The sequence below is a fragment of the Alnus glutinosa genome, chromosome 11, assembly GCF_958979055.1.
Source record: "Alnus glutinosa chromosome 11, dhAlnGlut1.1, whole genome shotgun sequence".
In the NCBI taxonomy this organism is placed as follows: Eukaryota; Viridiplantae; Streptophyta; class Magnoliopsida; order Fagales; family Betulaceae; genus Alnus; species Alnus glutinosa.
This window is the reverse complement of record NC_084896.1, coordinates 3,605,494-3,748,508: the sequence shown is the minus strand read 5'-3', so window position 1 is coordinate 3,748,508 and position 143,015 is coordinate 3,605,494. Positions and strand designations below refer to the sequence as shown.

General features: G+C 36.3%; 13 protein-coding genes, 2 long non-coding RNA genes and 1 pseudogene across 19 annotated transcripts in view; 5 read left to right on the top strand and 11 right to left on the bottom strand.

Moving 5' to 3' along the window:
• LOC133882621 (uncharacterized) overlaps nt 1–326 on the top strand; it is a 2,167-nt gene extending 1,841 nt beyond the window's left edge. For both annotated transcript variants that reach the window (XR_009902696.1, XR_009902695.1), the window contains exon 3: nt 1–326. This exon is cut by the window's left edge and continues 188 nt beyond it. This is a non-coding gene — a long non-coding RNA (uncharacterized LOC133882621).
• Nucleotides 1–3,903, bottom strand: part of LOC133882620 (probable amidase At4g34880) — a 5,108-nt gene extending 1,205 nt beyond the window's left edge. Inside the window, exons 1-4 of the mRNA XM_062321832.1 lie at nt 3,119–3,903; nt 1,439–1,653; nt 397–639; nt 75–273 (exon numbers count right to left, since the gene is read on the bottom strand). Coding sequence (XP_062177816.1) covers nt 75–273; nt 397–639; nt 1,439–1,653; nt 3,119–3,784 — 1,323 coding nt within the window. The 5' untranslated portion in view covers nt 3,785–3,903. The remainder of the gene's footprint in view (nt 1–74; nt 274–396; nt 640–1,438; nt 1,654–3,118) is intronic.
• A 1,825-nt stretch (nt 3,904–5,728) lies between these two features.
• Nucleotides 5,729–8,955, bottom strand: LOC133882867 (probable amidase At4g34880; annotated as a pseudogene).
• Nucleotides 8,956–20,202: 11,247 nt separating this feature from the next.
• Nucleotides 20,203–21,220, bottom strand: LOC133882502 (dirigent protein 4-like). The gene has a single exon (XM_062321688.1). The coding sequence runs from the start codon at nt 21,203–21,205 to the stop codon at nt 20,555–20,557; it is 651 nt and encodes a 216-aa protein (XP_062177672.1). The 5' UTR covers nt 21,206–21,220; the 3' UTR covers nt 20,203–20,554.
• A 4,816-nt stretch (nt 21,221–26,036) lies between these two features.
• Nucleotides 26,037–28,868, bottom strand: LOC133882903 (formin-like protein 18). The gene is made up of 3 exons (XM_062322138.1): nt 28,647–28,868; nt 27,409–27,907; nt 26,037–26,515 (listed from the first exon to the last, which is right to left on the bottom strand). Exons 1-3 carry the CDS (start codon nt 28,795–28,797, stop codon nt 26,155–26,157), a joined length of 1,011 nt encoding a protein of 336 aa, XP_062178122.1. The 5' UTR covers nt 28,798–28,868; the 3' UTR covers nt 26,037–26,154.
• An 8,379-nt stretch (nt 28,869–37,247) lies between these two features.
• On the bottom strand, nt 37,248–40,189 carry LOC133881754 (eukaryotic translation initiation factor 4B3). Its single transcript, XM_062320780.1, has 2 exons — nt 39,029–40,189; nt 37,248–37,586 (listed from the first exon to the last, which is right to left on the bottom strand). The coding sequence occupies exons 1-2, from the start codon at nt 40,102–40,104 to the stop codon at nt 37,547–37,549; spliced, it is 1,116 nt and encodes a 371-aa protein (XP_062176764.1). The 5' UTR covers nt 40,105–40,189; the 3' UTR covers nt 37,248–37,546.
• Nucleotides 40,190–41,559: 1,370 nt separating this feature from the next.
• Nucleotides 41,560–47,206, bottom strand: LOC133882428 (probable magnesium transporter NIPA6). Of its 2 annotated transcripts, none has more exons than XM_062321604.1 (9): nt 46,723–47,206; nt 46,022–46,078; nt 45,830–45,920; nt 45,565–45,725; nt 45,314–45,441; nt 45,129–45,179; nt 43,985–44,077; nt 43,750–43,867; nt 41,560–42,064 (listed from the first exon to the last, which is right to left on the bottom strand). In XM_062321604.1, the coding sequence occupies exons 1-9, from the start codon at nt 46,844–46,846 to the stop codon at nt 41,967–41,969; spliced, it is 921 nt and encodes a 306-aa protein (XP_062177588.1). In that variant the 5' UTR covers nt 46,847–47,206; the 3' UTR covers nt 41,560–41,966. The 2 variants fall into 2 exon arrangements, with proteins under 2 accessions (XP_062177588.1, XP_062177587.1); XM_062321603.1 differs by having other exon boundaries at nt 45,042–45,179; nt 46,723–47,204.
• A 7,377-nt stretch (nt 47,207–54,583) lies between these two features.
• Nucleotides 54,584–55,432, bottom strand: LOC133881921 (peptidyl-prolyl cis-trans isomerase). Its single transcript, XM_062320994.1, has one exon. The coding sequence runs from the start codon at nt 55,359–55,361 to the stop codon at nt 54,840–54,842; it is 522 nt and encodes a 173-aa protein (XP_062176978.1). The 5' UTR covers nt 55,362–55,432; the 3' UTR covers nt 54,584–54,839.
• Nucleotides 55,433–63,003: 7,571 nt separating this feature from the next.
• On the bottom strand, nt 63,004–89,306 carry LOC133881919 (uncharacterized). 3 transcript variants are annotated; one of them, XM_062320993.1, is made up of 34 exons: nt 89,067–89,306; nt 88,803–88,976; nt 88,371–88,466; nt 87,964–88,033; nt 87,614–87,747; nt 85,251–85,391; nt 85,013–85,170; nt 81,631–81,799; nt 81,436–81,534; nt 81,030–81,107; nt 80,887–80,946; nt 80,619–80,776; nt 80,191–80,392; nt 78,058–78,177; nt 76,282–76,367; nt 76,035–76,139; nt 75,764–75,862; nt 74,825–74,913; nt 74,205–74,353; nt 72,975–73,118; nt 72,777–72,884; nt 72,360–72,470; nt 71,324–71,431; nt 71,102–71,212; nt 70,298–70,476; nt 69,673–70,129; nt 69,137–69,244; nt 68,877–68,935; nt 67,512–67,896; nt 65,043–66,578; nt 64,518–64,725; nt 64,304–64,429; nt 64,071–64,184; nt 63,004–63,486 (listed from the first exon to the last, which is right to left on the bottom strand). In XM_062320993.1, the coding sequence occupies exons 1-32, from the start codon at nt 89,172–89,174 to the stop codon at nt 64,329–64,331; spliced, it is 5,910 nt and encodes a 1,969-aa protein (XP_062176977.1). In that variant the 5' UTR covers nt 89,175–89,306; the 3' UTR covers nt 63,004–63,486; nt 64,071–64,184; nt 64,304–64,328. The 3 variants fall into 3 exon arrangements, with proteins under 3 accessions (XP_062176977.1, XP_062176976.1, XP_062176975.1); XM_062320992.1 differs by having other exon boundaries at nt 63,005–63,439; XM_062320991.1 differs by lacking the exon at nt 63,004–63,486 and adding an exon at nt 63,630–63,974.
• An 8,498-nt stretch (nt 89,307–97,804) lies between these two features.
• Nucleotides 97,805–98,618, top strand: LOC133882941 (uncharacterized). The gene is made up of 3 exons (XR_009902759.1): nt 97,805–97,979; nt 98,109–98,179; nt 98,291–98,618. It is a non-coding gene; the product is annotated as an uncharacterized LOC133882941 (long non-coding RNA).
• Nucleotides 98,619–101,027: 2,409 nt separating this feature from the next.
• Nucleotides 101,028–103,633, bottom strand: LOC133882881 (extensin-1-like). The gene is made up of 2 exons (XM_062322109.1): nt 103,406–103,633; nt 101,028–102,986 (listed from the first exon to the last, which is right to left on the bottom strand). The coding sequence occupies exons 1-2, from the start codon at nt 103,572–103,574 to the stop codon at nt 101,383–101,385; spliced, it is 1,773 nt and encodes a 590-aa protein (XP_062178093.1). The 5' UTR covers nt 103,575–103,633; the 3' UTR covers nt 101,028–101,382.
• Nucleotides 103,634–107,887: 4,254 nt separating this feature from the next.
• Nucleotides 107,888–112,543, bottom strand: LOC133882455 (translocon-associated protein subunit alpha). Its single transcript, XM_062321638.1, has 8 exons — nt 112,336–112,543; nt 111,273–111,437; nt 111,135–111,185; nt 110,746–110,834; nt 109,988–110,065; nt 109,630–109,833; nt 109,135–109,206; nt 107,888–108,279 (listed from the first exon to the last, which is right to left on the bottom strand). The coding sequence occupies exons 1-8, from the start codon at nt 112,403–112,405 to the stop codon at nt 108,229–108,231; spliced, it is 780 nt and encodes a 259-aa protein (XP_062177622.1). The 5' UTR covers nt 112,406–112,543; the 3' UTR covers nt 107,888–108,228.
• A 1,433-nt stretch (nt 112,544–113,976) lies between these two features.
• On the bottom strand, nt 113,977–119,732 carry LOC133882731 (protein XAP5 CIRCADIAN TIMEKEEPER). The gene is made up of 12 exons (XM_062321947.1): nt 119,504–119,732; nt 119,329–119,394; nt 119,170–119,234; nt 118,956–119,068; nt 117,628–117,703; nt 117,452–117,528; nt 117,304–117,365; nt 117,030–117,161; nt 116,871–116,924; nt 116,251–116,316; nt 114,585–114,659; nt 113,977–114,281 (listed from the first exon to the last, which is right to left on the bottom strand). Exons 1-12 carry the CDS (start codon nt 119,672–119,674, stop codon nt 114,231–114,233), a joined length of 1,008 nt encoding a protein of 335 aa, XP_062177931.1. The 5' UTR covers nt 119,675–119,732; the 3' UTR covers nt 113,977–114,230.
• A 1,777-nt stretch (nt 119,733–121,509) lies between these two features.
• On the top strand, nt 121,510–126,721 carry LOC133880897 (transcription factor bHLH121). The gene is made up of 6 exons (XM_062319854.1): nt 121,510–121,788; nt 122,336–122,451; nt 123,980–124,107; nt 124,196–124,675; nt 124,770–124,960; nt 126,320–126,721. Exons 1-5 carry the CDS (start codon nt 121,703–121,705, stop codon nt 124,920–124,922), a joined length of 963 nt encoding a protein of 320 aa, XP_062175838.1. The 5' UTR covers nt 121,510–121,702; the 3' UTR covers nt 124,923–124,960; nt 126,320–126,721.
• A 5,216-nt stretch (nt 126,722–131,937) lies between these two features.
• Nucleotides 131,938–136,821, top strand: LOC133882253 (triosephosphate isomerase, chloroplastic). The gene is made up of 9 exons (XM_062321379.1): nt 131,938–132,229; nt 133,346–133,372; nt 133,652–133,721; nt 133,967–134,090; nt 135,112–135,196; nt 135,308–135,440; nt 135,560–135,733; nt 136,279–136,361; nt 136,482–136,821. The coding sequence occupies exons 1-9, from the start codon at nt 132,044–132,046 to the stop codon at nt 136,536–136,538; spliced, it is 939 nt and encodes a 312-aa protein (XP_062177363.1). The 5' UTR covers nt 131,938–132,043; the 3' UTR covers nt 136,539–136,821.
• Nucleotides 136,822–142,464: 5,643 nt separating this feature from the next.
• LOC133882082 (uncharacterized) lies at nt 142,465–142,815 on the top strand. Its single transcript, XM_062321183.1, has one exon. The coding sequence runs from the start codon at nt 142,465–142,467 to the stop codon at nt 142,813–142,815; it is 351 nt and encodes a 116-aa protein (XP_062177167.1).
• Nucleotides 142,816–143,015: the final 200 nt, after the last annotated feature.

Genomic DNA, 143,015 nt, shown 5'->3' with positions numbered 1-143,015 from the left:
AAGGATGTTCTCAACCATTGGAGGAGTTTCTTTGGAATAGTGACTTTTACTTCCTCTAAGAATTATGAACTTACCAGGTCAGGGTTATTCAGGTTGAAGGCAATGATGTCTGACAGTGATCTCACCGTAGAGTTGATGAGTTCTTCCAGGTAATTATTGATGGAGAGCTTGAACTCTGCCAGCGTTGCAATTAACTCGCCACTTTGAGAGGGATTCATAATTGTATCAATATCTGCTATTTCCAGATTATCCAAAATGGTTGCACCTCTTTGCCTTGATATGCCCAGAAAAGAAAACAACAGGAAGTATGAGGACTTATTAAGTAACTTTTGGTTTTTCATAAGAATCATAACTATATATATATATATATATATGCTTCTGATCTAAAGTATATACCTTAAAACATGGAGATGATGCTCGAAGGCCAGAATGGCAGTGGATCCATTATAAGAGTCCAAAAACGGATTCCTCACAACACCCAATCTCTTTCCTTTGAGACCATCTACATTAAGAAATTGGCTATAACCACCTGCAGGTATGAACTTAGCTGCTGCCTTTGTTGCTTCATAATCCCTCGGATCAAAGCCCACAATTGCATCGAGCAAATAAACTGCATCTGTTACCGTCCTGCAGATGGGCCTGTCATTTCATCACAATCAAAATTCATAAGTTTAACATCTGCCCAAAATAAGCGCGCATCCACACTTTTGCATGCTTTTGTTTACTGCTACCAAAAATATAACCATAAAAGGTTACTTTTGCATATGGTGTTATAAAAATATGATAATAACCATGCCATCTACCATCGAGGGTGCATGAGTGGTCCAGGGGCCAGGGCAAAGGGTAGGTGTGGAGTATGTCTCGGGAATGAACCATGGGGCAACTTTGGTTATTGCTTGATGCAATTAGGACTCTGGTGGGGCTGCGGTCAAGTTATGACTGAACCCACCTATGAAATTACTTTTGCATATGGTGCTGAAATATATGATAATAACCATGCCTTATATCCACCACCAAGGGTGAGTGGTCCAGGGCAAAGGGTAGGTGTAAAATAGGTCTTGAGATCAAGCCACAGGCAACATTGGTTACTACCTTATCCAATTAGGACTTTAGTGGAGGGTCAAGCTATGATTGAACCCACATGAGGAAACACCTGCGGCTCCTTTACCCGTCTAGGCCCCTCAGGATATTGGTTCCCCAGGGAATAGGAACTACTATGATCACATCCAGATAGGGTCTCCACGACTAATACCCTACCCTTTTGCATAGAAGAAAAATGCCATCACATCCACTCCTTACAGAATGGGCATATTCAAAGTTATCCTCAAGCTAAAAAAAATTGTGGTATCAAAGATTAATACGAGGGTAGTACTAGTATCTAATATGCGGGTTAGGAAAAAAAAAAGTTTCTGAAAATGTTAAAAGCAAACTGGTCTACCCAATTGAGTCCTGACGGGGCGTGATTGGAATGACGCCTGCTCGGCTTGTGAGACCAACAGTGGGTTTGAGTCCTACAACCGAGTTGTGATCAGCTGGGCAGACGATAGAACCATCAGTTTCAGTCCCTAGTGACACTGATACCATGTTTGCTGCCACTGATATTGCGGGTCCACTGCTTGACCCGCATGGGTCCCCCGATTCCACATAAGGATTCTGCAAGTTCCCAAAACTTGTCTGATTAAACACATCTTGTAAGTTTGAAACATCCTTTTGAAAAATCCATCTTTGAAAATTTTGCAAAAATCCCATTTTGAACTTAACAACTAAATGCCAAATACTTGCATTTTCATTTAGAATAATGCTACTAACCACACTTATTTATCACACTCATATCATACTACCAACATGATGTGCTTTAAGTGGCTTACAATGTCAATTACTTAAAAATAAATAAAAGTGTAAGCTATTTAAAACTCACTATGTCAACTGATGTGATAAATGTATGTATTACTCATTATTTACTATTTCATTTAAAAACATGTCTTTATCCTCCCAAAACAGAACCCAAGATAAACATATATATATATATATATATATATATATATATATATATATATATATATATATATATATATATATATATATATATATATTACTTAGCCATTAACAAGAAGCTTTGATTTATGAACTTAGATTCATGTTATTATGTTGTCTCAAAAATTCAAACTGTCTAAGAAAATGAAGTAATGCTACTCTTTATACCTAATTATTACAACAGTTAATGTGACATATTTAGAGAGTTTTTTTTTTTAAATGGCTGCATGAGAATTCACTTAAAACATATTACGATAGTCAATGTTAAATAGGTGTGAAGACTGAAGAGGAGAAGAGACACTTATCTAGGAATGGTGGGTCCAACATCCTTTGCTACTTGGAGTAAGTGAGTCATGCAACACCTCACTTATGCGGACCAGGATCTTTTACAATTATTTGCCCGAATCTCAAATTCAAGTAAGTGATTGTGAAAGCAAACTCACCTAACCGGATAAGTGGTTAGGCAGCCCAATTTTTATTTGGTCAAGTGAATTTTATAAGTGATCTCTCACAATCATCTACTTAAATTCTCTCAAATTTAGACAAATAATTGTAGAGGATTATAATCTCACTTTGACTGTCCAAATTTCAAATATCTATTAAATTTAGACAGTCAGTCCCACACCCCTCTCCTAGGTTGACCGAATTTTCCTCTCCCTAAACAACCCGATGCTTTCACGAGAATTTGAACTTCATTGACAAAACCGTGCATTTACTAAACTCAAATTATAAGACAATGTTATTGTCTAAGCTCATATTGATGCTACAAGAGCTCACTTTTGTGAATATCAATATGCATGTAATCCCTATGTCCTTTTTTTTCTCTCCAATAATAAATTGGCTTTTAAAATTATAATTTGATTAAAATTTAATAATAATTAATTATAAGTTCAATAATAATTTTATTATAAAAAAAAAAAATAAATAATAATTTTAAAAACTACATTAAAAGGACATAAAATTGTACTTATTAATAAAAGAGAACGACACGAAAGAGACTCGTAACATTAGTCTACGAGCTATCAGCATTTATAAGGAATGGTAAAAGGAGAAAGAACTAAAGAAAGAAAAATGCGATACCGACCACGCCTTGTCCGCCTCGAGCACACCAGCCATCAGGTATCGTGGTGGACCGACAACCGTACCACTCAGTGAGACTAGCTTTTCCCAAGATTACAGCCCCAGCCCTTCTCAAACGCTCGACCACGCCTGAGTCCCTTGGTACCTTCGATCCCAGCAGCGCGTACGATCCACACGTGGTGTTTAGCGCGTCCTCAGTGGCTATACTGTCCTTGAGCAGCACCGGGATGCCATGAAGCTGCCCTAAGGACCGCGGGCACTGAATGGCCGCCTCCTCCCTCTCGCGATCGGCCTGGTCCGCTTGATCCCGCGCGTCTGGATTCACTTCCAGCACGCTGCGAAGCAGGGGATTCAACCTCGCTATCTGGCCCAGGTACAAGTCAACCAGTTGTCTTGACGTGAGTTCCTTTGCGGTGAAGGCGCGTTGGATGTCGTCGATGGTGGCTTCGGTGATGGTGAATTGCAAGCTGTTGATTGCGTTGACGAAGCCGGAGAGAACTAACAGATAGATCAACGGTGAGGAGAAGAGAGACATTTTCACTTCCGAATGGTTGATCCGAATTTTCACTTCCGCTGCATTCGTGAAAATGGAAATGTTCTCTATCTGATTCTTGTTCTTGAAGAGAGCGAATACGATGGATCTAAAGGGAGCCTCATGGAATTTTAGCATTGACCAATCCAAGGGGGAAAAAATTCAAAAAACAAGTGCGTTGACCAATCCACTGACGATCACAGAATTGAAGTAAACAAGGGGTGCATGTGCATATCTCCTTTGTTAAGAGAAAATCATGTGCAGCAAACATTACTCATTCACTAATCCCAATATGCCTTAATTTTTTTTCAGAATTTAAATTTAATTTCAATCTTTTTTTCAAGGGTCCAGATTTTTTTACAAGATCTAATCAAAATCCCAAATTAAAGAAAGACTATCATCCACTTTTTTAAAGGCAAAGAAGACTTTTTCTGTGTTTATGTGTTTCTTAAGTTGCCATGAAAGCACCTTTACTCAAGCTTATCAATTGGTGTGATAGTAAGCAGAAGGCCAATGAGCTTCTTCCAATAACTTACGAACAAAGACAACAGCTCAAACAATTGTTTTTCATCGAAATGTAAAACTATGATTGTTTGGCACTATCGATTAAGATATTCTGAAATTATCTGTTTGAATTTGAAAGAATTTGGGCAAATGATTATAAAATATCACTTATGGGACCTATTTGACCGAATAAGTGATTGAACAACCCAAATTTAATTATGTCAGATAAGTCCTATAAGTGGTCTCTCACAATCACCTACCCGAATTCTCTCAAATTTAGACAAATAATTATAAAAGATCTCGGCACTATTATGTCGACAGCACCTGCAATTGCAACCTCTGAAGATGCATACACTAGTAGCATAAAAAAAATTAAAGTCATTTTTTATCTCATAAACTTGGGGTGAGAATGAAGATACGGATGCGATTATTAACAATAGTCGCATCTGCATAATGCGGTTATCACTTTTAAGTATTCACATCTGCATCATGCGATTATTATACGCATCCGCGCAATTATTATCCACTATCCGCTTATGAAGTAATTGACGTTTTGGTCTTTGAATTGTAGTTCCTGCTTCTTTTTGATAGTTGAACACTATTATCCATATCGCACTTGCTAATCATTTTGCTATGAAATTTTCATTTCATGCATTAGTTAGCTTCCTGCACCATTTATTTATATTTAGTACGGGAAACAAATATCGAAAAACCTCTATTTGCATATGAGATAACACAAAAACAAAGTCATATATATATATTATAAAGGACATGCACTACATCCGCATATGCGGACTATTATTCAAATCACACTTGCTAATCATTTTGCTATGAAATTTTTATCTCATGCATTTTTTAGCTTCTTGCATCATCTATTTATAATTAGTAAGAGAAACAAATATTGAAAAACCGCTTTCTGCATATAAGATAACACCAAAACAAAGTCATTTTAGTTAATTCAATTATATATATATATATATTGAAAAACCGATTCCTGCATATAAGATAACACCAAAACAAAGTCATTTTAGTTAATTCAATTATATATATATATATATATATATATTATAATTAGTAAGGGAAACAAATATTGAAAAACCGCTTCATGCATATAAGATAACACCAAAACAAAGTCATTTTAATTAATTCAATTATATATATATATATATATATATATATATATATACACACACACACACATATATACACACGGGTATGCATCCACATTTGCATATGCAGATTATGTGGATAACATATGCAAACGGTTATTATCCGCAAATATTTTCACTTGTATCATAAACTATATATGTTTTTGTCATTTTAATTTGGATCGCGGAAGGGAACCAATGTCAGAACGATACACATTGCAAAAAAAAAAAAAATGGTAATAGAGAGTGTAAATGTAGTTACCCTAATTAAGCAATAAGCAAACTACATTTACCCTAAAACTAACACACCTTTAAACTACACAACTTTCATGTTGTGGATCCGCGCGTTAACGTTTTTTTGTTAAGTTGAACGGAAAATTCTGCACTTGGGAAAGCTTTCACCCAATTAATTAAAAGATTCTTCCCTTAATGTGCATAATCTGCCCCAAAAGATCATGTGTTAGTACTTGCATGATTACTGCTTATAATTGATATAGTTCAATCACCAGATCACAAGATACAAGTTTAACCAAACTAAATGATTAAGAGGTACTAATACAAGTTCTTGGACTGTGAATAAAGGGTATTTAAGATCTAGCTTCATGGTTTAAATGAAGGAGGCTTCCTAATCTTAGTAGCTTGCTCAAAACCATATGCGATCCCAATCAGCTTTGGCTCTGAGCCCTTTAGTCCTCCAAAAGATATGCCAAAAGGCACCCCCTTATTATCATATCCTGCTGGGACACTATCCTGCTGGGACACTAATTGCAGGGAATCCTCCAATTGCAAGAACAAGAGCAGCAACTGCACCAGGAGTCACCAATGCATCTAACATGTCTCTCATCATCTTCTCAAATCCATCTCTGGACAACTTTGCCAAATTAAGCAATGCTGCCTTCTCTTTGTTGCCAATTCCATTTGTGGCCTGGGCTGCCAGAAATATATCTTGGCCAAATTCTTTAATCATTTCCTGCAATGGCCATTCAAGTCAAGTAGTCACATAAAAAAAAGAAAAAAAAAGAATAGAAAGAGAGAGAAGAGAAGAAGAAGAAGGAGGAGGAGGAAGAGGCCATGTTCATGGCTGGAATATATTAGGAGTGGCAATTTGTATTTGCGTGTCGGGTTCGATTTGTATTGAGACATGTGTACATGACTATATAAGTCAATCTTAGTTCGGCCCATTTTAATTAAATGAGCCAGATCTCTCAATTATAACTTTCTAATTTCATATTGAATTTAGGTCGTTTTGAAACATAATATGAGTATAAGACTATATATACAGGTCAATTCTAACCCAATTCATTAAAATAAACAGGTCAAATCCTATTCCACTAGTTGCATGTTGAGTTTGCGGGTCATGTTAAAATAAAAGAAACCTTTGTAGATACACTTACCAAATCTGAGAACTTCTGGTTGAAGGCTATCACATCCGCCAAGGTTCGCACTGGGGAAGCCACCAACTCTTTTAGATAGGCATTCAAGGAAAGTTTGAATTCAGCTAGCAATGCAGTTGCCTCCCCACTCAATGCGGCATTCAAGATAACATCAATGTTGGCTATTTCCAAGTTGTCTATCAAAACTGCACCTCCTTGCCTTTATATATAGCAGAAAGCAAAAAAAAAAAAAAAAAAAAAAAAAAGATTTATGGCACATTTGATTGAGCCATTGAACTCATCTCTAACTTCATGTGTTCATCTCTTACCTTAGAGTCTGGAAATGATACGCAAAAGCTTTAGCTTGGATAGATCCACTGCCAGAAGTGTAGAAAGGATTCCTTACTATTCCCAATCTCTTCCCTTTGAGCCTATAAGGATTCAAAAATTGCTTATAGCCACCGCGTGGAATATAGTTTAATGCATCCCTTGTTGCTTCATCATTGTAGTCGAAACCTACAATGGCATCAAGAACATAAACAGCATCTGATATTGTCCTGCTGATGGGCCTGTTACATTTTAATCCAGCGAAAAGCTTCATGAACATGATATGGTGAATCAATCAAATATGGGGTAATTACCTTTTCCCCCCATGAACTACCAACTTTTGCGCAAAACCCTCACAAACTACCAACTCGACCAAAATAGAGCATTCAACTACCAAAGACAACTCTTTTCCCCCCTTTTGTCAGTCAGAGGGGTTAAAACAAACGGTCAACGGGTCACGTGACCGTCACTTGCTGTTTTACATGGGGGCATGTTGGAAGATGGTGGTTGTTCATGAGAGGAAAAGAGAAAGAAAATGAGGGTAAAACGGCATGTAACGGTCAGGTGACCCGTTGGCCGTTTGTTTTAACCCATCTGATTGACGGAATGGGGGAAAAGGGTTGTCTTTGGTAGTTGAATACTCTATTTTGGTCGAGTTGGTAGTTTGTGGGGGCTTTACGCAAAAGTTGATAGTTAATGGGGGGAAAAGGTAATTACCCATCAAATAGAGAATGGTGAATCAGTGGTAAAGATCATTTCAATGTTTCATCAAGCACTGAGCATTTTATATCCTGACAAAAGGAAATATTGATTTACCATATATCACCCACCCAATAGTGTCTTGTCTAGGAGACAATGGGATGACCCTGCTCGGCTGGTCAGCCCAACGGTTGGCTTGATGCCTACTATCGAGTTAAAACTGGCAGGACATAGGATTGACCCATCAGTCTCGGTCCCAACCGCCACTGCCACCCAATTTGCCGCTACTGATATTGCTGACCCACTACTTGACCCACAAGGATATGCTGATAACACGTAAGGATTCTGCACAAATTTTTTTTAAAAAAAAAAAACTACTTAAAACTATATCAACTGTTATTAATTATGAGATTCAAATATTGCTACATATTTGTACATAAAATTTTGGGCCCAGTTATATTATAGATTACGGTTACATTGTTTGGTGTTCACTTGTCGCGTTCATGAATCATGTCAAAAATTGTCAACTCTAGTGTCACTTGTTGAGTTTGAGTAATGTCTAAACACGAATATATAATTATATAATTCAAATCTAACAAACCTATTTAATTAAATGAATTAGATTCTTCAACCATATCCTTCTAATTTCGCATCAATAAAGCAAATAGTTAATTAAAAAATAAATAATGTTAGTTACCTTGCCGGAGCCACCTCTAGCACTCCAACCATTGGGTGCATTGAGCGACCTAAAATTAGCTCATTCACTCAAGCTAGCCTTCCCCATTATGATGGCACCGGCTTTTCTCAACTTGGTCACCACACCTGCATCCCGAGGCACAACCGAGCCAAGCAGCGCGAACGAGCCAGCTGTGGTGTTCAGCTTATCCTTTGTTCCAATGTTATCCTTGAGCAAGATAGGAATGCCATGCAACCCAGAGAGTGAGCCAGGAGTGCACGCCTTGGCCTTGCGCTCGTGGTCAGCCTTATCGGCTTGGTATAGAGCGTCCGGGTTCACCTCTATGACCCCATTGAAGACCGAGTTGAGTCTCCGGATCTCTCTAATGTAGAACTCAACCAGTTGTCTCAAGGTGAGTTGGTTTTGCTCGAAAGCGAGTTGGAGGTCGCCAATAGTTGCCTCTCTGATTGAGAAGCCATAGCCCGTGATGATGTGTGAGCCAGATGATAATATGGCTAGGGGAATCAGAAGCAATGATGAGAAGAGAGACAAGCCCGAAGGAGAGCTGCCATTGGTGGCCATGCAGTATTGCAATTCTGGCTCACTGAGTCGACTCGTCAAAATTTCAGTTTTGAACTTCGGTTTGGATTCCATTAGAATTAATGGTCCTATTATATATAGTCGCAATCACAGGCAAAAGCCAATGAAAACCTGCAAGAAAATTAATTAATTGGGATAGTCCATGATAACATGCTGCCATGACGGACCACTCGGCCACCTCACCCCAACCCACGATACATGGCCTTGCATGAGGAGCTACCAGCAAATGCGAAGATCCCACTAGAACGTGGCTAGAAAGTGGAGATGCAAGGGAGTGCAGTTACATGCAATCCTAGTGGAGGATTGCATGATCGTTAGTAGTGGGCAATTAACTTAGTGGGTAGTTATATGGCAATAACTTAGTGGTAGCTCTAGTATAAGAGAATGGCTTAGCATGTAGTTTATGCATTGATTATTGTAGTGACTTTGCCATTTGAGGTTTGTATCCCACCCTAAGTGGATTCACTATCTATCAAATATCTTCATTTCTGTTCAAATCATCATGAGTTCCTATCAATTTGGTATCAGAGCCAAGTTATGGCTACCAACAAGGATCGCATTGAGAAGTTGGAACTTGAAATACAGGAGATGAAGGAAGGAATGTAGAATATGAACACTGACTCCCAAGCCAGCTTTGCCGAGATTAAGGAATTACTCTCCAAAAGCCTTGATCAAGGTGAGTCATCTGCAGTCAAAGACAAAGGACCGTTTCAGGGTCACAGACATCACAACTCCGGACACCCAAATGGTTCTAAAGGATCGGGTGGTTTCACTAAGTTGGAATTTCCCCGATACTCGAGGGATGACCCCAACGTGTGGCTCAACCGATTAGTCTAATACTTTGATTACAAACAAATTCCGGAGGAGCAAAAAGTATCGTTAGCAGCTTTTCATCTTGAAAATGAGGCTAACCAATGGTGGCAGTGGGTGCAGCGAATGTACAGGGAAGAACAAGTGGCCATTTCATGGGAAGTTTTTGAGTAGGAGTTGTTGGTTTGTTTTGGCCCTACTGAAGTTGAAGACTATGATGAAGCCCTCACTAAGATACAACAAACCGGCACCTTGCTAGACTATCAGCAGGAGTTCGAGCGCCTAACAAACCGTGTGGAAGGCTGGCGCCAAAAGGCATTAGTCGGAGCATTCCTTGGTGGACTGAAATCAGACATTGTTTCTGCCGTGCGTATGTTCAAGCCCAAGACCCTTCGTGACGCCATCGAATTGGCCCGCATGAGGGACGAAAACATTTCAAAGAACAAAAAGACTCAACGAAGTGATGGATACCGGCCACAGTACACCAGTTTTATGCAAAATCAACTGGGCAATCTGCCACAACGTCCAGTGTTCCTGCCACCAGAACATACTCTTCTAGGGCTGCCAAGAAGTTATCTTGGGAGGAGATGAAGCAATGTAGGGAGAAAGGGTTATGTTTTGGGTGCAATGAAAAGTTCACTCCCGGCCATCGGTGTCAAAAGCCACAAGCCTTCCTCATTGAAGCTTATATCGTTGAGGACGACGATGAACTGGTAGATTTCGTGGAGACTACCGAAGAAGGCAGAGGAATTGAGGAAGAAGAACCGCTAATCTCCCTTCATGCTATTGCTGGCTGCAATGGTCCAAAAACTATAAGGATCAAGGCTGCCATTGGTAGAAGGACCTTGGTGATCCTTATCAACAGTGGCTCTACCCACAACTTTGTGGACCACAAAATAGCCCATGCACTCCAACTCGCAATGACACCAACACAGGAATTCACAGTCAAGGTAGCAAATGGCGAAAAGCTCCGGTGCACTAAAAGGTATGCCAATGTACTAATCTCCATACAAGACTTCCAATTTTCCACAACCTTGTATTCCTTATCCTTGCATGGGATATACATAGTACTTGGAATTCAATGGTTAGAAAATTTGGGACCAGTAGTATGTGATTGGAAAAATATGACCATGAGTTTCCAGTGGGAGAATTGGACCATCAAAATAACAGCCCAGCCTATACAGCCTACCCAAGAGATAAAAATCCAAGCTATGGACCGAGAAGTGCAAGGAGGAGGGGAGCTGTTCGTTGTGATACCCGAGGCTAAATCAACAAATGCGGACCCTCTACCACATGATATCCAGAGCTTGCTTAAAGAATTCCAGCACCTGCTTGAAGAACCAGAAAACATTCCTCCCTCATGAATCTTTGATCATAAGATTCCCCTACAGGCAGAGAGTGTACCCATCAATGTTCGACCCTATCGGTATGCCCATTTCCAAAAAAATGAAATAGAATGCCAAGTGATGGATATGCTATCTACAGGACTCATCCGGCCTAGCACAAGCCCGTTCTCATCCCCGATACTTTTGGTGAAGAAGAAAGACAGCTCATGGCATTTTTATACCGACTACCGAACCCTTAATGTGGTCACCATCAAGGACCAATTTCCAATTCCTACGGTGGATGACATGTTGGACGAACTGCACGGGGCTATCCATTTCACCAAACTGGATTTGAGGGTCGGGTATCACCAAATCAGGGTCCACCTCGATGATATATACAAGACAGCATTCAGAACTCATAGCGGACACTACGAATATGTCGTGATGCCATTTGGTCTGTACAATGCTCCATCTACGTTCCAGGCAGCCATGAATGAGGTATTCCATCCATATCTACGAAAATTTCTTTTAGTATTCTTTGAAGATATCCTTATGTACAGTAAACAATGGAATGAGCATATAGAACACCTTCGAAGGGTTTTCAAAATACTAAGTGAGCAGAAGTTTTATGTAAAACCCTCCAAATGCATATTTGGAGCTCGTGAGGTAGACTACTTCGAGCATATCATTTATCAAGAGGGAGTAAGAGTTGATAATCGTAAGATCGAAGTCATGCAATCGTGGCCGCCACCCAAAACAATTACAGAACTACCGGGATTTCTCGGCCTAACTGGGTATTATCGCCAATTCGTGCGCGATTATGGGCCAATTGCCGCTCCTTTGACAGAACTCCTCAAGAAAGGTAACTTCGGTTGGACCCATGTAGCTGCAGTAGCTTTCGACAAGTTGAAAAATGCCATGGTCACGACACTAGTTTTGGCCTTGCCTGATTTTGCCGCCTTGTTCATTGTGGAGACGGATGCATCCGATTTTGGAATTGGGGCAATCTTAAGCGACCATGGGCGGCCCATTGCGTTTTTAAGCAAGGCACTTGGTCCTTCCAAACGAGCATGGGCAATCTATGCCAAGGAGATGCTTGCTGTCATGGAGGCCATGAAAACGTGGCGACCATATCTGCTTGGTCGAAAATTTTAGATACAAACGGACCAAAAGAGCCTCAAATTCCTGCTAGAGCAGCGCATCATCACTCTCGAGCAGCAAAAGTGGGTCTTAAACCTAGTTGGATATGACTACGACATTGTCTTATTGTCCGGGTCGCATGAATGCAGCTGCCGATGCCATGTCTCGAATGCCCCACAGCCCCTTGCTGCTGTCCATCACAGGCTCGACTTTGGCTGGAATTTCTGGGCCCCAATTCAGTTTATGGGAGGACCTCAAGATGATCAACGACACTAACCCGTACATGCTTAAACTACACCACAAATTGCAGCATAACCCAGCTGCCGTGCCTCATTACAAAGTTCAGGATGGGATTATGATCTTCAAGGGGCGCATTGTCATTCCCCCAACATCACCTCTTAAACAGGAAATTCGTAAGGAATTCCATTCCTCCAAGTTTGCAGGCCACTCTGGTATCCTGAGGACTCTCAAAAGGTTAGCACAAATTTTTTTTTGGGTTGCCATGAAAAGTGATGTTCATGCCTTTGTCACAGCATGCGACGTTTGTCAAAGGAATAAACATGAGGCCCGAACCCCTGCGAGGCTGCTACAGCCGCTACCGGTCCAACGCAAGTATGAGAGGATATTAGCTTGGATTTCATTGATGGCCTCCCAATGTCTGCAAGCAACAATTCCATTTTGGTAGTGGTGGATCGCCTAACAAAATATGGACACTTCTTTGCGCTGTGCCATCCATATTCAGCTAAATCCATTGCTGAAGTCTTCATCTCAGGCGTTATGAAGCTACATGGTGTCCCACGATCCTTGGTGAGCGATTGGGATCCCATTTTTCTCAGTTCCTTCTGGAAAGAATTTTTCAAGCTACAAGGCACCGAATTAAAGATTAGTTCGGCATAACATCCTCAAACGGACGGCCAAACCGAAGTGGTTAACCGTTGCCTCGAGCAATACTTACATCGCTTCACGAGCCAGCATCCCAGAAGTTGGGAGTCTTTTCTAGCTTGGGCTGAATATTGGTATAACACTAATTTCCACCAATCGACAAGGACAACACCTTTCCAAGGTCTCTATGGCCGAGCCCCACCACGATTAGTTAATTATTTGGTTGGAGCGTCACTTGTAAGTGAAGTTGACTGCACCTTGCAAGCTCGGGATACCTTACTCCGTGAGTTGAAATCCCATTTGATTCAATCCAACAATCGCATGAAACAGTACGTTGATGTCAAACGCCAAGAAGTGAAGTTCCAAGTGGGAGATTGGTGTACTTAAAACTTCAGCCATATCGTCAACACAGTGTCTTTCGCCGAGCTCATCAGAAACTTGCCAACAAGTACTTTGGCCCATTCCAGATCAAAGCAGAAATTGGTCCAGTTCCATATCAATTGGCATTGCCAGAAGAGTCAAAGGTTCATGATGTCTTCCATGTTTCACTGCTCAAGAAAAAGCTCGGAGAGGATCCCTCCATATCCTCCTCATTGCCTCCCTTTTCAGAAGACACCGGGCCACTTATTGAACCACTCCAAATCCTTGACTACCGTTGGGTCAAGAAGGGTTCTAAATTTATCACTGAAGCTTTGGTCCAATGGAAACACCTAACCCTCGAAGATGCCACTTGGGAAGACACTAAACACCTCCAGCAACAATTCTCAACAATTCACCTTGCGGACAAGGATATTCTTCAAGGGCGGGCGAATGATAGCATGCTGCCACGACGGACCACTTGGCCACCTCACCCCAACCCACAATACATGGCCTTGCATGAGGAGCTGCCAGCAAGTGCGAAGATCCCACTAGAACGTGGCTACAAAGTGGAGATGCAGGAGAGTGCAGTTACATGCAATCCTAGTGGAGGATTGCATGATCGTTAGTAGTGGGCATTTAACTTATTGGGTAGTTATATGGCAGTAACTTAGTGGTAGCTCTAGTATAAGAGAACAGCTTAGCATGTAGTTTATGCATTGATTATTGTAGTGACTTTGTCATTTGTGGTTTGTTTCCCACCCTAAGTGGATTCACTATCTATCAAATATCTTCATTTCTGTTCAAATCATCGTAAGTTCCTATTAGTCCATTTGTAGCCTAGTTAAGAACAAAAGAAAAAAGTTTAAGCTTAATTAAGAAAAAATCGTATTCCTTAAAGTTAGAAAGAGGAAATATCTTTTTTTTTTTTTGCATAAATATTCTGTCTTGATATAAATATAAAAACTGTTTTTATATTTTGACGAGTGTTTTTGTTTGAAAAATATACTAGCAGAGCGGAATAAAACAGTATCTCACTTAATACTCACAAAACTCTCAGCCTAAGAAAACTAGAAAACACAAAGTGAGAGCGATTATCACTTGCTATTAACACACGCAATCACTCAAATTGTTGTTCAATTCTCTAATGTCTCAACCCATAAAATGAGGGGCAATATATCGATCGCCTCACCTCCATTGATGAGGAGGAAGAAAATAAAGACCGGTCATCGGAGTAACGCTTAAAAACCATGTTAGCAAGGCAAGCCGAGGTGTTTCGGCAATGTGCTTTCAATTAAAAGCACGTACGTGGAGAGGGGCATCCCTCCATTTAATTAACAGTCTTATATTTTGAGTTAATTTGTTAATTAATGTATTTGTCTTTGAAAGTAGAAAACAAAAGACAACAAACAAACATCATAAAAACAAAAAGTTTTCATAACAAAATACAACAATAAAGCTGTACATGGGAAAAGCAAAAATATATTAAAATAGTGAGCTCATTTCTCTGAATTTTGGCTTGATGAACCTAGCTAGCATTAATATTCCAAGAATATTCGAAAATGAAGTTGGCCCAGTTATATATAAAAACAAGTAATTAATTAGCATTTCTTTCTCACCATATATATATATAAGAAATGGTATCCCACTAATTAATTCATAGCTTTGAAATTTGTTCATATTTGTTTGGACAACGTGACAAAATACCACTATCATTATTATCTTAAATTTTTTTAATAAAATAATAACTTATATACTACTAGATAATGCAGAGATTTTATACAAGTAAATATGAATATTATTCAATATTCGAACCGGGTTTTTGTTCAAAAACTCATACCCGGATCCAAATTGAATAAAACCCATGGGTCACTTGAATAAAGTTTGAATAGTTTGAATAAACCCATCATATATTTATTATTATTATTCTTTATCATACCAATCATTATACACAACTTTTCATACAATCCAATCATTTCCAATCATTTTATATTATTATAAAACACTTTTTTAAAACCCGTCATATATTTTTTATTATTATTTTTTACCATACCAATCATTATACACAACTTTTCATACAATCCAATCATTTCCAATCACTTTATACTATTATAAAACACTTTTTTCCAATCTTTCAAATTCAACACCCAAACACATATTCAAAAGAATCTAAAATTATATTCAACATCCAAACACATTTTCATTACCTTGAAATCCGTGATCAGATTCAGAATATTATTCATATTCGAAATATTCGATACCCAAACGCACCAACACATTATACATAGTTCAATAAAATTCCTTATCATGCACATTTGCTTTGCTGGTTGGGACTTGGCCGGGGGATAGATTAAAATTAAGTTTGTGAAAAATATTTAAACATATTTGGAATACTCACATGCAGAAAGGTCTAGAGGGCCCAGTTGAGGGCCCGTCAGCACAAAGGTAGCCTCAACCCAAGCTTAAGGCTTGCTCTCACCAAGTAGCATGCACGCGCACACATTAGGCATCCTCAATAGACTCTTTAAAATTTTAATAAATTTTAGTGAAAGAATTCACTTTAGGTTAGCCAGCTGGTATGAAAGTTGTTGTCGTTGACTTCTGACTATCTGTTCGGCTAAACAAGCGATTTTGTGTTTAATTATCACTTTTAAAAAGTTAATTTCCTACATCAAACTCTCTAAAAGTTTTCTCTATTTTAACTAAATATTATTTTATTTTTATTAGTTTTGTAGCAACTACTTTAACTATTTAAATATAAAAAATAAAAAATAAAAATAAAAAATAAAAAAAAATTGAAGGGGATCAATTCCCTTTGCAATAATTTGGCAAGAAACAGAAAGAAAATAATTAAAAAATGAATAGAGAAATGATTTGGCCGGGGGGTTACTATAGAGAGAGTTTTTGCCATTCACCATTTTAGAGAAACTGTAAAGAGTTTAATGCATGAGGTGTTTTGATAACTTTCACCAAAATTTGGTGAAATTTTTGTAGTAGAGAATCCATTGAGTATCCTCAATGGATTCTCTAAAACCTTCACCCTTGCATATGCCCCAAACAGTAACAAATCCTATAAAGGTAATGGTATCCATCTATTTATTGACTTGCTTATCTAAGACTTAACAAGAAGGAAATAAGTCCTTGGTGGTACTCTCTCTCGAAGGAAAAAATATCCTGCCATTTCGAACCTGCTAGGTAAGGGAGAAGAGCCATTAGAGTTGACATAAAAAATATAGTAAAATTGCAAGAATGCGCACACCACATTCCATATGGTTCCCCTTCACCATATGGCCACAAACTCTTTTACATTACTTGCTTTCATTTTATCCACACACTTTATCAAATCTACTCTCGCTAACTTAAGTAATTGAGATAGTTTTGTCGTCACACCCAACACGCCATTCTAACTCTTGGCCTTTTTGTAGGTCTCCGACATCAGACGTTCAACATGTGTTGTCATTGTATAACAGTTGGTGTCATACGTGGGAATGATAGTTCCAACCAAGCCATTGTTCTCTAAGATAAAATATTGTCCATGGTGAACACATGATTTACGTCTAAAGGTGAAAACAATCACAAAGAAAATTGTAAAGAAAGGTGAAGTGAAAAACAGTGCCCAAACTATAAAATACCAATACATCTAGCATTTCACACATGTTAGTATATTTAAACCCTTTTGGGCTAAAGTCTCGCTTGACTCCAAGCTAAAGTGTCACTTTACAACAGCGAGTAAGTCTTTATTTTTGGTATAAAATGAATGGAATGATCAATGATATGATGTGCACAACCGCAAGTTACAAAATTTTAATTGGGTCAGTGGTTTTGAGCCCAGGAGGCTCTGTTCAACTTCCCCCGATGAGCCTGATCATGATCAGTTCAACAGCTTTTGGGGGCAATTGTGGGTTCGGACTGTTTGATTATGGCTGTTGATTTCGGTCCAATGATACGCAGTCAAAACTTTTGGACATTCTCATTTCTGCTCATCACTTTGATTTTAAATTGGGCCGGATGATAAAGCGTTAGCTTTTGAGCACACATCTTGTGATCGGCAAAGCCTATTTTGCCCAAAAAACAGAAAATAATAATAATTAATAAAAACAAAAATAAATAAATAAATAAAATTAAGGCAAAGATTAGCTACTTCGCCTTCTATGTTGAAGAATTAAAATGCTACACATCAGTACCCTGTCCTTCCATCACTCTAAAGTTTATGAAGCATGATTCTCCATATTATTTGATACTTTTTGGTTGGAAAGATTATAACACATAAGCTTTAGGTGATGAGAGATAATAAAGTGATCTATATCATTTTTCATGTTTAAGATGTTATGCAAAACTTTAAAAAAATAAAATAAAATAGAAAATAGAAAAATTACATCATGACCTCCTTGCTTTCTTGTTTTTTAACATTGAGATTCCAATTTTCAATTTAATGAAATCAAGACCTATGATTTAAATATTTATAAATGAAGAACCCGTTAGTATTTTTTTTTTTTTTTTTTTATCAAAGAAATAACATAAATAACAGGAAAGTATAATTATTCCCCTACAAAAAAGGTGGTCGAGCTTGGGTAGAGAAATGATTATTGTACAACTCTTGTACAACTTCAACAACTTTTTTCAAACTAACTATTGGATCTGTTTTTCTACATGTGAATCTTACATATCTAATGTTTGATTTTTTTTTTTTTTTTTTTTAAAAAAAAAAAAAAAAAAAAAAAGTTGTTAGGAGTTGTAAACATATCATATTTCGCTTGGGTAACCGTGGCTAAGAACCAACCATGTGGCCATGCTAGGTGACAGCACTCAAACATGCCACAACCGCATGGTTCGGTGCCCAACCATAACCTTGTGGTTGGGTGACGACCTAGCCACGACCAATGCTGGATATTGTCATCCAATCCACGACCGCGTGTGGAGATTGTGTAGCTGAGTGACAACTGACAACCCAACCATAACTATATATATAGCATGTATTTTTTTTGAAAAGAAACTGAAGATTTCATTACTGAATATGAGTCCCAAAAGGGAATACAACTGACCCAAAGGCCAAAAGAAATACAATAGGAACTCATACATGCCCGAAGGCAAAAATCACTGCCCGTAGGCTCTACTGTGACTAGAGATATAGAAACTCCACCCACTAAGTCAGGAAAACCTGACTTAAAACAGCCTATCAAATAAGATAGACTGTGAGAAAGATCAAGAATATACATAAACAACAGCTACCCAAATAATAAATAAACATTACAAGAAGTAAACTTTAAGCCTCTTTAAACAATAAAGCACAACCGATTACAAATAAAAAAGGCAGATCTAGCAAAAAAGCCATCAAACAGTCCCATAATGTCTAAAAATTACTGAGGTAAACCGAAACAGAAGACCCAAACAGGAAACACCATCGCAAGTGCCGGCAGAAGAAAACAGAGGCGAACTCCGCCGGAGACGACGGCGCGTGGGAAACACGCGCCATCACCAGTACCACCCAGCCGAAGATCAGCTGCCGGAGGCCCCATCCCCACCGTGCAAGGCCCGAAAATCGCGGAACGTGGACGTCACGCGCACCAAAGAGCAGAGGACTCTCTGGCGCGTGCAGGCTACGCGCCGAACTCCGACAAACTGCGTGGCCTGTGCGACCGGCAGCAGGGGCAGACGGCGACGGAGAACTCGGCTGAGGGGCACGTGTGTAGTAGAAATCGGCGGACGTGCGTAGATCTGGCATCAAAAATCAGAAAAAAAAAAAAAACAAAACAAAAAAAAAAACAAAAAAAAAAAACAAGAGGAGACCGGCCAAAAACACTCCGGCTACGACACACAAACCGGCCACTCTCCCAACCGGAACAACAAGCGTTGGGACTTCAAGCCTGAGCCAAACAAATCACAAACCACCATAGCCCAAGGGCTAGGTGAACAACAACCCCAACCGGATCAAACCGGGGGAACAAAAACCCTACAGCTCAAAAAGCTGAGGAACTAACCACTAACAAAGGAAACACACCACCGGGAGAGGGAGACGAAGAGCCTCGAGCCTTCCTCTCCCGCAAAGGAAAAAACACGATGTTTGCCTTCAGAGGAAAAAATCGCCGGAGGAGATATTTCCCTAGATGGTGGATAAGGTTATATAGCATGTATTGGGTGCTATATATCACTACGTACACCGCCTTAATTTTTATTTTTTATTTTTATTTTTTGATATGATGAGTATATTCATATTTTTTATGTCCTTTTTGTCATCTATTTGATGGAAAATACTACAAAAATGTCGATTAATTTACAAAAATTCAAAATACATGTCTCAATTTCATTAAATTAAAAATTGGGGTCTGATCGATATTAAAAAACGTGAAAGCATAAAATCTGGGGGTCTCATTACATATAAGTTGCCCCCATTTTGTTACCATTTTTTTCTATCAAGATATTTATTATGTGATCAAAAGATCGAGTTTTTATTTTTTATTTTTCAAGTTATTTGATAAAAATTGTTGTTATCGTCATTCGGCAATATGCCTACGTTTACAGTAGGAATGCGGCTATATTTAATATTGAGTGAAGATTACAACATAACATATTTATAACAAAACCTTTATTTACGGACACATATGAAAAACTTCAAAATACGCTCCACTTGGCCAACTGGCTATTCCATTAGTACTCTCGTATTACTCTTTATGATATTGAGAATATGAGCCACTTGTTTCAACAAAAATAGAACAAATAAAACAAACTTGGCATTTTTTAATTATATGATCAGTGACATTTGTAAGATTTTCCCGTGCAGTACATATGACAACCGCCAAAGATTACAACTAGAAAACACACAATAAGTCATCCGTTTGTTCTTTGATGAATCTTATTAACCAAAGAAAACAAGAGATACAAACTGATGATCATATCCAGCTAAACGCCTAACCCAAAACAAAATCAACTAAACTGAGCATTAATTGCTGAAAAGATAAGCCTCTTCTTAATCAAGTCCTCTCGGTATAATGGGTTAAATTCTTTATCGTGATCAAGAATTTCTGAGTGAGAAGAGGAAAGAAGAGAAAACATTTGTTTTTTTCTTCTTCTCAGTAATGCCTCACCACCATTGTGTACTCTACAATGGAATCGCCGTTGCTTTCATTGAAGAAAATACACTTAAGGTTGGCAAACCCTCTAGCCATCCTAAACTTTCCGCGCCCGCCAACCACGGCAAACTCCCTCTCAATCTGCGTCACCGTATTCCTAGAAAGCACGCTGAGGGAGCTACCGTTGAACTCCCCGCTGGTGAACCCAAAATCAAGGTAAGCAACAAGCATCAACTCGTCCTGCCCCGCCGACACATACACACCACGCGAGTTGCCGAGGATCGTTGATTTGGGGTCGGGACCCTCTGTCAAAGGATCGTCCACGACCCAAACCGTGCCAAATGGCGTCAGCGATGTGTTATGCGCCGTGCCGTTGGCTTGGACCACCCGGACCGCGCTGGGGCTGCTGCCGCCGGGCGTGTCGTGCAAGAAGAAGTGGAGGACCGTCTCCTTCTCCAACATGTGATAAGGAAGTAGTGGCATTGTGCAGTACTGGCGGAGCAAGGCTATGGTGACCATGCAAAGAAGCAAAGCGCAAAAGGATACGAAGTTCACTCTCATGAGTTTCATTATGCTTAATTCCTTGCTGAATTCTCTGGCCCTTCTCTCACTGTGCATGAGAAACATGAGAGATGAGCTTTTTATAGCCATGGTCTAAACAATCAAACCTTAATAAGCAAAGATATTGCAATAATGCCAGTCAGAAGAAGGGTTATAGTTAAGGGGTTTAATTTGCTTAATTAGTTAAATGAATTGAGTTAAAATTAACATTTATAATCTTATACCTATATCTATATATATATATTGACATAACTTAAACTCAACACATGAAAATGAATTCTCACCCGAATTGAATATACACGTTTATGTGAAAAAAACAATGAAGTCTTACTTTTAAAATATTCTATCGTAAGTTAATTTAAACTTTTAAATTAAATAATGTCCTAACATATTATATTATCGTCCCATTGAAAGCCTTAAAGGAAAAGTCTTTTGGAAGTGTTTTGTCCAAGCAGGTTGATTCACGTATGATTGACTGATCGAACACTTATTCTGGTCCCATAAAAGGTTTCAATTTAGTCCATAACATTTAAAAAGTCGTAATCAAAACCCGAAATTATTTATATGTTGTTACATTTAAGTCCTTTGATAAGCCAATATTGGATAAGGAAACCATATGCAGCTAATTAGATGACTTTCACTGCATGACTATAATGATAACTTGAAAGTATTGAAACAAATAGTTCATATTGTTTCAGACATAAGGTAATGAGAAATACCGCTCCGACAACTGGCTCATTGCGCATAATTAAATTTATGTTGGACTGGGGATGAAAAGGTTGTGGGGGTGCGGAAACAACATCCCGCGGTATGGTATAGAGTATTTTGAAGTTTTTCAAAATACGTTCGTACAATTAGCTAGAGTTTTCTTATAAATATGTTATACTGCAATTCTAATTCATATACAGAAATATAGCCACTCTTTTATGAACGTAAGTACATTGTCGAGCTACATAAATCTATGTCTCAATTTTTTTTTTGCTCTATTTTTCGATTTCATATTATTCAACATTATTATGCACAGGAACAATAAAAAGTCAAAAATCTTTAGTTAGTGTGTCTCTGTTTACTGATAAATTCCAGAATCTTGCTTAATGACACAAGGTGTCTTAATTAGGGTTTAATTATGCACGTGTCTTGTCGCGATTGCAATCTATCGTTTCCTTGCTGATCGAGCCATGATTGCAATCTTTAAATGATATGGAAAAATAAAAATTGAATTTCTTGTAAATTTCAGAGATACCAAAACAAATGTTTTTCCTAATCTTTTAAAAAAGAAATAATAATAAATAAATAAATAACTACTTTATGATCGACTCTATTATGCACGCGAGCAATGCTAAAAAAAAATTTTGTCTCTCAAAAACTGATGTGGCTTTTAAAATTATCATTGAACTTCTAATTTATCACTATTAAATTTTGATCAAATTTTATCTTAAAAATCACTTCATTTTTTTTAAGAACACAAAAATAACATACGAAGAACTTCCAAATTTACTCTTATGCATGCATGTTGCCTATGTGCTGCGTTTGTTAGCCAGGCTAGGGTAGGATGCTATGTGGTACAATTCACATTGTGATGCGATTTATGTTTTAGATAGTTTTAAGAGTCAAGTTTAAAATATGTTTGAAAACAATCCTAGAGAATTGATCATCAGCAATCTAATGGGCCAAATTGGAGAAAGACAAGCATTGAATTTTCTAGTACTAGAGCATTTAATAATATATTAGATGGCTCCTACGATGCAGCAACCCGAGGAATTGGATCCTTTCCTTTTGATTTATTTTGTTTTGTTCAATTTGTTGCATCTATGTATAGTGTCACGTTAATTTTAATTAATAAAATGAGAAATCAAAATTGGTGGCTAGGTCAACAATATCATACAAAATATATGCTTAAATAAAAAATTAATTAATACTACATTGAGATTATAAACGTAGTTAAAAATCATTGTATTACTATTTTATTACTATCTTAATTTCAACAAAATCTTTCACAATTACATTTCGAGTGATCAGCAACTGCACATCTTGTCAGCATTGTTTTTGAACCGGAAGGTCAAGAGCTAACTATCAAGACTCTGGGTATCGGGAATATTTTAGATAAACCTTTCAAAGAATTAGAAAGGTTAGTATACTGCTATATGTGTATTTTTAAAGCTTTTAAAGAGTATTATAAAAGATAAATAAATAAAATTCAAAAGGTTGGCTGCCATTATCACGTTGGCATTGTATAAAAAAATATAAAAATGTGGTATATATAAAGCATTATTCAGTTTTAAATGATATAGCAATATATTCACCATGTGATCACAAACATATATACCAACAGATATCCATGACCCAAGAAGAAAATTAAGAAAAAAGTGTGATTGATTGAACTCCGGCAAGTTGTTCCGTTTCCGATTGGATCAAGAAGTCGATGACCCTTCAACCAAAGTACGTGTGCAAGCCCAAATCTGGCCTATTTATTCCACGAATTGTCTTCTGCTTTCATGCTAAAGCTGATGAATCCACGAGGGCAAAGTACGTGTGCAAGCACAAATCTGGCCTATTTATTCCACGAATTGTCTTCTGCTTTCATGCTAAAGCTGATGAATCCACGAGGGCGTCCTTGCTAGAATAACTATTTTTAGCTGCGACAGACGATCTTATAAGAGTCCAATGGCCATTATTTTTTAGCTCTCTTGCCTGATCAGATTCTCGTCCAGTGAAAAAAAGGCAAGGATGAATTTTGTCTACTACAGCCAACGTACATTATGTATGTAAGCTCCAATTTTCTGATCCCATCACCGTCCATCATATATAAATTCAAAATCTTCTCAATGTCCTATTAGCCACTATTATGTATGTTTCTTTCAATAATACATACAAGAACCACATAAAGCTACAATTTCCAAGAATATACCTCTAGTTAGGTAGGCTTGGCAATTCGGGTCGGTGGGTCTAGTTCGTGTCGACCCGACTGACCCGATTACACAATTCGGTCTAACAATCGGATTGAATTTTGGAACCCGAACACGACCCGAGTAACACATATACTTTCAATCAAACCCCGATTGTTCAGAGAACCCAATGTTTATCAAAACAAAACCAATACAAGAGCTAACAACAGGTCGATTAATGAAAAATTCACCTAAATCAACACGATTAAGCTCTGAAAACAGGTTGATTCATGAGACTATGAGGCTACGTGAAAGTTGATTCATCAAAGGAGGCGTGAAAGAAGAACCAAAGTCTGAAGGAGGCGTGCGTGAAAGTGAAAACAAAAAATTGAAAAGAAAAGAGATGCGAGTTGTGGGTCAAGCTTTTATGGTCGTGAATCAGACGTGGGTCTGTTTTCGGTTCTCCTCCCTTGCCGGTTTCGGTTTTGAATCAAACGGAAGCTCTTCCATCGATCGTGGGTCTGTCATCTTCTGAGGGCGAGTCAAGCTCCTCCGGCGGTCGTAGGTCTGTCTTCGGTTCTCCTCCCTTGCAGGTTCCAGTTTTGTTGCCTCCAGTGGCCCAGGATGGTCCCTCCGGCGCAGGTTAAGCCTTTAGTAATTTCTGGCTAGCTAGGGACAGGGACCTAAGGTTCGTTTCAGCAAATCATAATCTTAGATTTCAAGCTTTTAGCGTTTCACTTTCTTTCTTGAAGTTTTCCCCTTTTGTTTTTTAGGGGTTGACCCGCCAAACACAATTATAATCAGGTCATAAACGGGTCCAAACCCAGTTTTTTCGTGTCGTGTTCGTGTCGAGTTTGCGGGTCATATCAAAAATTGTCAAGCCTAGCATTAGGGGTGTACACGCATGTGGATATTAACCGCATGAATCTGATATCCGCACCTATCAGTTATCCACTATCCGCGCATGCGGATGCAAATGCATTTAACAAAAACTACTATCTGCATTAACTGCATGTATCCACTATCCGCACCTACCAGTTATCCACTATCCGCGAATGCGGATGCATTTAACAAAAGCTACTATCCGCATGTGCAAATAACGGTTTTAAAGGTATATAGATGTGGTTAATAACTACATCGCATACAAACACAACACAACACCATCAATATTCACTTGTGAATGTGTTATATTTAGACAATTTAGTTTTTTATGTTATTAATTTGTAACATTATTTTTTTTTAATGTTAAATTTGTAATTTATTTATTTATTTTTTTAATGTTTGCTGGCTTGATTGTTATGCTCATTGAATCATGTACAATATATATATATATATATATATATATATATATATATATATATATAATATTTTGAAGTCGTATCCATAATTTTTTTTTTTTTTTTCGGTTCTACATACTTTTGGTGTTGCATTATATTTTCAAAACAAGCCCAAAAGACTAAAAACCGGGCAAAACTATTTTTAAAATTGTTTAAAGTAGGCCCAATGCCTATTTGTGGATATCGGATAATAATCACACTTAATAACCACATGGATGAAGATAGTAAAAAAACAACGCGGATGCAGATATCTAAAAGTGATATCCGCATCCACATGTACACCCTTACCTCGTGTTAACATTAAGGTTGTTAAATTACCATTTATCTTAAAGTTTAAGTTGATAGAAAATGATAAATTTAACCATTTAATTTCTTACACTCCCTCTTAAAAAATGAAGCCCAACGCGTAAACGTTTTATTTAAAATGGAGAGTTGAACAACGAAGACAAAGTTCGAACTCACTTATTAAATTACCATTTATCTCAAAAGATAAAACTGATAGAAAAATGTAAATTAAATTATTTAATTAATATTTATCAACAGTTATTTAAAGGGGTTCTCTATAGGTAATTGCTAATTAATAGCGATTATCTTTATTATGGTTTTTTAAAATATTCTCTCACATGCATTTTTAACTGTACATGTAAGAATCACGTGCTCTAAAAATTGATGCAAATTTAATAAATTAAGTTGGGATTAAAACTTTGTCAAATACCATATTCCTTTATTTTAACTTAATAAAATACAGAACAAATAACAATAATAACTCGTAATGTCAAGAATCTAGTAGTTTCTATAATGTCGATCGAGCGATGAATCACTTGCAAGGGGTGAACTTGCAAGTGACGGTATTGCTAGAACCGGAACCAGAATTGGCCCTCTTGAACCGGAGAGCCGTGAGGAGGGCACTTCGAGGGGAGCCCATCAAGGCCCAGTTCATGTGTTGGACCACACCAATTGCATTGTAAGGAAAGTGAAGGCTATTGTAAGAGTTGAGAAAGGCAGTGGTCCCTTCCCTTAGAAGCGTCCTGTAGAGGTCTCCTCTTCCTTGCAGGCCTTGCCACAGTGTCATGTCTGTCCCATATCGCCTAGCTGCAAGCAAACCGAAGGTAACCCCTACCTTTGTGTCTGGGTTCACCGCCCTCCAGTAGCATTTGTACTCCGGCATTGTCCAATTGCTGTCGAACCACAAAAACCATTAGTGGGTCAATAATCATGCAATATTGAGGCCCGTCTAAGTCCGTTTTTGTATGGTTATAGGCAATAAGACCATACAAACTGACGTGACACTTACTACGTCAGCCATTAAATAATTAGATTTATCATGTGTTTGTGAAGGGATTGTAGTAAAATCCATAATACCCCAAACATTTTTCTGAGAAATAACCTCATGTAATTGTGCGCGCAGCTTACTAAAGAATATGATTTTCGTAACCGTCACATATCGGTTGCATAGATCTCAAGTCAAACATATAAACGCTAATAAGAAAAGAGTAATGCTGTTCTTTACGTACACTCATTTATCACACACATTTAATTTACACGAACTGACTTGACGTGTTTTAAGTGGCTTCCTATAAAAATCACTTACAATATGCTAAATCAACCTGTATAAATCATGAGAAATAAGAACTTATTAAAAAGCTCTAGGCAGTAGGCAGAATGCATGTCCTAGCCAACTAAGAGAAAACAACTAAAGGAAAATTTATGTGACAAGTTCCTCGTGAAGCTCTAGAATTAATGATGTTACGAATTCACGAGTCCCATTGATATATTGCTTTGTGGGTTCTGACTGTAAAGGCCTGTTTTCGATTTATTTATATGTCACAAGACTATCAACAAAAGGTGATGCTAGAGCACAGCCATGGAGGCTTACACATGTGCATCACTAACACGTGCTTGGAAGCCTGACGAACGTGTGAGTTCACTTGCCCACGGGCCACGAGGCTAGAGGCGATATATATTGAGGCAGGAATATTATTTGGGTTTCAATTCCTACAGGGAAGTGGTATAGTGTAGCATTGTAACCAAACAAATTAGCTAATAGCCTTGATGTAACGATCCAACTTACTCATGTGGGCATGCTGAAGCTTCCAAGAAGGGCAGCGGTGGCAGTGGAGGCAGTGGTGGCAATGGAGGCAGTGGAGGCAATCCAGGCAGTGGCGGAAGCCTGAAAGGCGGAGGAGACCTTGCCGGTCCCGCTACCGGTGCTGCCGGTGCTTCTGGTGCTGCCGGTGCTGCCGGTGCTTCTGGTGCTACCGGTGCGGGCACCGGGTTAGCTGACCTTGGGCAGAATGACATGGGCTGAGCTGGCTGAGACAGCAAAGGATCCACTGTGTACATCTCCATGCCAAACATCCTAAACATAAGTCTAAGATTTTGGGCAGGACCAGCAGCAGCAGCACAACCCTCTGAACCTTGTCCACTCCCTGAAACCTGGGCATAACAACCGTTCAAGTCCGGGGCACCATCAAATTTCAGAACATAGCTTCCCAACCAATTTGTAGTCTCTTGCCTTGACAGTGTCACTTGCCCCTCACTGTTGGCACAGGAGAGTGTAACTTTAATTCCTGCATTTTCACATTTTGTTCAAATTACATTTCTACATCATGTATTTGACTCTCAAAAGTTATTTGCACTTTTGATGTCTAAAACATAAACAAAACAATATTCCTCAAAACACAATAACTGTTTTTGTCTATACATATCACATCAGAACACTTTTTTAAACCAAAAACAAAGAATAACCCAAAATTCATCCCATGGTCGAGATTTAATTAACTTTGTTGTGTTTATAAATGATGTCACGTGATAAATTTGTCTCGACATTATTCAAAAATTCAAACAATATAACATCATTTACATCGTTAATTGTAATAACATTAAATTATAATCATAAAATATCCCATCTCCATTTCACTTAAAATTGAGAAGATCCTTGTCCCCGGAACATTAGTTCCCCATCTTCATTAATTAAGCCTTTGTACTTTGGAGTCAACCAGAAAAATATTCATAATGAATTAATGGGCATTGAAATTAATTCTCTCAATTTGCCTTAAACTTCAACATGCTCATTAATTGCTCAGTTCGAGGGGCTTCAAGGAAATCATAAACTGAACAATGGGCAATATATGGAGGAAAGACTGCCAGACACTGGAGATTTTATCCTATTAGATTTAATATTATTAGAGAATATCTCCAAAATTCCCAAAAAAAAAAAAAAAAAAAAAAAAAAAAAAAAAAAAAAAAAAAAAGAGGAAAAAGAAGAGACAAAAATGTAGAATGTAGTCAGTTTGTTGTGGATCTCACCATAAACAGGATAATCAAAGAGGGACCTTTCGCCATCTTTGCATTGGTCACAGAAGACGGTGCCACTGACCAGAGCATCTGCCTGAGCTCCATCAATGGCTGCAGCAAGAATGATGAAACCTGCAAAAAAGAGCTTCTCTAGCCAATCCATGAATTTGTGAAGGATCGGAGCCAACAAAAGCAAATGATCGTAAAAAGAGAGAAGGGCTGGCGTAATCAGAAAGTGACCAACACCACGACAGTCGGAAATAAATAAAGAGAAGTGTGTGAGGCTTATATTCAACTCTCAACTGCCTACATTTATGGCATGTGGAAAGAAAATTTATTCTGAAACTGCAGGAATTGCAAGCATGAGTACGGAACTTGAATCATTCAAGTCTCTTAAAATATGTAGTTTCAGATTCGAAAAAGATCCTCTACAATTATTTGTTTAAATTTAAAAAAATTCGAACATGAGAGACCACTTATGAGACTTAACTGACCGAAAAAGTAGTTGGGTAGCCCAATTTTTATTTGGTTAAGTAGGTCCCATAAATAGTCTCACACAATCACCTCATGAATTTTCTCAAATTCGGACAAATTAATAATTATAAAGGATCTCATCTGCCTAGAACATGTTTTAAGCTCCGGAAACATGTCCGCTTTAATATGATAGATTTGGATATTAACTCCCTCTTATAATTTAGGCTCCCTTTTATTTTTTAAGTCGTTTATTTTTGCAACTTTGAAAATAGTTTGAAAAATATTTTGAGCATTTGGCTCGTATGAAAAATTGTCAAATATATTTTTTTATATATAATCTAACGAATTGCGAGGAAGAAAGAGATCAAGTCTGAGAAAAAAGAGAGTGTGTGAAAACAAAAGGCCTTCGGGGGTAAGATTGAAATTCAATGCAATTGCATGCCCATATTGCTTGCAATTTGGATATAAAATTATAAGAAGGTCCTTGTAGAGCCTACCTGCCCAAACAGGTGTTTGGGCGATCCAAAACCTACTCGTGCAGGTAGGTCCCATAAGGAACTCTCTCACAATTACTTGTTCTAAAGTGTAGGAGAACGGTAGGAAATGATTTAAGTATAAAATTATTTTGCATCAACTGAAAATATTTTCAAGTTTATTAATATTTTACGTGCATTTTCAGATTTATCAATATTTTACGTGACGCCAAGCCAAGCAAACCGCCTTAATATTGTCATGATGATCACGTTGGTATGATTTTAAGTGAACATTCCGGTGGTATGATTTCACATGCCGTGAGATTTCTTATGAAAGAGGAATTAAATAGATTAAAAATTCTCATATGGACTAATTATGTATGTTTGGCAGAAGTGTTAGGATGATTGTGTTACGTGCACGAAGAGTTTAATTAAGTGCAATTTAGTTGTTGTTATGTATTGGGTCTGTTAGAAAATATTATATGTTAGATTATTCAATTTATTGCTTTACTAGTTGTTCAGTTCATTAATTATTTTATTAGTTAACTATTGTTGTATGGGTAAATGTCTCATGTTTATATTTTTATGTTGTTATTTGGGTAGGGTTATGTTTATCTCTTTCATCTTTATCTTTTAGGAGTCCTGTTTACAGTAGATTAGGTTATAATATTGAGTTATGAGTCAAATGGAAGTTTTATTTTATGCAAAACTCTATTCTATTGTATTCTGTTATTTTAAATACTGCTTTATTATTGAATAAAAGTAATCAATCAAGTAAATTATTAAACCTTGTGTTTGTGAGTTCAGAGCACTTCTAATTGCTCAACCAATGAGGTTTAGGATTACTCGAAAATCTTACCATATCTATCATTCTTGTTGAGTTCTCATCCTACATTACATAAGCACGTAATAGATTAACATGTTGGGAATCATAATATAGCAAGTTGAATCTTAATGGTTTAGGCTCAAGAATATTATATTAACTATTCGCACTTGTAATTTTTTTTTTAATATAAAGTTTAATCTTTTTACACTTACACTGTACATTCAAACTGTTGTGAATTTAGTTGTGAATATTGAGTTCCACATTGAGAAAGTATAAAATAAAATAAAAATAAAAATAAAATAAAATAAAATTGTTAATATACTTAAGTAGACCCAAATTTAATCTTAAATCTTGTAAGAGAGAGAGAAACGAAACGAAACATGTTTAGGGCTTGGAATAGTTGCAATTTGGTGAGCCTAACTGTTCTTAGATCCTGCTGGGTATAGTTGTATTCAACTCGTCGGCAATGTGAACGGCATTGATGGGGACAGTTGATTCCTGTGTCCTTTGTCAAATGCTTGTTTGTTTGCATTTGTTGCCCCGGAAGCATTTAATCTATGACCCCGGTTCTCGGTACTAGAAAGAGAAATGATACACTTACATCTTTTATACATCTTCGTACAATTAAGTTTCAAATTTACCATTAAATTTTTGGGACTTACCATAAATCTAAAGGTGAAATTAAAAATAACATTTCTCGAAGCAATCTCACTGTCTCAATTTTTGAATGTGTTATTTATACATCACTTTGATTTACATCAAGTCTACACCAAAATACATTGGGTGTGAAACCCATGCATGTGATATCCACATGTATTGATGTAAAGGACTCACATATACAAAATTCATATTCTATATGTCTTGGTGTAAAGTTAATATTTTTACACCAATATAATGTAAAAATATCATTACCGCTCAATTTTTACTGCGACGCATGCCAAATCCATAATGTACAAAATGTTAATAGAGAAATGTTTTTTTTACCTCTCTTAAGGCAGGTCTCAAAGTAACAGAAATGTCAATTTTTTCCTGGTTTAAATCCACACATGGCCCTGCAAGTTTGATTGCAGAGAAGCTGAATTAATCGAACAATAGCTTCTAGTACTCCAGAGTCCAGGGATATAAGTTTTCTCGCTGTAAAATTCGATTGACATCCCACAAAATATTTTAGGTATTTCACGGGATGCAATTACTCTAATTTGAATAGTTAATTATAAATGAAGAGTCTAAAATGCAACAATATATAACAAAGAAGAGTGACATGATCACTTCTTTTTGGTTAAAAGAAATAATTCGGTTACCCCAACTTAGACATTGGGATGGCCGAACCACCCATTTGGCCATAGGAGTGGCTCGGCCACCCCCAAACAACCACCCTTATGCATGCAAGCCACCCCCATTCCCTCTTTTTCATGTGTTATGTTTTAAGTTTCAAATTAAAATTATTGCATGCAATACTCTAGGTATTGCTTGCTATTTATTCCGATTATAAAATTCACAAATCCACCAAAGCTTGGCTACGAAAGCATAATTATTGGATATGAATTGGGTTATAAATAAATGTCGTTCGACAACCTGCTTTATACCCGCTCGTTTAAACTTGATTCGTGATTGCAGAAACCCACTCATAACTATTAAACCCCACTTGATTATTAAGTTACACATACCCAGCTCGTTTGACAAAACTCGATTAAGGCTCGCAAGCCTAGCTCATATACACAAAACATATAGTAACTTAGTATTAACTAACATATTAAGTTGTTAATAGTTATTATATAACTATAAAACTATATTGAATAGTTAGTGTGTATATATATATAACATGTACATCACATATGGTTAACAATAGTTATATATTATACTTATAGACTATAGTTATAAACTATATCTTATAATATACCTTATATAGTTAGATATTATATATTTATGTTATAGATAAATGTATGGAGATTGTTCACAGACTCAGGCTTGAACTCCGCTCGGATTATACATTAAAAAATTTAATAACCTAACTCGAACTTTAGTTGAGCTGAACTTGTCGAATATCCGACTCGGCTCGAATGTCATTTACAACGAGTACGAGCTCGTCCAAGCTTTCAACGAGCCAAACTTGAACACACATTTCAATGCTCGGCTCAAAATCGAGCTCCACTATTAAAGCTCTACTCATAAACAAGACAAATTTAAAATATTAAATTCTTACCTTAAAATGAATACTATAAGCATTTTATTCCTTATCTTCTTTACTATTTAGTAGACATTATTCGTGGGCAGGCCAGGCATGCCCATTTAATAAATTATACTCAAGTCAACAACTATAAAATCCTCTTAAATAAAATGATGGGGATGGTGGGAAATGTCTCACCTAACTCCTTCAAAGCAGCAGTGCCTATTTTCAAAAGTTGAAGACGTTGGGGGCTTTATAGCCGTTATACTCTGAGCTTTTGGCGGTGGCGAGTATTAGTTGGCCGTCAAAGTAGTGAGGAGCATTGATGAAGAGCCAGAAGATCAAAGATGTGCTCATGTGCAAAGCCAGGCTTCAGGAAGAATCCATTCCATATATCCTCCTTTTCTTTTCAACTACATTGCACATGCTTAGATGACAAAGTTTTTCCTTCAATTTGGGTACGTAAAAAGAAATTCTTTCAATTCAGTCTATTAAAATGACATATATTCTTTAAGTAAATGATTTTCCCGTGCATTTTTAATAAAACAATTGATTCTAACATGTATTTTTAAACATATATGTAAGATCGAACCATATACTTTGAACACATATATCAGTTTAATATATTGACTTTGAAGAATTCCTTCACCACAATTTAGAAAGAAATTTTGTCATGCAGCTTTTTTGGTTAAAACTGTATGTTAAAATTAATAATGTATGTAAGAATCACATGCATTTTAGACACATATTAGTTTAATAGGCTAAGTTTGAAAAATTTTCTCCAATCCAATTTAGAGAAAAATTTTGTTCTGCTTAGAGTTTTTTGCCTCATCATATCTACTAGGACTATATTACTTTATTATGCGTCTTTATTTGTTGGTTCTTATAATGAAAAAAAAAAAAGTTGGCATCCATGATATGTTTAAGAATAATGCCACGTACCATCCTTTTATCTCACAAAGTTAATAATTTTGTGGCTTTTAAAATCAACATTGGATAAAAAAATTTACTAGTAATTTATCACAAATCAAATGATGATTATAAAAGTCACATCAACTTTAGAATGATAAAATGATGATATGTACTATGAGCATTACTGACGCAACATAGACGAAGGCATAGTAAAATAAAGATAGATCCCTTGTTGAACAGAGCCTAACTTGTCAACAATAGGCTGTTGATAAAGTCTCACCACCGAAAAGAAAGAAGATTTGCACCTTAAACGAAGAAATCCTATCTCAAGCACATAATTTCAAAACAATAACTCTTCATTCAATCTATTCATTCATTGATCTCTAATAACATCGTTACATTACCTTATATAACCCACCCACTTATTAAATAAAACATATTTGACGTAAATCATTAAAAAATAGTAGTTGTGAACAGGACAAATACTAACAAATAAACATAAGATAAAACACACTACAATTAAACTACTAAAACATAGTAATTGTTAACAAAATAAAGAGTAACAAATAGAGATACAATTGAGAACTCTTCAAGACCATTCAATATTTTATGCCCTTATATCACGTCAAAACCAAAACTTTTCAAGACTACTAAACAGACCACCTTTACCTTTGGACTATCAAAGGCAGCAAAATTGCGGCCTCTTTTGAGTTTGTTCACAGGGTCATTTGTGCGTATGCAAGTTAGTTCTCGAATCCAATGGGCCTAGTATGCAGATCATTCCAATGGGCCAAGTCTTGCTAAGCAGCGCTTTAGGAAAATCCACCAGCAAAACTTCTTAAATTCAAGATTTTGTTTTTTCCCCATAAAAAATAACCTATAATAGGCTATTTTTTTTTATTATTATTATTTTTCTTTTGGTAAGTAAATTAGTAATAGGCTATGCTATTTAATCACAGCAACCAATAACTCATGTCCTCCAAATCTCCAATAGCTAAGCACCAACCGATTCCGTTCTCTGTCGCTTTCTCACCACGACAGAACTGCTATCCTACTACCTCCTCATCATCGTTCCATCATTCAAGGTGGCCAAACCGTTCCAATTATGAAAGGTGATGGTTCGATCATTCTTAATTGACTTTTAGGTTAACCAAACCACTCCAATGGACCAAAGAAAGTGGTTCAGTAAGTCCCAACTAACCTTTAAGCTGGTTCGACCACTCTCAATGGCCAAAACAAATGGTTCATCTACCTCTAAAAAATCAATTGGGAGTAACCAAACTACCTCCTTTGGCCCAAGAGTGATTCAGCCATACTGCACGATGAGACAATAAAAGGGGTAGGGCCGAGCATGGGCCGGGGGGGGATGCTCTTTTTTGGCCTTGCACCCCGCTAAAATTCCCATGCATCCGTGCGGGCCGGGGGTGGTGCGGGGCGGGTTGTGTGGGTATTCCCAATTTAGGCCAAAACATGAGAAAAATCAAACCAAAGCCAAATTCAATACCTAGAAAGCTAGCAAATATTCAACACTCATATTCAATACCTAGATTCAAGTCATATTCATAAAGAAACGATAACAAAATCCACAAACGAAAAGACAATCGGAGAATGTTTGGTTTTCATCGCTTGAAAGGGGGAAAAATGGCGACGAGAAGTAGCAGCTCGAAGAAGGTGAAGAGGATTTTTCTAGCAATTTGATTCAAACCACAGGACCGTTGCGTGGGTGGTCTCACCTAGAAGAAGCAGAGGACCGCTGCGTAGGAGGTCTCGCCCAACCACGGGATCGTCTTCGACAACACGTGGGAGATCATCAATGACTAGGAGATTCTTATCAAGAGGCTCAAGGCAAAGCAAGCGAAGGTCTCCATGGTGGTTCCTTCCTCAGAAATGGAAGGAAGAAGACGAAGGGCGAAAGGTGAAGGAGAAAAGGAAAAAGACGAACGGCAGCGGCGCAAGGGTCTGTTGGCTAAAAAAATAGAAATGATGGGTAGGGTTTTTAGAATTTCAGGTATTTAAATGGATAGCGGGGCGGGGCGGAGCGGGTCCCCACAGTTTTTAAAAACCCCAACCTACAACCCCCCCCCCCCCCCTCCCCTCGCCCTGCAAGAGTATATCATTTTTAGACCCATACCCGTAAAAATTCAACTAAAACTCAAAATTTTAGGGGCGGGTTGAAACGGGTCCGCAGGTATTTGATCAACCCTAAATAGGGGTAGCGTCGGAATAGGAGCTCGATGACAGTGAAGAGGTAACCGAGGAAAGGAAAGGAAAGGAGAAGAACAGTGGGCAAAAAGGTAGGACAACAGATAAAAAGATCCAAAATTTCTTGGATAAGGTGACAGTTTTTAGGTGGTACATTTAAGATGAAAAACGATCCAAATTAAAGTTGTGCAGGAGGCCCAAAAATGCCTATTCCTCAAGGGATTCGGCTTCAGTGCTGTAGTTTAAAACTACAACACATCTGCTGTAAAAAATAAAGGGCTGAGATCTATTTTTTTAAAACACTCCGTTTCACTTATTGCAAACAAAACTGAAAAATAAAACAAGCAGAAAACGTTCGTTTGAAGAAGGAGGAACGAGGAACATCTGTTTCGACTCGACCGAGTTTCCCACTCCCTTACCTTACAATCCCCCCAAGCACCATCCCACCTCTGTCTTCTTCTTCTTCTTCTCTTTTGTCAATTTTTGTTTCGAAAATTTGTTGATAATAAAAATGACGGGCCATGAAGAAGTTGACGTGCACGAATCCCGAGAAGAATGGAATCTTTGGTCCTCAACGAGCCATCCAACGGCCGAACTTCCTCCGATGATCCACTGCTATCGTCTACATCATCTTCCTTCAATGCCTTCCTGGACCCATCGTTCTACGCCGAAGTGATCTTCAACGACCATGATGAAAGCCCCTGACTTTCCTCCAAATCCAACCCTCGGAGCTCCGATTACCTCCACATCTCGATCTCGAACCTGCAAAAGGAGCAGGAGATATCCAATTCACTAGTCCCGAGTGGGGACGAGAGAGAGAGAGGCAAAGACAAATTAAGGCTCGGTACCGTACCGAAAAGGTCTCTGAGTTTGATGGTTGTTTGATGTACATCCTCTCTCTCTCCAATTATTTATTTATTTATTTTTTTCTCAAAACATTCAACTCCTAAATAAAACCAGTGGTTTTCAGCTTCAGTTTAAGCTTATCGCCCAACCCTTAAATGCGCCTCCACCCAACCCCTCAAGTCTTTGTCTTTATTGCCAACGACCCAATTTTCCATTTCCTCATCTTAGTAGTTTTGTGAGCTTTGGTGGGCTTTTCTAGATGGATTTTGAGGTGTTGAGTTTGGATGGGTTAATGGGTTCAGATGCTGGTTTTTCTTCTCTTGCTTCAGATCCTGAGACAAAGCAGAAATGGTACGGAGGTCGGTTCCTCAAGCAAGAGAGATCTGCTGGCACCTTTGACGATGGCTGGAGGAGCTCAAAGTTGGCCAAAGACTGATGATTTCTCTGCCTCCCCACCTCCTCAAACGGCGTCAAGTAGACGTTTTCTTGTGTTTGCGTAAGTGAAACGGAGTGTTTTGGGAAAATAGATCTGGCCCTTTATTTTTTACGGCAGATGTGCTGTAGTTTTAAACTACAGCACTGAAGCCAGATCCTTCCTCAAAAAGAGAAAAGTCAGCAAATATGGAAACCATTGCCGAAACCAGGTCTAGAATGCCTTGAGAGAAGAAACCCCACATTCTCAGAAGAAAGTATTCGACGACTATTCCAAAACATCCAAAATCCGCACTATGCGCTTAAATAGAGAACAAAAATTCAAATAATAACGAGTACCACAAACGATTGTGAGTTGCAACCAACATATAGGCCACACTAGTGTGTCACTACCTTAAAAGCCTACCAAAATTGTCTCCAAACTGTGTTCAAAAGTCACAACATTCAGGGCAGAACCACCCAAAAATAAAAGAAAATAGAATTTTTTTTTTTTTTTCTTCTAAGAAAACAAGCCTCTCATTTACCAGTAGCTTCTAGCACTTTCAGCGTCTCTGTCAACTCCCAGAATAGTAAGCTCTCCTCAATTTTCTTCACCAACACCATTCTCAATTTTCTCAGCACTGCACCCAAAAGAGAACAATTTATTATAAACATTGGTAATGGGAAGCAAGCTCAAAATCTCTTTCATTCTAAAAACCTTGAGTAAAAATATTTTTATTTCAGTTCTCCAGTTACATTCTTTTAAAGTAGTAATATCTCTACCACTTAGCAAATGTATTTTGGCAAAAAAAAAAAAAAAACAGTATATATTGCATATTTGCACAGGTGTCGCAAGCAAGGCCGTCCAAGGGCTGCCTGAGACTTTTTACTGCTAAATGAAAATCAGAAACAATTAAACAACAATCATCAATTTTCAGAGTGACTCATAACAATACAAAACCATAACAGCCTACGTAGGAGAAAGTCATCAAGATCTTAAAAGCCTCTAAAGTTAACTTTTTCAAAATTTGAATACTTCCAATCCATGGGAATGTGTGCAGATGTAACAGTTAACATTAAGAGTGGTTGCAAAGAGCCAGATAAGCAGATTGTTAACTGACAAGTAAATCAATAATTGACAAAGAGTCGTCGAGGCGATAGCTCCCAAAGGTGGAACACTTGTATGTCGAAAAAAAAAATCATGTTAGACCATATAACCTACAATTTTTACACTCTACAACACAGAGATCTAGACCATTCAAGCCTGTGTATCTCAAGTGGAACCACGTATGGGTAAAATGCAACAAGAAACAGTGAACCGAGAACCAAAATACGTCCCAGAACAAGAATGCTTCGGAAACAACCTTAAACATTTGCAAAGTCCATGCGTTAAATATGATGCATAATGCATTCATAAGATAGCTGATGTAATAAAAAATCAGGAACCGTATCAACTACCACGAACTGAATAAATGCATAGGATCTTATCCCTCATTCACTTTGGTTTACTAAAATTATAAGGTCTTCCCCCTCATCGTCGCCTAGCACGCCCACCTTCAACACCATCACATTGCCTCAAAAGCTAGTCACTTAATGCCGCCACACATGGGAACCAAGGCGGTTGGAATGATGCTAAAACAACCTTAAAATGCTAGAACCGCCTTCTTCACATAAATCCCTCTAGACACAAATATGATAAAAATGCAAACATTCCCTTAAGCCCAACAAACCAAAATCCGTTTCCTGCTCACTGAAATTCAAAGAATTAACCCACCTCCTATTTTCTCTCAGTATTAACCTAAAACTCCTTCCAATTATAATACTCAAAACAATTCCTATGCCTAGGAAGCAATATACTAGGAACAATCTACTGCATTGCATAGAGAGCAATACAGCACCAGTAAATTATAAGCAGAATGCCCCGATAGCAAATTACTTCCTAATGTGAATTGAGCCACAAAACATTCCTAGTCTACCAAAAATAGTTCATCCACATGATCGATAACAATTGAAAACCAACCAAAGCAACTATCTTTTGCAATTTTACAGTAACAAGACCAATCACAGAACCAACTCAACAAACCTCTGAGGCCGAGTTTCCATCGCTTCTGGCTTCCTCCAACTCCGATTATCCTCCTCCCCCGGTGCGGACCAGCTGTTTCCAAGCCCAAAACCTTTCTTCCCGAACCCATCCGCCTTCTTCTGCGCAGCCTCCTTGATCTTCATCGCCTCCAGCTGCTCGTCAATCTTCCTAGGATCCTGCCCTTTCTCCGCCAGCACATCCTCTCTCGGCCTCGCCTGGCCGAACGGATTCGAGCCCCGCGAGGCAGGCTTCGATGGCATCACCGGACTCTCCTGCTTGCCCTCGCTCACAGGCAGCGTCCTCGGCTGCAAATTCAGCCTCGGCCTCTCTGTCCCAGTGCTCTCTTCCTTCTTCATCCTCAACCAATTCTCCGCATCAGCACCGCCGTTTGATGTGAACCCTACCTTCCTCTCCCCGCCGTTGGATCTCCGCCCCTCCGTCGGTGGCACAGAGGCCTTGCTCGATCCCCAATTGTCCGAATCATCGGCCCGAGACTGCGAATTGAAAAACCCTCCTCCACCTCTCTCTCGCTCCCTCCGATCGAATCCGTTGCTTCCGACCGTCGACTTCTTCCCCGCGGCCCAATCGTCGATCTCATCGGCCCTAGAAGGCCCCGAGTCTTTGTCCTTATTAAACCCACCGTTTCGCCGGGGCTCATCGGAAACCCTAGAGGACCCCCAGCGAGAATTCGAGGACTCGTCGCCGCTGGAGTAGCGGCTACTCCCGTTGGAGCCGTAGGATCTGAATCCACCACCAAGCCGGCCGCGGTCGCGTTCGAGTTCCTCAGCTGAACGCTCGCGCGGGCCGGTGGGGAGAGCCAGGAGCTCTTGAGTAGTGAGGCCCTGAGGCTTTTCTTGATGTTGGTGGCTCGGCTGAGTCGGCTTGGAGGTGAACTCCGCGAGCGAGAGGGTCTGGCCTTTCTTCTTCTTCGGCTTGGCGGCGGCCACGGCTAGGGACGGGAAGTCCGCGGGCGGCTCGCCAGAGTTCGGTTGTTGTTGTTGGACCTCCTCCTCGTGTTGCTCGGTTTCCAACGCCCACGAACGGGGCTTGGCCCACGGAGACACTGTTGCAGCCATCGCGTTCTCTCTTCGCTTCTCGCTGTGGATTTCCTCTCTCTCTCTCTCTCTCTCTTCGCGTGTGGGATGCGTCTGTCGGGAGGGAAGAGTGGGTGGGAATATTATAGGTAGGGAAGCGGGATTGGATCGGGCGGTGGAGGATAGGTGTTATGGAATGGACGGTGGGTTTGATGGGCTCCTAATCCGCAGTGAGGTTTTTTTAACGGTTGGGATTGGCGGATTAGGAAGGTGCAAAGTAGAATCTTATTCGATTACCGTAGGCAATTTGGATATTCTCTTGCTTATGACCAAATTTTTGCTTATTCCTCCTGCTGGTACGAAAAACGTTTCCTTTCTTTCTTTCTTTCTTTCTTTCTTTTGTTTGTTTTTTCTTTTTTGGGAATCAATGCTTGTACAAAGTAATTTGTAGGAGGCGTCAGACTTAAAACCAAATTTCCGCCGCTAAATCTTGGAACCTAATACAATTTTTATGCAGCTAATTTCAACATGAATAACGTTATTTAATATATTGTTATACGACTGTATAATAATCTATTAAATAATATTGATTTTTAAATAATGTGATCACATGAATCTATCACTAAAAATTAATATGAGAATGTTCAAAATTATTTTAAGACCGCCAAAGGGTGGGATCCTCTTAGCTCATGATTCATAGGAATTCAAAATCCACCTTATGTAAGAATGAACATGTGACAGTGTTTTATTAGTCTTATATGACAACCTATTCATTTAACACAAAATTTGTTAATTTTTATTTTTTTTAACGGAATATAAACAAAAGAAGATAAACCATAAAAGTATAATGACCGTTTCTGTCACTTTTGAAAATTTATAGAGTAACTTGATGAAAACACAAAGCACATTCAAAAAAATTAAAAAGGAATTTACACTTAAAAAATGCTACATCGCTTAGAGAAATGATATTTTTACGTCTCTTATATATTTTTTGCACGTCTTATTATTAAATCTACTTTTAAATTTATAGAACCCACGTAAGGCCCTATAAATTTAATAATGAATTTAAAACTTGGTTGAATTTAAATGTATAAGAGATGCATAGGAAATGTAGCATATCATTTCTCTATAGCTTAACCCTTAAGCCACGCACGCTGAAAGGAATTAAATTTTTGCACTTTGTGAGGTTTAGCTCAGGATATGAACAATTATATAGTCAATAATGAGGCCATGCACCGGCCCACTTTACCACTGCGAAAGATTTATCAAATTGAGTTTTACTTAAAAGGATTCGTCAAAATTTTTAAAATTCACAAACGAACAAACTCCTGCAGCCTAGTCGAGAGAGCTTTGAGGTTCGAACCAAAATCTAAGGTATAATGCTAAAAAAGGTTTTACAGCTCATCAAGCATGTGTTGGAGATCCTTTAATTTTATGATTATATTGACAATATAACAGCTAGAAAACACTCGACTAAACAAACTCAAAAGAAGAAAAGAATCGAATGATAGAAGCCCCTAACTTCAATTTATTTAATAGGGAAAAAAAACAAAAACACAAATTTGTACAGAAAAAAAAAAATTAAATAAATAAATCATGAACTCTAATATACGACAAAACCTGCCACGAGCTCAATTTAGGAATCTCCACTGCCTCTGATACAGCCCTGTAACCCCCATCTGAGTAGAGAGGAGTGCATCATGCGAAGATTGCGGTGATAGGAGGATCTTGTCCCCTGGCTTGTGAAGAACGGGGAGAAGGAAGATGTTGCGACTGGACTATGATACCCGAAGGTTTGTCCAGAGAAAACAAGGAGCTTCTCACTCTACTACTCTTAACAGCAGCCGCGGGTTGCTTCATTGCTATTTGCTGGGGAATCATGTTCTCTTAAAAAATAAAAAAGCTCATTGTTCAAGACCATCTGAATTGTGTATAGTGATCAAATGTTCTTCTTCTTCAAAACATTTCATTGAATCCCCACTGACGTACCATGTTACAGTCCCTGCAGTGAATAGCAAATGTACCATCATAAGCTACAGATATGGCATAACGGATAGAGATTTCCAACAATTTTACTGTCTGAATTGCTAAGAGAGCAAATATGAAGTCAACTTGTCCAAACAAGTTTTGGGTTACCCGTCCATCTACTTGGGTAGGTGGATCCCGTAAAAACTCCTTCACATTTGTTGCCCGAATCACTAGCAATCCGGACAACAAATTATCAGGGATCCGGATCCTAGCAGAACACCCGTACTAACAAAATAAGCATTTCCAAGTGGTCAACCCTGAATGGATGTACTGGATACTTCAACCTTAGTAAAGCATTATAAATTCTGAATCCAACTTTAAGATTGTATGGAGGACAACTCCAGGAACATTGCAATTAAAATAACTACTAGAGTAGCTTTTCATGTATTAAGGGGATCCTTACATGTGTACCAGAAATAGAGAGAACAACAATATTCTTTAAGAGGATGGCAAATCAACAAGCTATTGGCTTCTCTATCCAGAAGAAACTCTTAAGATTAAAAAATTGGCATAAAAGACGGATTAGGTAGTTAGACCATTAGCCACACCAGTAACGAGCCACACACAGAAGACAGACATGGGGAACATGTCCACAATCAATCAGGATGTAGAACACAATCCAATACGGTGGCTAAACCAAGGCTACTAGGTTAGCAAAAAAAAAGTACAGAAGAACAAGTAGATGAGGGAAATTTCCCTATTGTTGTCAATAGGAACCGCCAGTAGCTATGTCTTGAAGATTAACCATATATCTAAACAAATTCAGTCCTGATCCTTGGCAAACAAAGACATCTAAGAATATGCGACAGAGCCTGCCATCCCCAGAAAACCATAGGGGCAGCCATCCCCCCAAAACTGACAAAAAAAAGAAAGAAAAAAAGAAACACTACAAACATAGAAAAGAACATGCAGAAAACCCTCATTCTAAATGACTCAGACTAACCAACCAGGATCTTAGGTAAAATAAAACCTAGCAGTCAATAGGACATTATTTGGTTTTCTGTAATCTCAAAAAGCCTCCTTCAATCCCCTCCTGGATTTGGCTTTGGACTTTGGTGCTGTAGTTCTTTTTTACAGCACCTATGCTGTAGTTTTTTAAGGGTCCAGATTTAATTATACTTTCTCTCTTTCTCAAAGAAAACTTAAAATTAAATCTAGACCCTTGAAAGCTATATTATGCCTACAAGATTCAAGATTTTGACATGACTTTCAATGCAAATATGGACTCTGTATTTTTACTGCAAAATACACACTATGAATATTCTACTATCCTCATCAGTTTCTCTCTTTGGTAGGGTCCAATATCAGACCTGGTCGGGATCAAACACAGATTGTCAGAAAAACAAAAGAACCAAATGGCATCAAATTTTGGTCCAGGGGTGATATAGATTACGCAGAAATCAAGTTTCATCTTAGACATCCCCAAGATTTGTGTCAAACACCTATAGTCTTATCCTCAGCGATACTTTTAGACAAGAATGGTCAGTGATTACAGGTTTACTAAATGCCTAACAATTTTAGTTATAGTACTACTTGGACTTTAAAGCACAACTTTAAAAGGGGGCCACAAAGGAACATATCAACAACTATGGACTAGATCTGTATCAGATCAAAGGTGAAAAAGGCAAGCATTTTTAGAAGAATTAAGTCAACTTGTACCTTGTGTAGGAGGTGGTTCCTGTTCTCTGGTTGCATGAAGTATGATTGTTCCTGAAAGCACAGTGATGAATCCGCATAACTCAGAGGCTATGCTGCTGGCATTCTGACCTGACCAATCCTACACAAGACACAGGAAATAAAAGATGTCAGCTCACTATTTCTTGGTACGCATGGTGCTTGTAAAAGCATAATCTAGCATCAGAAGCACATCCCTGGATACGATCGAGATTCTTACCTTGAACATTATGGCACTAGCGATGATAGTCAGAGTTGTGAACATTACATAATATACTGGAGAAACAATTGTTGCGCTGAATGTATCCAATGCCTGAAATTAAGATGCCATAATCATCAGCCAACATGAGAATTCCAACCAGCCCTTTCATTTAGAAATTTAAAACATTTCTACAAAGACTTAGCCTAAAATAAAGGTCAAGAAACCAACTTAGTTTGATGGAAAACTAGTAAGATAGCCATCCAAGCAGCATTATTAGAAACTTGAGTTTCTACAAAGTGGTATCAAAATATTCAATATTTTGTACTGTTAGCAATACAGTTCCACTGAAAACCTTAACGACTAGAACATACAGCCACACGCATGAAGTAGCTAATTGGAGCCAACTTGCAGTTCTATGTGCCCAACTTACACTTCTGTCTATAAATTTCAATAACTGGAATTTACAATTTTCAATAAAGTTCTAAATTTACGACTCATGCTGGATGAATGTAGAGCATATTCTATTGGCATTCAAGTATTGATAAGTTCGAATGTTCTGTATGCTGCAATCCAAGACTCTTGTACTCAGTTAGAAAACAACAAAGCATCTATTTCTTCTTTGTTAAGGTCCTACAGGAACACATTGTAGTAGAAAGGTGACCAATAAATGGGATACGATCTGAAAGACATCAGAAAGCAGAAGCCCTACACGATAATGCTCTCAAAGCTTTAGGACATCTGCCAGTGTTAGATTGCAGTCCTCTACACAGCAAGAGTAGTCTTCATCAAAGCACGCCCAAACTTTCCTATATTCAAGCTAGGAAGTTTTTTATAAAAATAAGAGTAATATTCATGGATTTTCCAAGGGAAACTAAATAATTGACTTGGATTTGCAAAAACTTATATATGATTCCGTATGCCAAATAACTATAGTTTGCACACTAGGTAGAGGATAGATTTTGCATCACAAGATTATTATTAGGAACTCTGATAGCAACAAAGTGGTTTTTACAGGTACAGACATAAATCCAACTGGTGAATAGTATCACTGCCGGCGCAATAACACCATACTCACCTTGTTCAGGTAATTTAGCTGTGTAATGACGCAGATCACCGCAACAGTGAGAAAAAACCAAGTCTGAGGATAAGCTATTTGACTTACCCCCTCCAGCGTAAGCTTAATTGCAATTCCAATGGCCTTTATGCTTACAACCTGAAGCACAGTACAGGAAGGTTTCAGAGATAGAACCTTAGACAGTATTGATATTACAAAATAAAATTTAAAAGCCATATGACCCTGATGACATAGAGCCTATGTATAGTTGATAACTTTAAAAACATAATTACCGTAAGTGAACCCATCAAAGAACAAATTCCCAAGTAGATCAGCATATTTGTTTGCCCATAGCGAGGTTCAAAATGCAAAATCAAGGCCAGCACTATTGAAAGTGTAGCTGCAACATATATTAGAAAGGCTGTTGATAGAGAAAGAAAAGGAGAAAAAATTAGTAATCTCAAGAAAGTAAACATTTAATCACAATAACATCAAAGATAGAAAAAACGGGTTCTAAACTCCAAACACACATATTCCTATATACCTGGTTGTGTTGCCAGATTCCAGATTTCTTCTACAGAATTTGGAGTATGCTCCTCAGGTGCATGGATTACAATTACAACTGATCCCACAATGCAGGATACACATCCTACAATACCCATTCTCTGCAGACGTTCCTTCAACAAGAAGTGAGCCAAAACAGCACTGCACAAATTCATCAAATATTTTAAGTTATATAACAAACTTCTGACAGGTTTTCCATAAGAAATTACCACACATAAGAAAAGCTCATAGTCGTCTGCATTTACCTGATAATTATACTCAGTGCACCAAGTGGGGTTACTAGAACTGCTGGAGCGTAGACATAAGCCACAAAGTTTGCAACCTCTCCAACAATCACTATTTTGTCCAGAAATATTAAATCATAAGATCAAAGATTTTGTCCAATTATGACTGACATTTCAGACATATAATTTATCAACTCTTGGTGCTACACTTACTTGTCACCATCCCTGCCCACCAAAGTGGCTCTAGTAAATAAGTGTAACCTCCAACTCCTGCATTCGTAAAGAACCAAAAATTCGATCAACTGAAACAAAGAGGCATACTTCTCAATAGAATTAACTGAAGGATTGCCAGCCACATCACAATAGCTTTATAAGCTACACAACAGTTATACTTTTCTATCTTTTTTATGAGCGAAAAGTTTGATAAGTTCGATAATCATTTCAGAATTTTGTTAGAATTAGACAAAGCAAAACTAAACCTTAAACGCAAGCCAAGCTAATATCCTTTTTCTCAATTCATAAGAAGAATGATAGCTTCTGCTTAGTGCTTAACAAGTTGTTTCCCTCTAAAGGTGGGGGGGGGGGGGGGGGGGGGAAAGAATCTAATATTCGAGCCAATTAAATTAATTTTGATGATTCAAAATATTTTCAACATCTTCTTATCTATCTTCCTAATTAGCATCCAAAATTTCCAACTTCAATTACTGAAAAAAGATTTTAATTAAAAAAATATATATATTTCTCAAATTAATATAATAAAATATCTATATAAGGCGCACACAGAGAGGGAAATCGTAATGACTCGGCCACCATGAATCTAACTAGTAAATTCAAAATTCAGATCATTTCAAAGCAAATAATTGAATTCTCAGCCAAATATGAAATCGGCAACAATCTGTGAGCGTCTGACTGACCTGCACGAGTACCAGCGGCACCGGCGCGCTTGAGGCCCTTCTTCTTCACGATGAAGCTTGTGCCGATGAAGACGCTAGACGCCACCGCCAATATCAGCCCCTTCACATTGTCCGACGCCCCCATCTCTCTCTCTCTCTCTCTCAGAGTATTCAAAACAAAAAACTGAGATTAGGTCAAGGTCAGTGATTAGGTGAGGGAGAGCTTGAAATTTTCCCGCTAAAAGGGCTAGGGCCAATGAGAATTGCACAAGTGTTTCTCTCTGCGACGCCAAATAGTGAGTCTGAAATCGAACCCACGGAGAGAGAGAGAGAGAGAGAGAGAGATCTGAAATGACAATAAAAGCCTTCTCGACGAAGCTTAACGAAGCGAAGACTCTCACAGTGTGAAAGTTCGTATTCGTCTTCTCGTCGGAAGTTTCTCATTCCTGCACGGGCCGAAGGCGTCGTTTCCTGTGTCGCGGTATATTTTCCTCAAGTTACACCGGGTCTTAGCATCGTTGGTCTATAATATTTTCCACGTGTCGGGTTAATATAAACTCGATTTCTGCAAAAAATAAATATTAAAAACCGTGTGTACCTTTTTTTCTTTTTTGGTAATTCTTTAAGGTTACTGTGTGATTATGATGTTGTTCAAATATCCCTGCCCTAAATGATTGCGGGTGGTAGTGGCTAACGTTGTAAAATGATAAAAGTACACTTTCTTTTTTTTTTTTTCTTTTTTTTTTGAAGGGATAAAAGTACACACTTTATCGTATTAGAAAGACATACAATGCGTTTACACCTTTTTATAACTCTTATATACTCACAATAATTTTTTTAAAAAAAATTATACATTGAATAGTATAATACATGTATAAGAAAAGAGTTCAAATGGTTAGTTTAAAAAAAATATTGCACAAAAGTTATAAACGTATCATATTTCATTACGAAATAGGGGTGTATAATCGAAGTTGTTATTAACCGTTAACCACTAATAACCTTTTTTAACAACCGTTACTCGCATAACCTCAACAAGATAACTGTCGAGGCCAATTGTAGTTACCAATTATAAGGATTAACAAAAGCAGTTAATAACTGAGTACTTGGTAATTTATTTTATAATATATTATATATATTAAATATAATAGGAAGAATTAAAACCTAAAACATTGCGGCCACCTAATGGGCTGGGGTAGGCTTACGCCAAGGAGTGGCTACCACCTTTTTTTATCAAAAAAAAATAATTTTTGAAGTTTTTAATTTTTAGTTTTATATATTTTTAATATATTAATATTTTTATTAAAAATGACACGTGTCATCATTCTATTAATGCTGACATAGCTCACTAACAGAATCTGTCAAATATTATGATAGAATTTAACTACAGAGATTAAATTTTTATTTTCGCCTACCTAAAAGACATTGAATTATTATTATTATTATTATTTAAAAAAAAAAAAAAAAAAAAAAAAAAAAGAAGGGAGAGCATTGCGGGTGATTGGGAGAAAGAGTATGGATTGGCAAATTGAAATGAAGCGATCAGAGAGCAAATGCAGAAAGCAAGGCACCGTGATGTCCGTGATTGTTGTAGAATGGGTACATGGGCCATGGCAGGCCTTTTTTCCTTGCACCGTGACTCTCTCATGGATGCACTTGGCTCCCGTGGAGAATGAGAAAACAAAGAAAATCCATCTTTGAATTTTAGTGCTGCACAGCCTGCACTGGTAGGAATGGGTCACACGCATGAGTAATAAGAAGAAATGCTTTCATCATTTCCTACATCTATATTGGATAGTTAGTGCCACTATGGTCGTACATGAACACTCTAATGGAGCTTTTGGATTAGGGGTAATTTTTTTAGATTCTTGGAAATTTTTTAGACTAAATCGTTAGATTTGTCAACCTAAGCCGTCGCTAGCTCTAGTTATTATTATTATTATTACTATTTAATTGATTTTCTTTTCCCTTTATCTCATTTTCTTTTCTTAGGCCGACCATGATAGCCTACGAGGCTAAGAGTGTTAAATTTATAATTGCCATACAAATATTATTGCGTTGTCTTCTTGCATTCAATACACTCACTCTAATCTTTTTGTCTATCTTCTCCACATATTCTCTCCCCTTTATATATATTTTAACGTGGTACCATAGCTACTTCCGTTTCGTGTGATATTTTTTCTCTAAATTTTTTTTTTGTATTAGTATATTTTAACAATTAATTTATGAGTAATTCTACTGAAAAATTAATGTAACATGAACTATAATTTATAAGTAAAAACATATATATAATAAAATAGAATAATTCAATACAATAAATATGTAATCATTTTAGGCATTTGTTATAGTGAACGTATGCTTCTAAAATTGAACCGTCCATATCCTTTGCTCTTACTTCTCACTCATTAAGAATCAAGAATGAGATATAAACTTATCAAAAAAAAAAAAAAGGAGAAGAAGAAGAAGATATATCAAGACCTCGGCTAGGCTGTGGATTAACTTGCTTATCTATGTGAAGTGAATCCAATCAGCTTCAATAATTCAATAATTCCTGAGGAGGGGAGGGATCATACAGTTGCAATGTCATTAATTTTCTTTGTCTATCTGGCTATATATCTTAGATATCACTTTTCTTGGTAATCGACGGAAGCATCTCATGAAGTAGCTGGTTTGAAAACTCAACACTTGTGTGAAGAACATGTAAAATAGATATAGAAGTAAACTTTAGGGTAGGAGGAGGAAATATCATGGACGATGAGCTTTGGGTTTTTTTTTTTTTTTTAAGAGACAAACAGAGACAGTGTATGAGAGAGAGAGTACGTGTTTTGTGAGAGATAGAGTAATACGTAAACATAAAGAAGTCACAAGCCATCATGAGTACTCGCCGTTTTCCAAAACATTTGCAGCAATTTGAACAGCTATCGTCCTTTGCTAACCCACGCACAATAACACTCATTTAGAAGTGTGGAGGGTGAATATTGTAGGTGACATGCGCATATGGCTTTAGTCGAGCACGAGTGTGTGCCGTGTGGAGTTATGGGGCGTGTGTACTCTGGGGAATGTAAGGGTTTGGAAATGTAGGTTGCATTAAATCAAAGCATTTTGGCAGTATTTTATATTTATATATATATTTTTTAATTCTCAGCTATTGAAGTTGCAGAGAATTGTAGAGCAACAGAAAGAGAGAGAAAGGACTTGAGGCGGGGCGAGTGACAAACATGTTTATGCTTCCTCCAGTTGAACCCATTGCTGGAGAAACAAAATTAATTTTTATGGTCATTGGAAACATAATTTTACTGAATTTGGACAATATTATTCTAGAGGATGACCTATGAATCCTGTAGGCATCTTCTTATAATTTAGCTCCCCCAATTCCTATGTTTTCTTTCCCTCTCAGTGTTGTCTAGGGAAAAGAAGTCATGTCAGTACAAAAAAAAAAAGAAAAAAATGAACACTTCCTAATTATATGCTGACACGTGTCAACAAGTTATAAAAAAGTTATAGGTCCATATGCCCTGATTATGGACTTATCTTATAATCAAATATGAAACAATCACAAACCGATCCAAGATTTGAAGCAATGAAAACTGCTTGAAAATGGGTCATCTCCAAAATTTCCCTAACAATCAATCAGCCAGCAAGCATTGATAGTATCTTATTCAGAGGTAGCTCCTCTTATACTATAATAAGAAGTCTGAGAACCACCAGAGCAAATAAAGGATCACCACCCATAGCTCTAAACGACACTAAACAAGTTAAACGACAAACCCAATATTATTAGATGAAATTAATGAGATCTAAGAGGCCAGGGTTGACGACAGTCAGTTAATTATATACCACGGCCTTCAAAGACATTCCGGACCTGGATACCTTCTGGATCTCATTCATGAAGCTAAGGGCACTGTCAACAACCTTTTTGTCGTTGTCGTATAGCTCCACGACAACCCGGCCAACGGATTGCTCACCCATCATAATGTTGTAGAAAAGCTTATGCTTTGGCCCAAGGATGTAGCTTCCTACAGAGGCGATAAATAGTGAATTATTAGCAACTAGTAAATAGTCATTTTAATGAAAAAAAATATTGGTTAAAATGAGAATTAGAAACAGGGGAGTGCTCAAGTGTGACCCTTTTTTTTTTTTTTTTTTTTAAGGCGGCTGAGATTATCCTTTTAAGTTTGAACTAAGTGGTAAAAAGTTGTTGGGATAGGGATAGGGATTTTTTGCAATTCCTTCTCCAACACTCCAAACAAAAGGGGGACAATGGAATTGCAGAAAATCAACTATCCAATCAACAAAGTGTACAAATAACACAATACAACTTTTTTCTTTTTTTCTTTATTTTTTTTTTTCCTATTTATTAGATTTTCACTACAAATTCTAGCAGACTATTTATTCTACTATCTTTTTCTTTTCTTTTTATTTGTTTTCTTCCTTCCTCTCGCTCTCCCACACACCCTTGTTTCCTTTTCCTTTCTTTTTATTTTTTCTTCGGGGCACTTCACTTACCCCTCCCCCTGTCCTTTCAACACAGCAACGAGAGAGAGAACATAGAGAGCGAGAGGATAGAGAGAGAACGAGTAAGACTAAGAGGAAAAAAAATAGGGTTTGAGAGAGAGAGAGAGAGAGAGAGAGAGAGAGAGAGAGAGAAATAGAAAGGTGTGGTTTGTGACCATCATTGGCGTTTGGTGGGCTGGGTGACCCGTGGGTGGTGGTGAAAAACTAGCACCAGCGACTTCCAAGCTCAGGATCATTTGGTGGTGTTGTTGATATTGGTTGAGTATTTTTCTTCGATGGGTTTGGTAATCTAATTGAGATGGTAGTTTGGTTGAGGTTTACGCCCTTATCTCCCCTGTAGTTGGCGAGGAAGGCGGATCAGGGACGTAGTCACGTAGGTGGCAGCTGAGTAGTTGGTGTTGCAGGAGGATCATTGTTGTTATGTGGGCAACGTCATTGTTGTATGGTAAAGAGGGAGAGAGAATAATAAACAAACCTTTATTAATAGTGAATAGTGAATAGGCTGAAGATTCGTTTTACAAGAAAAAAAAAACTATATTTTAACTATCTTGTTGAAGAAAAAAAAAAAAAAAAAAAAAGAGGGCCGATAATAGTCATTATAAGAGATTTGCCTATTCTATTGAGGAAGCTCTCGGTCATTACTGTCTGTCGTATGCTAAAAACATCCCGACATTATAAATCACTAGCCTATAATCAGCCCAATGTGCAGGTTTACTTACTCTTAAGGTTATTTTCTATAAAGCATAGTAGATATATTGACATGAAAAATTCCACTAATTGGATATACGATTCAAATATTTCCCAATGAAGAAGTTGCATGAAAACCTAGACTGAAAGTTCTAGGACTTGCATCCATTATGATGCTTCTTGAAATTGATCCTATTTAGCATGATCTGAAAGCAATGATGGCAGATATTGAACCTATTTAGCAAATCATATAACAGATTATGTGTCTAGGATAAACTCTGAATAATCCCGAATCTAAAAGCACAGTAACATCCTAAAAGAACACAGGATTATCGTTATTGTCAAAACAAAAAGTCTACTTTCATAATGAAAATACAAATTCACACGATGTTTTACTTCTAGACATCGAATTTCCATGCACAATACATGGGATTGTTTGCCATACACGTACTTTATACCACCAAAAACAGGCAGTTAGATGCGCACCCTATGATGCTACCATTGATTTTTTTATTTTATTAGGTGTTGAAAATTTTCATTAATCAAGCAAACATCTCCTGCTCAGCAAAAATGATGCTACCATTGATGAAGCATCATAAGACTGCTTTACTAGTGATAAACCGAAACATTTACTCTTGCTCTATGACTCTTGCTCTATGTTATTTGCTTGGACGGATGAGATACTGATGAGCTCACTCAATATTAGCTCCCAAAGAAAATTGAGACTTTATGGGCCTACAAAAACCGCACCCCCGACTTCTGACCCGGTTTCGACCCAACAACAATCGAAAATGGGTAAAAGTTTTCAATTAATTCTAAAGAAATGCTACTCTTTCTAAAAAAAAAAAAAAAATTCTAAAATTTGCTTTCTAAATAATGTGTCACATTTCTATTTAATTTATTATTTTAGAAAATTTATCACAATCCTATAACCCATCATTTGAAAAGTGTTAACATTTTTCTTAATTCTAACCTGACCCAACTATTAAATCTGATTAAAAAATTACAAAAACCACCCAAAGTCACATTGGACTAGCCTGTAGCAAACTTTTAAGTTTGTAGCAAGCTATTATAATTTTGTAGCAAGAAATTTGCTTTGCTATGCTCTTATAGTACTTACCAAATTCTACACCCAACCAACAAAAATTAATACTAATATTAATTAAAAAAGTATTATTCTATCACTATCTCTCAATCTTTTTTTTCGTTTCTTTTCACTGCCCTCTTTTCTCCTAAAACCTTCCCCTCTTTCTTTATCTCACAAATTTTTAAAAGTATGACTAATGAATAAAATATAAATAAATAAATAAATTTTCAAAAATATAACCGTTTAAAAATAAAAAATAAAAAATCTTAAAAATATAACCATTGAAAAGATAATTTTTTTTTAGAAAACATGAGGATTAAGAAAAAGTACACAAATTTTAAAATATGACTATTAGATTAAAAAAATAAAAAGAATAGAAAAAGTACACATATTACCTTAAATTACCACACAATTGTCAATGTTTCTAAAACTATCAAACTATCAATTATGTCAACGTCACTCTCTAAAGTTTAAACTACCAAAAAAATGTCAATGTTCCCCAAAAACTAAAATAAAAAAAAAAAAATGATCCTAAATTTTTTTAATAAGACAAAAATGTTTTTATAAATTGAAAAAAAAAAAATAAGATTCAAAAAATGAAAAGAAAAAACGAAAAACAAATATTAAAAAATGAAAGAAAAAAAATTGTGAACTTAAAAAAATAATAACTAAAAAACGAAAATAAATTAGCTAAATTTTTTTAAAAAAAAAATTATAAAAAATGAAAACCGGATTTTTTTTTTAATTTTTTGTTTTATTTTAGATTTTTTTTTATAAATTTTAGTTTTTTAATTTTAAAAATTTTGAAGGTATGTGTACATTTTCTAATGGGGTGATAGTTTAAAAGGAGGGTGTACTTTACCAAAAAGAAATCATTTAAACAAAATATTTAAATGAAATAATAAAATACTCAAATAAAGAGGATGATGTATCTGCAATAAAATAGAGAAATATAAATTTTTAACCCACGTAGAAAAAAAATTTGCCGACGATTTGAATAGCCTATAAGCCTAAGGTTTGAAATCAGATATTTTCTAAGACAAAATCAGAGAATCGTTTCGATGGAGGGATACGTATTCATCTCCATCATCAAACACGACGAAACCTTCATTTCGTCAAATACAATGATAAAACAAAAAAATTATAATTCATAAAAAACATCGAAGATATTTATAGAGGCCTCAACCAAATTCTGGACCACAAATCCTATTTATTATCAAACCCACAAGACAAAAGTCACCATCATGAAAAAGTCTTTACTTACCCCTCCCTTTGTTTTTCTACACCGAATCATTGACAATTAGTCTATAGTGGGTATAATCCTTCCATATTGAGATAATTTTAACAAACAAATAAATATCTATCTTGTTTGATTCTTTTGAATCCACTAGGAGATACCTAAGAATTAAGCAACATTTTTCGATAAATCTGGGAATTTAAAGTAACCCTGCAAATGAGGCATAAATCAAAACGGTGCTAATCAGCCACCGTTTTGTTCTTCTCTAATCGGCTCAACAATCACAAACCGATCAAAGTTACACATCTTTAAGCAAATTTTACTAATAAACCAAAAGCATAGAAGAAGGGAAATAAAGATTAAAAAGGAAAACGAAGAGCAGCATATTATTTAATGGTGGTAGTTCCTTTTATCACACAATAAAAAGTCTCAGAACCACCGGATCGGGCCACGAAAACCCAATCCCACAAGACTCTTAAAAAAGAAAGAGCACCATGACCATACCAACAACCACATAGAGCTCAAACGACACCAAAAAAGAGTTAAAACGACAATCACAAGTAGATGAAAAACATAGTAGACTAATAGTATTATTAGAGAAGAGTTAAATCGGATCTAAGAGAGTTGACCACAGTCGGCGATGACCACGGGCTTGGAGGTCCTGCCGGAGCTGGACCCCACCTTCTCGATGGCCCTCACGATGTCCAGGCCCTCCACGACCTGACCGAACACCACGTGCTTGCCGTCGAGCCACTCGGTCTTGGCGGTACAGATGAAGAACTGAGATCCGTTGGTGCCGGGGCCAGCATTGGCCATGGAGAGGATTCCGGGGCCGGTGTGCTTCTTGATGAAGTTCTCATCGGCGAACTTGGCGCCATAGATGGATTCGCCGCCTGTGCCGTTCCCGGCTGTGAAGTCACCTCCCTGGCACATGAACCCAGGGATCACACGGTGGAAGGACGATTTCTTGTAGTGGAGGGGCTTGCCGGAGCGGCCGGCGCCCTTCTCACCGGTGCAGAGGGCCCTGAAGTTTTCGGCCGTGCGAGGAGTGGTGTCAGCATAGAGCTCCATCACGATCCGGCCAAGGGGCTGGTTGCCGACCTCCATGTCGAAGAAGACCTTAGGGTTTGACGCCATTGAAGCAGAATAATAGAGTTTCGATAGGAGATTAGCGCGATAGACAGAGAGAGAGATAGTTAGGGTTGTGAGGGACGAGGCTATTTTATATAGGGGTTGGAAACCGGGATTGGGTCAGTAAGGTTGAAATGAGCCGTTGGATGGGGACACGTGGGGGGGTAGTGACGGTAGTGGGATTAACTATGGCTAGGTTAGGTTTTGACTAGGGTTAGTGTAGAAGATCCGAGGTATGACGGAATATGCTCTTCGTCATTATTCCGGATAAGGAGCGTGGACTACTGGTCCACTTGCGGGACCTTGTGGGAGGGACGAGGGAAAACGATGCCGTTTGGGAGGGCTGTGCATTGAGGGATTTATGAGGTGTAGATAAATAGTACACTTGTCAGCCATGCTCTTCAATGCGAGCTGCCACATGGCAGTGACTTTATCTACTTGTACGAAGTAGGTCGTCTGATCCACTGGTTTAACTTTCCACAAACTAAAAAATATTTTTGAGAAAACTTCCCTTTATAATCTATCTTGTTTCATCATTTTTATAATTAGGTATTTAAGCTTTAAGAAGTATTAATATAGGGTATTTAATTTTTAATTTTAATTCTTTGTTAGAATTTTATGTTAACTCCTGTCAAAAATTTTAAAATATTCTTCTCTTGTTTTAGGAAAAAAAATTGCAAGGATTTACTTATTGGTAAAAATTTAATGGAATTTACAAAATAAATGTAATGGTATTTTAAAAATTTTGATAGGATATAACGAAAAAAATTTAACGGAATATTGAAATTGAAAAAAATTGAAAGATGTATACATTAAATTAAATTGACAATTTTTAAAATTTAAATACTTAATTACAAAAGTAAAAAAAATATTAAGAGTTATCAATTAAGTTTTCTCAATATCTTTAGATAATTTTTTACCTACAGGCTACAGTTATCGAATTTATAAAATGTTAAAAACAAAATGTTGTAATATGTGTGTTAAAAACATTATTTTCTTTTTAGCCATCTTTAAATGTTTTACCATTTGGTATTAAAATATATTCATGAGTTTTTATGGCAAAGGAAAATACCAATTTATTAAAATATATATTCATGAGTTTTTATTCATGAAAATTTATTTTATTGTTCTAATTACTTGGTTTATTCATTAATATTTGATATGATATATTTATACATGTAAATTGGCTACATCAAGCAAATGAAAATAAATAGGGATAATGCACCATTAGTCCTTGTGGTATGCCATAATTATTTTTCACTCTATGGTTTAAAAAGTTCATGAGAGGTCCTTGTGGTAAGCAATAATTACAAATTGATCCCTAGCGTCAAATTCAGTTAAATTTTTTGATAGATTCTGTTAAATGCCACGTCAGCGCCACGTCGAATGCGACAAGTGTCAATTTTAATAAAAAAAATTAAAAAATAAATAAATATACTTATTTTTTTAAAAAAAATTCAAATTCAAATTCAAGAAAAAAAAAACAAAAAAACAAAAAAACAAAGGGGTGGCTAAATATACTTATTTTTTTAAAAAAAAATTCAAATTCAAATTCAAATTCAAGAAAAAAAGACAAAAAAACAAAAAAGCAAAGGGGTGGTTTGCTTTTTTGTTTTTTTGGATTTGAATAAAAATTATGTATATTTATTTATTTTTTAATAATTTTTTTTTATTAAGACGAACACGTGTCACATTCTTATTGGTCTGACGTGGCGCTGACGTGGCATTTAACAGAATCTGTCAAAAGTTTTAACGGAATTTGACGCCAGGGATCGATTTGTAATTATTGCTTACCACAAGGACCTTCATGAACTTTTTAAACCATAGGGAGTGAAAAATAATTATGACATACCACAAAGACTAATGGTGCAATTATCTCAAATAAATATATAATTGTTAGTTTTAGGTTATCCACCAATGTGTGAGGGAAGCCATTTTTGGCTTGTCACATTCATAATAAAGTGACTCATAAGAAAAATAATAAAACCTATTATGAACTTTGGAAATATATTAAGTCTAGCTTGGAAAACCTCAAAGTATGGGAGTGTTGGGCAAAATTATGTTACCCGAACTTAAAAATAAGGAAACTTGGTTCTAAAACTTGTGATTGAGATTTATTGGTTTTAATAAGGAAAAATTATAGCATGAATCTTATGTTGCTTCTAATAAACTCGTTGATAATGTGCAAGAATTAAGAAGGAGCAAGCGAGCTAGAAAATAAATGAATTTCAATAATGTTTTATTGCTTATATTGTTGATGATGATTCAATATATTATGATAAATCAATTAAATCTATTTGACGCATTTGTTTTGGTTAGAGGCTATAAATAATGAATTAGAATCTAACCATATTTGGAACTCATTGAGTTACCTCCAATGACTAAATCACTTGGTTGTAACTAGGGGTTTAAGAAAAAACTTAAACCGAATGATTAGCTACCAGCAAAGGCCAAGTGTTTATTATTTAATACTTATTCTCTGGTTACTATAATTGCATTTATTATAATGTTATTTGCCGCTACTTCTATTTATAAACTTGTTGTACATCAAATGGATGTCAAAATTGTTTTATAAATAACAAAGAGATTTATGTGTAGAAACCCATGAGACTTGTAATCTCGGGTCAAGAACATTAAGTGTTTAAACTGGTGAAATCCTTGTTGGATTAAAGCAAACTTCTAAATAAGGGCATGAAAAGTTTGACAGGGTAATTATGTCTAATGCATATTGATTAATTGTGCAGGTAAATGCATAGCAATTTTTTACAATAATGAATGAGTCATTCTTTGTTTATATCAGTGACTAGCTTGTTTATTTTATGAACTAGCATTGATGTTGTGCATTAAGCTAAAAGATTTATTGCATCTAATTTTAATATGAAATAAATGGGTAGAAATATAACTAATGTCATACTGGACATTAAAGTTTTTACATATTATGATTGCATTATTTTATTTCAGACATATTCTGTTAAAAATATGCTTAAAATATTTGAGCACTTTGTTTATTTACCATGTCTGCACCATATGATTCAAAAATAAATTTGGTAAAGAATCACGATAATGGTGTATTACAAGAAAAATATGCACAAATCATTGGTAGTTTGATGTTTTGACGAACTGTACACGCCCTAATATTACATATGTTGTTGGCATATTGAGCAGATATACTCATAATCCTAGTGTTGAGAATTGGGATGCTATCTCTAAATTGTTGAGATACTTAAAGAGCACAATTAATTTTGGTTTGTCATATTGTGGTTATTCTCCTTAATTTATTGAAAGGATATTGTGATGCTAACTGAATTTATAATTCAGATGAGCTAAAGCTTATATGTGGCTATGTGTTTACTCTGGCAGGATGAGCTATCTCTTAGAGGTCCTTAAAACAGACTTGCATAGTAAGGTTTACTATGGAGTTAGAGTATATTGCCTTGAAGAAGGCAGAAACTGAAAATGATTGGCTAAGGAGCTTATTAATTAATTAATTGGCCTTTATATAATAATTCAGTTCCATTTGTGTTTTGATTGTGATTGACAGGCTGCCATAGCTCGAGCAATGAACAAAATTTATCATGGGAAAAATGCCCAATATTGTGAGGCAGCTTATTGAGACCGGTAAAATGTCCATGGACTTTATGAGGTCAAAAAGGAATTTGTAAACCCTTTGACCAAGCCACTAACAAGAAGGCTAGTGAATGAAACATCGAGGGGAATAGGACTGATACCCAAATTATGACATTGCGATTGATACCCAACCTCTGTGATTGGAGATCCCATGAATGAGGTTTAATAAGAAACAAAGTCACAAATGATCATGGCCAGGTACTATCATTCTATCTCTATCCACTATCTTCTCAAGAAGATAGTGATGAGTCCATCCCTATGGTGTAAGACAGTACAAGATGCAGAATAGTTAAGGATGAGTTTAAAATTCTTAATGGATCTATAGTCCCTACATGTTAAGATGTGGTGTACTCTGCACACACTCTTGATGTACACCACCTATGTGAGTGTGCAGGTAGTGCTGCATCCTATGAGATTAGGGTAGGTCTCTAGAGTGCTCACGAAACCTAGATGCGCATGGCCTATATAAGGCGCCAACCCGCTATAGAACAACCCTGTTTTTTTTTTTTTTTTTTTAGAAAGTTATGTGGGTGAGAAGTTTGGTCAACTTGTGAATTTGGTTAAAAAAGTTTAACTTTACCACGATTCATTAAGTTCCTACTTATTTATCCTAGGTACGATTAAAACATTTGGATACCACATTGATGCAAACTTTCAATCTCTTTATATTACAGTGTTTGTAACATGTGGGGGATTGTTACAATATGTGTGTTACAAACATTATTTCCTTTTTAGCCATATTTAAATGTTTTACCATTTAGTATTAAAATATATTCATGAGTTTTTATGGCAAAGGAAAAAACTGATTTATTAAAATATATATTCATGAGTTTTTATTTTGTAACCATTTGTTATTAAAAATTGTTTGTATAGCTTTTTGATCTTCAAATGTTCTGTCATTATCAAAGTTTATTACTTTTGATTTGTACTGTTTAATAGTTATGAGTCTTATGACTGTTTGTCATTCATGAGCCTTAAAAGAAAAAAGGGTAATTACATTTTTCCCCCCATGAACTACCAAAAAATGCGTGATGCTTCCATGAACTACCAACTCGATCAAAAAAGAGCATCCGACTACCACAGTTACATGTTTTGCCCCTTTCTGTTAGTCTAACTCGTGAAAATACTTAAATACCCTAACTCAATTTCAAAAATGACATAAATGCCCTAAACTTAAAAAAAAATAAAAAAGAGGAAAAGGAGGTGCTGCCAGAGGGGGTGGCTCACAAAGGTGGGTCCGGACACCTCTGGGGTGGCTGATGACCACCCCGGGACCCCCAGCCACCCTTGGAAAAACCTAGAGTGGTCGGGCCACCTTTGAAATTTTTTTTTTTTTTAATCAATTGAGGGCATTTTTGTCTTTTAATCAAAATTAACGTCCAAAACCGGCATATTTCATCCTTGTCAACGGGTCTAACTGACGGAAGGGGACAAAATGTGTAAAGTTAGTAGTTGGATGCTCTTTTTTAGTCGAGTTGTTAGTTCATGGGGCATTGCGCATTTTTTGGTAGTTTATGGGGGAAAAATGTAATTACCCCAAAGAAAAATCTATAGTGTTTACATTTTTTGACCGTTTTTATAAATTGAGTTCCCAATGCATTTGAGAACGAACTTCTTCTTTGGCTAAAACCTCTAACATATTTTTCCAACGTGCATTCATATATTCCAACATGAATTTGGTTTTAAGCCATAAAGCTAATATTTGTTATACTATTAGCTTTTTTATAAGAAAAATTATTTTGAAGCCCCCCATTTACTTTGATCAAAGAGTTGTTCTATTTGATATTCGTTTTTGGAAGTGTGTCCTTAACAAAGATAGACGCTATAGTCTAATCCTAAGAGGTTGCGTGTCAAGAGATCCGATCACATCACATCGAGTTATACACTCCGGGAGGCATGAATTAACCTTTAAGGATAACACTCTTGCGTGATTCTATAGCATCCTGAGATATTTATTTGCTTTGATTTTAATATCATGTACTGTATTTATTTTATTATTACTATTTTGGATTAATATGGTCTAGTATCAACAGTAATATTTTCAACCAATTATTTATTTAATTGTTAATTTTTAGATTTGTATTATTTTATTTCAATAAGAATTTTGTGCACCATCCAAAATTATTTCCATCACAAAATACTAAATTTGCAACATGTTTATAATTTATTAACGCATATCAGCATGTAACCGGAAGATATTATATAATATGAAAGATGCTACTTTGTATTCTATTAATCTTTTTTTTTTTTCAAATTTTTCCATTAATGTTGCACTATCCATTTACCATTAATTTTTTTTAATTAAGATTAATTTAATGGTGAATTAACAATATTCACGTCAACAAGAAAAATAAAGATAAAATAAAATAAAAATAACAAGTAGTATATCTCATCTAATATACTACACATGGGAATATTTAGCGTTGAAAAAAAACAAACACATTGAAATTTTTAAACCCCCTTAAAGCTTATTACTCTACGATTCTCTTCTTTTTCCTTTGGTTTCTTTAAGAAAGGTTCATTATTCTTCAATTGCATCATACTTCAGTTTTATAAAGGAACAACGATTCTTTTTAGGATTCAAAATTTCACTTACATAATAATTCACTTAGAATCATGTCAATATGTATAAGACGAGAAGATTAAACAATAAACACACCAAAAAAAGTGGTCGGCATGAACCCTTGGATAGCTAGTAATAAAAATAATAATAAAAAAAATTCTTTTGAAACATTATGACTATGTTTCCTAACGTATTCTCTGAGTATTTTTTGTTTCTCTTAAATAAATTAACAAAGAATTCAAAACACTATTTTTTTTTTCTTAAAAAAAAAAAAAAAAACTCACACTTGCTTTTAAGAATATTTTGACAAAATAAGTGCTTTAACTTTAAAAAACTTTTAGAAATCAGATCTAAGCTGTTCCCTCCTTCTCCCCCTTTCCCTTTCTACTCTACTCTCCGCTCCCACCCTCCCCCTCCTATTCTGGTTTTTTCTTTTGTTTGTAAGTGTTCTCCGACTAGATCAGTAATTTTGGTATCTCTACTATGCATCCGTCCATCTACCTCCGTGTTGTGCTGTTCATATCCTTTATGGCCGCTGCTATTGTTTGCTGGTTGTGTTTTTGCTTTGAATAAGAGTTTTCTTCTCCATCGATCTACCATCTTGGACGATCTATGAGATGGAGGTTAGTCAAATATAATGGGTTATCTCTCACGGCCTGGACAGTTCGGTGTAAAAGGTTATCTCTTACAGCCTGTTTTAAATAAATTTTTATAGGATATTTGGCTACCATTGTCTTAGATCTAGTCTGCTCAGAACAGATATGCTCTTTAACTATTTTTGTACAAGTGTTAGTGGAAGATGAAAGTCATAGATAACACTTTATTGTAAAAATTTTGTTTGTATCTATGACTTTATAACCTTATAACATGTGACTATAATTTTGCAGAACTTTATGCTTTGTAATGTAAGAGCTTTATACTCATGATCTTTGATCAATGAAATACTCAAATCTTTCGTTCAAAAAAAAAAAATTAATATCAGTGAAGCTAACTTATTATTTAAAACAAATTAAAAAAAATATATATAATAAAGGAGAGGGGTGGCCGTGCGGTCACTTCTAACATAGTCATAGGTGACTGTGCACCACCACAATATGCCAGGGGTAGACGTACAACCACCCAACCGACCCCTCTCCTCCATTGAGGATAGCTACACAACCGTTTTTATTTAATTTATTTTTTTCAAATACTCAAGTGTAACACGGAAAACATTTTCTCAAATGTGAACCTTACCAAAAACTACTTCTAACATTTATATCACATCAAAACACTTTTAAATCATTAAAAAAATATATATATACTTAATGGAATAGACTAACAAACATGAACTTATGATTTCCAGCTATGTTATTCCCATGGTTGGCCATCAAAACGTAAGGATTTGAAACTGTGGTTCCGTTTCGAAGTTAGTTGCTGATCGATCTAAAAAATATTCTAAGTTTGGACGGTGCAATTCTACGTGGTAACTGGACCTTTTGATTGATAGTTGAGTTTTTCTTTCATGAAATACTTTATTGGACATGAATCTCTTGTAATTGGAGATTCCTATTATTGCCCCTACTCCATTTTCTTCGAGAAGGGGCTCCCTTGTTCCACCGGATGAGCCCTGCCCGAGCAAGGGGCCGAATCATGCAGGACAGCCCTGCTCAGACAAGGGGCCCTCTTACATCCCCTGTAACCTTTTTTACCATTTTTTTTTTAATAAAAAAAGAAAAAGAAAAAAGAAAGAGCCTCACAAACCCTTGTTATTACCCCTTGCTTCCTCTGTGGAGGGAAAATGGCAGGGTACCAATCCCACTTTATCCGCATTGCAAATGATACCAGCCAGGCTGGGTGGCAGCAGACTCATAAAAAAGGGGTCACATCCAACGCGTGGATCGACCACATTATGAAACTGAAAGAATAGAAAGGAAGGAGAACTTGAAATCTCTCACGAGCAATCTATAAGAAAAGGACACAGGTTTTGTTTGTTAATACTTTTTTTCATTTTTCCTATTGTAGTCTTTTTTCTTTTCTTTATTTTTTTTTTAAAAAAAGCCCCTGAAAAGATTAACAAATAGAGTCAAAATTTCCTCCAAACTGGGTGAAGAATTTTCTCCAATCCAATCTTTAAAAGTGTCATGCATTTCTTAACATGTAAAAACTATAGGTTTTTTTAATAACATGTGCTTTTCACATGCTTTCCTAAATAGCATTAAGAAAAAAAAAAAATATACTTCTACATGTAGCACACGTGATACCTTGAGTGCTTCATGTGATACTTTGTGGCTGAGTTAGAAAAAATTATTTGGAGGAAATTTATATCCATCAGAAAAACCCTCACCATTTAAATTTTGCATATCCAAGAGCCCCATGTATTTTCACCACCCAAAACACATGGGCCTTGATGGCAATGAATGGAGCAGGGCCCACCCAATCACCAATAATTTCTGAAAACAAAAACAATAAATACGCGGCTTTTAAGAAAAAAAAAAAAGAAAGAAAGAAAGAAAAGGAAAAGCTTAGAAAGCAAGAAAGCAACAAACCGGACTATGCTGAAAAGATTTCATTCTCCGCGTAACGACAATCACATATGGTATGGAGACAAAGAATTGTTAAGTGGGCCGAGTGCACGTTGCTTTCTCAAATACCGCCACCTCCTTGAAATCATAAAAAGAATGGCTCAAGAAAATGCCATGAATATTATAAGCGTGTTGAATATTTATATATGCATTATTTTATACATTAAAAAAAGAAAAAAAAGTCCTGCAGATTTCACCTGGATCCACAGGACCACAAGTACTCTACAAGAAACCCTCGGACTGTAACAATCCCGGATACACAAACGATGTTATCTGTTTCAAGGACTTCAAGGATACTTTCAGAAAAGCATGGCCTTCTGTTGCTGCATAAAACGAACAGTAGAGTTATTTTTTTATATGCAACCAATTATTGGGTTATAAGATTGTCAGTGGGATGAAAAAGACCAGTACCTCTCATCAACAATTTGAATTCTTTTGAGAAATCCTCGACACGCCCTAGCACAGGTCTTATGCCACAAATCTGTACAACACAGAGTTCCAAATATAAAGCCATCTCCATTATTTGCACCAATAAGCAACAGACATCTTGGACTTCGGAATGAATCCGCTCCAATTTGTTGGCCTCACACAGTTCAGTAACAATAGCAATGGCTTGATCCTGCATTGGATAAATAGAATGTTTAAAAGAATGATCTTATAGTTACTAATATAAGACTTCGTTTTATATATGGAGGATATGGCTGACGAACCAGCTGCAAACTGAAGAACAAATTCTCAAGAGAATAAAATGGGAGGTCAGGCAAAGAATCATGTCTGGATGTTTTATAAGGAGTAAGATTAATGGAGATCTTTGTAAGAGTTGGGGCTTTCAGCTAGTGTGTTTGGAGTTGGTGAGATTATTTGTTGAAGGATAGACATCCAATTATGTTGACATAGGCGAAAATTCTAATAAATGAACAGATAGCACCATCCAACCTGTAAACCGTGTAAAATTTCAGGCATTGGAAGCTCAGGAAAATGAGCAAGATCGACAAATCCCAACTCCTCTGCCCTTTTAGCAGCACCCTCAGCATGTAAACAGAGAAACTTCAGAAGAAGAAATGCAATTTTGTAGATCTGCAATGCAATAGCGTCGGAGAAGTATGTTTGAGAAACAGGATCAGTATTTTTAGTTGCTTGATCCTTAATTGTTAGAGCAGTTGAGACAGCACTGAACTTCTGTTTTGGCACACAACCAAGCGGTGAAAGAGCAAACCATCCACGTCTGCTTTTGATAACTGATTCTTTCTTGCAGCAATCAAAGTCCTCTTTGAGGGTAGGAGGACATAAAAGAGGGGCACCCCTGATGGCAGGCTCTCCATGGCGTTGAGTTCCCCGACTAATGAAGGCCAAGAGATGGATACTTTTCTCTCTTAGCTCTGAATCCATTTCTTTCATGGCCTTAACCCATGAATTCCAATGTTTTGCTAGCACACACATCAGCATTAGGGTATGCTCTGTTTCTTTAAGAGCAGCCAAAGACGTTTGTGTCCTCTGAGCCCGAGGTCTTTTCTTGTCAGGATCATCAGACGGAAAGTCTGGTGCATTGAGATGATAAAATATCATATAAGCTTTCTCTGAAAAGAAGTAATGTATCACATTGTCCACAATATCGATGCAAGTAGAACTGTCTCCTAGAGATTGAATTATAGCCGTAACCACAGACAAGCCAAGTCCCCAAATGCATCCAGGCTTTTCAATTTTGTCAGATGAGTTGGAGAAACCCCCTTCACTATTTATTGGGGAAAAAAGTCTACCATCAAAGGATTCAGCAAACAAAACCCTCAGAGATGAGAAAAAACCAGAATTAGCAAGCATCTCAGCACCTCCTCTCACACGTGCCAGGGTCAAAAAGAACTTCAATATTATGGGAAAGGATGCAAGAGATTTATTATCCTGAAGCTTCAGAACAACATTCTGCAATGATAGACGATTCTGTATGATTGGGAACCAAGTGTTAGGCATCAAGAAACTTTTTAATATAAAGTCCATAGTTGTCAGGGAAAGGGTGCAATGCTCAGTAGTAATGCAGTTGCAGAGAATGGGTAGTAGCGAAATAGTCGTGTTAGAAATCTTAGCCACGTCTTCGACAGATTCCATACCTGTTGCCCCACCTAAACATGAACTAAGGCAAGTAAACTCCAAAGTCGAAAGAAGTAACATCAGTAAGAGCCTCATTGTTGTGCTGACCCCTTCGACTGATGACCTTAAGCCACTCAACACTTTAAGGCCAGAACCCAAGGTTTTCAAGACTAGTACAAAAGCATGCAAGGACAAGCTTTTATATGCAGATCTCATAAGATGGAGAAGTAATTCTGCTTGTGCTGCTAGAAAACAAAGGATATCTTCAGAGGCATCCAGAATTGGTGCTAGTGATTCTACGGTGGCAGAGAAACATTGGCATATATGATCAATACATGATAAAACAACTTGATCAGTAATCTTTGCTCCAATAGTGTTTCTTGTTGTTGACTGCATCAGTAGGTAAAAATGAATTAATTTGTCCGAAAATAAAGCAAATGTGTGCAAAATAAAAAATAGAAAAACATTTTGGTTTTTTCAAACCATGAAGTTGAACTATGATAGCTATATCATCAAGTAAGGACTATACACAAAGGTTAAGACATCAGGTTGATCAAATTAGATGCCCAGTGCAAAAGGCAAGAGGAAGGAATTATCTTAATATTCTAGATGCTGTGGTTCATAGAAAGGGTTTTCTTCATTGAATACCACGACGTTTCTCTGTGGTATAAAGTCCTCAGAATTCATTTCATGCTCCATTTAACGTCAGAGAATCATGCTAGGCAATTGTGAAATGTAGCTTTGATGGGACATGACTTTCACATGACAACTTGCTGGTCAAAGAGAGATATCTAAATTGCATAATTATTACAATCCCCATTCCTTTTCTATCCTATAAGCATCAATTTATATTGGTTATAACCAGATCCCTCAAAGAGTTATTCCACACTTCATTAAAAAGGTGGATTCATAATACAACATGAGGTTCCGTCTCAAATATCTATGGGCCCTAGTGCCCAAATCAAACCTGCCTTCTTCAAAGCATCATTTTTTTTACAGCAAAGTAGGGTGGTAAGGCATGATGTTCACTACAATCAACCTCATAATCACATATACTGCAAAATTTCCCAAAACACCAAAAATTAACTTTTATATTAGAAAACAAACCCTCAGTTATAGATTAACATAATCATTAACAAACTTGTTAGATTATGATCATTCGTTCACATTTTAGTTTTAACAAGATAAAACATAAAGGTGTACAACCCTTACGAAATTTGCATTACTTTCCTAACAAATCAAACCATAACAAAACACTTATCGATCATGCATTTCTAACTTCGGAACTTCAACAGAAAGGGAATTAGAGTTCTGATAACTCACATCATCCTCGTAAATAGTTAAAACGGTTATTAATGCTTTCAGTGCAGAATGCTTTGAACTTGCAAGCAACACCATTGAGTTTGTGTCCTGCATGCAACGCAACATTGTTTCCGCGATTGCCTTTGATGCTTTCCACTCTGAAAAATCCCACATATCTAATCCCATATCTGCTCTGAGCCGTACAAGGTCAAACAAGTATACAGCTTTGGAAGTTGCAAAAAGGTCATCCTCATACTTAAGTTCATAAGTCTGCAAAAGCTTCAATTCAACTAGATACTGATAGAGTTCTTTGAATGGTCCAGGACAAATTTTACGGCCTTCAAACTCTCCTTGCAAATGATAATAAAGGTCACTGAGAATTAAAGTATTTAGTTCCTTCCCTTCACTGAAAAAAATAAAAAAAAAAACAAAAAAGAATGATTTGAATGCAGCACCTAAAAATAAAATACATTTTGCAAGTCAGAAGAAAAACAAAGTGATAACAAATATACAAAAACCTTGTGTATTAGAAACAAATTAACAAAACACCTGCCCAAGAATAGAAACAAGTTAACATACTGCAATAGTGTATAGAGAGGATCTAATTGTATGTTCATGTAATTTTAGATTGTTGCTTAGGTAGCTGCTTTAAGCTAGGATTTGTTCCTAGTTTAGTGGTTAGGGATTCTATATCTCTAGTCACTATCTCAGGCCTATGGCCGTGTTCTGTAGTTTCTGGACTGGATGTCTGCCTTCGGGCTGTTGTAATTGCCTTCGGGCTTGGTTTTATATTTTAATTGAAAGTTCCAGTTTTGTTCAAAAAAAAAGTTAACATACTGCAATAAAGAAAATGCATGATTTCATGTGGATAATATGTCACAGCCTTAATAAGTAGAAGAAAGGCCAAGTTCTTAAAAAAAAACAGATGGAAGGGCAACAAAACACACAAACATGTTGTAGGTGGATGTGTCCATTAAAATCAAATCATAGTAACATCTGGAAGCATGATCATGCACAATTATGCACACACAACCGAAAAAAGAAAAAATAAAAAGGAGAAGATTGTGAATAAAATGCACACACGTATGAGGAAAACAGAATAGAATCTCATAGATGCATGATGGATGGCGGCCAAAATGACCATAGATAAGTGAGTAATTTTCAGTAGAAAAGCCATAGTTATAAAATATAACAGAAAATAATCAGATTTTTTTTTTCCAATAGTCCATGAAAACTATGCATTTTCCCCCCTCACCCCCCCCCCCCCCCAAATCCAAGAAATAAAGAAAAACAGCCAGCCTTTTTTATCATTAGGTCACTTCATGAAGTTGAAATTACAATTTTATGCATTTGGATCAGAACTAATTGATTATCCGAAAACTCTACCTGTAACCATGCTGAGAATATTGAGCTAACAATTCAAAAAAAGCAGGCTGACTGATCAACTGCAAACAGGAAATAAAAAAAAAAAGCTTGGAGTTAGATCCAAGAAAATGAAAATAAAATACATAGAGCCTGCAGTTCTGACAATAAAAAAAATGAGCTCCAAAGGGCTTGTCTATCTACACACACAGACATGATACAAAAATCATTCTTGAAATTTCACTTAATAAAACAATCTGACAATGTTAGAGACAGGATCAAACCTTTTTTGAAATCACAAGGATCTTCTCAAGCAATGAGACAGACAAAGTTCCTGAGTCACTCGTTGCTAATCTTCCCATCACATGCACAGTGAATAAGCTGGCAGCAAGCTGTAAAGTTGCAACTGACACCAATTATTCTCTCGCATTTTAAATATAAAGAAGACAATACCAAAAGGCTGAAACAAATATCAAGGGGTAATAGTACTTATGTACTCTACACCATATACACAAATAGTATAATTAGGACAAGCATTAAAGTATTAATATAAAAAAGCACTCATTTAGCTGACTCGAGAATTATGAATTAATTGAAAAGTCAACTGTTAGAGCTAATGTCAGATGTTCTTTAAATTCCAGCTCTGCGCTCAATACGTATATAAAGCAAGGAAAGAGTGACAAAAAGAAATGTACTATCAGCCAGTGAAAGTAAATAACCCAATACTCAACTGTGACATTGCTAAATTAACATATTATCAAAAACAAATGAAATTGGATATGAAGATCATTGGTTTGTTAACACTAATACTAACAATCACCTTTCCGTGGAAGTATTTTTCGTTGTTGTATTCACAAGAAGTATATGACTTGATCAGATTGCCTAAAACAGTGCTCTCACACCAGTTTGACATAATATCTTTCACAACTTTTGATTTTTCAATGTATACCACATTTTCTATCCTGTCCTTCGATTCAATTGCATGCTTTACAAGAGATTCAGCATGTGACAACTTTTTCTGCAGGAACATCTCATACGCCATTATTTCCAATATTGCAGATTGACATTGATATTTGCATGCCAAGTTCAGAGCCTCCTTTTCAGTAAGATTTTCAAGGGGAGGATCTTCAATGCCAGCAATTAGCGAAACAGAGTTGGACAATTGTTTCCACAAATTCTCAGAGCTCCTCAGCCACTTCAGGATATGCGTATACTGAGCAGCCCCTTGCCACAAGGCCTTCATAAAGTTCAGTACATTCAAGAGAATTCGAGGATTGCTGAAGATTTAAAAAAAAAAAATCCAGCAGATTAAAATGTGAAGCCAAGATAAGATGTAACCATATCAATCATATATAAACAAAAAAGCCAGAAAATATAACAATACATGGTAATAATAAGAAGACTGACAAAGAAACTAGAATAAAAATCATTTCAGGACAATATACCTGTTGATAAGATCATTTGTTCTATCAAGATGGTGCAGAAGTGCATCTACCAGACTTGATTTCTTGGAACCCTGTGGCTCAAAGGAAGCTTCATTTGCTGGTTGCCTCACATCATTAGCACTACTATGTTGGAGATCTGTACTCTCTTTGGCAGCAAATACAGCAACAAGAAAAGCAGGCTGCAGAAAGAAACCATATGTTTGGAAACAATGCCACGAAAAGATAGAATGAGACAATTGAGATGACAGACTAAAGGAAATGTAAAAACGAGCCAAATAATTTACAATATTGTCAAAAGCTAGCCAATGATTGAGCTGAACTTAGTTAAAAAATGCCCAATTTTGCTTCTATGCAACTTTCCTGTGTTCATTCCGGTTTATGAGCTTAGGCTTGGCTGCCTTGCCCACAACAATGATCCTATTTGTGTCAGAAACCACAAACTATTAACTTTGTAAGCTTATAAAAGTGGATGCAATAATATAGGGAAAATATCATAACTCTTATACAGAGATCCATGCTATATAACGGAATCTGTTGGATCCACAGAGCTTGAGAAACCACTAGACTACTGTTTTACTCAAAGTACGTATAGCTAAAACCCACCCTGTAAGTAATAACCCATTGTTCTCCAGGATAATGATCCAGGAAGAGAATTTAGGAGGTGTGTATCAGCATCACAAGACTATCAAAGTACAATATAATAATACTGGAGCCACTCCTAAACAAAATTATATCAGACAGAGCACGTAAATGTTATTCCAAACATTTTTTCAAGCCTCAAACCTGGTATATAAGGTATCAAACCTGATAATTTGCTGCAGAAGTGAGCAGATTGAATATGGCAACAAGGAGATCTTTATTCCATGCTGACTTCTCAAGTAGTATGTAGTTTATGGTGTGCCTCAAATCTGTAATCTAAAACCAAGTAGTTTATCAAAATTAGAGTAGAAAAAACAAATCTGTCAATTTAATACAATAGCCAATGGAGGAAAGTAGGAGAATAAGCTCAAACACAACATGCAAAACCTGCTTATCATCCAAACCAAAGCATGCATTGCCAAACGAATATTGTTGTAAATAATCTGCCACAATCAACAATTCTGACAATACCCTAGCAGCACCAACTTGGATTGTCTGCATGGACAACTCAAAAACCTCATTAAAGTTTCTCAACAGTAAAGGAAGTACCATATGACATCGATAAAACATAGAAGGGAGATTAAAGTACACAGGGTTATGAACAATGGAGAGTCAAGAAAGAGATGCAACAGGCCACCTAGGAAACACAATTACACACCAATGGTCATGAAACATCATATCAAATCTGTACAGTCTATCTATAATTACATGTAAACATAGCAGATGTCCAATGCCATAATCCATCCAGCAGGAGATGCCATTTAGAAGGCAAACATGTCCTAGTCTAGACCAAAACAGTTAACAGCACAGTTAACATTTAGCCAAACACGTGCGCTCCATGCAAGATTGACAGTAGCAAACACAACCCGTGATCACTAAAGAAAGTACAAAACATATGTAGGGAAGATAATATTTGGCATTCTTACCCAAAATGACCAGCAGATCCACCCACCCCAAACATAAAACACCTTTTTATAACCTTCCCTTATTTCAAACAGACTAATCAAATTTTGCACGATCTCAAGCACAAAGGATGAATCATTAGGTGATCAACCTTGTGTAGTAAAATCATTTTCAAATAATTGTGAATTTCCTCAAATACAACAATACATTTCACCATTGAGTAGGAAAAAGGTGCATGCGACCCTCAATTTCTCATGTATTACAAAGCCGTGATCAATGTCTAACACAAAATATTAGGTGCACAAGCCTATATTGTACATTTCCCAATGAATCTCTAACTGGATAATTTGGATGATAAAGCATAAACAGAGAAAGAAGATGAGGAAAAAAACACATTTAAAAAAAAAAAAATTGAATTTTTGTTATGAATGAGCAGAAACATCATTAAGGAACGGGAGCTGAAAACTATCAAAATTCAAGCATGATCCACGTACAGATTGATCAAGGATGAAGTACATACAGGATTGCGAAAATATGATATTAAGGATATGACAGCCGCAACAATGGGAACTGGTTTGGTCGTACATGACAGCACAGCTTGATGAAAGACAGGAAGGCTGGAAGATATATCCTGCAAAATTAACCACAACTGGATCTCAACTTTTGTATCTTAAATTATCTGATTCACAAAATCAACAAAATAATCTAAATGAGAAAGATATCTACCACAGATGCGTATAAAATCAAGGTATATAGATTGCTCAAAATTGTAGCGCAACAGATAGAGACATGAGAACTTGAGAAGACATGCTTTAAACAAAAACATATAACATCTATGTAGCAGTATAAGAAGAGATATAACATGCAATGCTACTTCAAAAATCTTTCCAGCTTAGCACGCCAATCAAACGAAAAGCTCAGTGTTTATCAAAGATACCTTTGAAAAATTGGAGAGCATGATGAAAAGAATATCTAGAACAGAACCCATAGCAAGCTGTAATCCCTCAATCTCCATCAGTTCGAAGACACGGCTAACATAAATATTCTGCAGGAAAATGTTCTCACATCAGTTAGGAGCAGAGAAATCTAGTTTTTCATGGCCAGGTAAGACTGGTAGATACAAAACACAGCTGACCTCTAAGGCTTGCGTAGTTATACAAATAATTCGAAAGAGTGTATTGTGGATGGAAGAATCACAAAGTAACATATCCCGGATAACATCACCCAATCTTTTATAGTATGAGATTGACAAAATGCATTTTTTCATCACTTCCAGCACCTAAAACAGTAAACACACGATCAGCATATCATGTTATTTTAGCAGGGTTAGCAATGAATCAGAGAACTTTAGGAAGTGCACAAGAAACCAGGTGTAGGTCGGACAGTATGCAGGCAATAAGACTGTTTACTATGTATACGTCAAACACATACTAAAAAGTAAACTTCTTTTTTCGCATAAAGAAAAGAAAGACATGACTAAACCCAGACCTAATATTCTCAGGGTCACTTAAATGAGTCGAACAAACAGGTCACAGATACCAGTAAAGACAATTCTAAATCCAGAAAAAGATGTGGCTAATACATGTGCAACACTTTTTATATTACAAGACGGTTGTTGAAGATCTTAAAACAATATCTGGACTATTAATCCAAAAAAAAAAAACATGTCAGCAACAAAAGAAATAAAAATTGTAACTTGTAATTAAGTGCTATTACTCTTCCATTATTATCCATTTGTAATATTTGGCTCTCAGGCCATGAATGACAAGAGGGTAAAGGAGAGCAAAGATTGTCATATCACGTGTACACCAATCAGAAAATAATCAGAACTCGAATTTTTTTTTTATATATATATAATTAATCGCAAATTCATTAAAAAGCGCAAAGGCGCAACCCTAATATACAGGATCTATGCAAGAGAGACACCTAACTAGAAGAAATATTAAAGTCAAAGGCTGCAGCCCAATGGTAAAGTGTCTTAAAGAATAAAGCCTTTAAACTCTAGACCTTTTTTTATCCCTCCACTTTTCCCTCCTACCCAACTGAGCCTAGGAGCAAGAGGACATTAAACAAAACTTACTTGACTAAGAAATATGGGGGGCTTGAGGTTACAAATCCAAAATGAAATCTCGAGGCATCTCGGACATCATATTGACCATTTATTATATTCCAATTTTGGCTAATAATCATGAATATATCTTCTTGCATGGGCCTAAGAGAATGCTTAAACTGTTTGCAGTTTTAGTCTTTTAGATAGACTCAAGCTAGTGATTGATGAAAAGAAACCCAACAATTACAATCATTTGATAATTCCGTATGTGTCTACCAAGTTAAATAGAATAAAAAATGGGAACCAAACGTGCACCTTCAATGTTACTTTCCAACGCACATACTTCGCTTTGTATTTCCAGTTCTCGTGACTAACTAGGACATACTGCAGGGAGAAAACAACTAGAGCCAGTATGGAATCATCCTCTAATCCTGTTTCCACAAGCTGCATGGTAAAGTCCAGCACTGTAAAGGTTTTTGAACAATGTGCGTCAGAATCCAGAGAACAAATAGACAATGATGATGTTACACAGTTCATGAACAGCCTTACTGTTAAGACAGCTCCTAAAATAATTATTGTATATAGACAAATAAAATGATTTGCACCTTGATGTCCCCTGATTATTTTTGGTATTTCAGGTTTCCTGCTTATGAAGTCAAGTTGGATAGACTACCTATTGGGCAAAGTTTTTAAAAGGTGGATTATAAAAGAAAAACAGTGAAAATTTCAAAATATTACTCTCTCCATCCAAAAAAGTGTCTTTGATTCTAATCAGTGCAAGTATTAATAAAAAGTAGAAAGTCTAATTAACTTCATACAATGCCCTTCACTGTATCTTAGAGGTGGACGACTTTTAACAACAATCTTATTGCAATACTAGACAAACAAATTTAAAATACTAACAGTCAAATGCAAGAAGCTTCTACTAAACATGCCTGATATAGCCAATGGGTAGTCATTATCATTCTGCTCACAGTCAATTAAGAGCATCTTTGCCAATTTTGCAGAAAGTAACCACGATCCACTAGAAAAAAGAAAGAGGTAAAAAGAATAAAGACAAACTATAAATCTATAGTTCAATTAAATAATGCAGTCATATAACTTCAATGAAACAGCACCCACTACTAAGACAAAGGAAGCAAGCAAAAGATCCAGACTTTTCCCCCACACAAAAAAGGAAAAAATCCCCATAGACTTCGTGGCACCATACAACGAAATGGCAAGATAGTCCACATAAGCAAAACCATAAGGTTGGCAATTAGGCCATGTCATTCAAATTCTATAACCCCTTATGTTCCAATAGCAGGCTTCATGGTGTCACAAACTACACAAATTTCAGCTATCAGCAATGACGATTTTATTCATTATGCACTTCAAGTGGCCAACCATAAGATAAATGGAAGTAAAGAAGAAAAAAAAAAGGAATATGAATAGATAAGTACATACATACATCCATTAATACATAAGTACGTACGTATGTGTATGTGCGTGTGCGCGCATGTATTTATATCTGTACAATCAAGGAAAATTTAGCCTCATTTAATAAAGAAATAAAATTGACTCAGACCCATGCAAAATAGTGCTGTATGCAAAGCTAGTGCTGTAAACTAAATATTTTGACAGGATAAATAAATTAAAAAAAAAAAAAAAAAAAAAAAAACATATGTATAGTATGCTTAAAAAATAGTTCTTTCAAAATATATATACACACATGTATAAGTAATAAAACCAATCCCATTGAAAGCATGAAAAAAAAGAAAAAGTTCTTTCAAAATATACAAGTCAAATCAATAATGAAAATGATTATGGAGGACTTCAAACACAACAGTGGAAGTTGAATGTAAAAGGCAAGATTTTTAAACTAGAGGATTCACCTTGATAAACCATTACTGCCAACATCGCAGATACTTGTCCTTAAGACCACATCAAATATATTTGCCTTTAGAACCACCGCAGCAACATGAGATGGGGAACTGACCATAAAAAGACATTAATGACTGAGGTTGTAGTATATGTGCTTCTCTTTATGACCACAAACTCATACAGAAATCGTTTTTGATAAGTAAAGATTATAAAGAATATCAAGCCAAGGATTAGCTGAAGACACATTCAATGCATAAGAACAGCCGAAAAAAACACAGATACCATTTCAACATCTTGCCCAAAATCTTGAGACACATGGACGTCAGAGCAGCACTACGGGAATTAGGAGGCAGAGTTCTGACCAAAGTGCAAATGGTCTGAACCACCCTGCAGTGAACATAAAGACAACAAACTATCTCCAACTTAACAAGAAATATAGTCAAGAAAGGGACAGAGCTAGAAAATGAACTCAGGAAAGGAAAGACAAAAAGGCAGAAACAAGAAAAAAGCATCTAAGTCGCCTAATTACCACACATTCTTCTCCAAAGTCCCAGCAATGCCAGTTTCTTGAAGATGCAATAAGCTCCCAATCTCCATTAAAGCAAAGCACGCTGCCTACTTATAATAAATTAAAAGAAATTCTGGTGAGAAGAAAATCTAAACAGAAATAATCAAACTGCATTGGAAAATTGAAATAAAAAGTAAAAAAATACATTTGCTTGCCTCACAAAGTAAACTTTATATTTAACACTACGACCCTTTTCCAATATGTTTATCAGTGGATGCAAACAACCTGAGCTAAGCACTCGGCTTTACAACCTCACTCAGTAAACAGGACTGTTCAAGCCAAACTAGGGCTTTGGCCAAGCTGAGGCAACCATGTTCAACCTCAGTCCATCGTCATGCATACGGGCTTGGGATCAGCTCAGCATGACAGAGAAGCCAAATGTGTGAGGGTGAACATGGGTGTTGTGCCAAAGAAAATTACAAGAACATGTTCTCGATAGGAACCAGAAGAAGTAACAGACCCATCATCTCCAAGGTACAAGAGGCAGAGCTCAACAAGGAACAGAAAGAAACATACTGCAATTTAACCTTAAGAAAAGGAACATAAACCTTAGGAGCGAAAATCATACAGCGATTTAAAGAAACTTAACAAAAGGTCAGGATTTTCTATTTCAATCTGAACTGCTAGAATGGATCGGAGTTACAGACGAAATACAAATTCAGAACATAGTTTCTGGAAAATTAAAAGGTGAAATTCGGAAGACTCAAACAAAAAGCTGATGGAAAGAATGCGCCCTAAAAGATAGAATAAAAGTGATCCCAAACTTCAAAGGGACAGGTGAAAAATGCGATTACAAAATCAGGAAAGGGAAAAGAAGGGGGGGGAAGCTAGATCCATTCTTGAAGGGGAAAAAAGAAGAAAACGCTGGATCTGATCTTGCAACAGAAAGAAAAAGAACTAAACCAAAGTGCATGTACTGCAGACTTTTTTTTAATATTAAGAAAACACTCAAAATTGTGGGGGGGGGGGGGGGGGGGGGGGTGTGCAAAGGCCAACACACAATGAAGATTTTTTACGGTGACAAAATCCACATCAAACATTGAGGAGATAAGGAACATGAGGACGAACAAAGGACTAATCACTATAGAAAATGTGGAAGCAAAAATAACTCCCAAGTGCCACAAAAATACCAATAAGCCCATCAAAATCTCAGTTTATTATAATTTGAGGAATTTCACCTAGTCTCAGTTCAGAATGCAAAGAAAATCCCATTCATCATCAAAACCATGTTAAACCAAATCTTTCCAAGTTGACTTGGTAGCAGATCAAAAACTGACAAGAGCAAAGAGATAAACAATTGATAAAGCATGAGTCAAATCAATATAGAAAGCTGAAACTGTGGACCCAAGTCCTCTGACAGCAACACCATTACCCACAGAATATATCAAAAAATCTTCAAGTCTGTTGCTCAGGCACCATATCAGTCATTGGGAAAAATTAATCTCTGAAGTGTCTAAAACAATAACATAGATCCATGTTACAGTAAATTAAAGTCTTATCAAGCGTTATAATTATTAGGAAAGGACTATTGTCATTCTGGTTAATCCACATCTAATGCAGCTCAATCAACATTTTCCTTTTCGCATCATATAGCAACCAACTTTCTCAGGCAGCAGAACTCAAAACTATTTAGAAAGTGAATTCTATCACAATCACCTAAACGAGACCTAACATTATCAGTTTAAAATCAACTTTCATAAGATATCAGACAATAGTAAAAGTATAAAAGCAAATTACCGTGTTAAAAGACACCATTCGACTAAGCAAGTCAAGAGTAAAGAAAGCTTCCTCACTTTTGTCCAAATACAGCTCCTGTGCCAAACGGAGGAGCAATACAAGCAAGCCAGATTGTGTATACTACAAAATAGATCCATATGTCAGCAAAAAGGTGCAGCTTAAATGAAATTGAATTGGATGACAAAATTAATCAATCCAGCTTGAATACATAGCTTCATAGTTCATTATGATTTCTGTAGTCATCACCAAAAACATCTCAACCCAAACCTTATCACAACTTCAGGAGGACATCGACAGGATTACAATATATCTTCCGTCACAGTACAGAAACAGGCTAGGTAAGTAGTGGGAAGTAATTTGACGGGAGAAAGAGTGATTGCAACCAAAAAATTATGAATTTTAAAGTATAAAAAACAGTGTCAACACCATAACCATCATGTCCAGAGTGCAAGTAAGCAAAACTAAGCAATATGTGAAATAGGAGATTCTAAACTGAGCAATAACCATGATCAGCATTTCATGTGAGATCTCTCTCTATGCAATCATAACGGAACATGAAATTGTGAATGGATTACACTCAATTGTACTGTGATGCTGCACCATAAACACGATGAAATCAAGTGCTTTCACAGAAATAAGAAAGTATTTTACAAGAAAATCCTAAGCCTCATCCAAACAGAGAGGTCAGTCTTAAGAGTATTATTTTATTTATTTATTATTATTTTTTTTATAAGTAATAAAATCTCAATAAAAAGAGCAGAGGGCGCAACCCAGCCTTAGGAGTATTATTAGCGTGGACCTTTTCAAACACTACAAAGATAGTGTCACAATCATAGATTGAAAGCCAATGAGTAAAGGAACATAGAGATAATACAGCAATAACATCCAAAAATGCCCATCTGATTGTCATAATGCATTCTAAAAGCATCTCCAACAGTAGTAACCGAAATAGTTACTGAAAAAGTACAAATTTTTACTTTTAACTACTGTTTTTTTATATACACTACGACAAATTCTCTATTCTATTCTCTATTTTATTTATATATTTTATTTATTGTTTTCTTTTCTTTCTCTTCGGTCTCTCTCTCCCTCTCACCGCAAGCTAGCAGCCCCCATTGCAGCAGTCTTCCACCACCAGTATGAGGGATCTTTCTAAACTTCTCCTCCACCTTATCAAAAGCCAATATATATTTTCTGGGGTACAAATACGCATCAAAATGATCTTTTTCATTATCATAAAACCAGTGAATTGCGCCATTAGCAAAAACAGCAGGGAGAGTGGAGACCTCCCCGGTGTCGGGACTAAAGATGTGAAATTGAGAGTCCTCGCGATAGCAAAGCAAGCCGATGCGGACTTGGGAAAGGTCCATATCAGTCAACCTTTTGAAAGGGATTGTGGGGAGCTTAATGTCAGGAGCTAGGGTTTCACTCTTTTGGATTTTCGCAGAGTCAAAGTGTTGGTCCTTCAATTCACACTTCTTGATTCTCTGGGCAATAAACAGGACTCGGCCAGTGCCAGATTCAGTGGTGAGGTGACGATGGGCCAAGGAATGTAGACATTTCAGAGGTAGAAGGATTGGGAAAAGGAAACCCTTCTTCACACCAAATAAGAGAGACATGCCTTTGCCATGTCTACATACTTCAAGTCTGCGCCTTTAAGCGGCAAGAAAGGATGGAAGGAAGCTGCTGCATATATTTGATCCGAGCGAAGTGGTTTGGGACTAGGGTTTCTCTCAAAGAAAATGCAACCTTCAGTGTGCTCTGCAAAATTTAGAAAGATCCCTCTGCCAGGTTGGTGCGGACAGCAAGTGCGCTGGTAGCAGCTGCAAAAAGAGAGGGAGAGAGCAAAGCGAGACAACAGAGAGAACAAAATAAAAAAGCTTTCAGTGTGCTACAGTGGAAGTTCACTGTAGCAACAAATTTACTTTGAAGTATCTGTTGGAGGAGCAAAATGGCTCATAATAGCTAAATATAGCTATTATAAGCCATTTAGAGCATCTGCTAGAGATGCTCTAACGCAGGTTAAAACCTAGATAAAAGGAACCTCTTTGTTTCCAAGAAAATCCAACGGGTCTAAGGTAAAACAATCAGAAAACATTAGATTAAAACAATTAAAAACTATTGTCTAATTACCTCCCATCGTACAAGAGCAGTATTACCACCAATCATTTTCAAAACATGTCCACGAGTATTGCTAGGAATGAATAAACCCTCAATGCCAGGAACATGCACTGGCAGGTGTGTTTCAACAATTTGAGAGATGTCATCCACCAAAGAATCACCACTAATCTCAAACAAGGATGATATTCCAACTGACTTGTCTAGAAAGTTATACCTGTTAGAAGAATGAAGGCATAAAAGGCATAAAAAGACTACATATCATAGAACAGCCACATATTTAATAAATAAAAAAATCAAGAATCATAGAGCTTATTCTATGTTACATTGAGAATACAGATATTCCACCTCAGTATCAGGACAGGGTTTCATTTTTAGCACAAAAGAACGTATGCTTTGAAGCCAAAGGGATTACCAAGAAAAACTATACAAGTTTTACTTACACGCATTCTGCAGGCCACGTTCCTTCACAGAGGGATGATAATAAGCGAACAAGTTCTACAGTCCTGAAGGGGAATTCACCCTCTAAGTTGCAGAGAAGACACCGAATGGGACTGTCAATAAAACTTTCCTTGTCCCAGAACTGAATACAAAGTGACTCCTGCAAATTCAAGAGAAAAATTCTCCATTTAGCAAACTACGAGCAATAGTTTAAATGATTAGAAATATAATGAATGACCCTGAAGAATAATAATCATTATACATCCAAACCTCGCCACGATAAATTTTGCAAAGAATATCCAATATCAAATTAAGAGTACTATCCCCTATCTGCACCATGATGAAGAAGGATAAATTAGAAAGGCACACAATAAATTCCTTACAAACTCCGAAGTTATCCATAGCATACTTACCTGAAGATTGATCTCATAAGATGCAATAAATGCAGAAATAAAAGTTCTCAAGACACTTCGATAACCAGCACTGGGTCCCTGGGTAAGAAAGAGAGAAATAAAAGAAGTACAAAAGAGAGCTCACTTGTTTTACAAAAATAGAATATATACAAGAACTATCAAATGAGAATCCAAAATCCAGAAAATGTAAGGACCAAAATGATGCAATCATATGTAAATTTAATCTCAAACAATAGACTACATGCCCTCTTCTCTTTGGATACCAAAATAAAAAGAGGTGGTTAATGATAGAGCTACATGGTTTATGGTGAAAAGAAGGACAAACCAGTCTGAACACTCGACATAAATGGGAAACACTAGAAAAAAGTCACTGTAAACACTTGGAACTATAAACTGAATAACTCACATCTGATTCCTTCAGTAGATCACTTTGAAGGATTTCAACAAAATAACTCAAGGATGAAGCCTCAAAGGCTTGGCGTACATAACCAACATGATCAATCTCCTGGAGAATTAAAAAAGAAGAATAGCATCGTCAACATTTGCAATGTTCATACCTTCTACTGTAGCAAACAATACAGCAATCAACAGCACTACAAACCATTAGCACATTATTTTCCTCCTTTCCTGGAAGTGATGAAATTAGGCAAAGAAACACTGCCCAAGCTAGAATTAGTGGGCCTGCCTCTTTCAGTTCAAAGGCATTGAAGCTGGAGATTATTGAATCCATCTCTTGGACATCAGACAAGGTGAAAACAGAGACACCCTTCCTACGAAATTGCAAAACAAGTCTTCAAACAATTAGAACAGACGTATTTAAAGAACAGGGGGGGGGGGGGGTTGTCAAATGGAAAGGCAATGTAGGGGATACATAACTATCATAAGAAAATCACTGAAGATATTATCCAAAAATTTAGGGGAACATGATAAGACTCAAATCATACCAATGAAACCTACTGAATGTGTCTAATTATCTAAACTGCAGTTACCACAGCTCTTAAAATTACCACAAAAAAAAAAAAAATCAGATAAAAAATCAAGGTGAAGAGGTTTCCAGTTACAAACAAAATGCATAAGCTTCAAATTGCCTGCTATGCATCTATGCAAACCCAATCCAAAAGGAGAAATCTCCCTAAAATATGGCATTCTGGGATAATTGAAAAACTCAACACTGATCCAATAATTAGAGAGTGAAGTAATCTTGGACAGCATCAAAAAAAGTGAAACCAAAACAACATCAGTCAAACAATAAATTTCTTTTTTCCGTAAACAGACACTCCTATCTAGTTTGATACTTACAATACACTGCAATCTTTAGCTGATAGCTCTGACACCCATGCAACCTTCATTTTCAATAGGAGCCCTCCAATTATACTCAACTTAAAAACAAAAAAACTCCCAACAGAATAAAAAAAAACACAAAGACAAAAAAGCACATACTAGACATTAATTCTCATGTCAACAACTGTCTAAGAATTACAGTATCCCTGTCAGACATGGCACAACAAAGATATTAGGATACTTGTTAGGTATGTATGCCATACCCTATAGACATACCAGACTTAGAACAGAGAGATATATAACCTGATTTTTTTTTTGATAAGTAAAAATTCGATAAAAAGCGCAGAGGGGCGCAACCCTAGTACACAGGAAGTATATAAAAGTGTCCCTAGTCAGAGGAAATAAATGAAAAGGAAAGTAAAAAATCAGCGAACGACATACTACTTGAGCTATGTGCCGACACCCACAAATATAACATATTAAGCACATTCCTACAAAGAACCCCAAACCGGTACCTCCATATCCTCAAAAAGCCTAAAATTTCTCTCACGCCACAAGCCTCACAAAACACATAAAGGAACTTGCTTCCAAATATGGTTAACAGGACCACGACCCAGCAAAGTGCCACATCCACTCGATAAATCCAAAATACTACGAGGCATAACCCACTCCACCCCGAACAAGCTATAAAAAGAACTCCAAACAACCCAAGTCACGTCACAATGAAGAAGAAGGTGATCAACGGATTCCTCATGCTTCTTACACACAACACACCACTCTACCACCATAATACTACGCCTACGTAAATTGTCATGTGTTAAAATCTTTCCTAAAACCGCTGTCCACACAACAAACGCCACCTGCTTCGGAGCTTTCACACGCCAAATACCCTTCCAAGGAAAAGAAGCCGCCTCGTAACAAACTAAAGCTTTATAGAAAGTCTTCACTTCAAAATTCCTCCTCATAAAAAGATTCCACAACACCCTATCAACCTCCCCATGCCGAATCCGAATAGAGTATAATTGTTCAAAGAAGGACATCACCATCTCCACCTCCCAATCCTGAGCATAGCGCGTAAAGAGAACATTCCATTGAGCCACGCCTCCTACCACAACCAGATTATCCACCACCCAAGCATCCAGAGAACGAGCAATAGAGTACAAAGCTGGATAGCATAGCTTAAGAGGCCTGTGCCCACACCATAAATCATGCCAAAAGCGAATATGAGACCCCTCACCCACCTCAAAACGCAAGTACTTGGCTACATTATCCCACCTCCTTCGAATAAACTTCCAAACACTCACACCATAAGACCCCGTCAGCGGTAATGAACTCAACCTCCCCTCACACTCCCATACTTCATCTCAATCATCGATTTCCACAAAACATCGTGTTCCTGAGTATATCTCCACATCCACTTCCCCAATAAGGCTTGATTAAACTTAATAACATCACGAACTCCCAGTCCACTAGCCTTGATTGGAGAACAAACCCGATGCCAATTGACTAAATGAAATTTAGTCTCATCCCCCATACCACTCCACAGAAACTCCCTTTGAAGCCGTTCCAGTTTCTTGGCTACACTCACAGGAATAAGGAACAGAGATAAATAATTAGGAATGCAAACAGTGTACTATGAATCAATGTCACCCTACCACCCTTGGATAAATAAAGCTTCTTCCAACTAGCCAACCTTTGCTCCACCTTCTCAATAACCCCATTCCAAATAAAAAAAGATTTAAACGACGCCCCCAACGGCATACCCAAATAGGTCATCGGCAAAGACCCAATTCTACAACCCATAATATGTGCCAAAGACTCCACATCATCAACCTCGCCAATAGGGACCAATTCGGATTTGCCTAAATTGATCCTCAAACTTGACACTGCTTCAAAACATAAGAAGGTACACCTCAAATTTCGAACATGCTCGGCCTGTGCTCCACAAAAATTAAGGTATCATCAGCAAACAGTAGATGATTCGCCACTAAAGCTTCATTATCCCTGATGCCCACCGAGAAACCTGACACCAAGCCTTGGAGCCATAACATGAATTCATTCCTGTATTTTAGCCATTCTTTCAGTATTGATTCTAGTTTCCTGGATATTCTTGGTATGTGCTGATGTTATATGTATATTCTAAAATTGGTTAAGTTCCCTCATGAAAGAAGCTATTGGGATGTTTGGAAACAAGAAGAATCTTGATTCTATTTGCTATAATATTCGGGTTTTTCAAAAACAAATCAGATTTTATCTCACTTTTTCTAATTTTATCTCAGAAAGTCAAAAACTATCCAAACATCTTTTTTAACTTTATTTGCCTCGGAATTTGCTCACTAAATTATAGTTGAATTCAGATTTCAAAAAATCGAGCACCCAAACGTGCCATATGTATCTTGGACACAAGATCTTGGAGGAAGAGAGATTAGATACTATGTTACATACTAACTACCACATTAGTGCCTCATAACTCAGGGCATTTAATCTCATTAGGCATTTTTGATCAATTGAGATTCAACAAGCCCAAAGTTGTACGTGGTATTGTCCAGTAATCATGCAATAAATGAAATCTTGAAATAATACTAGGGCATTTAACAAATTTGACCGGCTATTCTCTTTCTCCAAAAGATAAAAGGCTCCTATGAACTTTCCACATTACCCATAAACATATATAAAATGTAGCTAACAACTAGGTAAAAAACCTGAAAGGAATTTCATCATGAACCATCTGGAGAAGAATTTCCAGGTCCAGGGTCTCTATGAGGATAAGTTGCAGCTGAACTTTGGCATGATAAGAAGAATGTAGTGCCTCAGATGATATTGCCAGCTTTCCAAAGTTATAATCCCCAGATATGATCCCCTGCAGGAATTTCTTTTCTAGCATGATTAGGATCAAAAAGGAACGAAGACAATAGTACTGTCATGAAAATTAAGATATACCTTGTAGAGGGAGCACAGATTTTTCCATCTTCCACCATCACAAGTACAAAATGACTCATAATATGCTAGAAAAAGAATGTCTAAAACCAAATTGTCTTCAATCAGTGTTTCCTCCGCCCACAAAGTGAAAAGGTCAACATCCTACAAAGCATCCCCACAAATCACACTAAAAGTTAAAAAGCTTAATTATGACAATCCATTATTAAAATAAGCAAGTACTCTTTTTTTTTTCTTTTCTTTTCTTTTTTCTAAAATAGAACCTCCATACATCTAGATTCTTATCGCTAGCTGTGTATAAAAATGGTTGAAGAAACAACAGAAGGGCAAAAAAAACTTACAAATACGGGCACCATATAAAATTTGACTAAGCCAATAAGAGAGTTACCCATTACATCAATAGTCTTTTATTTGGCACAATATTAACTAACTACCTGGATGTAACACACTATTCCAACATCTTTTTTTTTTTATAAGTAATGATAGTTTTATTGAAAGCATAAGGCGCCCCTACGTACACTAGAAGTATACAACAGGAAACACCTAACTAGAAAGCGAAAAAGAAACAAGAAATTCAGCAAAGCTGATAGATAAAGGGTACAGATAAGCCATCGACCAGACATACAAAGTATGGAGAAATAACTCTAGCACCTCCTCTAGGGAGCTCTCTAGGTTCTCAAAATGCCTAAGGTTTCTCTCTCTCCAAATACACCAAAAAAGGCAAATAGGCACCATCTTCCATGTAGTAGCGCTCCCAGATCTCCCAGACTTCCACCAACAAGCAACTAAGTCAAGCACACTCCTAGGCATGACCCACGAAATACCAAAGCGGGAGAAAATGTTGTTCCAAAGAGAAGAGGCTAGATCGCAATGCAGAAGGATATGGTCCACTGATTCCCCATCCCTCTTGCAAAGACAGCATCTATCCACAATAATAATGTGCCTCTTCCTAAGATTGTTCAAGGTAAGAATTCTGCCTAGAGCTGCAGACCAAGTGAAGAAGGCTGCCCTCGGGGGAGCCTGAAGTCTATATGCTGCATTGTGCAACTGAAGAATAAGGTAAGATAGCACTATTAGGTTTCATGTTGGCTAATTCAGAGTCAAAACTAAGATTGATGTAAGTCTAGGTTGTTAGGTTGATTTGGTACTTAAAATGAAATACAAAAACTAGGTCAAATTTGAAAAACCGAATGCTTCGGTTGGAGTCTCAGTTTGTTGGACATCCGAACGATACTCAATCACAAGGTTGTCACAGAATTGCTAGAGTGGACTCACAGTCGGTCACGATCTGAACACAAGAAGAATTACAACTGAGAGTGATGCTCGGTCAGATTCACTCGTCCGAATGTAGGAAGAACTGAGGTTGGCAGAATAACGCAGTCACACTCATGGTCGGACAGCGTCTAACCGGAAGAAAAGATCGCAAGTGGCAGAATTGCTCGGTCGGACCATGTCTGAACACCGCTAGCTTGTAAGCTGTGAAACTCTAGCCATTTCAAATGAACAACTTACCCATTCGAAAGCCGCCTTCAACAATTGCCTTTTCCAGTAACCGACTTTGCATCAAAAGATTGTGTTTTCTCAAGGGTCTATATAAATGTCAGAGTGCACAATTTTTCATAAACCTTGAGGCCATTATTCAGTGTGCTAAGAGAGACATTTTACATCTATATGCCTTCAATTTTATATCTCTATTAAACTTTGCTTAAACCACAACAATTCTTATAACCTTCAGCCGCCGGAATTCGGGGTTGCAAGAAGAGACTTGATAGAAGATTGGCCAGAGTTCTAGAGCTACTACGGTAGAAAACAAACGGGTCGTTTGTTGGGATACAATTCAAGTTTCACTGCAAAAGTTTTATAAGTATAATCTGATTGTAATTTTAATCTTCTATAGTGGATAAGTTTCTTTGGTTTGGTTACCCCAAAGTGGTTTTACTTTTGATAGAGTTTTTCAAAAGATTTCTACTTCGTCACCAAAATTAGTATGTTCAACTTGATTTATGCTTTGGTTGATTTTGGTAATATTGAGTGTGGTTCCCAATTTTATTTTGTTGATATTTGTTGTGTTTAAATCGAAAAACACATATTCCCCCCTCTCTAGGTATTGTTTGGGGTCTTTGGCCAAATTTCAAGAACCAACATGCTCCATTAACAAAGTTGATTGCTCTGCTCGTCATTATAAAGACTCAATGCAGTAAGATCATAAATTTACATGTGCACCTCATATATCCATCATCTGGCTCCCTTTTAGAATCATACAGAGCAAATAGTAAAGTGCCTCCTTTCGATAAATAAATGCACCATAGCACCCCTTCAAGTAATGAATATTATTCAGAAAAGACACATGTTGACATTAAACATACCATTTGCTCAGGGTAACTGGAGGATAGAAGGTCCTCCATTAACGATATTAATTTCCTTTCAAGCCCATCAGAAATCAGCTTTAGCGCCTCCTCCCTCATAATTTGACCTTCTTTGGATCCAGTTCCAACATATACTGCACCCAAAGTAGTAACGTTTTCAGTAGGACAAGTCAAAACTCAGTACGTATAAGCAACATTTCAAAAACTTGAAGTTAGGCATAAAAGTGGTCATGGTATGTTTGCTAAATAATCCAAATGGTTCAAACATTCCATGACACCAAAAAGGAATAAAATCAAAATTAAAGAACAGAAAATAACTGGGAATTAGATGAGCTCCATGATGGACTTACAAGCATGCATAAGAATTTGCCTGGTACACTTTAGCAAGCATTGTCGCTCCATGTAATACTGAAGCAATATCTTCATAGCAGCAGCAAAAGAAAATAGAACATTGAGATGGGAGGGGGGGAAAATAAAAGACAAGCAGCTAGCAGTGAAAAAAAAGCTCCAATACTAGCATCCCAATCTGTACGCAAATAATATTTCACATGTACAACTCAATTCAACTAAGTTGAATAAGCTGTACATTAGCACTTTGCACATTCACATCAGTTGGATAACCATGAAATTGTCATTGAATCATATACCAAATCTATATTGCTATAAAGACGCTAACATCCCACACAAAAACTTGTATTCAACATTCGGATGTACCCACATTCAACACAAAAAGAATAAAGGAAAAAGAGATACTAACCACGTGAAGAAATTCTTGAACTATAGAATTAGCACCTAGATCGTCGTCCTTAAGAGATCTTTCAACAAGAATGTACGATTGCACCTCGTCTAAACACTGACACAAATAAGAAGCACAATAGTCAAACAATAAACGACAATCACAGAAAATGAGTTGAGTAACACCAATATTAACCTCGATGGCAGCATCTGATACACACTTTATGAAACTCATATTCTTCATAAGAAAATTCACTTTATAGACAAAACACATCATTAAGAACCATGCAATCAACGACCAAACAATATTTGAAGCACACCAACAATTTTCACAGAAATGATTATCAACATTTGGCAGTATGAACGGAAATCATAGTGAACAATAGTACAGTGATTATAGCGTTAAGACCAGCTCAACAAATTACAAATTAGCAAAAGCGTGCAACGAACGCACCAAGTAGGAGCTGATATGCAAAGCCTTTTCTTTTAATTCGGATTGTACAGTCAATTGGTGAGACCCTATTTCCACTTTCTGTGAATTCAAAGCCTCCCTGGACTTCTCATTCGGTGGCTTGAAGCGCGACACTGTGTCCACGAACCAAGCGTGGTTGTCTTTCAACTTCTTCGCCTAAACAAACACCAACAAAATCGAATTCACATACAACATATACATACATTTACATCATATGTGAAGAATAGAGTTGGGATTAGGGTTTACAAGATTTGGAGGGAGGGAGGAGGAGAAAGGGGCGTGCTCGAGCTCGGTGAGGAGGAGAGAGAACGGGTCCCACCAGAGAGAGCCGTCGACGGAACTAGCGCTCGCCATTGGAAGCGCTCGAGAGCTTGGAGAGCCAAAACCCTATCAGAGAAGAATGACAGGAGAGGAAGAAGAAGGGCTTTGTTTGATTTTCGCGCTTTTTGTGCTTGGAGGGTTTAGCACAGAGAACTTCAAGAGTAAGTAAAAATGCGGGAGTAAAGTGGAGGGGGTGGTCTGTTGCTTTTGGGCTGGGCTTTGCCGTTTAGATCGGAGGTCTAAGGGTGTGTTTGGAATTTGGTAAATAAAAAGTGACATTGTAAACCAAATTGTATAAAATGAATTGTTTAGAAATTGTGTTTTTAAAAATTTGTGATTTAAAAATACAGAAAATTGCTTATTCAAATCGCTGGAATGAGGTTTTTTTTGAAAACGTTAAAATTTAAAGACTAACCTGCGATTTTAAAAGTCAAACTGTAATTTTGTGAAACGTTTAAATGCGCTATTAAAAATTATTTTATCAAATTGCGCTTTTTTAAACTACAAATCCAAACGGACCCTAAAATTTATCATGAAAGGGAATGGTTAGACATACTTTCACTCCTACCCTCTCTGAATTTTTAGTGTCATATCAAATAATGACATAATGTGAATTTGGAAGTATGGAAGTGTGTGTAGAATTTTTCATTATGAAAAGCATTTACAAGAATAAAGTAATTAGATAGAATGATAGATGCTATACACACTTTTACTGTCACAACTTTTTAAAATTACTATTGGATCAAAATATAATAGTATTACATCTGAAATTTAATAGTGATTTTAATAGCATTTTTAGAGTAATTAATAGTTTTGAAAAAGTGTTTTGATATAATATAAAGGTTATAAGTATTTTTTTTTTGATAGTTCCTTGTTACAAACTTTTTTTTCTAATTAAATATTTATATTACAAACTTATTTCGCTTTGAGTAGTATAATAGTGTTTTGAAAAATGTAATATCAAAATGGGTAATGTGTATTTTTGCTTGGTTGTCCATTTGAGGCGATTTTCCCAATTTCATGCATGTTGGAATGGAGCCTCGCGACCCATTTCTACTTGATTCCCATTAGCCATTAGCCTACACATGTAGTCCAAAAAGATGGGAAGCCAAATTCTAGGAAGGCCTATGTGGCCTACAGCTTCCACGGCCACCGTGAAAGAATCCCTTCGTACTCGGGCCCGCCAAGTCAACTTGCCTTTAGTAAAGCCCGGTGTGAAGCATGTATTTGAATCATCTTCGGTTCAAATGAACTAGTGAGAATCTAGTTAGTGTGATTTAAGGGGTAAAATTGTCCATTATCCTTGTTCGTGAAGCGCACGCCTTCAAAGAAAAAACCCCAAAGAGCAACGAATTTTCGTGTTAAGACAAAATTCGCAGCTGACTAGCCGGATATGCCTTGCTCATATAGTCATACACACACGACCAAAAATAGGCCTAGCTAGCCTATAAAAGGTCAATAAAGGTATGTTTGGAACTAAAAAGAATCTTGATTCTATTTGCTTTAGTGTTTAGGTTTTTCAAAAACAAATCAGATTTTATCTCATTTTTTCTAATTTTATCTTAGAAAGTTAAACTATCTAAACATCTTTTTCAACTTTATTTGTCTCGGAATTCACGCACTAAATTATAGTTGAATTCAGATTTCAAAAAATTGAACATTCAAACGTGCCACCAGACTAATTAACCGGTGGTATGCTGTCATATAATTTATCTCTTTCTCTCACTCTTTTAAGTTCATTTTTCCCTTATTCAATCACTAACTTAAGTATTGGAAGTGGTATCGCCGACTCCACAACGGCCCTCCACCCTAACCCTCTTTTATCTGTCTTGTAGGGTTCTTGCATTGTGAGCTGAGCGTGTAGCAACTGTATTGACACATAGTTTTTCAAGATTGATGGATATCAAATGATATGATATGGTTTATATTCACTCAGGAAATTAAAGCACGGTAATTTACGCTATACAGAGACTAACATCCTCTCATGTTAAGACAATGGCTACAAAATATTGTAAGACAACCATAGCATGTCAAATAAGACATAGAAGATATGGGCTTAAATGTCTATCTTTGAACATCACGTTATATATTTACAAATCTCGCATGCCTTCTTTTTTTTCTTTTTTTTTCTTTTTTTTTTTTTTTTCTTTTTTAATCTTTGTTTTTTTGGAGAACATAATTGCATAAAAACTTTCTGATTTGTTAAAATTTTTGTTTTTTTGTATTTTCTTTTACTTTCTCAAAATGAAAATATTAACTAAGAATTTGATCATGAAACATTCAGATGCAGGAGCAGATACTGAATCAGTAGGCAAGTTGTCTGATATTGAATTAATGACATTAAAATATCTTAATAAAGATCTGCTCAAGAATGAAAAGAGTGGTGCATAATATTTGGGTATTATTTTCATAATAATATATTTTACTTTATCTACGAGTAACTTTAATTTAGGGTTATTTTTGCATTTTTATTTATTTCTTTTTCTCCAAAGTATTTTACTTGGAAACTGCTCAAACCTAGCCTATATAAGGGCATGTATTTATTATTTTGGAATTAAATTTTGAAATATCAATTAAATTTAAATCTTTCAAAGTTATTTATTTGTTTGCTTATTTAGACCAATTAAGGTATTTCTCTTTCATTCCCTATTTGTTATCAGAACAATCTTAATTATGTCCGACATCATAATCCTTACATAAAAACAGTTTTTTGCTATTTCTTATTTGGTCCTTTTTATTTCCTTGCAAACATGGTATCTATTTGGCATAAACCGGATTAATCCCATCTAAAAAAGCTCTAAGAAGCTTTAAAAAAAACATTATGCCCATATAAATTAAGGTCGTAGTTAAAAAAAAAAAAAAAAAAAAAAACCACTTCTAAGTTCTAAGGTCTCTAAATGTGCTAACTCTCGTGCAAACTCCGTCGCTAAATGGATCGCTTCCCATTTGATGTGTTGAAGCATTCCCTAAAACTCTCATTTCTTTTATTCTTTATGAATTAGGAGTGGCAAAGACCCTCATTTTGTAATATTTTTCCCCCTCCCACTTTGAATAAGAACAAAAAAAACCCAAAATGCATGCGCAAAGCAAATGTCACTAGTGGTTAGTACAAAAAAAAAGGCCAGCCCGTGTGTGGTTATGGGCGGATTCTGTCTAGCTTGAACGGGCTAGCGGTTACTTAAATGTGCCCCCTACTCCGCATATCGTGGATGTAGAATAAGAGTATTATCCGCCCATAACCGCACACAGGCAGTTTACCCACCTAAATTTGTGTCTTGCCTTCCATGAGTTGCTTGCCATTCATATCAGATTTTGTATAAGCTGGGTATTTAGTCTTGCCTTTCATGGGTTACTTTCCATTCTTGTCAGACTATGTACAAGCTGGAGCTTCAATATATATGATGTGCGGTGGATGATGTAGCAGCTAGAAATGACTTGACGGGTAATTGGTTAACAGTAATTCCTAGGAAAACTTTGTCCTATATATTATATCTATCTTTGTTTTTCAGGTTCATGTGAACCCTTAAAGCTCAAGGACAGCAAGGTATGAACCCGTGGAACAGATCCTTTTCAAGCAATCTCGTGATCAAATTAACTAAGGATCTTGCCAACATCACGTTCGTTTTTGCTATTTTGAGAGTAGTTGAGATATTTCCTTTTTCAGTGTTAGTACAGTTTTCGGTATGGTGACGTGTCGCCTAATAATTTGTCACCGTGTCGCCTAATAATTTGTTGTCGCCTTGTAATTCACCTTCTTCTTCGAGATCTTTAAAATAACAAACAGCTTGTTGGGGGTGCCGACTTCACTCATTCCGATGCCTATATCTACAAAAAATACAGGATTTTCCGGCGTTTTTGTTAGCAGCGGCCAACCCGAAACGCTGCAACAGAATATCTGTTGCAGCGTTTTGGGTTGGCCACTGATCATTGTGAGCTTTCTTAACGTTTGTTGAGAAAACGCCGGTATAATTTTGAAATTTACCAGCGTTTGGAACAAAACAATGTTAAAAGTATTTGGAATATTGATAGAAAAACGTGCGCGCCCACCTTCATCCCCACCTTCCTGAAATTTCAAAGAGAGTGGGTGACCCCTCTCAACCCCCAAATACTTTCCTTACTCCCAACAATATTTATTTGGATATCCTAAATGCCCACCCTCAACCACTCATCATCAGAGGCATGAGGGCATCGACATTACCGGCAATGGCAAGCAGCAAACGATCCTCAAACTCTCAAAATTTCAGTTTTCCTGTTTTCAGAGTTTTTGAAATTAGGTCAATCACGAAGAAGACAATACACAGTTACAAACGGTGTCGTTTGAACATTAGTCTTTATGATACATACAAAAACGCCCCGTTTCAATTAAACCCGTCAGTTACGTTTTTTTTAAAGACAAAATGCTTCGTAAGTGCGTGAGCGTCATGTGTGAAGTGCGCCTATAGACAAAGAGAGAAGAAATCATGACTTTTTGTTTGACAATTTGACTATTGATCCACATATTAATCAGTATATTTTTAATATCGAAAAGTGAATCAATTTGGAAAAGTTTGAAAGAATCCAAACCAGCATATATATCTGTAGTTCAAATTTTGAAAATTCGCAACATATATAATAACGGACAACCAAGATTCACATTTCTGCTGAAAGAATTCTTTGTAGAAGTTTTTTTATACAACTCTTCGTCTTTTGCTTTATTCCTACTCAATTTGTTATTATTACCATAACATCTATTATTAATGCCATAAAATGTTCTCATTTAGTCATTTATAAGGACAAAATTAACTTTATTTTTATTTTAGTGAGATAAATTCATATATGATAAAAAGATTGAAAAAATATCAAGTGAATAAACGATTCAAGTAAATGGATTTATAAATAATTTTTTTTTACATTATCGCTAATTCAATATTCAAATAATTCGCAACACTCAAAGGGATTGAATAGGGTACTGAAAAGATGATAAAGATGAAAATGGATTGATTTTAGCAATGAAAATTGTTAAAAATGGTTTACTTAACCGAATGAAAAATCAATAGAATTCATCCAAAAAAAAAAAAAATCAATAGATGAATGATTGTATGATTACGTACATTGTGAATTATATATTCAAGACTATCAAGAATAAATAAATTTTACAGCAATTTCAAAATATGAAAATTAGTCGAGAACAACTGAATAAATTAACGCTAAGCATGAAAAAAAAAAAAAAGTTACATTTATATATTTTAAAAAATAATTAAATTTTATTGAATTGTTTATTTATTTCATTCCTTCTTTTTTAAAAAAAAAAAAAAAATCAATTTTTATTCAATTTTTTTTTTTTAATCTCGACCCTCTTGAACTGAAATCCTGGCCTCGCCTCTGTTCAGTAGTCGGTTAACCGACTTTTGTCGGAATGCAATCGGTGAATTTATTTCGGTTAAGTCGGCTAAGCGGTAATAGGCGATCAGTTTAGTTAGTAAAGCGGTTAATAGGCGGTCGGTTAAATCGATTAACATTCGGTTGAAATGGGTAATGAAACGACGTTGTTTTGAATTTTGTAAAGGAAAAAAAAAAAAAAAAAAAAAAAAAAAAAAACGATCAAACGTTTCGTTCTTACTAAAACGACATCGTTTCATTTTATGTTGGTTCGATTCGGTTGCCGCTTAAAATGCAGTTCGGTTTGGTTGTCATTCCGGCTTTCTGAACAAAATTTTATACCGACTACCGAACCAAAATTAGTTGGTAGGCAGTTCGGTTCGAAAAGTGGTCGGTAGGCAGTAGGCGGATAATTTGTCCACCCTTATCTGCTGTTTGCAAGTCTTTGAGTTGAAGAATGTTGCTGACTTGGTTGTTACATCATTATCTATTGTTGGTGCGTCTTTGAGTTGAAGAATGTTGCTGACTTGGTTGTTTCATCATTATCTATTGTTGGTGCTATCCCTTGATATTAGAGGTGTACAACTGATTACGGTTGTAGTTATTTGCTTATAACCGCAACAACAATTGGGATCTTCGGACAACTGGTTACGGTTGTAGTTATTTGCTCATAACCGCAACCACAATTGGGATCTCCGGTTATTCCTATTTCAATAACCGTAAGCCTACTTATCACAAGAGACCTAATCAATGTACCAAAACAGGTAAAGTTAGCTGGGTAAGCCGTAAGCCTGTTTTCAAAAATATAAAATACTAATCATCTTATGGGAAATTGACATGATGCCATCCTCCTTTATAATCTTAAAAAACATTACGGGTTACAGAGAAGTTCCTCTTTTTGTAATACATATATAAAATTATAATTATATATAATAATAAAAACCAGTTACTCGGTTATTAACTGGTTTTTTAGAATACAATAACCGATAACTGCAATCAGACACCCAGTTATCCGGTTGTTGGTATTTTCAGTTTTTTGGTTTTTCAATTTCCCGGTTAGTGGTTGTAGTCGGTTATTTCCGGTTAATAACTAGCTCGCTTGTACACCTATACTTGATATCCTCTTCCATCATTCTCTGCACTAGTATATGAAAATAAGTTGCTATGACGATATATTTAAATGGACATTGAATGTCTTTAAGGGGTAGCTCAATCGGCTGCGACCACGTCTCATGAAGCGGATGTCACTAGTTCAAATCCCTCTCCCCCCTCTTGTGTGGACATGTCAATAAATAAAAATAAATGGACATTCAATTATAAAACCAAAGAAATCCCTAATATGATCACACACATGGACGACTAGAGTCTTAAAGTGATTTAGACGGTAGGCTTTTAATTAAATAAGGCCATTAATTAATAATTATACAACAAATATATTTTAAAAACAAAATATTAAAACTCAAAAAATCATTTTAAGGCTTTAATATGGTAAAATGTTAATAAAATACTCCTTAATCAAGGCCCCCACTTAATAATTGTACATTTTTCTCTTTATTTTTATTTAAATCTTATTATTTAATGTCTTTGAATCAAGTGAGATAAGTCATTCTAATTGAAATATTAAAATGAATTTAATTTAATTAAGGGTTAATTTCATAGAAGAATACTGAACTATCCACCGTTTTGACAGAATGGTACCGAACTATCATTTCTTTCGAACCGAGGTATTAAACTATCAAAAATCCTCACTTAAGGGTATTCTGTTAGGATTTGCTGTTAAATCCCACCCAATTTCCTTAAATACCAATGTGTTTTTTTTTTTTGCAAATTCTATTAAATTCTAATCAATACTTAAATCCTAGCATTTTTTTTTTCTTAAAAAACAGAATGAGTATTTTGAAAATTTTGACAGAATTTAACAGCAAATTTTAACGAAATACTTTTATGTGAAGGTTTTTGATTGTTTAATACCTCGGTTCAAGAGAAATGATAGTTCGGTGCCCTTTCGTTAAAACGGCAGATAATTCAGTACGCTTTTGTGAAGTTAACCCTTTAATTAATATTTCAATCCATCACTTATTTTCATCCAACCGGATCCATATGGATGCAAGTATACACTTATTAACTATATTTTGTAATTATATACTCATACACAATTATATATCAACATACTTAATAATTACAAGTATAATATATACATACTAACTCTAGTTTATATGTTGTCATTGAAATACAAGACCCTATATAAACATCCATGATGTATATATATATATATATATATATATATATATATATATATATATATATATATATATATATATATATATATATATATATTGTAAAAGAAAGAGAATAATTCAAACTTGAAAATGATTTTAATACGGAAATAGAGAGGAAAAAAAATAGAAACTTATAAATAGAGGAGTTAATAATTGAATAAAATATGTTGAAGACTTTCCATCTTTTTATAATTTAATTTTTGTTTTCAATTTTATTTGGAATGTTTGACTTGTGCAGCTTAATTTACATCTTTTTTTACTTTTAATTTGCAAGTTACATATTATTAGCATTGAATGTTCAAGCAAATGTATCTTGTAAATGATTGAATTGGCTATTGAGATCCAAATTGATTACTATCCCTTTAAATTTTGATTTGTATTTTTGTTGCTCAATGCGGTTACAAGGTCTAAAAATTTTATACTTAAAACGTAATTGAATATTATTATTATTATTATTTTTATTACTTTCAAGAATAAAACTTTTAAAGTTGGAGAATGTGTTTTATTTATGAATATTTTTAACATTATTTAATTCTATTATTTAATATTTTAAATTTTATTAAAACTTATTTAAAAAATCAAATATCAAAAAATTAAATGATATTAATACCTTTTTAATAGTTTATTACTATAATTAAGAGTTTTAACTAAAAAATATTGCCTATAGTTAAGTTTTCAAATATATATATATACTAAAATGCGTTTTTTTTTAAATTGTTATAAGCATTACTAAATACAAACATATATGTGGCCAACAAAAATAATGAATCCTCTCATCAGTTGATCAGAACCCACGTGGTGGTCATAATGAGGCGTCAACCTTTCACTTTCAGTGCTTTCACAAGTGCAAAAGCTGTGGTTGATGACTTGATGTGGCCAATCGAGTACGGCGACGTGGGACTTTAAATAGTATAAAAATTGTGTAATTCTTTGCGATTTCCGAAATTGGGTTTCGGTTTTATTCAATTTGAATAAATTACACCTAGAAATATAAGGATATTTTTGAAATAATTGAGGTCAAAAATAGACATTCCAATAAAATTATGGCGGTAGCGCCTAAAAGGGCGAAAATTTCATTCACCCGCTCTATTCCAATTTTCCCCAAATTGCGCAACTCAAAATGCTTCTCTTCCTTCATTTAGAGCGGTTTTCCCATAACCTTTAGGCCATTTTTCAATCAAATGGTTGTTTCGCCAGCTAGGTAAGAATACTATTTCTTCTTTCCATAGGTGAAAAATCCGGCATATCCTTCCTTCTCCCCTCTTCCATCTTTTCCTTTCATTCCCCATCTATTTGTATTTTAATTTAATTTGTTGGTTTTGTATTTTAGGCTTTGGCTGAACCAACAGACCATTGATTACCCGAGATTCAAATCTGAGATTGTCAGTGATGGTGGAAATGGTAAGATACTCATTGATATACTGATTTTTTTCTTTCAAGATTTGTTTGGTTACTGGGAAATTATGGGGTACATGACAATAAATTTAGTTTTTTTTTTTTTCCTTACTTCAGCTATAACAATACCAAGGTTTGGTTCGATGTCGACGAAAAGGGAGCTCAAGTAATATGCTTTTGGTTTGAGACATTCTGCTCCTGCTCGGGTGCCTTTACTGCCAAAAGGGAGAAAGCGCTGGGCAAGAAATCGGGGCATAAGAAGTGGATTGAAGAAATTAAAGACTTGGCTTGAAAATCTGCGAATTAAAGTTGATTGAAGAAAATGTTTTGCGATTCTGTATACACAAAGCCAACAATTGTAACTCTATTGCATTTCCTTGACAATTTCAATGCTTCTCGAGATTATCGGTTTCTTAATAAATATTTATGTTTCTCTTTAAGTTTATTACAATTTCACTTCTCGAAACTAGTTGTCCATTAATGTTGCAGACAAAGCAAATCTGGAAACCAGATTTGTGTTGGAAGATGAAAAGCTTTATACGCTGTCATTCTAATGTTGGTTCCTCTTTGTTCTTCGAAACAAACAATCCGGCACCAGCTCTAACCGGTGTCTACAAGAGGACGCCGGTAAAGCTGATGCTGGAGATTTTTTTTAAACGATGAAGTAGTTTTACCGGCGTTCACAGAGAACGCCGGCCAAGATGAGGCCGGCGTTCTCAATGAACGCCGTCTTATTCCTGGCCGGCGTCCTCCGAGAACGCCGGCCTCATCATTGCCCGTGTTTTCGGAGAACGCCGGTACAGGAAGACGATGCAAGCGTTCTCTGAAAACGCGTACTTTGCAAATGGAATCACCAGCGCTCAGCTTAAACGACGGCTCAGACTTTCCCCGACACTGTGTATGCCATCGTTACATCTGAACGCCGGGACTACAAATCCCAGCGTTTTTTTGTTCTTTCCCAACGCATTTTGGGCGCCGGGAAATCCTGTATTTTTTGTAGTTTAAGTCAGTTTTCAATCAACAATTTTGGGAGTATTTAGAGCAGAGTGAACTCAGAAATTAGAGTCTTAAATATACATGCGGTAGCAGTCTATTTATAGGTTCACAGTTATGAAATTAATAGAGTGCTAGTTGGAACACAGTTGGATTAGGAGTCTGAGTCCTATATCGCATAAGCTTTAAGCTTATTTTTAGAGTCAAAGTTAGGTAAGACACTGTCTCTTTTTAGCTGATTCCATAATAATAGATGTCTCATCACATATTTTATTGATAGGAATCTATAAGTATTCGGGATAGGAGTCTTTTTGAAGATAATAAAGAGTCCTGGATTCAGGCTTGAGCCTGTAAATCTCGGACATAGTTCCCTGAATGTATTCAAACACCTCCTTGTTGAATCCGAAGAAATGTCTCCGAGTCGGTTTGACTTGTCTTGATAATGTGTCCGAGGCAGGGTGATCCCGATATGATTTTCCTCCCTGTGGAGTTTTAGGTCCGAGGTGTTCAAATCCTGAGACGAGCTTTAGTACGAGGTCTTGTAGTCCGAGATGTTCTTGTCATATAAGGTGGTGATGAACCCCCGAGGTGATGGTGACTGAGTTGACCTGGCTGGGTTGGCCCAACGAGCTGGGCCCCGATTCGACCTTAGGCCTACATGGCTTCGGAATTTATTACTTCCCAACACTTTGCATAAGTTAATGTCAACTGCACGACTAAGTAGTTCGATCACATTCTTTAACTTTCTGCATACAGCCCAACTGTCCCCCCAACTCCATCAAAGCTAGCTAGCTAGCTTTTTTCATGGAAAATAATAACTTGGAATGGTGATCAGATCGTTAGTTCATGTATCAATGTCATTTATCATGAGTATCATGGAATTGCACACTGGTTCTAGACCAAATACTCAAAATTCATATAAAAAATGGAAGTTAATTTGACGTCTAAGAATTAAGAAAGTGAATTGTAAATTAAGAAAAAAATATTCTGTAGTTTGACAGAACTCTCAATATATATTCACACCCTCACAAGCATGGAGGCTTAGGCACATGCATACATGCAACGACAAGTACAGTGATGCATAATGAAGAAAGAATATTAGTTTAAGTTTTATTTAGTTTTGAAGAGTCGAATTATTTTGTAATGGTGAGTAATATTTAATTTATGTTTTAAGAGTCGGCATTTAATAATGTACTTGGCCGCCCAAAAGTCAATCAATTTAGGGTTAGGATTTATGTCAGAGTCTATTTAAACAGTCTTTTGTAACCCTATGATGAAGACTATGATACAGATTATGATTAATGAAAACAGAAGAGAAATCACATTTCAAACAAAACATCTGACAATGTCAATGAAACTCTGGTTCAACTTATCATATATCTTCGTTATTTTAGTGAGGCTCTAAATTAACATGAGAATTATCTTTATTTTCTATTGTTTTCCTTCCGTTCAGCGTCACACAACTAATGGCTTTTTGAAAGAAAAACTATATATACCGTGCTTGTATGAATCAGAGAGCAGTTACGCATGCACCAATGCAACAAGCATAAAAGTTATATTGTTAGAATATTTTAGATTCACCATTATTGTATTTTATATTCACCATATTATGTCTTTCTTATTAGGATTTATTCCCTACTTTATATAGTTTAAGATTTTTTGCTCATTACTCATTGTCTCGCTATAAATAAAAACCTACGGACGTAATATTGTTTTATATACTCAATAATAAATATGTAACTTATACATCTCATTACGCTTTCTTTCTTTTTTTTCTTTTTTTATTTTTATTTTTTTATTTTTTATATTTATTCAATATACTTGATAGAAGTATAAGGACTCATTTTTGAAGTACGTACAGTTTGCCATCATGAACCTGCTTTTATTGAGAATATATATATCAAGTAAAAGCAATCACAAGTACTGGAGGTTTTATACATTGCTAGACAAAAGGTAGCATTATTAATACAGCAGTCAATGCATTTAAGTTCGTAGTAAGAAAAAATCACACAACCACACACATCTAACGTGAACAATTAAGTAATAAACAATGATTCCCCACCAAACCACCACCTCTCTGCATGCTTTTTCATCATTTGCGTCATCTCTCTTCTTTGATGGATTTATTGCCGTAATTATAAAATTCTACACCAACCTTGATCAGCACCAACATTGTTTACACTTTACACTTAGATTTGGAATAAATACTGCAGTACCTAAGCATGAGGAGGGAAAGGTGACAAGGGAGGCCACTTTCCAAACTTGGGATGGGGGAAATACTTAGGATGTGGCTTGTGGATGGGGGGTAGCTTAGGAAGAGGTGGCCATGGCTTCTTATGAAATGGAGGGATCTTTGGGATTGGAGGGAGAGGTTTATAGAATACTGGTGGTTTTGGCTTGTAGATTGGAATGGGAGGAATAGGTTTGTAGAATACTGGTGGTTTTGGCTTGTAGATTGGAATGGGAGGAATAGGTTTGTAGAATACCGGTGGTTTTGGCTTGTAGATTGGAATGGGAGGAATAGGTTTGTAGAATACTGGTGGTTTTGGCTTGTAGATTGGAATGGGAGGAATAGGTTTATAGAATACTGGTGGTTTTGGCTTGTAGATTGGAATGGGAGGTGGAAGGGGCTTTTTGAATATTGGTATAGGTGGAGGAAGGATCTTTGGGATTGGAGGAAGAGGTTTATAGAATACTGGTGGTTTTGGTTTGTAGATTGGAATAAGAGGTGGACATGGCTTCTTGAATGTAGGAACAGGTGGGGGAAGCGGTTTTTTATAAATTGGAACTGGTGGGGGGAGCGGTTTCTTATAGATAGGCACCGGTGGAGGAAGTGGTTTTTTATAAATTGGAACTGGTGGGGGAAGCGGTTTCTTATAAATAGGTACTGGTGGAGGAAGTGGTTTTTTATAAATTGGAACTGGTGGGGGAAGCGGCTTCTTATAGATAGGTACAGGTGGAGGAAGTGGTTTTTTATAAATTGGAATTGGTGGGGGAAGCGGCTTCTTATAAATAGGTACTGGTGGAGGAAGTGGTTTTTTATAAACTGGAACTGGTGGGGGAGGTGACTTCTTATAAACAGGTGTTGGGGGAGGAGGTGACTTCTCATAAACAGGAACTGGTGGGGGAGGTGACTTCTTATAGACAGGTGTTGGGGGAGGAGGTGACTTCTCATAAACAGGAACTGGTGGAGGAGGTGACTTCTTATAAACAGGTGTTGGGGGAGGAGGTGACTTCTCATAAACAGGAACTGGTGGAGGAGGTGACTTCTCATAGACAGTTGTTGGGGGAGGAGGTGACTTCTCATAGATAGGCGGGAAAGGCTTCTTATATATGGGAGGGAAGACCTTTGGTGGAAGTGGGGGAAAAGGCTTCTTATATATGGGGGGAAAGACCTTAGGAGGGAAGGGGAATGGATGGCCAAAGCCCTTCAAAGGTGGAAGCGGGGACTTAGGAAGGAGTGGGTGAGACTTATGGAAGGGTGGCAATTTGGGTAGTGGTGGGTGCTTAAAGTAAGGCCACAAGAAGGCTGAAGTGCATGTCACAGGGGAGAACTTGAGTTTACCAGCCAGCCCAAAGGTGTGTTTTCCATTGGCTTTGGACTTGAATATTACTTTGGAGGATTGTAGGCCATCATGGGCAGGGCATGGTAGAGCTGATGCACTGTGGAGCTGCGCATAGCATTCTTCCTTCAGCTTTCCATCTTCCACAATCTCCTGAGGAAGAGACACTTTAAACTTTCCTTCTTCATCCAACTCCCCTGCCGCCCTTGTCTTGAAGTGTCCGTTCGCTGGCTTGCAGTCAATTGTCACTCGAAGCCCTGCACAGTGATGCACAAAATCATTAGTTATCTGTTGTTTTCCAAGATGGTTTGTCTTTTGGCATTATAATTAAATCTTATGCAAGAAAAAAGTCCATATATATGATGTTACTAATTTGATCGTCTTCTAATGGTCAACTTCAGCCAAACCAAGCAACAAAGAATATCATAAAGTTTCGCATCCGAAAGGTGCATGCCTTAAAAGTTCAAATACGTTAACTCTGATACAATATTAAATCACTATTTATATATGCTAAACACTAACAAACCAAAATTAGCAAACAGCATATCAGGTAAAATCATGTCAACATTGCATTAATTTTTGCAATGAATGTAATGCAGCCATATTCATGAACATGAACAACACTTACGATGGTTACAGGAAAAGAAAACAAGAACAAAAAAAATCAAAACAGTACCTGAAAAGGCATGGCTAGTCTTAATGTTACTCTGCTCACAGTCGGCACATTCTCCAATCCCAACTACCTCGAGTACTGTCTTATCATTACCATAGCAGAAACTCACTGTAAAAAGCAAGAACACCCAGAAGCACAAAAGTGCCCCACCGCACGAAGGAAAAATCCGCATTGGGAAACGCAGCCGAGAAGCTATTTGCTTCTCTGGTTTGATACAGCATGATAACACAATCCCATAAGCCTTATTTTATAGTGATCTTTGTCAAAGGCTTACCGACACCAAACTTAAGGGCTTCACATGAGGTCAGGGACCCATTGAGACGGCCTTCAATAACGAGAAAGACAGTCACGATGCCCACTAGCTTTGTAACCAAAGGCCATTAATTATCTTTCATTCAATGGGCTCTCAACTGCATGCACAGCTCAACCTTTTTGCTCTCTCTCTCCAAACCTAACTTTTAGCTCTCATAAATACTTTGGCTTTTCTCAAGACAAAGGGTTGGATTACTGAAAATTTTCATACCATGCAAGACTGGCAATGGGACTACATTATTTGATTCTTGATCAGCTTGTACAGGTAGAAAGCCAAAAAGAGAGAATATATTAAAGGCATTAGCATAATTGAGGTACATATTAACTTCACGTGAATCACCTACACACACACACGTATATATATATATATATATCAACCAATTTTGTAACAAAGTTAAACAAATGTTGTGTTACAAAAATAATGTAGAACTCACTCTTGAAAATAAAATTATAAGATGAGAGTGTCCAAGAGCTTATATACGCATTATTAAGATTGCACTTAAATCATGCGGGACACTTAAGATCATATAATACCATTCTATCAACATTGATCCAACGTAACCATTTCACTTTTGGCGGCTCTACTCAATTATCAATATTCAATAATGTAATATTATGTCCATATATAATACCAAGACATTTTGAACCAGTCTATATGTCGCTTCCTCTGTGACTTGATCACAAAAATACAACTCATTCGATCTCATACTCGACGTGGTAGTTAGCTTTGATACCAAATGATATAAACATTAAGTAGAACTTACTCTTAAAAATCGGCTTACAAGACATTTAGACCATATACACATGGTTAAGATTGCATTTAAACCATATAAGACATTTAGGATTGTACCATTTTGATTCACACACCTGCAGAAGGACCATCATGCATATATGTTTTCAAAATCTTAACAACTTTGAGAGGTAGATGCAGAGTAACCTGAATTCACAAACCTATCCTTCAGACATATGAAGGGCTGTGGTTGATGTTTAGTTCGAAATAACCAATATTCAGCAGTACAAAAATAATTGAATTCGATATCATGAGCCCAATTGAAGTGATGGTACGTATAGTTAAAGTTTGGTACCATGTCCTGAGCTGATGAATGTGCAAGGGCTCACCCATCTGACCTTCAATCCAGCCAAATTAACCTCATGGCTCTGGCTACTAATTAAACACACTATTGTGGGTTACTTACTCCATTTGGAGCATAGGAGTACAGGTACAATTCTGTCAATCGAGCTGGAGGTATTGAATTTTTTTTGGCTTTCGTGGATGCAGTAAAAATGTCGGTTTCTATATCTACCTTTCATTCCACTCTCTTTCTCATATATATATATTTCTGTGGCATCTGGAAGTAGTATATATGCTTATTACTCCTTTTCCTTGGATAGAAGTGAAATGTGACGCCTTATTGATTCTATTCATGAGATGTTTACCATCATTTTGTCTTTCCTCTCCGTCTGTGGCTTCTAAAATCATGTAAAAGATACTACAGTGAATATGTGCTCTCTATATGAAACGGAAAATGGGTGAGGTGTTACAGCTTTTACTATAACCATCTTATAATCTCGTTTGAAAGTTTACATCCTATGAAAACAATTGTCACGAAGTAATTCACGTTTTAGTAGCTGAAGTGGTAAGTGTCTCATCAATTTGTAAATGTGGTATATGTTATGTATACCATCGTGTGGCAGCAGACTATTATAAAGGCAGGCATATTTAGTGTCATGGACCACCAAATTAGTTTGTAAATAACTTATAATAAAAGCTACGGTATTATGAACAATAATAATTTGAAAATCATTAAAATGTTGGTTGTGATGGCATGATAAAATTAGAACTCATTCATCAAATATTCATAAATGCCACAAGGAAAGCAAAACTTGTGGAGGAGCGTACTTCTTGTGTTGCACTGCTTACAATGCATGTCATTCTTAAGGAATGGGTGTTAAGAGCCTTTTCTCTAAAGAATAATGATCCACAACAACCCTTCTTTCTTTCTTTTTCTTTTTCTTTTTTTTATTAAAAAAAAAAAACAATTTTTAATTCAAGGACTATCGGCAATGTCACAACAACAAAATAGAATAAAAGTGTTGTATATAGTATTTCTCTTTTCCTAAACTTGTATACGAGCATCACTTAACTAAAATAGTAACGTTAATTAAATACTACACCCTCATCCTACTTGAAAAAAAATCTTCTTAATTTCATTTGAAATTGATGATATCAATTTCATAGTCAGGATTTAAGTTTGTAAATCTAATGATATACATAATGTCACATTATCAAAAAAAATTTAAAAGACATGCCAATAGTAATATTATGTACACTATTAGATTCACAAACTTTAAATCATGACCACGAAATAGACCTTCTCTATTTCATTTGAAATGAAGATGATTCTATTCTCATTCTACTGGATTGATGTAGCAGTGTCTATCAGTCTGATTCAAAGACTGATGAGTACTGTCACATCACCCACCCAATAAAATAAAAGTGTAATATTCGGCATTACTCTATCTAAAATAATTGTTGTAGGAAACATGATTAAGAAATTTAAAATGCTTTATATTCACCGGAGGCGAAATGTGAGTGATTATTGATGCATCATGCATACACACTAAATGGAAGGACCTTTTGGCGGTGTGATCTGATTATAACTACGCTCACATGCTGGCATTTTAAATATTGGGTGTTCAATAAATTTTCATGAATCATGTGGCTGTAAATCCCAAACAAGACTTAATAAGTCAAATGGTCAGATTTGACCTTTTTTTTTAATTAATGAGAAAGTATATCATGAATATTACTTTGTATTAAGAAACCTCGACATAATCGAAGCCTTGAAAGTGCCATGCCTAAACCTTTCTATGCAAATTGGAGCTCTAATATAATATAATATTATCATAAATGAAGCTACCCAAGTGGGGATTAACGTGACTCATTTGATAGTCTTTTTCTGAAAAGACCTGAAAATGAATCCCATCTACAGTGGTTGAATAGGGATTTAAAAAAGAGTTAATTAGGAGGAAATACAATTATCTCATTATCGGACTTATCTTTCACTAAACTTCAAAACTATTTTGTTTGGAAGCAAATTTGTTCTTATTTTTGTTTTTATTAGGGCGATAGACAAATTGCCTATAAGAAAAAAAGCTCCAGTATAAAGATTTCAATTAGTTTGTAAATCGATTGAATACCAGATCAAGTTGGCTTGGGGTACAAAGCCGTAAGCACGGTGAAGGGTAACAAAGGATGTGCTCGGACAGTTCAAAGTGCAAATTCATAGGCAAATTTAGAATTCAGTACAAAGTCTAAACATCCATAACTACATCTATCAAAACAAAAAAAAAAAATCCATAACTACATGTGTTTTTAAAATTTCGGATCCATATTTGAGTTATTATACTTCAAATGAAGAACTCCCAACCACCACTTATAAATAAATTTATTTTTTTTAAAAAAAATAATATATATACCTCCATTAGTTGAGGGCATTGAATCCAATAGAAAAACGAGCACAGGACATGGACAAGGAAAAGTTGTATTATCATCCTCAACCCCCCAACCCACTTCAAGAAACAGTCCCCACACTCAAAATTAAAATGGGTTGAATCTTGTCGGAAGTAAATTATTTTCATAAAAACCTCGACCTCATTCGAACCGCAAGAAATGTATCATAACACCAAAACCAGAATCGATTAGTTGTGTTTGGCTCTCCCTTGCCATTTTCATTTTTTCCCAAAAAAAAAAAAAAAAAAAAAAAAAAAAAAAAAAAAAAAAACCAATGTTACCAAACAACTTTATTCACTTTTTTCTAAAAGTAAAAATCAAAACTCGTTTCACATTTATATCACATCAATCAATTCTTATTAATATTAAAAAACAAAAAAAAAAACAAAACAAAAAAAAGTTTCCCATACACACCCTATTCCCAAAAAGTTTGGAAGCAATTACTGTGTTCTTCCCTTTGATCTCCAAAGGTCAATGTCAAGAATGTGGCGGTAGATCCACCGCAAGATGGACATCATAAGGGAAATTTAATAACGTTTTTTCAAAGCTTTTGATGCCAATATCTGCTACAGAGATCACAAAAGAATGTACGTCAAAATAACTCCACAGGCCCAACATCACAGAAGTACTTGCACTAGAAAGCCAAAAACAAGCCCAGATGCATCCGCAAGAAGCTTCAATGGTAACATTAAATTATAAAACAAAAAAAAAGTGCATTTAATCTAAGAAAAATTTTGTTGTTCCACAGAAAATTGTATCCTTCCTAACTTAAATTTGCGTTAGTTTTACCTCAAAATGCTCAACTTCGTCTCCAAGAAAATTTAAATGTAAAAATTTCTTCCAAATGCTACAACAGCAAGACAGGTCTTTTCTGGTCTAATTTCCAAAACTACTCCAACCTTTTGAGCCCTCTTAAAATCTCCAAATGCCTAGCAAGAGTTACAAGAGTCTGCGCTTCAGCGTAGTGGCTTGTGCAGCTGAACCAGATGAGAATGCTCATCTACTTTTTCTTCTTCGATTTGCCAGAAAATGACTGAGTATATGCAGTTCCCTGAGCATCGGAAAGGGCAGAAAAGATATATATCAGCAATAGCAACCACAATTCTAGTGTTAATCGCCAGTAGCACATAAAGAAAATAATTCACCGTGGAATGATAGACCTTCAAAAGTTCTATATGGTTTACTAGAGACCAAAATCTACAAATAAGTTGGCTAGCTTTTGCTGTCTTTCCTATTTTTTCATTTAGACCCTGTTTGTTTTGGCATAAAATAATTTTTATCACAAAATGTGGCTATTTTTCGCTATTTGTTTGCAATCCTGAAAATGTTCAAAAAAACATTTTCTGGCATTTAGCTCAAATGAAAAATCGCCAAATATTTTTTATATTTTCATAAAATCTAAGCTGCGAGGAAGGGAGAGACGGGGAAGAGGAGTTGCGGAAGAAGAGAGTGTGTGAGAATATAAAGCATTCGGGTGAGATTGAGATCCAGTGCAATTGTGGAGCCCACTCTCACAATTGCTTGCACGGGAATGTGGAAAAGTGGGGGAAAATAGTTTACACATGAGAAGCGTAAACCACTTCACGCCTCGTAAAGGTTATTTTCCTTGGTCAACTGAAAACATTTTTAGGTTGCCCAATACTTTACGTTGGGCCAGATACTCAAAAATAGGAAAAACTTTTTTTAGAAAATATTTTACGCCAAAACAAGTTTGTATACCCCATACTAGTTTTGTACAAACTCTAGCTCATTCAGTTCCAACCTCCTTTTACCCCCACCCTGACACACACACAAACAAAATGAAACAAAAAAAAAGAAGCCCAGCCAGTGCGGCCACCAATCCTTCCCATCAACAGGACAACAATTTGTGAACAATCAGTGCCATGTTGAAGCATAAACCACTCACCTGAAGCCACTCATCCATTGATGCATCTGTAGTCTTAGTTCCAACTTCCACCTTGGGAGCCCTCTTAGTTTTCTAACCAAGTACATGCAGACAGATAAGAATTATTATTATAAGGAGGAAACATCCAAAATAGAAATATAAAATATGTAGTCATGGGGAGATAAAAGGCAAGCATCTAATGAGTTGCCTGCCTTTTACTTTATTCCGTACATACCACAACTAAGAAATGTAAAACTCTCTCACAGAAGAGTCCAAAAAAATATGAGCAGTAAAAAGATGGCCAAGATAAAAATTAAGTTTCCAATCACAAAGTCAATGCTATATAATTCGTATGTTAGGACTAACATGGTAAGTTCACATTAACTGCAGGTTGGTATCAGGACAAAGTTGGCTTTGTAAGATTGGAGAATATCAATCAATGCAAGCTAATGAGATCCTAATTTATTCTCAGATAAGATATATAATAATATAAACTGCAGGATTGAAAGTGCATACCTTGGAAAGGTTCTTTATTTGACCACGAATCCATATGCCAAGGAGGAAAAGGAGGGCAATTCCAAGGGTAACAAGAAAAACGGACTCAATGCTGAGAACATTACCAGCCTCAACAACTTCGATGGTGCCATTATAGAAGGTGCTCTGGTAAGGATTCTGGTCGATTTCATATATGATGGTGCCTACAAGGTCAAATGTTCCAGGCTGCACAAAAAGAGTGAAATGCCTAAGCTCAAGCAAAAGGTTCTCCTTCTCATCAATTTTGTAAGTTTTGTTGAATGTGAAACAGACTAAATATTGGAGTGATTACTGAAAGTGATTATCGGTATCATACATAACTCAAACATTAATGCAATACCTGCAAGAATTTGCTGACAGCAAATATGTATGGGTAAGTAGCCTGTGCTGAAGCTGGTACTGACGCGTTGTTAAAAGTCTAGAACCAAAACACAAACATATATGTAAACAAGCAAGTAAAAAACAGAAATCAACCAAACAAGAAAAAAGCTAGAAGGCTGTTTTAATCAAAAAAAATTTAAAGGAAGAAAAACAATTCCCCCCTCCATGTAGTATACGTAATCATTCCCCCAGACTCGAAGGGCACCACTCCAACCAGTGAAATATGGAAGAAAAAGTTGTAACGCTTAAGAATTACAAAAACAAATTTTCAGTAACAAAAGAATAGAAAACATGAAGGGCAGGAGAAATACAGCCAACAAAAGATGGGGAAAATAAGCCAGCCAATGTAAACCAGTGCGTATATGCAATTAAAAAATTACGAAACACATGGAAACTCAAGCAAGAATTTCACAGAGAACACAAAGTAACACAACATATTGGTATTTTTTTTTACTAACATAAACGATATTTTGACATGCAAATTTATATTGATGAAATACACCAAGCATGATTTAACATTTCCTGATTCGAATGAAAGTCGCCCATATGAAATTATTATGAATCTAGGTCAAGCATGCAACTGCAAATGTCAAAATACCAATTCAACACAGCACACAATATAATTCATTAATATAAGATATGCATACAATAAGGAGCCAACTTGGAGACTATGTATTCACAAACCATCCAATCAAATACAAGTATACCTAGAATTACCTGTACAGTAAGATTTTGAACCAGCAGACTATGATCAAAAGGGAGATGAACGCTGGCCTTAATTGCAATGACATTCACAGCGGCCTCCCCTATTTTTTCATCCAAAGAAGCAAATGAGCTACGCTCCAAAGATTAAAAATAAAATGAAAAAGGGAGTTGCATAAGTGCACATGCAAACAACATGAATATATATTGGCCTTTTAAAAAGAACAAAAACTGTACACTGAGAAGCCAGTAAAGGATATTTATCAAAAGAGAGGCCAGTAAAGGATATTTATCAAAAGAGAAGCCAGTAGAGGATAAAATGCAGAACCAACATAGAGATATCTAAAACATCATGGCGTTTCAACACAAAGTAAGACAACAACACCAAATAGGGATTTACCCACCATCATTTTTTATTCCGACTAATAGTTCAGTCTCTTCTCCAGCCGACACCACTACAAGGAGGAAAGGAATTGAATTATACACAGGCATTTCCATAAAAACACAAGACACTTTTATGCATAATATAGATGAGACTATACCTCTAGCACTATTCTTCGGAAAAACATAGATTGTATCAACTCCAGGAGCAGGGCTAAAACTCCCATCACCAAAATCTTGGACATCTTCACCGACAATCCCAAGATCGCCAACTTCTTCAACAGCCTCTGTAACATCCACGTCTGAATCCGATTGGCACCTAGCAACTATCAAGTAAAAGAACTTAAATTATGATAGAATCACAGAGAAATCACATCAAGTCGTGAAAATAAACTCATGCATTCAAACAAGATATTATCCCCCACAGTCCACACCCCTAAACCCACTTCAGAAAACATGTAGATCAAAATCTAGAGCAACACCAGCTGAATTCAACTTACTACAAACAGCGAAGCAACTGGTGCAAAGCATGCAATTTCACCATGAAAAACAGATAATCAAATCAAATAAAGCATCCACTACTTTAAAGTAATATTCAATTAGATGCCACTTAATCAGCAATCTAAAAGTAATTTTGAATATCCGCACTTTTCCGAACCCAGAAAACATGCGGACTTTCTCGTTTCCCTAATCAAAAATCAAGGCAAGTTTGCTTCCAAAAGACGGGAAAAAGAAGTACTTCCGACATTAATATTTGAAAAGTATTTCTCTCGCTTTCTTTCTTAATTTTCCTCAAACACATAATCAAGTCAAACTTCACCTTCAAAAGAAATCGTTGTACCCAAGTAAAATTTCGCTTTCAAAAGCAGTAAAGGCACCATATCATATAAGCTACCGTATCCAAACGATGCCTCAGTTACAATGAAACTCAGTCAAACCATGCAAGTGAAAAATTGAACATTGAATCAGAAGCTAATACGACGTGACCGAATCTCGAACGAAATCAAAGCGTAAAACTCAAAAAGGACCATAATTTTACGGAACCAGATCTCAATCCAAATAGATCATCGCAAACCGTACCATGCATGCAACCATCAAACCCTAAACAACTCCTTTTCATAACATGCAAAATAAAAATTTAACAAAATGGAACGAATCAAATTCACATAGAAACAAGTCTTCGTATCAGCGAGTGGATCTAGATCTGGAGCTAAGGAAGCGAACCTTGGGCGAGAGGGGAGGCAAGGAGAAGGAGGAGAGCGAGGAAAAAAACCCTAACGTTCTTCGTCGCCATGATTGGAAGCTTTGGACGGGTTGGTGAGATTGGTCTGGGACGGGTTTCGGTTTTTCTTTGTTGTGGAAATGGGGATCCACAGCGAGACCAAGGGGGTTAAGACACAAGGACAAGGCAAAGCCGAGCTTTGGCTCTTGATCAAACATTTTAGAAAGGTATTATTTATTGAGCACGATTTTCTTAAACACAAAATCATCCCATTAATTTCCAAACCAACAAAAAAAAAAACATTTTTGGAAAGAAAAAAATGCAAAATTAATTAGCATATTTATAGAATTGGTTCCTCTCATTGAATTTCATAGAATAAATATATTTGTGGATTGTTTCTTTTTTTTTATAAAAATAGTTCGTCCTTAATGCCACATTGTCACTTAGACACATCAACACTTTTAATACATTAACAAGTGACAATCTAACCTAAATTACAAATATATTTTAAATAAATAAATAAATAAAAACAAAAACAAAGGAAGGTTGCACCATCGCTCTTTTGGAAGGACAGTTGCACCCTCATCTTGAGCGGCCGCACTTATTTGGGTTTTTTTTTTTTTTTTTTTTTTTTTTTGTGAATGTTATTTGGTTAAATATCAAAAGAGTAATCAAGTTAGCAATAATTATATCTCTATGTAGCTGAGGACAAATAGGGTTGGGCACTGCTCCTTACGGGTGGATTTCAACCCTACTTGCCCCCATGGGCTATATCCACCTTCCAACAAAGGCAATTTCAATATCCGATTGCCTATTCATAAGGGAAGAAGTTGATACATTATACGCTAAATTTAAAAAATTCATTCACCCCACCAAATAATGGGAGAAAAATTGTCTATTATCCTTATAGGTGGGCATATACAAACGGATGAATCAATTTTAACTAGCATGCTGCTCATCTCAGAGACAAATAATTGTTACTCACACAAGCATAAATTTACTATAAATTGGGTTGTAATAACTTCTTAACTTAAGTTCTTTCGACGTAAAATGTTTTCAGAAACTATTTTATGTAGCTTAAATAAAGTTTGTCTGGTTAACCAAAATATTTTCGGTTTGACCAATATTTTTGATCGTACCAAATACCAAAAAATATGAAAGAAAAAAGAGAGAAGGTTTTTCTTCAAAACAAACGGATTAAAGGAGTCATAATGTAGAACTTCGGCTGAGATTGAAACAGGTGGTAGTTGTTGACAATTCGGGAGGGACAAATGAGACAACCACTTCCTAATCCTTATCTCCTTGTAGTCAACAATCAACAGTAGTATAGAATGGAATTGTGGCCGCGAGTAGAGCTTTATCACAAACTACTCCGAATTTCATTTTTCAACAAAAACCAAAAATCGATCTTCAATAACAAATTCTAGGGCAGGTGTTTTTGTGTTGTAAACGGTTTACAAAAGTAATTGAGACTACTGCATAGCAGAATCTAGAGCAGATTTTCGGACCTTTTGTGGGAGCTTAACCCAGTTTGAAAGAATAATTTGTCCTCTTCAAATACATTCAGAAAAAAAAGAACTAATTCAAAGGGCTACTAGTCATGCCACCACATCATAGTGTGATGATTGTGGTGTGAAGAAACATATCTCTTTAACACACATTTATAAGGCGAGGAGGAGGGGGGTAAGATTAATGGTGGAAATATAACTAAAATCCGTCTCTACGATCCATCACAAACATTTCCCATATAGTAAAGGCAAGTCCAACTCCCATTTTCCTATTCACTAGGTAAGGCAATCTAAAAAAACAATACGGAAGCAACTGCTGATGAAATAAGGTTCCACTCTTTAAAAGCGTATCACAAAATTCTCGATCCTGTCATGTCTGCTACAATTAATCAGTCCCCATGGATAGTATAACGCTCCCATTTTTTGGTTGGGTCATATATCTGCCAAACCAAAGGATGAAGAGAAGTAATTAGGAAACATCCTTAGCAGGCATCATGAAAAACAAATAGCAGATATGCCTGTCACATCAGACAAGCTAACAACTCCAAGCTGAATATACTTATCAAAAAAGATGTCTCATGTTTCTCAATAGATACAAGCATTCAAGCGGATATTTTTGAAACAATTGATTTAGAATGCAAACTGAAAGACCGTAGTATCTATAGGCAATCTAGATTGATAACCAGGGGTGCCATGCACATAGGTCCATCTAAAATGAGTGAGCAGAGACAGAGAGAGATTACCTCCCATCTTGAAGCAGGGAAAATATGCTTGTTCTTTTCGTACCAATGCCTCTCAACAACTTTCCCAGCATGAGACTGTACGAAAATTCAAGAAAAAAAAATCAATATCAAAGTCAATTGACACAAAGAGATACCAGAAATTTAATACATTTATAATGGGAAATATTTGCAATAGATAATCAAACCTTATGTAGTCCTTTTTTTCTTTTTTGTTATTGGGCTTGGTAATTTAACTAGCACATCATATGATAAAGCCCACAAACTCTCACCCATCACGATGTACATTGTTTTTTTTTTTTTGATAAGTAAAAAAACTTTATATATAAGCGTAATGCGCCCCTAAGTACATTGGGAGTATACACAGGAACAGCCAAAGCTAACCCATAAAAAGAAAAACCCAAACAAACCCATAAGGACCAACCCTAAAACCCGCATGCAGCACCCACAACACCCAGAACCACAAGAAACCCAAAGCCCAAAAAACCAAAAAAAAAACCCCAACATTCACCCAAATTTGCCCAAAAGCACCCAAACCCAACAGAAATACAAACCCAAAAATACAAAGAAAAAGAAAAAACTACAGTCAATGGCGCGTGGCGCTACAGTCACCAGCGCGGCGCTGAACCAACTGGAAAAACTGTCGGACGTCGTGGAATCTGCAGGAAAAGCCGCCGGAGGGGCGCGTGCGCGGCGAAGAGGTCCCCAACACCGTAGATCTAACTCCCAAACTTTAAAAAAAAAAAAAAAACCCTCGGCCATGCGAGCCGGGACGGTGCGTGGTGTCCACCCGCAGCAGCACCAACGACGGGGAAAGCCGGACCATGACGGTGAAGCACTTGCACTGGTAGGAGGACCCAAACACAATAGATCTACAACCTATGATGTAAAAGAACCAAAACCCACGCACGACAGCGCAGCGGCCAACCACGGAAACGGCGTCGACGGAAGACCGGAACGAGCCGGAGAAGACCCAACCCCCGAGAACTACACCCAATAATAAGAAAAACCCTAAGAACCCAGAGAGGCAGAGGGAAAGAGAAGAAGACGTGAGGAAAGAAGAGAAGAGGAAGGGAAGAGGGGAGGAGAAAAAGCTCTTCCCTCCTCCCCTGGATCAGCCACAGAAGGAGGAGAAAGAGGGGGGAAGCAGAGGATTTTGAAAAAAGGGTGGAGAGCTTCTCTCTCTAAAAAATAGAGCGAGAGTATGTGGAATATGACTAATGGGGTGGAAATGCCATCTGGGCTACAATCCATTTCTCACTTCTTTTTTAACAAGTAATCGAAATATCATTAAAAGTGAAAGGTGCAACTCAAGTACACAAAAAGCATACAAGAGTTTACCTAGCTAAAATGAGAGTATTGACAGTAGGAAGAGAATGTAGGTTCCAGTTAAGGGCCAGGATTAAATGCATATACCGTTTTTCATATTACATTTTCAAAAAAGGAGAAGGCAAGAATTGACTGTACCATAGCAAATTATGTCATAAGAAAATGGGCTTAACATGCGTTTTAAATTCGCCATTAGTATGAGCCACATTATTAGCAGAATGGAAAGCCATAATTCAGGCTAGTTTGAGCGTCTGTTATATTCAGTTCTTGGACCATCAAAGTTACCTTTTCTATACAAAGTCAAAGTGATGAATAATGCTAAAGTAGAAAGAGAATGCACCTCATCCTTTTCTATCGTTGCATCAGCAATGGTTCGCACATCTTCATGCACGTCAAAGTGGAAAAGCTGTGTAAAAAAAAGAACATATGATAATAAATCACCTCAATTAAATACTAAAGAATTTAAAATAAAAAGAAAGAAAAAGAAAAAGAAAACCACAGCCACTCATATTATTGAAAGGACCTGATTTCTTGGTCATCTACAAATGAATCAATACCCTTCAAGTGGCACTTACGAAGTCAGTTTCAGCAGAAGTGAAACATGAAAAGATTTAGAGCGAAAGCCATCCATCATAATTGCAAAAACTTTTACTAATGAGCCAAATACTGCATAAATTCAATATTATCTTCCTTATATCTTAGGTAATAGAAAATGGTTTTACTTCCCAAACCAGACAACCCAAAAAATGCTCAATAAACCAGTCGAAGACCCCTAAAAAGGCACAGTCGAGCAATTTTATCATACCAAGATATACTCAACCATAAGAAATGCTAAATACTGATCTTTTCTTTTTCACCTCCAATATTTTGCACCCCCCCCCCCCCCCCCCCCCCCCCCCCAAACCAAAGAAAAATAGAAAAAGACAAAGATAAAAAGAAATTTGTAAAATTGAAAATTACCGGTCCACTTTTGCCCCTAGCCTTGTTAATGATTAGCTCATAAAAACTATGCTGCTGCAATTCCATAATCATGAAAACAAATGAAGCGGAATTAGTTAGCACGTGTTCAACAGCTGAATATCACAATCATACCTACACATGTTTTCAGTAGTATCTTACATGGGGAATGATAAGATCCTCTTTCACATAAAGCAAATTCTCCACTGAGGTTGTACGAATTTCTCGAAACTCCGGTGCAAGTTGCTGCTGAACTGCCCGAAGAAACTCTCCTATTGCATCCCCCTTGCGTACCTGAATGATGAGAAAAGGGACCAGGGTCAAGAACATTAGAAAAAGAAAAAGAAACAGAAAAGTATATCAATCACCTAAAATTTGAGAAAGAGAGAACTCCGAGCAGTATCAATAATATGCGGTTTCAGGTACCACCACTCACCTGAATTGCCCGCCTATGGCCAGCACCATCCCAGTAGCTGTAAGTAATTTGAAGAGGCTCATCTGAAACACACGAAAAGCCTGATTTAGTAAAAAAATTGTTTTCACACATTCATACAAAATATACCAGTGTCAAAACACAGCATTACTTCGAATCTGCTCCTGCTCAAGAAACCACTGTCTCTGCAGTCTTTCACGCTCAGCTTGTTCCTCCGCCTCCCTCTCACTGAAAGTGTCTCCTCATCACCTCTAACATCAAACGTTAGTCACGAGACCAGAGAGAGAGAGGGAGAAAGAGAGAAAGGGAGAGAGAGAGTTGCCGTACCTATCTGGCAGAAAGCTAGTTTCCACTGTTGGATCTTTACCAAATTTGCCATGCCGAAGCTTCTTTGATTGCGAAGCTGCAAAAGTACAAGTAAAAGTCTTACTTTAACATATGAAAGAAAGAGAGCCAGAAATGAAGTTTCTAATGGTCCACATCCATCCAACTTTCAGTTCTTAGGAGGGGAAAAAATGAGAATATCTTTCAGAAATAACACTACAAAAAAACCAAGGATCTGAATTCAATAGAAATTAAACAGAACTCATAACAGCAATCAAGATTTTTTAAAAAAAAGAATAGCATTTCAAGATTCTTTTCGTTCCCAGAGATATCACTCCAACAAGATTCGATGAATCCATTTTCGACAAAGTACAGTGCAGTGCTGAGTGCCCAAATACAGGTTCAGATTGGACCATGCCTCAAGCGGTCATAAGATTACTACTCAAAAAATGAAACAATGTAAACAGAATTTAAGCCATCTTGATGGCTAGAGACTCTGTCATGCTTTTTGCACATAAGGCACCATTCCAACAACAGTAACAACTCATCAAGTACATTCCTCGTGAAACCTATGAGTGCAACATTGACAAATAGAATATACATTCATATCCGTCAAACAATTAAAAACAGGGTTGTTGCTACACATACATGGTGTAGCAACAAGTCAGAAGTGGTTGTGCACCCATATTTCAAACAAATTGTATAGCTGTTAGACCCCTAAATCAAACCCAAATTTTAAAAACTTAAACTAGAAGGTAAAATACATAATATAAAGCTATCAACACAAATCAGCACCTGGTTCGGATCTCACCCAGAACGCAAATCCAAATGTAGTCATCGGATACATGAAATAGAGCACATCGAACAATATTTAGTTGAAATTTGCCTTATATAATACTTAACCCGAGCATCAATTCAACTAAATGTTACCCCTACGCATCTAACTCAGCAAGATAAGTATAAATACTCGACCTAAACCACCTTTTGGAAGATTTGGAATGAAATTTTTGCACACCAGCACCCAAACCTTCTACAAAAGAAGGAATACCGGCATCTAAACTTCAACATGGTCATCAAATAAATCATGGAAAAGAAAATCATCTCTTTTTTAAGTCATCTAATACAGCACAACTTCACAAGAATGATAATTAAAAGTCGAGCATCAAAATCAAAAGTGATAATAATAACAACTCCTAAAATCTACAAATACCCTGATTACCATAACATGCACGCATTAAGGATAGAGTGAAAAATTACAACTATAGGTAGCAATTTGTAGTAACTGGAGAACCAAAAAGCTTCGAGTTTTAAGACAACCCATATATGCCTACCATTTTCACCATCCTCCTCTTCACTACCATTCTCGATATCATCTGCGAACGATAACCGCGAATTCCCCTTTATCTTCCTCTGTTTACGCTTCTTTAATTGAAGTTCCTCCTCCCTATAGCACAAGGAACAACAAAATTAACCATAAAACAACACAAACAAAAAAACCTCACTTAAAAAAGACACTAAATTTCACAAAATACTATGCAAACTCACTCTTGCTGTAGCTTCTGAAGCTTCTCCTTCTCTTCTTCTTCGATTTTGTTCCGAATATTAATTCTCTACAACAACGCACGCATCATAAGCACCCAATAACACCCTTCGTTATGCAAATTACACATTCATCAACAATGAACAGCAATCAATCTTTATTACCTTCTCAACATACTCTTCTCTTGTAACCAAACCCACAGTTTCCTTCTTAAACGCGTGCTCGAGAATCTGAAACAAGGCTCGAATGAATAAAAACACACGTATAGATTATGCTTCACAAGGCTATCAAAAAAGCAATTGGAAACCCTATAAATTAGATAAGCGTTCGGGTACGGACCTCGGCCCGGCTTTTGCCGAACTGGAGGAGACCCGGCTGGCCCTTGGCGGAGGCGGACTTGTCCTTGAGCTCCTGGATTTTGCGGCGTTCGGCTTCTCTCTGCTTCTCGAGCTTTCGGATCCGCACGCCGTCCTGGGCCGTGCCCACGTACCCGTCTCCCATACCCGACATCTTTCTGTTTCTCTCTCTTCCTCTTCTCGGGTTAGATCGAAAAAGTGAAAGTGCGAGTCCGTCACAGTGTTCTCCATATATAGGACGTAGATGTTATAAGGTAAAGCGCGGTCTATTGTGAAATTTAAAGGAGTGATTTGAGACACCGTCGATCTGCTGACCTTTTGCTGTGTTGGTCATCGAGTATGCATCAAGGACACGTGGCTTCGCCTCCAGTTGTGTACGCTTGTGTATAGTAGTAGGACGGAGACCATGCTAGCCTGGAATCCTCGTATTTAGAAGGATGAAATTGTCGAATAATTTAATTTAAACATATATATAAACAAATAATATTGTGGAAACATATATAAATGTGTTTGGGAGGGCAATTTTAAACCATATCATATCATATAAAGCGCGTCGCTTGTTTGAAAACATATAAAAAATTATGCTTTAAAATCGCAAATGATGAATTTTTAAAATTGCATTATTTTGAAAAGGTAAATTGAAATTTTAAATGCTAAATGTTTAACTGCAATTTTAAATTATACGTTTTAAAATTATTATTTTTTAATCGCACTTTTTGATATCGTAAACAAAAACAAAATCGCTATCATTTACGATCACATACATGTAAATTAATTGATTGTATTTGTTGTCTTGAATAATTGTCTTTTTTTATATATTATGGAAACTGTTGTTGTCTTCGGTTATTGCCTTTTTACGAGTAAATTCGAATAAGAGATACTTGCCACTTGCCAGATCTTGAATTTCTTGAATTCTAAGTCTTTAAATTGAGGAGTAATTCGAACCTCAAATGCTTCCACTATTTTATCATGGAGTTTGATATATTGCTAGAACTTATTCAATTTTGTGACAAATATATATAGAGAGAGCCCCTCCTATCGGGGGGAGTTGTAAAACTTTATTTTAAAGCCTCTTATTGATAAATCATATAAAAATAACAAATATAATATACATAAAAGCATCAAATCTTATAAACAAAATAAACATATCCACCAAAGACACTTTTTTTCCCACCGATTTTTCCCTAAATAACTCATCCCCGGAATGTGTCGAACGTGGTCGCCGAAATCCACCATATGTCATTGTCCAAAGCCATTTTAAAGGTAATACTCACCCCATCATATTATTGTTTTAAAGGTGAATCTACGTTTTCAGCACCTGAGAAGCATTTAAGTTTTAACAGTTACTGTACAAATAAATGATAAAGGGATAAACACAGGCCTAACAATGTCCTAAAGCAAAAGATATAACGAAGAAATATGACTAATGAAAACACCACTGGTACAATCAAGACCCAATCCAATCTTGAGATGAGGAAACCAATAAGGCTCTAATCACTTTTTCAAAGGAACCCGAATGAAACAAAACACATAGAGGGCTCCATGAGATGATGCCGATGATAATGGTGGATGACGCCTAAGTAAATCAAAACAATCCGATTTCGGCGACGACGTTTGGCAGAGTCCAGCAATGGGTTTTTTGGGGTAAATCTGTGAGTCTTGAAAGGGAGAAAATATCTTTTTGTCTATAGGTTTCTTTTTTAGTTTATAAGATCCAGTGTTTTTATGTCTATTTCATGTATATTGTATTTATGGGTCAACCTCTAATTAGAGGCGGTAAAAGTAAGGTTTTACAACTTATCCATATTGAAGGTATCGGGTTGAAATGTATGACCCATCTAATTAAAGCGTCACGATCATCTCTAATTAATTTTCAATTGGAGAGGAGCCGATCCTTTATATTTAGAGGCATTCGGCTTCTCTCCTGTGAACAGGATCTGCTCCCTACTTAAACGGGGTGGGTTGGCGGGTCATTGCGTTAATTAGTCCTTAATAAAGGCATTTTACTTCGTGGGACTGGGTCGAAGCGTGGGAAGCAAAGCAAGAAGCACGACGCAACTTGTTCAGCAGATAAGCCATTCGCCCGTGGACTTCTGCTGTGATAACAACACGGTCCGACCAAACACTTCAGAAGCAGCTTTCATCCGCCACTACAAAGGAAAACGATTTCAGAAAAGCCGTAATGGATTTCATTCAAACCCCGTCAGCCCCAACTCCACCCCCTCCAAACCCGCGCGTGCTATCCACTCGCTCCCAACCCTGTTCCAGGTTCGTATCAATTTTGGGTTTCAAGATTTTGGGCTTTGTTCGTAGCTTTTAATGTGGTTTCTTATGTATAGTCACTTTGGTGTGACAACAGTACAATGAAGTTAGTCCACAACCACTGCTATACTGTTTCCTAGTCCAGTGGGACTGCTTTTATTGCTGTCGTAGTGGTGCTAAGGACTTTTGGTTCTTCTTGTTGTTATGCTATGTTTGAATTGAATCACAAAAAGTTACCCGTTTAGATTGGGTTTGAACCCACGATTTTGCAGGCGAAACGCCCATTTTTAAACAAAATCACCGAAAGTTTCCAATTTGGAATGCTTTGAAAGAAATATCAGTCTTAAAACTTGAAAAAAAAAACGTTTTCCGGTTAGCAGGCAAGGGTGTGTTTAAAAAAACGTACAATTTAAAATCGGAACCGCAATTTTACTGAACGGCGGGTTTTTCATTAACTGCATTTGAAATCGCTATTTTTTCCCCTCAAACCGCTAAACGAAACGAACAAAGTAATCAACTTCTGCTGATGTTATTTTTTAACTTATCTTTGCAGCCAAAGGCCTGAAGGGGAAGATTGCATATCCGCAAGGAAAATGCAGAAAGCTGGCCAAGAGAAACTGCGGAGGTGTCGAGTAAATGAGCAGTTTGTCGAGTTGGGAAATGTTGTAGGTAGTAATACTACCCTCTTTTATTGTTTAATGCCATCCTAATATGCATTGAGAGTTAACCATTTCTCTAAAATCCCATGTAGATAGTAGAAGCACAACATGTTCTTTGAGCTGTTTTGGTGTGTTATTTGTTTGTTATGGGTTCGATTCGTCATCAAGGGGTATAAATTATAATCCACTATTGTATTATATATTGGATAAGGACATAAGGTAGAAAACAGTGGCACAAATTATTTGAGCTTTATCCTCCTTATGAATGGGATGCTATTGTTGAGTGGGGAGTAAGAAATTGGAAGGAATAGACTTGAAAGCTGTATTGTGCAAATTGGTGCTGAGTGCTACAGTTTACAACATTTGGAGGGAGATGAATAATATTAAACATGGAAACCAGTTGGTGACTTAGAGAGAATTATGTTGAAAATAAGCTGGGAAGTTAGAACTAGGGTTCTGTCTAAGGGTTGCTTCAAGAGGAGTCGGGTAAATGAAGATTTATGTGTCAAGTGGGACTTGGATCTCAGTATTTTGAAGTCTGAATTTGAGAAGGATTGGTGAATTGGATCTTATGTTGGATCTTTAGATGTTCTGGTGTAGTCACATGGAGTTGCTGATCAGACTTGTGTTGATGGATTGCTGGATTTTGTGAAGTGCTTCTCTGTTGAGGGGTTTGAGTTGGGGAAGATATATGCTGTTTTGAGTTGGCTGGTGTATTTTAGCTAGAGGTTGTTCTGGCTACTGGTTGGATGTTTGCTGAGGCTATAAGGAGGCTCTGTTTGCTGCAGATTTTGCTTTTAAGCTTTTTGGTCTTGTACGATGGGTATTTTGTTGGTTGTAGATGTAATGTCTGTTTGAAATGTTTCTTTCTTGTTACAGCAGGGTTGAGGGTGTATAGAGGTTTTTGAGAATTGATTTGTGTAGGTGTTGTATAGTCTGGAATTACCTTACTGTAAAGTTTAGTGTTTAGGAGACTTGTTTTGTTTCCTTGAGTTTCTAGCTGAAAAGAGCTAGAGTGCTTTGTACTTTTCATTGATATATGAAAGATTTACTCATTCATTCAAAAAAAAAAAAAAAAATTATTTGAGCTTTGCACTTGTTGCATAAATTTAGGGGTTCTAAACTCATTCTGAGTTTCTTTAGTTCACAATTTGAAATATTTCAATATCGCCATCCAGACTGCCTTGGAGCTATCATATTAATATGGGAAGCATGATTTAGTAATTTATTAATCGTATGGAAGAGTGGTGTAGGGTAGCAATATGTCAAGTCCTAAACTATTTTGGACTCTGATCAGCCTTTACACCATTCTAAGCTAGATTTAAAGGTTGTTTACGAAATGTGAATGACTACTTTTTGGGCGTAGTTAGTTAATTCACTATACTCAAATGATGATAGGGTAGTTAGAGTTTAGAAATCAACAGGTCAAGTGTTCAGTTGATTTTGCCTGTAATTTCTTTGATGCATATATGTGGTGGTCGTGCATGTTTTGGCCAGAAGCATGAAACTGACTTGGACATGGTGACTTTAAAATGCAGATCCTAGTAGGCCCAAAAATGATAAAGCAACCATTCTGGTTGATACAGTTCAATTGCTGAAGGACCTCACATATCAAATTGACAAACTCAAAGCTGAGTGTGCTACACTAATGGAAGAATCACGTGAGGTAATCCTTTTATCTTGATGGTTAGTGCTGTGAGCTGTGGTGCTTATTTAGTAAGGTACTCAAGTCACTTAATTTTGTTGAAATACAGTTGACACAGGAGAAAAATGATCTCAGAGAAGAGAAGGCATCTCTTAAATCTGATATTGAGAACCTTAATATTCAATATCAGCAGAGACTCAGGGGAATGTTCCCGTGGGCTGCTATGGATCACACTATTGTCATGGCCCCACCATCTTATCAATTTCCGGTGCCAATGCCGATGCCTCCAGGGCCAATTCCGGTGCATCCATCTATGCAACCATACCCCTTCTTTGGAAATCAGATTCCTGGGGTCATTCCTAACCCCTGTTCAACTTTTATTCCATATGTAACTCCGAATACCTTGGTCGAACAACAATCCACCCGGCACGCATCTCCACTTTTGCATTTAGGCAATCAATCCCCCATCTTGGGCAAACAAGACTCCAAAAACAAGTCATCTGAGGAAAGCAAGAATGAAAAAAGAGAGGATTCCAATGATGTTACTACAGATCTGGAGTTGAAGACTCCTGGATCTACTGAAGATCAGGTCAGTTGTTGCCTTTTAGATCGATATGTGAGCATTTTAGAGATCATTACTATCAGGTTAGGATATAGTTGATACAAATGTAAGTATGTAACAGGATTTGTCACCGGGAATAAAAATTTCTAAGAAGCGTTCGAGGAAAGAAAACAGTGCTACTGAAGGCAGTTCTTCAAGTAGGTCTTCTTCATCACGTAGCATACAGGATAGCTCATCCGGTGTCATGGTTGATGGTGGAAAGTCTGATGACTGAAAAATGGGAAAGACTTAAACAAGAACAGAAAAAACCAGGTTTTGTCCCATTCTTCATATCCTATCGCTAATTTATTATGTAGTTTTGTCTGCTATTGTTTTGTTTGATTCCAAAGTCTTAGCAGCATACCAACCCCCCCTCCCTTTCCCTAAAAAAGAAGACAATAAATGTTGTGCGGTCACACCCACAACCAATAAATTAATAACTACATAATAGAAATGGACATAAATTTAACGTAGTTCAGCAAGAGTGGCTATGTTAACCATAAGAGGAAGAGTAAAAAATTTACCTATGTATCAATGGGGTTACAGTACTCTCAACTTCGCTTTCTCTTTCTGATACAACTGTTGCAGCACACATTTTCCTCTTTAACATATATATTAGGAAGCCCTAAAAAGAATCTGGCCGGGGTGGCTGCCCTGAACCCTACCAAAAGTTCTCCCGATACTAGATCTCCGGCAAAGGCTACTTTCCAGTGCTCAAAGGAGCCCAGTCCAAAATACAAGACCACCTCACAACAAAAAAGAAAATATTTCTATGATCTCGAACTCACTCGTGGAGGGAGGGGAGCTGGTAGGAGCCATTGGCCCCCTGAAATTTTTAGGGAAAAAAAGTATTAAAGAGTTTTAAGTCCAAAGCAAAGACTCTAGGAGTTGGCCCCCAAAAATTTCCAAAAATATCTAGATGGTGAATTTTGAGTTCACAAATAATTCTCTAATATTTCTAATACTTTTGTTTTATGATGTTTACTTTTGCTTTATTAAGGAAAAAGTTTGTGTTTTTATATAGCAAAATCCTATGAGAATGAAATATATTAGAAGACTTGTAGGAGATAATATCAAATGGTTTTTTTTTTTTTTTTTTTTCTCTTATTTGGAGTTTTGGTATTTAGTTGAATTGGTTTCTGATAAAAGTTTTTTTAAAAAAAGTACATTTCTTTGAAATTGGTGCTTACTGAATAGAACAAACAGTTATTATAGAACAAACATTTTCAGTTATGAATATCGTCAAGATAAGACTTTACAACAAGATATAGAATGACTTTCTTATAAATTATTTAGTTATCTACATTGAGAAAGAAATTTCATAAAAATTTTAGCACAAAGATCTTGATTGATGATTTATACTCACTGGTCCCACTAGTATGAGAAATTTATGATTTGTTTATGTTCTTTTTTGTATATATCTACACCCAAGTTGACTGGATATACTTTCGTATACTTCTCTTTAGTTCTAAGGCAATATAAATAATCCCGTTTGAATATTGTTCTTTCATATGATTCATTAGTCGGACCCCCCAAAAGAAAAACCTTGGCTCAGTCACTGCTCGAACTGTTTTTCAGTCACATATAATTACTGATATGTTTCTGAACTGAATCCCTTCCAAAATCATGCAGACAGAAACGCAGAATCTTTTTAAAACAATTCTGAAGATGGTTTTTGGCCATGCATGAACGAACTTGCATGAAGGCCACAGGTATGGCGGGTGGACTGGGTGGTATATAGTGATATCGTCCGCTTATTCTGGGCAAAGGGAAGCTCTTTAAAGCTTTGTTTGTTTAAGGAAAGAAGCAACGGCAGGTTGGGGGTGTTTATAACCAATGGTAGTTTGGAGGATTTTTTTATTTTTATTTTTTGTGTAAAAAATTGTATTTTTAATTTATTTTTGTTGTAAATGAAGGCCTAAATGCTTAACGAAGACTATTTGTTTAGTTATTTAACTTGGGGTTTGTGTGGATCATGTGAAACGACAATACACAATACCATTGACTTATTAATGACTTTTCCAGTGAGTTTCACATGCAGCATCCTTAATTTTCTTTTTAATAAATAATCAAAATTTCATTGAAAAGCGCAAAAACGCAACTTAGTTACATCAAAAGTATACAGAAGTTATACTTGGCAGGAAAAAAATAAAATAAAATCAAGAAAATTATGAAAGCGAGATGTATTAAGGTAGTTAAAGGCAGTTGTCCGGTAGTAATTTATATCTACCATCGTTCTGTTACAATCTTCAAAGTTTAAAGGGAGTTGTCGAGTTGTGAAGTGAAGAAGTTAGAGTGCAAGATTAATTTGATGACAGGGGTTTTGGTTCTAGCCTAGGCAAGGCAAGAGGGCCACTAATGTGATGTAATAGTCTTTGGGTTGGTTATGTTGGGGTATTTGAATTTCATTATATTTTTTGGGTTTTGCCGGTGTTTTTTATCTCTTCCCTCTTTTTTTGTCTGTTTTGGTGTTCTTTTTGTATACTTCTTGTATGTTTAAGGGCGTCTTTACGCTTTTTATAAACTCCATTGCTTGCTTACTAAAAAAAAAAAAAAAAAAACTTCAAAATTTTGGTTATTTCTTTCTATTTTTAGACTGTGAATGAGGGCAAAGTTGGCATCTAATGGAGAAAAGAAAATGGCTAGATAGTTTTCACATACTTACTCAATTGCACAGATTATTTGTTTTTTGGTGGGTAGCATTAATGATTTAAAATTGCTAAGAAAACATGCATCCACAAATGCTGTCCAGAACTTCCAAAGGGATTGAATGGTGAAAGAGACAGGATCGTATCCAACCAGACGGCTAATTATGGGTATGGGCACAATGGATATGTCCAACAGAGACGCCAAGTGGGGGCACCTGTTGAAAGATAGGTCTCTCTAAGGTCCTGAATCAATACCATTATACCAGAATATTGTTGGGAATTCTTACGTGAAGGTACTCAAAAAAGACAAGATGTGGTTGGTAAGGTGATCTTGTCTGTGACACAGATCCTAACCATTTTTTTGGTGTTATAATTGTTAGTAATTCGGAGTGAAACTGTGAGAGAGTTGATTTGACCGAGCAAGTCTCGAGCAGATTGCCTACTTACTCGGGCATGTGGGTCTTATAGAAGCTTTCTCGCATTTGTTGTCTAAATTATTAGCACAAATTGCTCAAAATTCGAATCTCTCGTCTCAATCATGTAATTTTTTCTTGAATTTGCATTGAAAAATTTATAGACCATGGCATTTACAAATTGTGGACATGGTAATTATTAAAATATGAATGGTCACATGGTACTATGATAGTAGTTTACATGACACTTATCACATCTACATGACACGCACCACATCACTTATTAAAGTGTGGACTGTCGTGTGGTAGTCTACGTTGTACTCATTTTTAAAAAATGTGAACTGTTACGTAAATTTGTTAAAAAAAAAAAAATATATAATAAAAACCGTAGTACCCAAATATTTTCTAAAAATGTTATAAGGTTATTTGTAAATAATTTTTTTTTTTTTTTTTTTTTTTTTTGTTATTACTCCATAGTCCAACGGTCGTCTTCCTAAGCTATAAACTTTTTGCCTGGCAGATGCATGAGAGGGATTGAAACGTGCTCCCTGCCTAGTGGGTCAAATTGTTTAGTTGTAGATCCTCGATGGTTCTTGAGCAATCGAACAGATTGATCAATTACAGGCTAGGGTTTGGTGGAGCACCTACCGATCAGCAACTTTGATTCTTTGTTGTTAAGGCTGTTTAATTAGTTAGGTATGGTATTAATTATCTACTTAAGCAAATATTTGTGCCTCTCTAAAACCTTACTTTTCCTAATCATTTATTTGTTAATAGAGTTTTCTTTCGAATGTTATTTAATTCAATTTATTAAACTGATATATGTCCTTAAAGTTAGCCATGAAATCAAGAATTTTTATCGATGGAGGCCAAACCATGTATGAAAAATATATTAAAATAGGGAGGCCAAATCTTAAATGAGAAACATAATTGAATAGATAATGTCAAAATATATATATATATATGAAACCCCTCCAAAACAAGGTTATTTCAAAGCAAGGTTATTTTGTGTATTCACCCCTGTCAAGTAATTTTCAAATCCATATAAATCAATGTTCTTTTAATGTATTTCAATTTTCAATTCAATTATTTATCAAAATGAAAGCCGATGTTCTTTTAGATCTCGAAAATCATGTATAATTAAATTTGAACCAAATGCTTTTTAAGGGGATCGAGGCTAAACTATATATATATATATATATATATATATATATATATATATATATATTTTGTTTTTGTCAAAAAATGTATACTAAAGCATATTTATAAAGAATTTTTCAAAAGTGGGGAGGCCATGGTAGAATGGCTGTCCCTCGTGTCCGTCTTTGCTTATATGTTATATTAAAAATATATGTAAGAATTACATACTTTAAAAAAAAAATATTTCAATTTAATAGAATGATTTTTTTTTAAATAAAAAATAAAAAAAAATTATCATTTTCTCATTTAGTGGAGCAAACAAAATTTTGAACAAAAACCTAGGATGATGAAATTGGGTTTTGTTTTGGATACGATGGGTAGAGTAATGTTTGTTGTACGGGGAGTGATATAAAAACACCCACTACACATTTACTACACACTTTCTCCTTACGTGAGATTGAGCCTAAGTGATGATAAGTTTCAACCCATATGAAGGAAGAGCGTGTACTTAATGTTTTTTTATCACTACTGTTATTGCATACCATTTGTACACAAATCTGACCTGGCAAATAGTTTTCATTTTTTTTTAAAAAAAATAATTCTGGTAAACAAAGATTTGTGTACAAATTGTGTGCAACAAATGGATTAGTAAGATACATGTACGGTCAGTAGAGCCTTTCACCACAGATTCCCCTGAAGATGCACACCACTATATCCACATCCTTTAAGCCACGTGGCAAGAGGATGAAGACCTTAATATTATCCTACCGGTAGAAAAGAAGATGGATGTATCGGGACGCAAATGGCCAAGAATGACGTCTTCAAACGACGCCGTTGGACTTTGTGTTTCTGTTTCATGCACAGAGCGAGGGACTTCCTTGCCAAAATCTCTTCTCGTTGAACGACAGCGACAACCACAACCGTGAGTGAGTGTCTTCGACATCATCAGGCATCAGCGCCTTTGAAGCGCGTGAAGACACGCCTTGCTTGTCATGATCTCTGTTGGCAGACGTGGATCTGAAAATATGGCAGAAAAAAAAAAAGTTTTAATAATAATATTTTTATAAATTAATGTTTCAATTCACGTTATATTTATAATTGTTATTTGAAACGAACTATATTTATAAATTGACATGACAACCATTAAGCTACTAAATCAACATGGCCGAATCCGCTAAGCAAAAGCTGTCCATTTTTTTAATCTGACTCTAATTTGTCAAATAAAATCAACATCAAAATTAAAATATGAAAAAATAGAAAATATAATAGAGAGATAAATCCACTCCCACGCGCCGCGAGCGGACCTCTTGTACCGGTGTGTGGATCTCACGCGCCGGAACTCTTCGCTTTGTCAATCCATGTTGTTGCAGTGTTTTGGATTTTTTTTGCTGCTTTATTGTTTTAATTTATTTATGTTTTATTTTTTATCTTATTTGGGTTATTGTCTTCTTTTAGGAGAAATTCTTGTATTTGAATTTGTATTAATGCCTCTCTTTTCTGCGGTCCTAAATTCGAATTTTAGCAGTACTTTTATTGCTTTATCCTCTTTCGGATGGTTGTTGTTATTTCCAAGTGGGGGTAGAAATAGAGTTGTCTTAGGGTCCGTTGGTTTGCGATTTCAAAAAGTGTGATTTAAAATGTACGATATGAAAAAAGTAATTTTTTAAAAAATAATGATTCACTACCGCCTAAAGATACAACTTTTCACCATCTTATTTATGTGGCAAGGTGGTCCCCCACTACTTTTTGAGTTTTTTTATTTTTTAAAAATAAATTAAGGTGGGGGACCATCTTGCCACATATGCAAGGTAGTGAAAAGTTGTATCTTGGGGTGGTGTTCAATCATTACTCTTTTTAAAAACACAGTTAAACGTTTGGCCAAATCACAGTTTAGCCTTTAAAAATTGGCGTTTTCAAAAAAACACCCTCTTACCTATGATTTTAAAAAGCAAATTTTCTGCGATTTCAAATAACAAATTTTAAAAATACAGTTCACAAACGATTTATATTCTGTAATGTGATTTAAAATCGTACTTATTGTCTACGAAATTGCAATTCCAAACGCACCCTTAATCTGTACCTCTTTAACTTATGTAACCGCATTATGTGGCTCCCTTGAGAGGATCGGATAATTTATTCATCATTTTGTACTATTTGTTTTTAAAAAGATTATCCCATGTAACTTTTTCTTTTAATCAATTGATATATATATATATATATATATATATATATATATATCCTTCAGTTTTGTAGTTGTGCTTAGGTGGATGTGACACCACCAAAACCAATGATTACATTTACTGCTACAACACAAACCCACATTGAAATAATTTCACCTGAAATCCAAAATCAACCACCCACCCACCCAACAACCCTTTCAATTTCTCAAACGTTCAATCTGTCCATATCATTGTTCTATTTAATAATTGAATAGATAATGTCAATATTTGTTTTTTTAATTAAAAAATAAAAATCTTATTGGGGTATTGAGATTTGCATAGCTTTTTTTTTTTTTTTTCCTGAACATATTTAGCATAGGTATTAGTTTCATAACTTCTCAAAGCATAAATGTTTTCTATAACAAACACAAATCTCATATTTACAACTAACTATTTTTTTAGAAAATCCTCCAACTTGAAGAAGAAAAAAAAAATCTTTTATATATGAGCTGACGAACCATTACTAGCTTTAATTTGTTATTCCCATCTCTAGAATTTTTATATTTAAATTATTAGCAATTTGGCAAAAAATTTAAGAGAATTCGGACAAGTAATTAATTGAGACTACTTATGAAACTCATCTGACCGGATAAATGGCTAGGTAGCCCACCAAATTCGGTCAAAGAATTATATAAGATCCTAATCCTAATATTTGTAGGGCCAAAGTAAATTTAGCTCTCATATTTATTATCTAAATTGCTAATAATATGGACACCAAAAATTGCTTTAATTATCATTTCCTTAGAGCGTGCGTTTTACGCCCAGCAGGCTCGCGTGAAGCCCTCTGTCCACTTACCTGCCATTTTTACCATAAAACACAGCGGGAGCACCAAACCTCACATCTGACTATCTGAGAAACCAAGCCAAAGGTAACTGCTAACAACAACAACAACCCAATCCCTCACTCACACTCTCACTCTCACTCTGGTAGATACGATGGCCGTGGCGTCCACGTCTCTCGCCTCCCAACTCTCGGCCCAGTTCTCTGGCCTCCGCCGATCCTCCCCGAAACTCGACTACTCTCACTCCCAATCCTTATTCCAACACGTCCACTCCCATATCCACCTCTCCTCCTCTCGCAAAGGCTGCCGCGGCGTCGTTTCAATGGCTGGCTCTGGCAAGGTACGCACAGCTAAGCCTCTTAATGATCTTCTAGATCTACGCTTGAACAATTATTCTTTGTTTATTCACGTGGGTATAGCAATTGTTATGTGTTTTACTTTGATTTTGATCCTCATTTGCGAGTTCTCTTAGACTATTAATGTGTTTGAGATGCTAGAAATGTTGAATCTTGATGAGTAGATTAAGACATGAATAGGCAAAGTGGGAGAAACCAATCCTTAAATGCTCTGGAACCTCGACCAACAATGTGTAGAGCATACCCACTTGCCAGCTGAGGCAGCCCCAACAGGCATGCTTTGGAACTTATTTTATCTTGAACAAGAAAACCACTATGAGAAAGCTATTTGTCAATACCAAGCTTTCCCAAGCAAAAGAATGTAGATGTGTTTTTGAAGAAGAGCTCTAGCAATGGTTCTTTCCTAAATAAATTGTAATTATGCAATTAATAATTAAAGCATTATAGAGCTTCTAACTAGATTATAACTCAAACTGTTTTTTTTTTTTTTTTTTTTTTTTTTTTAAAAAAGTCAACTAAAATATGGCCTATTTTCCTCATCTTGCTCTCTACTATCCCATCCATTTTAGTGGGTTGGTGCTGATCTTTTGAGTGACTGAATTCCGTGCCCATTAAGTCCTTCTAGCATTTTTTCTTTAGATTGCTTATGAACCCTGACCTTAGCCACCACCTCATACCTATGTGGGATGGAGATGCCATTCGGCCCAAAGGCCATGACAAACCTTTCACCTATTGTTTCGGGTTCTTTAGTGATGACTGATGAATAATGTGAACCTAAGTCTGCATTTGCTTAAACTTTTAACTAGGAGTATCTTTATTCCTCAACAATTATAAACATTCAGTGATGATTGTATTGTTTACTTGAAGTTTAGTTAGAAATGCCAATCTGCCTGTAAAATGTGGGTTTTAACTGGTAGATACGTGGTTTAATTTCATTGTATTCCTCTTCCTATCTCTTCCTATTCATGAAGTGTAGAGAAATTTCTTAATTAGCTCACGCAGCGATTTTCATTACGTTCATCTTTCATGGGTTCTCAATTGTTACTGATTCTCCCATTTGGGCATTTACTAATTGGTCTTATACTTTCTTGTGCTTGCAGTTCTTTGTTGGTGGAAACTGGAAGTGTGTAAGTTTTTTTTCTTTTGTCTTGAAAATGTCATGGTTTGATTGTCTCTATCTCAACATTGGTATTGTTATGCTGCCCATATTTTTTTTGCATTACTTCTACTCCATTGTTTCTTAAGAATTTCAGTACTTCAGTTATATTTGTTTCTCTTGTTATTCTGTTGGGCATTGCAAATGCAATTTAGTTATTTTATTCTTTCTATTGTTGTTTTTTCGGTTTTAATTTCTTCATATTGAAATGTTCATCATTTTTTTATTTTTTATTTTTTTTTAAATATAGAATGGGACAAAAGACTCTATCAGTAAGCTTGTCTCCGACTTGAACAGTGCAAAATTGGAGGCTGATGTTGGTGAGATAATTTTTGGTCTTTGACTCCGTATATATTTTTTAAAATTTCAAGTAGACTGTATAATTGAGCTTCTTTCTGACCAACCATGACCACTTCCCAAAATTTTAGTGCAAAGATAATCTTGTGCATATTATTAAGTTTGTGAGTGTGGAAAAGAGCCTCTAACAGAGAAGATATATCCACAGGCTCTTTTAGATGATAGAAGTTTGTTTAATTTGATTTTGATTTTCTTGTGAGATGTACAGACGTTGTTGTAGCACCTCCCTTTGTTTACATCGGTCAGGTGAAGAACACATTAACAGATCGGATTGAGATATCTGCCCAGAACTCTTGGGTCGGAAAGGGTGGGGCTTTCACGGGTGAAATCAGGTGGGCTTGCTCTTCCTTGTTGAGCACAAAATATAAGTTGGTTCATAGATTTTTGTTGCTTCTCTAGATTACAACTTTTGTTTAGTTTTTAAGAATTAATCTTTGTTTAGATTGAGAGATTCTTGTAATTATCTTATCTTCGATTCCATTGACAGCTGAGTATGTTCTAACTAGGCAGTTCTGTGTGGAATGGTTGAAAATTTTAGGGAGTGATGACATTGCATTGTGTCCTAAAATAATATGCCTTTTCTTTTCTCAGTATCTGATTTAATTGTTTTTTTGGAGGTTCTTCATGACTGCTTCATCTAAAAAGTTTTTTTTTTTTTTTTTTTTTTTTTTTTCTTTTTTCAAAACAATATTGTGAAACTTCTAGTGGGCAACTGTTTAAATATGGCATCAAATTTTAAAAGAAGTCTTGTCATCATACTGCATGGAATGCAAATGGTTCAAGATTGTAGAACACCACAATTCCAAAAGAAGAGGCCCTTTCACAAGGGTCCAGATCATTCCACCCGGAGAAAGCAGGAATCAGCCACATATAGGTGTCTTAGCTCCAAGTTTACTCGTATCTCTAGCAAGCCTAATCTGCTACCCCTCCTCCCCAATGAAGCCAGGGCAGAGTAGTTCTGTTGACCATGGGTGCTGTCATACTTTCCCAATATCGAATTCACATGGGCATAATGTTGTTATCACTATACTTACTTCGATGCCGGCTTCCCTAAATCCAGTTTTTCATGACTTTGCAATTTGAGAACTAGTAATTGGCAATTTCAGTAGTGATATATCTTGTACTTGGTTATTTTATTTTATTTTATTTTTTTCAGGGTTTAATATTTCAAATTAGGGCTTTGGATTCAGTGTCATGGGGACACTTTTTTGTTATAATTTTCATTAGTTTTGGAAGCTGTTTGAACACATTTGCCTTTATGTGGATCCAGATGTGGTCATTTACATGAAGTAGTTGTGGTTTCAATTTAATAATTTCACGCATGTACCAAAATTTACCATTTGAATTTTGCAGTGTGGAACAATTGAAAGATACTGGTTGCAAGTGGGTTATTCTTGGGCATTCAGAGCGGCGACATGTTATTGGTGAAGATGATCAGGTGAAAGTTTTAACAATTATTTTAATGAGAGGTTTCCAAGAGAAGATGACAAGTGTTCATTTCTAATAATGTTGTGGATGAAGAATTTAACTGAGGCTTTGTCAACTTCAGTTTATAGGAAAGAAAGCTTCCTATGCTTTGAGTGAGGGTCTTGGAGTAATAGCTTGCATTGGGGAAAAGTTGGAAGAAAGGGAAGCCGGGAAAACTTTTGATATCTGTTTTCAGCAACTGAAGGCTTTTGCAGGCAAGTTTCTTGCTGGTGTTTCCCTTTTCATTAAATATGCAGGCAGTGTTGTGGAGTCATGTTGCAAAAGGAAACTGTGTCGATTGTTCCATAACATTAGTCATGTCCATTACTTGCAGATGCAGTACCTAGTTGGGATAATGTGGTTATTGCTTATGAGCCTGTATGGGCCATTGGGACTGGTAAAGTTGCAACACCTGTGCAAGCACAGGAAGTACATGCAGCTATTCGTGACTGGCTAAAGAAGAATGTCTCGGCAGAAGTTGCATCTAAAACACGAATTATTTATGGAGGTAGTTTGTTTACTTCAACTTTATTTGCATCATGGAGACCATGTTGTAAAATCATGGATATCTAATTTTATTGTTACATGTTACTGCATTTGGAACTTTAGATCTAGTACTAGACCTGGAGTTCACCTCTATGATGCTTACTTTTGAGCTGTTGAGGCTCACAGTTTTAGTTGTATGTCACTTCATTGTTCTATGAGGTGCTGCACAAACAACAGAAAACACGTCAAGGCGCATCATTTGACTCTGCAAACTGATTGGACTAACCCTTGTGTGTTATAATAAGTGACATCGTCTATGGCCATATACTTTGTCTTCATAATTGTAAGATAAGATTGTACCCATGCCCAGTATTGACAAATGTTCCACATGACTTTGTTATTGATACCAAAATTGGTATGGGCTAACTACTTTTGGCCACTTCTGAGCGGTTTCTTTTGTTTACAACTCATCTGTTTTTCTCAGCGAGTTGGAATGTTTTAGCCTTCTAGATCCTGTGATATTTGACTGCTGCTTAGAATCTAACTAAAACCAAAATTCATTTTCAGGGTCTGTAAATGGAGGCAATTCTGCTGAGCTTGCAAAACAAGAAGATATTGATGGTTTTCTGGTCGGTGGTGCTTCCTTAAAGGTATATTTCTGTCATAACTATTTTCCTTGAAACTTTAAGGACAATTAATGTTAAATTTTACTAGGATTTTCTCAATGATGATCCGTTTTGATGATTACAACCTGATTTTTCTTCATGCAGGGTCCTGAGTTTGCTACTATTATCAATTCTGTAACATCCAAGAGAGTTGCTGCTTGATTATGGTGGTCTTGGCGACGAGAGCAAATAATTTGGTGGAGAGAAGCTGTGTCAGTTTCAAACATAGTCTAATAAAACTATGTGCCAGTTTTCTTGGATGGGTTTTTGATCATTTTCCAGCTTCGTTATTCTCATAAAGATAGAAGAATATTTTTTGTTTGTTTTCCATGGGCTAACTCTCTTCCGGGGATAACTAGAGGTATACAAGTCATGTTTTAGTGGCATAAACAAGTTATGAATGACTGACATCCATATAAAGAAATCTGGGATCTGTTTGTTGAAATTTGTTGTCTTTGATTTTCTCTTCTCAAAACAAAAATATTAGTAAACAATCCAAGCACAAAACACTCCTGAAAAATACAAAATCAGTTTTCACTTCTATATCTTATCTTAACACTTTTTCAAACCAAAAACAAAAAACACCCTTTAAAACACATTTAAAAAAAAAAAAAAAAATCATGAACCTACGGGCTACTGCTCGGGAAATTATGCAAAAATAATAGCTGAATCAGCGATTTGAAGCAAGTGTTAAAAACTTTTTTTTACCATGCATGAACTTAATGCGGTAACTCCATTCACAAGAACTCGTCGAGAAGCAAGAATATGAGTGCAGTGATTCTACACTCAAAGCATATATGCCAAAGCAAACCTAATAACAAAGAAAACCAAGCTTTTTTACTTATATATATAAGCCATTCTTGGAGACATGGAGACAGATACAGAAAGACATGGAGTGGTTCTACACAAAGAGGAGGGGTCCAGAGTGGAAACAAGGGTGGACAGGCCAGACCCTGGGCTCCATTTCCTCCCCACCACTCCATTTGCTCACCATTTTCGGCATCGTCATTGTCTTGCTCTGGTTTTCTCAATCCACAGATTACAACGCTCAGTTGAAACACACAGTAATCAACTTCCAACTGTTCATTTTCTTGTTGCCCATTCTATTGATACTCTTCATGGCTTCATATTCTACCGGCGGGAGGTTCCACTTTCCTCTCTTGCGCCCAGAGTACGACTCGGTTCAGCGAGCCGGCGGCTTGCCTTGGGGTATTGCCATCTTGGTGGTGCTGCTTCTGGTGTTGCTTTCTTACCAATCATCATTTCATTCCAAGTGGTTTGGACCTCTTTGGAGGTGACTCTAGTTATACTAGCAAAAGAAGAAACTTCTTGTAAAATGTTGGCTGCAGTATTGCTTATGCATGCATGTCTATATGTTGGCCGGCTTTAATAATGTGTTGCTCTTTGTGGAGCAATTCTATCTTATCTATACAATTATAATTAATATTGGAAATTAATTGAGCTAATATCATGTTATCAACCCCATCATTGAATTGTTTTGGTTTTCTTTTTTGTTCTCCCCTGCCCCCTCCCCCGTTACGAATGCTATCTTGGTATTACAAAAAAAAAATGGTAATAATGACTTGTGTCTGTGTCTGTAGACAGAAGAGTGTCCCTCTTTTATTCAAAATGTTGTAGTAGCAAATCGTGATGTTTTTGATTGAGCAATAATATTCATATCTTTTCTTCAACAAAATATATATATATATATATATATATATATATATATATATATATATATGTTGGGGCAAGTGCATGTGTATTAAAAAAAGTAATTTATTTTTTAAAAATAGCAAATTAATAATAATTTATCTTTCAAAAAAAGAAGAAATATATATATATATATATATATATATATAGCATTATTTGCTAGCGTATGTATTGGTATTGAGGTAAAATTTTTGGGTTAATTTGCATTGTAGTTTGTTTTTCTAAGACGTATATTGCTTTTTAGTATAATACTTTTAGTTATAAAAAAAAAAAGTACAATAAAAACACTTTTGGCAAACACTTTTCGTAATGTCATCTATAGCATCGTTTACAAAGTAAAGACGAAAGTTTTTCACCCTAATAAACTTATTTGTCATGAAATTGAAGAAACTAAAACGAAATATTTATAAGGGTTAAATATTTTTTTTTTCATGTAATTTATTTTGTATAGTAGATGAGACTTCGCTTATGATTAAAGATGAAGATGATACTTCTATCTAAAAATTGACAAAAATTCATGTTATTGGTCTTAAAAATCGACACATGTCTCTATGCATAATTAAAAAAAAAAAAAAAACTTTAAAAACATTTACTTTTTTTTTTTTTTTTTTTTTTTTTAATTTTTGAAAAGAAAAAGAAAAAGAAAAAAAGGGGCGGCATTCACTTAACCTATTTGAATTGTTGCCAATTTTGCAACAACTCTATGAATTTAAAAAATTCTCAATTTAGTGTATCTATATTTTAATTTTTTTGAGGGGTTAAATACCTTTTTAGTACTGAGTTTTGATAACTTTATTTTTTGGTACCTGAGTTTCAATTTGTATAGCAGATGATATTTGGGTTTTGGAAAAAAATGAACTTGGTACCTCCATCTATTTTTTTGTCCAATATTTAACAGCCCGCCACTTTTCAACCGCTTAAGTTGACACGTGGCACTGTATAAAAAAACTTTAAAAATTGATTAAAAATTGTATTTAAAAATAATAAATTTTTAATTTTTTTTAAAAAATAAAAAAAAAAATTTGAAAAAAAGAAAAATAAAAAAAAAGAAGAGGGGTGACTCAGACAAAATGGGGGTGGCCCCTTCGCCAGTCGGCCACCCCATGACAAAAAAAAAAAAAAAAAAAAAAAAATTGATGGGTTTTGGCCCTTGACCGGCCAAGGGAGTGGCTGCGCCACTGCTCCTTTTTTTGTTTTAATTTTTTTTTTAAGTTTTTATTGTTAATACTTGGTAGACCGTTAAATATTGGATGGAAAAATAGACGGAGATACCAAGTCCGTCTTTTCTCAAAACTCAGGTATCATCTGTGATACGAATTGAAATTCAGATACTAAAAAAATAAAGTTGTCAAAACTCAGATACTAAAATGATATTTAACTTCTTCTTCTTCTTTTTTTTTTTTTTTTTCAATTTCACCTATCTGTTAGGATTTTTTTCGTTAAATCCTATCGAAATTCTCAAAATACTCATTTATTTTATTTTATTTTAAACATCATGTTTTGAAACAACTAAATCAAACGGATGCTTCACATGTGAAAGGAGTTTGGAGTTTATCCGTTCCAAAGAATCCTCATAATTCAAATTAACAACCAGTTATAATTTGACAAAGCATGCAAATTAAAGGGCTCTAGCAGCTGGTATTTGCCCTCTGCACTACAACTCCTAGAAAGGTGTCTTGGCTAGCTTTTCAAGATTGAATTGCGACTCGCTTATTGACACGAACTCACGCCATGACGCGTTTGAGACGACTGAAACCGATATTCCGGATATTTAACGCCAGCATATGTACATATCCGCGCCGTGACAAAGGACTCAACAACTGAAGCCGACATTCCCGATATTTACCACCGGGTGATCTTTCTTAAAATATCTTTACTCTTTGTAAGTTGTAACTATTACCTTTTTGGAATATCTTTGTGCTTGTTATATATACACCATTGTTGGAGACATGCATGGAGAGAGATACGGGAAGACGTAGAGTAGTACTGGTTCTATGGACTTCCTTTCGTTCAAATCGTTCTATTTTATCACCATTTTCGTGATTGTTGTTTTCTTGCTGTGGTTCTCTCAATCCACTTTGGACTCCGTTTCGACCAACTCGTTCCATTTTATCACCATTTTCGTGATTGTCGTTTTCTTGCTGTGGTTCTCTCAATCCACAGAGTACGAGGAAGAGGTGAAACACACAGCAGGGAACTTCAAGCTGTTCCTTTTCTTATTGCCCTTTCTATTGATGCTGATCTTCGTGCTTGTATATTCTACCCGCGGGAGGTTGCACTTTCCTTTCTTGCGCCCGGAGTACGAGATGATTCAGCAAGCCGGCGGAGTGCCTTGGCGTGCTGTCATGTTTTTGGTGCTGATTCTGGTGTTGCTTTCTTACCAATCATCGTTTCGTGTCAAGTGGTTTGGACCTCTTTCGAGGTCATGATCTCTGGTTTTACTTGCAAAAGAAGAAACATCATCTTGTACAATTTTGGCTGTAATTAATTAAAAAAAAAAAAACTACAGTATCATAACTTTTGCATTCTGACATCTATGTGATGAAAACAATTTATAGGTAATTTACTCGGTTGGGCTTTAGGGTTTTCTTCCTTATAATTAGCATGACTATGCTTTTATATCACTAGCTCCCGGCCAATTTGATAAAAGGGAAGACACTGATTTGGTTCGTGAGTGTTGGTGGTGCTGCTTCTGGTTCTTGTTGCTTGCTTACCAATCATCGTTTCATTCCAAGGGGTTTGGACCTCTTTGGAGGTGACTAGTTATACTTGCAAAAGAAGAAACATCTTGTAAAATGTTGGCTGCAGTATTGCTTATGGATGCATGTCTATATGTTAGCTTTAATAATGTGTTGCTCTTTGTGGAACAATTCTATCTTATCTATACAATCATAATTAATATTGGAAATTAATTGAGCTAATATCATGTTATCAACTCAACATTGAATTGTTTTGGTTTTCTTCCCCCCTCCTTATTTATTTTTTTGGTTGTACGAATGGTATCTTGGTACATAAAAAAAATGGTAATAGTGACTTGTTAGGTTAACTACTAAACAATTAAATTTGAATATGATTTCTGTGTGCTGCTTTTATTCGAAAGACACTCATTTATTCAAAATGTTGTAGCATGTTTTTGATTGAGCAATAATATTCATATTTTTTCTTCAATATATATATATATATATTTGCTTCTGGCGTATGTATTGGTATTGAGGTAGATTTTTTGGGTTAATTCGTAGTTTGTTTTTCTAAGATGTATATTGCTTTTTAGTATATAATACTTTTAGTTATAAAGAAATAAAATAGAATAAAAACACTTCTGGAAAACACCTTTCGTAATTCTATAGCCTCCTTTACAGAGTAAAGGTGAAAGTTTTTCACCCAAATAAACTTATTTGTCATGAAATTGAAGAAAAACTAAAGCCAAATATTTATAAGCGTTAAATTTTTTTTTTTCCATATAATTTATATTGTATCGTAGATGATAATTTTTTTATGACTAAAGACGGAGATGATATTTTCGTCTAAATATTGATAGAAATTCATGTTACTGACCTTAAAAATCAACACGTCCCTACACAATTTTTTTTTACAAAAAAAACTTTAAAAAACATTTTAAACTTTTTGAAAAGAAAAAAGAAAAAAGAAAAAAAGAAAATAAGGGTAGCATTCAATTAACCTATCTGAATTGTTGTCGATTTTGCAACTACTTTATGAATTTTAAAAATTTTCAATTTAGTGTATCTATATTTTAATTTTTTTTTTTAATTTTATTCGGCTAGAATTTTTAGTTAAATCTTATCAAATTTTTTAAAATATATTATTTTTTAACATCATGTTTTGAAACAACTAAATCAAACGGATGCTTCTACTTCTCACTTGTGAAAGGAGTTTGGAGTTTGGAGTTTGGACTTAATCCGTTCCAAAGAATATTCCTCATAATTCAAATTAACAACCAGTTATAATTTGACAAAGCATGCAAATTAAAGGGGCCCAAAATTAGCTCTAGCAGCGCTGGCACTTGCCCTCTCCACAGACTCCACTACAACTCCTAAAAAGGTATCTTGGCTAGCTTTTTCATGATCGAATTGCGACTGGCTTGTTGACAACAGCTCACGCCTTGACGCGTTGAGACGACTGAAACCGACATTCCGGATATTTAACGCCAGCATATATATCCGCGCAGAGACAAAGGACTCGACAACCAAAGCCGACATCCGGATATTTACCACCGGGGGATCTTTCTTTAAAATATCTTTACTCTTTGTAATTATTACCTTTTTGGAATATCTTTGTAATTTGTTATATATATACACCATTGTTGGAGACATGCATGGAGAGAGCTAGATAGAGGAAGACGCGGAGTAGTACTGGTTCTATGGACTCCGTTTCGACCAAATCGTTCCATTTTATCACCATATTCGTGATTGTCGTCTTTTTGCTGTGGTTCTCTCAATCCACTGAGTACGAGGACGAGGTGAAACAAGCAGCAGGAAACTTCCAGCTGATCCTTTTCTTATTGCCCTTTCTATTGATGCTGATCTTCGCGGTTGTATATTCTACCCGCGGGAGGTTCCACTTTCCTTTCTTGCGCCCGGAGTACGAGATGATTCAGCAAGCCGGCGGAGTGCCTTGGCGTGCTGTCATGTTTTTGGTGCTGATTCTGGTGTTGCTTTCTTACCAATCATCGTTTCGTGCCAAGTGGTTTGGACCTCTTTCGAGGTCATGATCTCTGGTTTTTCTTTCAAAAGAAGAAACATCATCTTGTAAAATTTTGGCTGTAATTAATGCTTAATTATGTCTACATATATGTATGTTAATTAGCTAGCGCTTTAACGATGTGTATTGCTCTTAATTTGTTCGTGGAGCGATTCCATCTGATCTATATGTACAAGAATTAATATCATGTTATATATGATCAACCCCATC

Bases quoted from the DNA above. Each gene is read 5' to 3' on its own strand.
- LOC133882253 (XM_062321379.1), top strand. From the start codon at position 132,044: ATGGCCGTGGCGTCCACGTCTCTCGCCTCCCAACTCTCGGCCCAGTTC. The intron at 134,091-135,111 runs GTGGGCTTGCTC...TGAATTTTGCAG, and splicing joins GCTTTCACGGGTGAAATCAG to TGTGGAACAATTGAAAGATA. The intron at 135,441-135,559 runs GCAAGTTTCTTG...CATTACTTGCAG, and splicing joins GCAACTGAAGGCTTTTGCAG to ATGCAGTACCTAGTTGGGAT.
- LOC133882903 (XM_062322138.1), bottom strand. From the start codon at position 28,797: ATGGATTGGCTAGAGAAGCTCTTTTTTGCAGGTTTCATCATTCTTGCT. The intron at 27,908-28,646 runs GTGAGATCCACA...GTGAAAATGCAG, and splicing joins CTTTGATTATCCTGTTTATG to GAATTAAAGTTACACTCTCC. The intron at 26,516-27,408 runs GTAAGTTGGATC...GTGGTTCGACAG, and splicing joins GCTTCAGCATGCCCACATGA to CAATTGGACAATGCCGGAGT.
- LOC133880897 (XM_062319854.1), top strand. From the start codon at position 121,703: ATGGATTTCATTCAAACCCCGTCAGCCCCAACTCCACCCCCTCCAAAC. The intron at 122,452-123,979 runs GTAGTAATACTA...TTTAAAATGCAG, and splicing joins CGAGTTGGGAAATGTTGTAG to ATCCTAGTAGGCCCAAAAAT. The intron at 124,676-124,769 runs GTCAGTTGTTGC...AGTATGTAACAG, and splicing joins CTGGATCTACTGAAGATCAG to GATTTGTCACCGGGAATAAA.
- LOC133882082 (XM_062321183.1), top strand. From the start codon at position 142,465: ATGGACTCCGTTTCGACCAAATCGTTCCATTTTATCACCATATTCGTG.
- LOC133882428 (XM_062321603.1), bottom strand. From the start codon at position 46,846: ATGGGGGCGTCGGACAATGTGAAGGGGCTGATATTGGCGGTGGCGTCT. The intron at 44,078-45,041 runs GTGAGTATGGTG...TCTTAATTTCAG, and splicing joins AGCTAAATTACCTGAACAAG to GCATTGGATACATTCAGCGC. The intron at 42,065-43,749 runs GTACAAGTTGAC...TATTCACTGCAG, and splicing joins GGAACCACCTCCTACACAAG to GGACTGTAACATGGTACGTC.
- LOC133882881 (XM_062322109.1), bottom strand. From the start codon at position 103,574: ATGCGGATTTTTCCTTCGTGCGGTGGGGCACTTTTGTGCTTCTGGGTG. The intron at 102,987-103,405 runs GTACTGTTTTGA...ATCACTGTGCAG, and splicing joins GACTAGCCATGCCTTTTCAG to GGCTTCGAGTGACAATTGAC.
- LOC133882731 (XM_062321947.1), bottom strand. From the start codon at position 119,674: ATGTCGGGTATGGGAGACGGGTACGTGGGCACGGCCCAGGACGGCGTG. The intron at 119,069-119,169 runs GTGAGTTTGCAT...CTTGTGCTATAG, and splicing joins CTTCAGAAGCTACAGCAAGA to GGAGGAGGAACTTCAATTAA. The intron at 116,925-117,029 runs GTAAGATACTAC...ATGGAATTGCAG, and splicing joins AGGATCTTATCATTCCCCAT to CAGCATAGTTTTTATGAGCT.
- LOC133882455 (XM_062321638.1), bottom strand. From the start codon at position 112,405: ATGGCGACGAAGAACGTTAGGGTTTTTTTCCTCGCTCTCCTCCTTCTC. The intron at 111,186-111,272 runs GTATAGTCTCAT...TCCTCCTTGTAG, and splicing joins TCCGAAGAATAGTGCTAGAG to TGGTGTCGGCTGGAGAAGAG. The intron at 110,835-111,134 runs GTGGGTAAATCC...ATGAAAAAATAG, and splicing joins AGTCGGAATAAAAAATGATG to GGGAGGCCGCTGTGAATGTC.
- LOC133881754 (XM_062320780.1), bottom strand. From the start codon at position 40,104: ATGGCTGCAACAGTGTCTCCGTGGGCCAAGCCCCGTTCGTGGGCGTTG. The intron at 37,587-39,028 runs GTTTGTTGAGTT...TTTTGGGTGCAG, and splicing joins ATGGAAACTCGGCCTCAGAG to TGCTGAGAAAATTGAGAATG.
- LOC133882502 (XM_062321688.1), bottom strand. From the start codon at position 21,205: ATGGCTATAAAAAGCTCATCTCTCATGTTTCTCATGCACAGTGAGAGA.
- LOC133881919 (XM_062320993.1), bottom strand. From the start codon at position 89,174: ATGGCGAGCGCTAGTTCCGTCGACGGCTCTCTCTGGTGGGACCCGTTC. The intron at 85,171-85,250 runs GTATATCTTAAT...AAATTCCTGCAG, and splicing joins ATCTGTGCTCCCTCTACAAG to GGGATCATATCTGGGGATTA. The intron at 81,800-85,012 runs GTTTTTTACCTA...GCAATTTCGTAG, and splicing joins CATGATGAAATTCCTTTCAG to GAAGGGTGTCTCTGTTTTCA.
- LOC133881921 (XM_062320994.1), bottom strand. From the start codon at position 55,361: ATGGCGTCAAACCCTAAGGTCTTCTTCGACATGGAGGTCGGCAACCAG.